The 144,179-nt window shown below is 41.8% G+C and overlaps 1 protein-coding gene and 1 pseudogene across 1 annotated transcript; one reads left to right on the forward strand and one right to left on the reverse strand.

Moving 5' to 3' along the window:
• Positions 1-2,759: 2,759 nt before the first annotated feature.
• Positions 2,760-119,380, reverse strand: ENPP6 (ectonucleotide pyrophosphatase/phosphodiesterase 6). The gene is made up of 8 exons (XM_063077542.1): positions 119,131-119,380; positions 73,844-74,023; positions 33,571-33,682; positions 24,605-24,746; positions 23,697-23,876; positions 19,820-19,957; positions 7,561-7,684; positions 2,760-2,965 (listed from the first exon to the last, which is right to left on the reverse strand). The coding sequence occupies exons 1-8, from the start codon at positions 119,369-119,371 to the stop codon at positions 2,760-2,762; spliced, it is 1,323 nt and encodes a 440-aa protein (XP_062933612.1). The 5' UTR covers positions 119,372-119,380.
• Positions 66,752-67,952, forward strand: LOC134362120 (septin-7-like; annotated as a pseudogene).
• Positions 119,381-144,179: the final 24,799 nt, after the last annotated feature.

Raw genomic sequence — 144,179 nt, forward strand, 5'->3', positions numbered from 1 at the left:
CTAAAGGCCCCTGGAGAAACTGGCTAATTATAAAATAGCTTTCAGATCTACCAGGATCAAATCAGAACCCATCTCTCCTTAGGACATGCCCAAAGCTTAGATGAGTATGACTTGGAAGTGTTGTCTGAGGCTCTACCCCAGATCCTCTGTACCTGCATCTCTGGAGGTCAGTCAGGTGATGTTTAAAAGCCCAGAAAGGTTGCAAATTATACTCTATGGCTGAACTCAGATTTGAGTGGATATCCAAGGTCCCTTGAAAGGAAAAGAGAGCTAGGACTTTATAATTCAGGACTCTTCTGGGCTAGAAAGAACTCCCTGGTCCTATTATAGTTTATGCTTAGGTCTTCAGCACTTAATTGAGTTGGATTCTGGAGATTAGGCATATGGACAGGGAAAGGCCATTCATCTCATCTTTGATTTAAGGATCCTTCTTTCAATTTATCCTTGGTAGTCAACCCAATTATCTTCCTCCTGGAATTAGCAGCAAAGTTGTAAAATATCCAGGAGAAAAGATGTCTATACATATTTCTAGCAGATTTTACTCAGATAAAATGAAATACATTTACAGAGAGTAGAATTTTCTTGAGAGAAAATAATGCAACTTTAAAACAAAAATAAAAGGAAAAAAAAATGTTAGCCAGATACTGAAGCCATCAAAATGTATGCAGTATTTTGGCAAAAAGCGTGTTCTCCCCATTTGGTGTCTGAATTTTCTTTATTATTTACTAGTATTCATGATTCCTCTTGTGTCTGAGTCTCATTTATTTATTCAACACTATTTATTGAGTAATTACACTTTGTCAGACAAATATCTGAAATTTTATTATGTAATTTCAAGATTTTAAAGATGAGTGAAGGAGAAGAAAGGTAGGGCAGAGCAAGAAAGACGTAAACCTGTGCCCGTGTTTATTCTCCTCTCGATATTGAGGATCCATATTTAATTTAATCTCTGGCATATGTCTCAGGGATCCTTCTTTCGCATGGGAGGAAAGTGGGCTCCTCTGAATTCATTAGAACACCATCCTTTAAGGAGAAAGAAAATTTTACCAATGGCTGTTTCAACAACTACTGCCAATGAAGTACGAATTTGCTGTCAGCCAGATAACAAAGGCTGATTTGTTTTCTTTCCAGTTGATTTGATGGTTTGCTGGAGCCTTAAAAACACATTACATAAATCCTTAGATATCCTATGTGAAGACAAATTCGGTATTTTTAAGCAGTGATCCTTTGCTCTCGTGCTTCATGGCACAGAGATGGCTCCCAGACTTCTTGAATCAGGGTGAACGTTGAAATTCATATTTCAAGGTAAACACCATATAAGGGCTTCACCGTCCTAAGACCTGATATGTTGTCCTTTCCTGACAAGTTTCACTTGCAGATGTGCCTTATTTAGCACAAACTCATTTTTATTGCAATAATGGGATCCATGTGTATATATATGACTCTAATCATTTAAAAATGCAGTTATCCTTCATTCTTCAAGATCTCCTACAGCAAACTTTGGTGACTAAATTAAAAATATTTCAACTCAGGCTCAGTAACTCTTCTCGGGAGTTTCTAAGGAACTTAGGTCTCTGATGAAGCATTTTGACCAGACTGTTTCCTAATTAAATGGCTAGTTGGTCAGGGACTGGGACTTGGCTCTGTCATGCTCTCTCCATTCCCAGGCCTCCACCATTTTCTCTGGAATTCTGTGTCACTCAAGGATTCCCTCTGTTGTTGTTAAGCAAGCATTGCTTCAGGACTACGTGCATAAAACTTACACTTAATATATCACCATCCCAAGCAATGAACTGAGATCTCTGCTGATGTGTCCACATTCTCTTCAGTAAGACATCCCCTTCCTAACTTGTAATGACATGTCAGGTATTATGATAGTCTACACCTTATATTGGGAGCCAAAGTGCGGCAATGTCCAAGGCAGCCTTCACACAGACAGACGTGCAGGCAGACGATCCATCAATCCATCAACATGCAAGGCCTGCTATGTGCAAGGCTTCATACAGGATATACAGTGTATGCTAAAGTTCTCACAGAAGCCCTATCCATTGTAAGCTTTTCCACTCCTCAAGACAACGGAGAAATTTTTGTTCACTCGACTTTGGAAGGGAACCCATGTTTTTCATGTTCTTTGAGTTCTCCAATTCTTAGTGATTTTTGGAGGGCTGATAGGTGATTCTTGCTAAGATACATCTTTTCTGGGACTTTATAGAAGAGGAGAAAACTCCACAAGCTAGGTCAGAAACAGACAGCAGCTATTGCTTTCATGTAGACATCCTCTTTTCTGGGATGGAAGGAAAAGTACAGGATTGTGGCCACAGACCCCAAGGATGACTCCTGGGTGTGAACAGGGAACAGACAAGTGCCTGGTCTCAGGGGCTACATTGTGCAAGGCAGGACAGAGAGGGGCCCAGGACAACCATGCAAGAGCCACCCAAAGTTTGGTTGTTGCAGGGCCAGACCCCTGCTCAGATAGTTCATCCTGAGTCACTGTATGAGAAATAAAGGAGAAAATTACATTTAGCCAAACAAATAAAAAGCTAGGATTTTCCTACTTTCAGGAAAAACAAAGTTTGGATTTTTTTTTTCTTTTTTAGAGGTAAGGATTTTTATGTATAGAATCATCCAAGAATAATAGGTTTTCAATTTTTATGGCCTTGATTGTGTTAATGAAGCTGTTATTCACACAGAACGTGAAAATCATTCCACTTTGGAGGCACGCATTGCCGACAGTGTTTGGGGACGAGCAACAGGACCAGTCACGCAAACAGTAGGAGGAGGGTCAAAGCCAGAGCACAGCGGCCAAGCTGTATGGTTGGTGCCATGCTGGCCTGGCCCTTCAGCATGCACACCACCCGGGACCAGGACCCATTGTTGGGCAGCGGGGTGATGCCGGCCACATTGCACATAATGTTGTAGACATCCACCGACCTGATGGGAGCGGCTCTGAAGTTGCATTTGAAATCTGAAAGGCAAAGGCACAGGAACAGGCTGTCATGTCACTCACCCAGAGAGAGAGCAGGAAGCAGCTGAATCACAATACAAAGGACTATGCTCAGGCTCGAGGTGACTTTGAGATCAGAAAGTCACCTCCCTTAATGGGGTGTGCCCAAGTGATGGTGAACATGGAAGAGTATTTAAAAAGTTCTAGGTTATGAAAGGAAATAGCTTTCTATGGCTCCTGGAGATGAGTTTCTTTAAAAGACAAGTCAGCAAACAGACTTTCTTTGGGCTTGGTGTACTCCCCTCGTGACCCCAGAGCTTTCCTGGAGGGGCGGCAGGGCCATCTGAAGCTGCTCCATTTCTGCAGAGCACTGGAGAGCTGGTGTGGTCACAGAAGACTGACTGTCAGCTGGGCTCCCCTTATCCAAATTAAACGGTGTGCTTATCTTCCAGAACATCTATCTGAGACCAACAACCAGCGTGCCGATTTCTACTGCAGAAGCCCCACAGCAACTCAAGAGTGTTTTTTTATTTTCCTGCCATCCTGAGGTCTTTATGGAATGTGAAACCATACAGTTTCCTCGGTGCTGACTAGCTTAGCAGATACGGCAATGGTTTCCTATTGGACATGCCTTGGGACCCTTTTACCGACAGATAAAATAACTTAGCAATGTGGAAAATAAGCAAACTGGTGCTGGCGTGAGATCTAATGGAGAAGAGTACTGGGCCTCTACCCTGAGCCTGCGCCAAACTCGAGCGGTGACACGGGAATGCAAAGGGCAGGGCTGACATTCACAGGATACTAAGTGTGGGCACTGGAGGTGCCTCTATAAGTCGTTGGAGGGATTTTAATTGAGTGCACCTCTCTTTTCCCATAGGAGGCAAATAAGATGCTCAGTACAAAGCACTTGTTCATTTAAAGAATGAATATAAAGAGTTTAGTAATATGCATAAACAACTTCACTTTTAGGCCCCAAATCAGAGCTGCCAACAAAATACCCGAAGCTACACTAAAGTTGAATTCAGGGAGGAGATTTTATCCATCAACAAATGCCTGTGCATGTGCTTTTAGTTCATTTAAGAGTTTTAAAGGAAATGGATAGTTTAGGGGCTGTAAAGCCATTTCTACCTAATAAAACAATCTTTATTAATGCATTGTTAAAATGATCACACATACTTTACTTAAAAAGCAAACAAATGATAACAGCAACATGTTCCAGAAGTGCTGACACTAAATTCTGCTCCTGCATTTACAGTGAAATTACAAATTTGGAAGAAAGTTACATACAGAAAACTCTGCCACATAGTATAGCAGATCCACTGCAACTTCTCAAGTGATGGGTTCTGCTTACTCTGGAGAATTGAAATTGAGTTCAATGTCAAGAGGTGCATGGGCTCTACCACCAGCCCGCCGCCACTTACTAGCTGGGTAACCTCGGGAAATGGGCACGGGAGATGTCTTATATGGCTTAGTTCTAGGTACACTGAATATGCCCAATAAATGGTAGCTATTATTATTAATAAACATGTATCATAAATGCCCAGCAAGGGCGAACTATAGATTGAAAATATATGCCTTATAAATTATTTTGAAGGGTTCACTTTTGGGGAGGGGTAGGGAGGATAAGGGTCAGCATCACCTCAGAGTAGAAACTAGTCAAAAAAAAAAAAAAATTCAGAACCTGCCTGGAGAGGAGAATGAAGGGGCTGCCCCAATCATCCCAGCCCCTCTCAATATCAAGGCAAATTATACTATCAGATGAGGGTGGTGGTGGTAACAATTGCCCATCTGAGGAAGCAGCTGCAGCGTGAGAAACCAATGGAAAAGGTTGTCCCAGGGATGTGGAACAACTCTTCTCTCTGCTTCTGACTTTCCACGTGACCTGGATGTGACAATCACACTGCCCCCCACGTATGGCCATGTCCTTGTCATGTGTGTGGGTGGGAAGGCTTGTGAGGTGGTGGACAATAGTAAATCCAGGTGTCCTTCCCCAGCCTTTCAAAAATCTACTTCTTTACCACTTCACAGGAAAAATTGAGATCAAGCTCTTCTAACAAGAGTGTTAGAAAAGATTATCTTTTTACATTGAAAATACAAAATTAAATCCTGTGCTCATAAGCAGGAAGAATTGTTTTTTTGGTTTTCTGGGCTTTTTCCCCCCATCCCATCTAGTTCATGGCTTCCTGTTCTGCAGGGATAGGACTTCAGGCCCCATGTGGAAATAATCCTGTCTGGAATAAAAGCTTCTAGAAAATTCCTGAATAGCAAAACAATGCCTGATCCAGTTTGGCAGGATCCAGACAAGTTCTACAAGCTCAAGGTGGCATTTTGAACCTGGATTGGGAATCCAAGTTTTTCCCATGGGTTTAAAACTTGTCAGATATTAAAAACATGTTTCCTAAAGAGAGAAAGTTCGGCAGGCTCAGGCTGTGCCTGCCCACCCTGGGCTGTTTTCTGAGTGAGGCTTTCTAGCTAGTAGGCAGCTCACTGAATCACAGTCCTGCTGTCTTATCTTGAATGTGAAGTTCTCCAGGGCAAGATTAGGTTGTTCAAATTAGAAGCTGGGTTTAACCAGAGAGAGGCTATCTCCCAGAATTATTTCCCTTTCTCTTTGCTGGCCCAGATGTACTGACTTCTAAGGCTGTATCTGGTAAGCTGCAATGATGCCCAGCTTCCTCCCTAACCAAGAAGCACATGCAATTAATCAGGAGGGATGCACCTTTATCTCAAAGTGCAGCTAGATAGCTATTAAAGGCCTCGCTCTTAAATTTTCTTCTGAGTAAACAGTCAGTGTGTAAAGCTGTTCAATCTTTCATGAGAATTGGAGCCAAAAACGTGATGGTTTGCGGGAGTCTCTCAAGGCTGTATCTGCCTGAAAACATTTTGCAATTAGCCCAGTCACTTTTCATCAGTCGTCTTTCTGTCTGTAAAAGAGCAAGGGATTTTGATTTTAAAGGAGCGTATGATGGAGTCCTTTGTTACTGGACAAACTCTCCCCACTGAATTGAACTTTAAGTTAATGCAGCTTTGGGTACTTCGTTTAAAATTTTGGTTTGGGATTAGACTTGGTTCTGCTTTAAAATATGCCTGAGACTCTTGCTCATATACTCTCCTCCAACAGATGACTGTTTTGATTTCATGATCTTATTTTCCTCTTCTGGGGAAGGAGGAGGCAATGTTTTTGAATGGAAGTCCTGCTGACTAATGTTCACCCATATAAAGGCCATGGCCCTGGAATGTCTCCAAACTAATCTAGTAGTTGACCTCAACATAGTCCTCAAACTAATTCCTTTAGCTTTTGAGCTGCATGTCTGACCTGGGGCTTGGCTGACAGGGAGTACCTAACAACTATTATTGGTTAATGGCAACATGCTTAGGCATGCTCTGAACTCTCCCTTCGCACAATGTCGTGAACCCAGTTAGCGCTCTAGAAGTGTTTGCTGCTACTGGTTCTGATGCTCACTTCAGGACTTGGGAACTTGGATCCCGTGTGCAAAAGGATTTGGATCCAGGTGTTCCCTAAGTTCAGGCTCCCAGAGGCACCCATGGAAGTGGCAGAAACTGACACCTCATAGTTCTTAACAGCTATTTTGTAGGAAGTAGAGTGAGCCAAGGCAGAACCAAGGGTGAGTTGACATACGTCTTTGGTCTTGCTACATCAAGAGAAGTGCAGAGCTTGTGTGATATCTAACCTACAATTTGAAAGGAAAGCATGGACTTTCATGGGCTGAAACATTTTGATCAACATCCAGAGAGCGGCATTTGGAACACAGATATCAGAGAAAACTATTAAATAAAGAAGGGTAGATGGTAGTGAGAAAGAAGAGTAGCTCATGAACCCATCAGCTGACAGTTGACAACCTTTGAATGCCCTCTCCCCACCCTTTTTTTTGAAAGAAGTATTCAGATAGTAATATAATCTTCAGTGTTTGGTAAACTTTTAAAGTATGAGCTTACAGTGCTCTATCAATTAAATCAAATGACTAAATAGGCCTTCTCCATCTCCCCTCTATTCAGCCCTAAGAATTAATTTAATCAAGGAAGGCATAGCAAACTTGTTTTCCGCTAACATGTCCCTAGTCATTCTGGCTCATTCCCAGAGTCAGTCTCAGGGTCATTTCCGAGCCTGTCCTTGCACACATCCTAGCTTCTGGTCAGGCCTTAAACTGAATGAACCCCACAGGGGTGGGCGCTCTAGACAGGAAGGGACTGTGGATGAGCCAGACCCCATCAAGCGATCACATCAACTTCGAGACTCACAGCTGTCAGCAACCTGGTGTCCAATAAGCTTTCCTGGACATCAGATAGCTGTGAAATAACATTTTGATGAATTGCATAAAAAATGAATCACAAACATGTGGAATACATTTTCTTCACTGCACTCAGGATTTAAAATTTACAAGGAAAAGTATTTGGCTACATTTGCCAAACCCAAGAAGCATTTGAAAGGCAGCCAGTAAAAGATGTTTCGTGGAGAACGGCTGGGTTTACTCAGCTCTGCTCATAAAGAGGGTTCATACAGAAATCACTCCAGCCTTTCTCAGAGCCATTAGCCCTGATTCGAGAGACTGCCTTGGGGATGGCTGACAAGGGCACTTGGCCACTCCCTTGCCTACCAGGTCCAAAGGCCAGGAAGATGCCCCTCATGTCCATGAGCTCGTTGTCATATCCATGCCACCCACGTTGCCAGCCTTCCCTCCTGCCGGTGCTGTTCATCCAGAATGGAAGCGTCTCTCGACTCTGAAATCAAGCAAGGCAAATTACATGACACTGTGTCTTCACAAGCATCATGAGTGGGCATCTGGTCCAAATGCCACCCGGGGAGGAGATGTGGGGACTTCCTCCTCTGCCTTCCTGATTGGGGCCATCCAGCCTCAGCTGGATCACTTCCTCCTCCAGGTAGCTCAGACCTCTGGCAGCAGCCTAGTAAATTGCTGAACAGCTCTAGTTTAGGAGAGATTTCCTCACATTGAGCTGAACTGTATCTTGTAATCTGTTTCAGAACTACTAAATATAGCATGTTAGTGACAGAAGGGTTGCTAAAGTGTATCTGTGGTATAATAAAAAATATGTTTGGTCTTTGTCCCAGGTTTCGGAGACAGTGCTCCTGAAACCCTTGGAATTTCCTGAGTGATAGAATTGTCTTTTGTTATTCATAACAAGCCCCTTTTCCCCATCCTTGAGCTTATGCTAATGAGGTAAGTCATGGGGTTGCGGGCTAGATGGCTTCAGGATGGGGGCTGGTTAACAGAGATACAACCATGTGATTAGAGGATTGCGAACTTCAACCTCACCCCTCAACCACTGAGTTCAGTCATGTGACCAGTGATCTAATCACCCGTGCCTACACATTGAAATTCCATATAAAACCCTGGAACAACATGGTTCAGGGAGCTTCCAGGGCACGGATACTCTGTGCCCTTCACCTCTCATACTTTGCCACAGGCATCTCTTCCATGGGGCTGTTCCTAAGCGGTGTCCTTTATAAGAGAACTGTAATGATAAGTACAGAGCTTTCCTGAGTTCTATGATTCATTCTAATGAATTATCAAACCTTAAGTGGGGGTTTGAGAACCCTCAAATTTGTAAGCAAATCAGACACACATGCAGCCTGGGGATCCCTCCCAGCATCTGAAGAGGGGGTACTCTCAGACTGATCCCCTTAACCTGTGAGGCCTGCTCTAACTGCAGGTATTAGTGTCAGAATTGAATTGAATCGTAGGATACCCAGGTCATGTTGGAGAATTGTTGTTGGAAAATACAGTATCTATCAATTCACCTTATTTTACTAGCAAAGTACAGAGAGTTTCACTCACTACCATCCCAGTGTCCTTTCCACCCCACCCTTCCTTCCTTCTAGCTCTACCCTGGGAGCCACTCAGAACAAAGCAGTCTCTTCTATTTATTCAAACATTTGAAGGTGATTCCCACGTTCCTCTTATCCAGGCTTTGCATATCAACCATTCTTCATTTGGGACGGGTTCTAGAACCATCACTCCCCTGTCACCCTTCTTTTCTCAGAACTAAACTTTCTTAGACTATGGATGCTTACTTGTTGCAAAACAAGGGGCTTAAAGTAGGTTTCGAGAATCCTAAGGAGGCTGCCTCCCGCTGAACAGAACCCTAAGCCATTCATTGCAGACTAACCATTCGCTCCTGATATTCGAATCATCTGTTTGCTAAGCAGGGTTTAATATTTCAAATATTTCAAATGCAGGAGGTAGGATTGGCTGGTTGTAATGAATGAGTAGAATCAAAACAACTAAACTACCAGCAATTTACAGGTCAGCTCACAAGACCAGTAATAGTACCATGTATTTAGTGAGCCATACAGTTCACCAAGAGTCAACACTGATGTTCACTTAATCGTCACAACATCCCAGTGTGGACAGTATTATTTTCTCCATTTGGTAGTTGAAAGAACTGTGGCACAGAGAGGTTAAGTGACACTTTTAGAATCACACAGCTAGTGTAAGGCAGAGCTGGGATTAGAACCCAAGTCGTCTCTCTCTTGGTCCTTGTGCAACTTCCCACAGCCAGAGGTCACTGCAGTGCCCCTGCTGGCACTGGATAGTGAGGTATCACCTTGTCCCTTGCATGTTCACTTGCTGAGTGTGGCCAGATGTAAAGTAAAGAGATTTTGGAGTTGGATTGGCTTGGGATGAATTCCCAGTTGCCCCTTTCTAGCTCTGTGATCCTGGAAAGCTGCTTCACTTCTCTGAGCTTCAGAGTCCTTGCTGGATATGGGGATGAGAATACCTGCCTGGCAGGGTTTTGGGGGGATGCCATGGCTGTGTGCTAAGAACCTGACACACAAAAAGTGCTCAGTGAAGGGCTGCGATCTGGCCACCAGACATGAAGACAGGTGTGCAGCAGGGCCGTGGCAGCGGTGAGGGCTGACCTCTGCGATTTAGCTGTCATGTCCCATCGCACACCCATCCAGTCTCGCCCCATGAATCGCTTTCCAAATCGTGCTGTGTCATGGACTCTCCGTTTCCTGAATTTTCATCATCCTCGTCCTGCCTTCTCCAGCTGTAGCTTGTATTTTTCCATGGGAAAGCTTTATTATTACATCTCTAACTTCCTGTACTGCTTTTTGTTCTCTGCCTATGGTGACGATCACAACACATCCCAATTTAGCTTCGTCAGCTAATTTCATGTGTTGCTTCTTCCTCTCACAGTTGACAAGGCAGGGAGTCCTCAAGCACCAAGGAGGACATTTTTATTAACGACTTTATTAATTACAAACCCCATAGTATGTATGTACCCCGTGACAAATGAACAGGTAAAACGGAGATGATGATTGATAGCCTGATGGAAAATTCATGGTCTAAATCCCACAAATAAACACATACAACAATGAAAACTTCAGCCCAGAAGGTAATTTGGCATCTGTCTTGATCAGAGGTAAATCCACTAGTTTTATTAAAATAAGTTGCCCCAGCAAAACAACTGTACTTACTGATTTAAAAAAATAATAATAAGCTGGCTAGCTCTCGGCATCTTGTTTTGTGCCACACATTACCGTCCCCAGGGCACACACGTGGGGCAGTGCTGGCGAGGAAGCGTGTGTCACACACCCCTCAGCCTCCAGAGCGGGGATCATCTGGCTCATGGATCCTCAAGCTGCTAGTAGAGAAGCCGACCCCATCCAGACCCAACCAAGCTCATGGACTGCCACCTACCGCCACCTAGTGACATCCCAGAGAGCCAGCCACACCCTCCAGATCAGGCCAAAAAGTTGTGTCCCTCAGAAAGCCAGGCCCATCGTGGGGTGGGCAGTCAATTCCCAGCCTTGCAGGAAGCACCTGGTCCTTTTGCAGCATGTGCTGGAGGAAGTGGTTCCCCAGTAAGAGGCTGGGGGGGAAGGGAATCCACTTCATGAAGGTAGTGGAGAAACGGGATGTCACTGGTGAGAGGAGTCCCCAGCGAGGTCAGAGTGTCCCTGCCAGCATGTGGGAGAAGCAGTGATTTCAGGGCCGGTTTTTTCCATTCCACAGACATGCACTGAGCTCTGGGTCTGTGCCAGGCATTCAGCTGGGCTTTTGGGGTGGGGGACACAGAGTGGGAGGGCAGCACCTTCACCGGAAAGAGCTCGTCTTAAGTGAGGGAGGAAGGGGGGTTGCAGCTTCAGGTACTGATGCCCAAGCGAGCCGGGATGGGGAGCGGGGGCCCTGATCCCTAAGCAGGAGGGAGGTTCAGGCGGTAGGGAGGCCTTGGGCCTACGGGGAGGCAGAGGTGCCCTACGGGGAGAGCCAGTGAGTGGGGATGGGCTGTGCCTGTGTGTGAATGTAAGTATGTGTGTGTGGATGAGAGTGTGTTTGTGCATGTGTGTGTGTGTGTATATGTATCTGTGTGTAAGCACGTGGGTGTGTGTATGTGAATATGTGAGAGTATGTGTGTGTGTGTGTGTAAGCGTGTGTGTATCAGTGTGCGTGTGTGAGTGCATGTGTGTAAACGTGTGAGTGTGTGACTGCTCGCATGTCCGTGTGTGTGTGTGTGTGTGTGTGTGTGTGTGGTGGGGGAAGGGTTTGGGAGGGGCAGGGGCCACAGTGAGGAGGCCACCACAAGCCACTAAGCAGGGTGGGGGGACTCTGTCAGTGGGGAAGGCCTGACCACGAGAGGGAGGGCCCATGTGACCTTCACACGACACGTGGGAGAAGATCAGAGGAAAGAGGCCCCCAGGGAGAGGCTGTTGGAAGAAGCGAGGAGGCGAGAGGAATTGGGGTTTTCTGCTCTCAGGTGCTACCTGGGGTTGTGCTAATCAAACAGGATGACCAACTGTTTGATTGTTTGCAGCTGAGGGGGTGTCAGGGATACACTTTTAAAACCGGGGCAGTCCCAGGCAATCCAGGACAAGTTGGTCGCTCTACAATCGACACTGCCTTAGGAATTTAAATGAAACCCTTGCCCAGCGTAATTTGTTCAGTGCATCTCATAGCCTCCCAGGACCCTCCGGCTACACGCAGGCAGCTGACAATGTGGGGACCCTCCTTGATGAAGCACTTGACTAGTTCATCATTCCTAACAGGAGGGAACCAGAAGCAAGCAGCTACACACGGGGAACGTTGTGAGAAATGGTGAGCTGTTGTGTTCATGGACTTGGGGGCTCCTGGTTTGGTGGCTGCACCCATCACCAGCTCACTGTGGCCATGCCTGGCCCAAGCCTGGGGGGTGACTATGAGATAAGAGTTATGGTGTCTGGACTACGTCTTTGTCTCAATCATCCTTACCCCCAAAACAGAAACCCAGCAAAGGAAGTTTGTTTAACTCTTGCCAGGGGGCCCACCTCTCTGAATTCACCACGTGAGGATCCTTCACGGTGCTGAGCTGAGGTGTCCGGGGAGAGCCATTACAAACGTGTGGGAATGAGGTGGAGGCGGATGGAGGAACAGAGGGACAGGGAGGAGCAGGAAGCAGCCGGGACAGTCCCCATTCATTATTTTTCATGGGTGCACATGGGCCAAGTACTGGCTTTGGCAAATTCTCAGGCTTTTACTCATTTTTTTCTTGTTGGAATACATTAGCACATGTATTTCTTTCCCATTCCTTTTGATTTCTCCTCAACGTAGATCAGAAAAGGGCTGCTGAGCCACAGAGGAAAATATTCCTTTAGAGGTGGAAAACCAGCAGCCGCTGGGACAGCTGGCCTCCAGCTCTTGCCTTGTGTCCCAAAATGATTTCTCACGGCAGCTGAGGATGCTGGACTCTGTCCTTCATGCACTGACCAGGGGAGCCATTTGGGGGCTTTGTCTTGTTCCTGCTGCTCTGCCGGGGGCTTCCTCTTTGGTCTTCTTCCCATGGAGGCCACCATTGTCGTCCCCACCTTGAAACCAGAGCACTCACGGTCCATACCGGTGGCTCCTGAGCTTGGCTGTGCAGAGACCACCCTGAGCTTGCTGGGCCCCAGCCTTGGATACTTGTGTTCAGTAGGTCAGGGGAGCCAGAGAACCTCTTAATAATGTCTCCCAGGTGACTAGGGTGCGTAGCCAGGCATGGAAACCCCTGGAGGCCGTTCACCTGGCCTCCACCATCTGCCATGTTAACTGGTTATTTGTCCTTTTCTCAGGACATTTTATGCTTATACGGATTAACATCCTGAGGTCTGAGACTGTGTCCTACATCTGTCTGTGAGACCCCAGGTGTGGCAGTGTAAGGCCTCTCTCCCAGAAAGCCCACAGGGCCTCAGCGATGGCAGAATCCGGTACAGAATCAGCCCTGACGTGGCTGCTTTGTAACAGGCAGGAGCCAGGGCAGCCCAGCCAGCTTTTCCCAGCTGGTGTTCCATTCTCATTGGCTGGTGCCCCTGAGGAACTGGTTGGTAAACATCTTGACTGTCACCCCTCCTTCACTATAAAAGTGTCAGGGACCCAAGTTTCCTCCCTTTCTCCTTTGAGGCATCTCAACAGGTCTCCAGGGTGCTGGGGAACACCACTGAAATCTGGTCAGATTAAAATAAATAAAACGTGAAAGCTCTCTAAGGTGTGTTAGGAGCCTAATAAAAATGAAATCTACATTTTTCTCCTAGAGCATAGTTATAACAGGAGGCTCCCACCATCCCGAAAGTACAATAAGCTTGTGACATCACCCCAGGCTGAAAAAGGCCCCCCAAAATGTCCAAGGCAGGGGTGGCTTCAAGGACAACTCTTGTGAAATGACAACACGTGTGAAATGGCAACAGTTTGGCTGGCTTGGGTGGTTTCACTGCTAGGGTTAAGGTCGCACTACAGTTTGCATTACAAACATGGTTTCTCAGATTTTGTGTCATTGCTATTTTAAACTGTCCTCCAGAGAGGCTTCCTGTGAGCGGGACTCCTTGGAACTCCCTAGGACTGGTGGCTATAAACCTTAGATATGTGTCTGCTACATGCCTCTACAAAGAGACGTTCCTCTAACAGTTTCCCTTTCCCTGCCCTTCTAAAGCAGAATTTAATTGCTCGGGCCTCAAGGCCCTGGCCTGATCTTCTCCTGACCCTCAGCAGCCCCTTGCCACACACAGCTTGAGCCTTGGAATGGAAAATGCCAGACGGCAAAATCAGCAGGGACCAAGAGTAGCAGAAGTCCTTGGAGGAGAGCGAAGTGCTGGAGGGAAGCGCCATGTGGATGAGGTTCCTTCTTAATTTTTTTCCAGGATCATGTTTACTGAATTGTGCCAAGGGGGTGGAGGGTATGCACGTGTTCCCAGACGCTTACACAGATGACCGTAGTCACCAGCAGAAAGCAGCAGCTTCCAGCGCTCGACGTCTGACTTCCTGAAGCTCAGTTGGTTGGGCCTGGACAACACCACTCTAGCTGCCACTAAAACTCTTGATTTCCCCAAATAGTTTGGGTCCAGGCCTAACTGCCATTCGACCACAGGCCTTAGAATTGAGCCTGGTGTTTCGTATCCTTTGCCAGTTTTCAAAATAAATCTTTCCTCCAGAGAACAATATTAGCCTTCCTTAGAAGCCTGGGACCGAATTTGCTGCGTTTCTCTTAACTCAGGCGTCCAGAAGATCAACATTGAAGCACCGTTTCACGATCTTTCACCAGGTCCTGGCCCCACTCTCCTTTATTATTATTATTATTATTATTTGTGGGTTTTATTTATTTTTTTATTGCTAGCATATTTATTATTTCAAATAGTAACTTTATTTTATGCCATTTTCCTGACCTTTCAGTCCCCAACCCCACTCCATCTCTAGTGCCCTTGGGTTTGTTCTCTCCTTCTGAAAGTTCAATGTATTGTTGTGGTCTTTTCTTTTTATAACTGGGAAACATGAAATCAGAAACACATGGAACATTTTGATGCAAGCTTTGAAGGATCTTTGGAGAAGTGGATGAACTGTGTGCTTCATGGTTACATTTGGATTCAAATCCTGGCTTTGTCACTCTTAGATTTGTAACCTTGGGCAAGGCATTTGACACTCTGGGCCTCCATTAACTCGGTAAGATTGGGATAACAATATCCACAGTGCAAGACAGAAACCAGGAGGTACTTAGTTCAAGACAGCCATTATTGTTACTGTTGTTGTTGTTGACCAAAATTTTTAAAAAATAGGTCTTTCTTGATACGTTTATTGTCTACAAAGTATAAAATACCTTGATGCATATGTCATTGAAACTATTTGGGGTGCAGTCGTGAGATCGTTCTAAAGTTTCTAATAATACAAAGGTTACTTTTTTACAGCATGTGGTATTATTACAGGCGTATCAGAAAACATTGATAGTCTCTCTAGTTAGTGGGTGAACATAAGAAATATAAGAAATTTTGTGGAACTGTTCACATCCTCAGTTCTTTAATGTTGTTTTTTCCATGAGCTGTGAATCATATCGCCCTGAAGATTGTGGATCATGAGCCTCCCCTAGTAAAATTCCCCGCGGTTTCTCACTGGACTCAAGGTGACATACTATGTCTTTCCCAGGGCCTGGCCTGGTCCTGCCTTTGATCACCTGGGCACCCTCATCCCATGCCACTTTCTATCTCCTTGCTCCCACACTTGGCCACCTGGTCCATTCTTTCAATTCCTCTAATTCTCAAAGCTCTTTCCAGCATCAGGCTCTTCAAGCATGTCGTTCCCTCAGCCTGGAGAGCAACCCCCAAGTTCCTGCCTGATCAGTGACCACTCATCCTTCAGGCTTCAGCCTCAAGGTCACTTTCTCATCCAAACTGGGTTCCCTCTCCTCCCAGATACTCTCTTTCACAGCACTCTTCTCTCCAGTATAGCACTTAACACATTTGGTAATTGCACATTCATTTATTTGCATGGCATGCATGTTAGTTTATTGTATGGCTCCTCCACTAGGCTGTAAGCCTCAGGAGGGCAGGGACTCCCAGTGGCCCCCCACTGTGGAATTAGAACTTTGCTGGGTACGTTACATGTAGTAGGCACTCAACAAATACCTGCTGAGTTTGCTGGACAGACGATCACTTAGGCAGATGGGTGTCACAGTTCAGGATGGAAGAGTATACTTGAGTTTGGTGGAAACTACCCACAGTACTTGTCCACTTTGCATTTTGCTGTTTTGTTCCTAACTATCCCATATACCAAGGACATTTAGCATCACTGAACCTGGCTCCTAAACGTCCCTGGACCTCCATGGACATTGTGACAACAATCTGCACCAGCCCATTTCCAAGCAAGAGTCCCCTGGGGGAGGGAGTGGCAGGGTGGCCAGCTGAGAACCCCAGTAGAGCATAAGTGAGTGACAGTGGAGCCAACTTGTGCTGGTCTCCCATGCTCTAGAGAAGTGTGACTCTCATCCCCTGGCAGGAAGAAGCAATGAAGAGGCTTTCCAGAGGACACTGACCAGGTCTCAGAGAGAGAGAGAAGGTAGGCATCAGTTAGGAAGCCCTATTTCCTGTCCTTGGAGAAAGGAGCTTGGCTGCTGTGACAGGCTTGGCTGGCTTACATAGGTGGCCTGTTTTGTTTTGTTTCCTTTTCATATTTAGTCCTCTGGGAAAACGAACACCTTCCGATTTCTGCCCTATCAGGAGGGGAGGCCAGGGAAAGGACTGACAGCCATTGGAAATCCAGTCTCTATATTAAAAAGTGCAGGAGCAGAAATGAAGTAGGCAGCCACTGGGCAGAGAGCATGCTTTTCTATGGCAGCATCAGCAGTCACACTGGAAAATTGTGCAATTCCAGGTGACAAATTAAATCTGTTTCCCTGTCTCTATCTTTTTCAGTGACAGCTTTCTAAGCAACCATAAGAAAAAGTGAACTCAGTTAACTTTTTCTATTAGAACAGCTGCTTTAGAGCCTGCAAAGCTTAAATTGGTGGTGGAAAGTTAGTGTTTATATGGGAATGGCATTTTTACCAAAGTCTTACATATTTATGGGACGGTGGCTGTAGGGAGAAAGGAAAAAGGAATAGGTTTCTATTTTATTGGCACGCACCCAGCATCAACTTATCCTGACTCAGCTGTTTTCCTAATCATGTCTAAACTAGAACACAGTCTCGTCTGTCATCTAAACTCAGACTCAGCGAGATTGCTTTCAGGGCTGAGAGTTTTGCCATGCTGCAGATGTGAAGTGAGATCAAGCCCGAGAACATGATCACATGCACTGCGGACTGGCATGTAGGTTATAACGCAAAACACAACGTTCTTTTGCCATTTGGGGAAGAAATTTTGCAAATAGGAATGTGAGAGATTAATAGCCCTGGCACAGAGCAGGAACAGGATAAAGAATGGAGTTTTAAACTGTGTGTGTATTTGTACAAATCACACAAAAGTAATATATAATGTAATACGTACAACAACCATATGGCCTACCCCCCTCAGAAGACACTAATTTGCCAAATTCCTGCAAGGGAGCAGTACTGGGACCCTCAGCAGAGTGTGGAGCAGAGGTGCGGAGGCAGGGCAGGAGCGTCCTCAGACCTGGCACTGGGCTTCCCGAGTGGGCTGCCGCCAGTCAAGACGCTGGAGATGGTGCTATTTGTCTTTGCTCTCCTCTCACTTCTGCTTTGCTGTTCTTGGTTTCGGGGGCCCTGTCTGCCTAGTTCCCAGCCTCTGTATCACTTTTGTCTTGTGATTGTGACCCCCTGATCTGCATTTCAGTACAGCACCAGATCTCAGGACCAAAGTTGACCCAGGCCAAGAATTTTCTAGGCACCCAGGAGACATACGAGGAAGTGAGTAGTTAAAGAAGTTTAAGCATCAGGGCTTCTCACTTGCATAGGAAGAACCCGAGTCCCTGTACTTAATTTTGTATTCATAATTATGTGTTCTTTTCTCTTAAACAGAGGTCCCCCAACCCAAATTCCATAGTCTTCAGAGTTTCACAAAACCTGCATCTGCCGCTGCTGACTCTCATATTTATATTTTGCTCTCTGTTAAGTGTAGGAGCCATGCAAGGAGAAGCCATACCCCTTCTTTCCTGCTTGGGGATGTTCTGAGGGGATGTGATGTTTGGTGCTGCAACAGCCGTCTTGTGACCTTGAAAGGAAAGCCGAAAGAATTGCAGAGCAGCTGACTTGAAGACTTCATGTCTTTGAATTGCTGGATTCAGCAACCTTGGAACTAACCACCTCCAGACTTCTAGTTATGTGAGATCATAAATCTTTATTATTTAAGCCACATTTATTTAAATGGTCTCTGACTTAGACCAACAGAATCTTAACTGATATCCGTAGGTCAACCACCACTGTGTTTTAGTCACTCATTAGGAAGACCTACATCTTCTTGCTGGATGTCCTTCGGCCAGAAGACCATAGTCACTTTCCAGAATAAACCTTCGCCCAAGGGACCTCTGGCTGGAGCAGCTCCACAGCACCTGTCCCACCCTGCTGGAGGCATCCAGGGCCTCTCCCACTGGGACTGAGATGGCATCTCATTAGTTGTACAGTGTCTCTGTGGTGACCTCTGGCTTTGCTCCTCCTCTACTTAAGCCTGTTTTCCACCAAATTACCCTAAATTACCTCTGTATTCTTATAATCTCCCTCCCTGCCGTGAACCAGGCTCTTACTGCATTGATGTCAGTTAAATATGAGAAAGTAAACAATGGCTATACAGAGTCACGCTATGAAATGAGTGATAGGTAACTGTGGATTAACCCTCGATGTTTATTTGCTCGAAGCAATTCCTCCAGAGTTTTACGCATTGAAAAAAGTTCAAAAAGTCAGCTCTTCTGTGCAACTTGGAAAGTTGTCCTAATGGAATAAACTTGGATAGACACATACCCAGGTGGCCCACTTGACTATGTGTGTGCCAGGCTCTGAAAAAACCCCTATAAATGACAATGCTGTAAGTCTAAAACATTTTCACTCCAGGGGAACCTAAAATAGCATGACAAAGTGAAGAGAAGCATTCTGGTTTATAGGGGAGAGAGCATTAGGGGGCAAGGGACCCTCTTGGAGACTGTATAAATCATGTGGCACAGGAAGCCATAGTCTGCTGAAGAAGGGCCTGGCTTCACCTATGCACTGTTCAGCTGACACTTACAACCAGGTCTGCTTTGCTCTCAGTTCCTCGGTGACCAGCTGCTTCTCGTTGTATGAGAGGCCATAAGAGCAATTCAGTCCTCCCAAATAACCAAAGTTCACAGAACCCCCATTTTTCCATGCCCAGGTCCCTGGACTCCCACACATCTCCCTGATCAGTATTTCTGCTGCCCACTCTCGGGTGGATTACTTACTAGTCTTAGGTATAATACTTGGTTGGCCTCAACCACCTCTCATGTGCCACTCTCTTTTACCCTGTAGGCTGATCTAATTGCAATCCCCCTTCAAATTCGTATCTCAAATAACCCATGCCATCTTCGGGAATTGATCCTAACCATGACATGACCATGGAGTCCCCTGAAGGGCAGGGCCTTCCCACCATGGCCCGATACCATAAGCTCATACCTGAGCCTGGTGAGCTTGGAGTCCCAATAGACAAGGAGGAGGCTGTTGAAGTCATTCAGGCATGCAGCAATTAAGGTTTGGACCAAAAATGCAAGATAATCTCCTCTGTAAAATCAAGTTGGCAAACTGAAGACCAGGATCTGTGGAGTTTTGTTTGCCAATATTTCTTATAAAGGTGGAAGCAAAGCTGAGCCTCTCCGTGCTTGACTGCCCCGAAGCAACTGCTTTGGTTCACAGTAATTGTTCCACTTTAAACTGAATGGGTTACATTGTAAATCTGGGTAATTGAGTTAAGGCCTGTTTGCTAAAATACAGCGAGTCTGGAGCCATGAAGTCTAAACCGTGACTCTGGGTTCACATCTATAGTTTGTGTCTACAAAGTCACCTGATCAAGCCTTTTTATTCCCTAAAGAAGGAAATTACCCAATGAATGATACTTAAGTGAAAAAATCTTTACCTGTAAAAACTGAATAATTATCACTTATCTTTGGGTTGTTTGATAGAATTTGTATGATCAATAAAATGTCAAATATCTATAATTACCTCAGTTATGAACCATCCTTCATCGGCCACTAAAGTCAAAGGAGAGACGAATTTCCCTTTCTTGTAATAGAACCTGCTTGGTATGGCTTCTTTCTCGTAGACAGTCATGTGTTCCACTATGCTCAGTTTGTTATATATCTGCAAAGAAAACAGACAGCGATTGGTTTTGCACTCTCTTTCTTAAACATATATGAAGGTTTATTGGACCTGGGATGGGAGGACTTTATAAGTACAGTGTAAGCCAAAGAAAGAAATTACCAAAAACACCTGATACATTTGACTACATAAAAATGCAAAACTTTTGTCTGTCTAAGAAAACAAGGTGGCTTTTATGTAGTAAGGCTGAAGATCCACATACCCTCTGACCTGAAAAGTTAACTCCTAGGGATACAATGAAAACCTCTCATAAATGTGCACCTGCAGACATGTAGAGGAATGTATACTGCAAACTGGAACAGCCAAAATGCCCAGCAACAGGAGATGGGATAAAAGAGTCGTGGTGTGGTTCTGTAATGAAATACTATACAGTGATGAAGATGCATGAATTATAGCCACAAAGACTCCTGAAAGAGTCTAAGGGATCTCAGCTTTAGGGGAATAAAAAAGTAAGTTGAAGAAGAATACAGACAGGATTATTTCTATTATATATTCCTGTTATGGTTTGAGTAACTACAAAACTAAACAATATATATGGTAAAACTATGAAGAAAATCACAGAAATTCAAAATTTAGGGCAGTGGTTTCCTCTTAGAGGGCAGAAAAAATGATTGCATCTGGGAAGGACACATAGATGTCACAGGTAATGGTAATGTCTTATTTCTTAAATGTTTAGTGAATATAAGGTGTCTGTTGTAATATTATCCTTTACAACATACACATATTTTATAATAATTCTTTTGTATCTACTCAATAATTAATGAACAAATTACAAAAATTTATTTATATAAAAAATCCCGTGCTGAAATTAAAGGGAAAATGAGAAATTGATCTGCCTGAGGATACTTCAAAAAGTTCATGGAAAGAATGTATTATCTTTTAATTCTTTTTTCCATGAACTTTTCTAAGTACCCTCATATTACAAAGATCAGAGAAAGAGGATTTGTTCTTTAACTTTGCCTAGAGTATGTCCTATCTACATACAAACCTTAAAAGTACTAGTAATTATTTGCCATTAACCACATTGCTAATTTCATGTAAACTGTACGTTTTTCTAATATTTGGCAGTGGCTTATATATTCATGGTTAACATTAAAATCTAATGTTGACTTGGCCTTTAGCCAAAATCAGACATATATTCCTGGGTATAACTGTATATAAAATCGAGTTTATCTGAAAAATAGCCTTTAGGCTGTTTAGTAGAGGGTTTCCAATGGCCTCTTGAGTTATGATGTCCTACTTAAGAACATCCAGAGTTCTTAAGAAAAGTAGGTTGCGTTTGCAGAAAGATTTCGGATATGTAAAAAAATCTAGTGACAGGCAACAGGTCTCACAAACTGTTGTGTCCATCACATGACAAACTGTCACCCAAACATAGCCCCCACTTTTGAATAAACTACCAGCTGCTTGAGGCTGCTTGCAATGCCTGACTTAAATACCACCTTGGAAGCAGCTCTTCCCAACTCATAAGCTGTTGACGCCCAAGCACTCTGGAGACAGCACGTTCCTAAGTGCCAAATTGGAGACAAAGACCATCTTCCTCGCCAAGAAAACAGAACTTCTTTTCAAGAACCTGCCAATGTGTAAAGCAGTCTTCCTGACGTCACATTTGGGGAGTGCGTGAGGACATTGTGTAAACATACTCAGCACCTCCACTTCCCGACCATGGAGCCTGAGAAAAAAGGAGTATCCCCAGGGGAATGGGGCAAGGGTGGGGAGCAGTAGCACTGTTGGCAACTGTGTTCCTTAACCCCCAGATAGACAGATCTTCTCCGGAAGTGGGTGTGACTGGGAGAGGGTCTCTCTCTGTGCCAAAGAGGTGGGACCCTGGCCTCCACCAGTGCTCCGTCTATACCAGAGCCAACTGCATTGCTCACTGCCATGAGGATGGATGGAGGCCCAGACCCAGGGCCTACCCCCTGGCACCTCCGAGGTTGGCACCCTCCAAGACAGCAACCTCACCTCTCCCAAGGAAGACAGTCACTTCCCAGTCTAGATCAGTTTTATCCAGGAGTGGGCAGAAGCCACAAAGCCTGTATCGGGTGGTGACTTGGAACTCAGGGGGGCTGAGCAGTCAGCCAAAGGTGTCGCTTTCTCCTCCTCATTTTCTCAGAGTGGTTTACCATGTGCTGTCAGATATAATTATTGTTTTGAGAGAACGGTAAGTGGAGGTCTAATTATCTCAAGGTGCTGCATTCCTGGAGGGCAGTGATTGTGGGAAGGGGCACTTTGTCCCCCATCTGCACACTGTGGGAACTCAGCCATACCCTCCTGGGAACATTCCTCCTTAATGGTGATCATCATAATAAGAGATACATGCAGCCTCCTCGCAGCAGGCCCAGCATACTTCTATGTGCTTCTATGTGCTTTAAAGCAGCCCAGGAGGGCAGCCACATGGACATCACCACATTTACGGATGGAGAGAAAGCAGAGGGGTTAAGGTAGGGAGCTTGTTCAGTTACCAGTCAGTGACAGAGCTGGGACTTGTGGCTCCTGTGACAAGGAGCTGACCTATCGCACACACGGCCTCAGCTCCCTGCCTTCGTCACCTTCTTAGCTCCAGTCCCCTCATGAAAACAGACCAAACTGGCAGCTTCCTTCCAGAAAAGAGCATTCTATGTATGCATCTGATATTCCCCAGATCTACCTAAGAAGTGCTGTATTTGGGCCGATAATAAAATAGTCCTGTTGGCCATTATCAAAAAGACAGAGAATAATAAATGCTGGTGAGGATGCAGAGAAAGGGGAACACTCCTACACTATTAGTGGGAATGTAAATTAGTACAGCCACTATGGAAAACATGGAAGTTCCTCAGACAACTATAGATAGGTCTTCCATACAATCCAGCAATCCCACTGCTGGGTATATACCCAAAGGAATGGAAATCATCATGCCAAAGGGAAACCTGCACTCCCATGTTCATCGCAGCTCTTCTTACAGTAGCCAAGTTATGGAACCAACCTAAATGTCCATCAATGGGAAACTGATGATAAGGAAAATGTGATATACACACACAATGGAATACTACTCTGCCATAAAAAAGAATGAAATTCTGCCATTTATAACAACTTGGATGCACTTGAAGAAAATTATGCAAGTGAAATAAGCCAGGCACAGAAAGAGAAATACCACATGTCCTCACTCATAAGTGGGAGCTAAAAAATAAATAAAAGAAAGAAACAAAAATAATAATCACAATAAAAACTTGAACTTTCAGAAGGAGAGAACAGAACTGTGGTTACTAGAGGTGGGAAAGGGAGAGGGGGAGGGACGTTAATGAGAAATTGGTTAATGGACATAAAGAATGATTATGTTTTGTAATGACAAATATGCTAATCATCCTGTATTGATCATCACATATTGTACACTGGTGTTGACATTCAGTTCTGTACCCCACAAACATGCATCATCAATTATGTTTTTAAAAAAATGTCCGAGTAAGACCTTGTTTACCTGTGTTAGACACATGATAAGCACTGTGCATCCTTTACCTCATTAAATTTTCATGAAAATCCATGAGGTAGGTACCATTATGCACACTTTAAAGAAGAAAAAACAGAGACAGGGAGGATGAACAATTTGACAGAGGTCACTCAGTGAGTGAGTGGCAGATGACGTCACCTGCCTTCATAGTCCCAGCTCCCAACGCACTCTCTATGCTGGTACTGAAACTACGAGAGAAGGATAAGGCACAAAGCAGGGGTGATGGAGGATGCTTGCCTCGGAGTGTCTGCCAGGGGCTGGCCAGAGGCTCACAACAGGCCCCCGGTCCTTCACTTGCTGCACGTCATTCAGGCTGATGTATGCATTTAGCTCGATCACTTTGTCCATCCAGAAAATGTCAGTCATCCCATGATCGGAGAAAAGGAGGACGTTCAGGTCATCCTGCAGGCCCCGCTCCTGTGGGGTGGGCAAACGCAGTCAGTACAGCCCCGAGAGAGAGACGCTCTTACACTCAGAAAATCCTGTGAAGGGACGATTTTAAACAACAGATGATAGAAGAAAGGGCATTTTCTCAAATCTGAATTTAATCATTTACTATTCTGCCCCAATGAGACATAGTTCAAAATCCCAACAGAAGCCCCTGGGGGAGGGACAGCAAAGGCCTGGTTCCCGTTCTGATACAGGCTGAAAATGACATAGAGCTTTCAGCTTTCTAAGGTACGCTCTGTTTTCACCTTCTTTGCTCTTTCAACAATCTTGTGTGGCAACTGCCCATATTACAGATATAAAAAAAATAAAGCACAGAAACATTAAAAAAATAAAACTTGCTTTAAGTCATTCAGCAAGTGAGTGGCAGACTTAGGGGTGGAACCCAGGTCTGGCTTCCACGTCCGTGCCATGCTGGTTACCACATGTGTTGGGATTCTGAAGCACAGGGCCATCTCTCCTGCTAAGCAGGTGATCATGCACGTCTAGGTCATTTCAATCCCACTGGCCTGGCTGCAGCACAAGTGGCCTCTTGGTACCTCAAGAGGTGTGATGTTGAAGAAGGGACTCATTGAAGCCCTGCGCTGGCCTGGTCAGCGATCAACAGTAAGAGGAAGACGGGGAGGGGAGTGACAGTGAAGGAGACAAAAAGAGTGACAGGAAGAGAAGGTCAGACCAGTTGTCCTTGCTTGAGTCACCTGGATCCACTTGGTCATGTACTTCAGGACGGTGTCCACAGCCTTCAGGGCGTCTTTTCTCTGAGGTGATGAAGGGCCATAGTGGTGGCCTTCCACATCGATGCGCTCATGGTATATGGCCGCCAGGTCAGCCTGGCCACTCCTGGAGGGAGCAGGGTGGGAAAGGCACAGTTGGGGGAGGTCCCTGCCAGCTTGCTCCCTTGTCACCCCCCCAGCCCTCTGTGAAGGCGGCAGCATCCCCCCAAACCATGCCCTGTGGGCCAGGCAACCCTGATACCTCAAAATGAACAAGGTGGGATCTCCAAGGGAGAAAGACTAGCCAGTCCTGAGCACATTGGTGACACAAGTCAGAGAGTGTGTCTGTTGGTCACCCCTGTCTTGTCCATCTGGCATTTCTCTGCACTCCCCAAAGAGTTGGAAGATGTGGTAACAGACAGAGGATAGTTCTTACAGCTCTACCCTCACCACCTGCCATCATCAGCCATCAGAAAAACTGGAAGCAGTTATTCAATCATTGCTGGACTTTAAAACAGTCTCTACATAAAACACTATGTGGGTCCAATTGACTGGCAAGAATAGGAGCAGCATCAGCTCAGCAGCCTTCTAGGAGGCAAATAGATTGGAGTTCAGAGCCTGGCATGAGCAGACACCGTCAGGACCCTGGTTCTCCGGGGGCATGTGAAGGGTCAGCTCCAGTATGGATATAGAGTGGATTCTAGCAGTGACCACACTTTCATCAGCCCAGGAGGGCCCCGGTTCTGACAACACTCTCCCTCTTGGCCAGAGTATCGATGGTAAAAATCCAAGCTATTTAACCCTCAATGCCAGACTAAGAAAGACTGGGAACTAGTGATATAATTTGGAGTAGGAGGCTTGTAGAGTCAGGGAGGGGAGAGAAACGCCGTGTAGTGTGCTCTCCTCCCTTCACACAGTGCTTTCCACTGTGACTGCCTCCCCAGCCCTGGCTTTGCCCGCAACCTCCCTGTAAAGCACCTGAAATAGATCAGAATGACGAGGATGATGGTGGTGGTAGTGGCGGCACGAACTGACAAAAGATGAGGCAAAGGAAAAGAAATGAAAGCTAATTTCTCTGCTTGGACTTTACAAGGGTCAATAATACTCTTGGCAGATTGCCTTATTTTGCTCAAAAAACTATAATTTGAACACACACATATGCACACAAAAAAGCAATTTTCCCCAATACGCGCCCCCTCCTCCAACTCTGGGAACACAAGGAATTTTGAAAGAACGTACCTCGGAGCTTGCAGTGCCCTGGGTCTTACTATCCGCAGGGGAGGGGAAATAGCCCCGCAGCAGCTCAGAGAGCTTGGTTTACCCAGCTAGAGTTAAACAGCTCCTGAGCGTCCTTCAGGTCTTGGGGGAGATGTTGTCTCCTCCAGGAAGCTTCCTCTGTTGCCTCGAGGCTAGACTGGGGGCCCTCCCATGTGCTCCCATGGCACTCTGGGCTATCAATTTTCATTCTGCGCTTTCATTGCCCATGTTTGTGTCCTTTTCCCTCTCTTAATTGTGAGATTCTTTCACCCTAGAGGTGATGATTCATTCTCCATGGTATCTCAGCTCTAGCCTAGTAGTTGGCACACAGCAGAAGCTCTGTAACTGTCAGTCACGTGGATAATAATCGTCAGTGCTCAATAAATAGAGTTACTACGGGTCAGGAGCTATGCTGAAACCTTTTACATACATTATCTTACTTAATCCTCAAAATAATCCTAAAGGGTAGGAATGTCTTGAACAGAGAGTTCAACGCAGTTGCCAGCATCACACAGCTACTAAGAAATGGAGTCAGGATTCAAACCCAGGTCCGGCTGACTCCAATCCCCTGAACACAACCATTGAATACCCTGAAAGAATTCAACACCCACACCAAAGGAAAACATTCTGCCTAGCCTAACTGATTTTTTTTGGAAATGGTTCTTAGTCTCTTACAAGAATCCTGCCAACCCCTAGAAGGCTGGGTGTGAGACAAGGCAAAATCACCACAGTGACACGGAGTCATGTTTACTTCTCAGCACTCAGTGCTTTATGCGGTGGGTTGGATATGCCTTCGAAGTCTGGAACTGCAGTGAAAAATATTCCTATGGAGAAGCATTTCCAGACTTTGCAGATGATGAAATAGGCCTAAAAGGGTCTTAGAAGTTACAGAAGGCTTTCACAAATCTCTGAGACAGGGCTAGCACCAGAAATGCAAGTCTTCCACCTCCAATGTCAGAATGCTTTTAACTCTACCAAATCGGGCCTTTGAACACCCACACCTACTCCATCCACTAAACTGGGGAAGAAGTTCTAGAGAATGTTCTGCCTGGCATCTTCCTTCATTATGGTCTTACTTGCCAAGAAATCATACCTTTTAATGATGCTGTAATGTTCTCCTGGGTACCCTGAGGTGTATTTCATTAATGGTTTTGAGGATACATTGCTTTCAAGTTAAGTGAAATTGCTAGCCAAATGTTCTTTCTCTTTTTAGAACAAAATAAGCTGGCCCCTCGTTAATAAGCCCCATTACCATCCTCCTCCACAGTGTGGATTGGGTGAGGTTATTATTTATGCACTTCTTAAAACTGTTAGCATCATTATTCATACTCACTAACGTGTGCATGACTAATCCAAACTCCCTCTGCATCTACAGACAGCAGAGAACAAAAAGTCACTTTAGGGTCCCACAAGTGTGTAGGTGGTAGGCAAAAGTTTGTATTAGGTAATGGCATTTTCATACATTTGTCAACACTGTTTTGAGGCTCCTGTTCATTAGACTGATGGGGCTTCCTCCACATTCTGTTTGAACACAGTGGAAACTTCCATAGAATCTGTCCTTCAGATAAGCCTAAGCATTGAGTTGCTTTATGTACTTGTGTCTTTAGAGTTCTAGATGTGCTGATTCACACAGTATATCATCTGATTAGGTGTCCACACTTCCAGGGTGGCTTTATATGTGAGGAAAATCCTGTTTAATACAGTGGTGACTTACTGCAGTGAGGAGTTTTCACAGACAAGGTTGACTATTGCATTAGGGTTCAAAGAGATACTTCCTGGCCTCCTCACTTCAGACAGCTCACCTTAATGCATCAGTCACTGGGCTATTTCTTTAAGGCTGTTTACCATATTCACAAATCTCCATGTGATCAGAAAGCCAGTAAGGATCACAATTTACCTGATGGCTTTGTGCCAGGGAGCTGTCAATCCCAGATGCCAGGAACACTGGATTTGGGATGCTTACAATTCAGAGATTATACATGTGCTTTTTGTGAAAGGATTCTGTGTTGAAGTTTCATTGATCCATTAGGGACCTACGTCTTCAAGGGCTGAGAGCTCTGGCCCATTTGATGTTTAGCTGACAAATTCTTCGTTCCCAGCTGTTTTCCGTGTGGATCTGGTCTCCATCACAGGTCAGCTCATTCACAATGGACCGGCTGGGTGAAGAGAGATGGGAGGAGATCCCTGCAGATCTGCTATTGGCAGCTTTGAGGTCCAAGAACCATGCCAGAAAGTCGCGTGGCCATCAGCACAGTTACCTGAGAGCTGAAAATGGTCCCTAGCCCTGAGGTTTCAGGGACACCCAAGTCTCCCATCACCTTAGGATTCTGTCAGATTTCTTTGCAATGTAAAAGGTTCATGATGTCACATCCATTTTCCTTACTGGAGTGAGTCAAAAAGAGAGAAGGATTAGGGAGAGAGAAATGGAGGCAATTTAAAGGAATGGTTAGTTATTGACTGTTAAGAAAAATGATCCAAAACTTAGAAATAAGGACTACAAAATGACTGCCTGTCTTTTCAGTGCCACATTAGGGCACTGTCTGGTAAACTTGCTAAGAATCACCAGACTTAACTACTGCTTGGAGTTCAGACTCTGTAAATTTTGCTGTTGACTAGTAGGACACTAATCAGATGGAAATTATTTTTGTCTAATAGAGAAAGCAGTCCCCAAAATTATGGTTCAATTGTCCTCACGTTATTAAGCATTTCTGCACTTAACAATAGTCACATGCCATGATTCTCCATCATTCTGCTTCCTCGTGCGTGTGTTTCTCATAGTCTCCTTCTAATCCACTTTGTTATCCTCCTGACTCCCTCAGTAATAAATTAAGTTGAACTTTGGCATAATTCTCATACAAAGATATAGTAAGCACATGCCAAAGTTTTAATTTTGAAAATTATTTTTTGACGGGGGCATTGGAACTAGACAAAGCTGGGTTCAAATTGTGGCTTTTCTTCTCACTAACCTGGAGATGTTCAGTGAATGGTAAAAATAGCTCAGCCTCAGTCTCCCCATCTGAGAAACCTATTCATAAGGTGATGTTGGATGTTAAATGAGCTGATGTTTGTAACATGCTCAACACACAGTAAAAGGGAGGGAAGGGAAAAGAAACGCCTCTCATTTCTCTTTTCCTTGCAGATGCTCCCTAGACCCCTTTTCCTGAGCATGTGTGCTGAGCGGGGTAACAGCCCAGTCTCTGCTTAGCCTGAGTCTATATTCTCGTCCCTTCTTCCTCACTCACAGTCCACAGGGAGGAGGGGCCCAGGCCAGGACATCTGAGCTGGCTTCCCTGTGGCCTGTGGAAAGAACTGTCTCGTCATCCATCCATTCCTTTATTAGCACCAGTGGCCACCAAGGTTCTGGGATCAGGATCCCTTTGAGGCTGTCTTCACTAGCTGGAACCTCAGCAAAGGACATCAGCTATGCCAACCGTTCCCACAGCCCAGTTGCTTCTTGGCCACCCTTTTAGTGAGGCTGCATGATCAGTCTGCCAGGACCAGTTTGGAAGCAGCCACCCAGCTCACCTCCAGGCAGCCACAGCTCACTGCAGCCCCACCCCCCCACCCCAGAGAGGCTGAATGCTTATTTCAGCTTTGGTACCAGGACCTTTTCCTGCTCACTACGCCATGAATTTCCTGCAAACAGAACTTCCAGGAGGATGGATGAAGTGATGTGGTTCACAAACTGTCTTCCTTTCTGACAGGTGAGGTGACAGTGTGTAGGGTTGCTGCCTGCTGAGTCCCCACATGTGAGGACAAGGCATGTGATGCCCAGTGCTGGGGGCTGCAGGCTGCTGCGTGCGGACAGCACCAAGCACCCCACAAAGGCCACCAATACCTCAGCCCTCAAGAGCCATGGGCCCCAGGATGGCCAGCCCCAGGGAAGAGGATTGCACAGAGGCACTTCTCGACTTCCTCTCCCTCGCTGGTTCTGTGTCAGGGCGTCTTAGTGGTGTGGGTGCAGACCAGGTTGGAGGACTGAGGAGTTGACTCTGGAGTAGTTTTCAGTCACCTCGTATTTGGGAGAGGCCCTGGGAGATGGGATCCCAAGCTCCTGTGGAAGGAGCTGTGCTCTGGCTCCACCACCTTCTAGCTTGTGAAATCCGAGGCAAGATATTTAACCTTTAGAGAAGCAGTGGTCTCTTTCGCAGGATGGGGAAAACACCACCTCCATAATATGGTGGATGCAAGAACAAAGTGAGTTGATGGAAACAAAGCCTTTTGACCCAGCGCCCGCAGATGGGTGTTCAAAGTACTGATTCTCTGTTTCCTTTATGCTAGAAGTTGTCCAAGTTCAAGGTAGTCAAAGTAGCATCTCACAAGGATATAACTGGGATCAGTAAAGCTTTATCACCTATTGCACACAGGTATTCACATTCAGCACTCTACCACACAGATGTGTACAGTCAATTATGTTTCAATAAAATAAATAAATTAATAACAAAATAAAGTAAAGCTGTATCAGCACTGGAAGGCAATGCCCAGATTGAACATGGATGCTGGACTAGCCCTTCCTACACAGACATGTGCAGCTTCTCGACTGACCTGGACCCTCTGCTGCAGTGTCCCTGGGTAGGACTCCATGTTCATGATGTTAATGGCCACTCCTGCCTTCTGTCAAAACCTTTCTATCCTGAGTCCCATTCACTCCACCTCTCAAACTAGTAGCAGCAAAGTGGACAAAGAAAGGCTCTCTGAGCAGTGATGACTCAGGGAAATGTGTGTGTGTATGTTTGGACACTCGTGTGAAAACTCTAAGTGCTCTTCAAATTATAGCAAGGAATTTGAGATAGACCTGAACAGAAACCAAGAGGTGAGCTATGGGGTTCTAGACATGCTCCTCCATTCAGGCCTATCTGGTGGAAAGAGAAATAATTATAATCTTTGCTAAACACAAATACCAAGAGAATTAATGATTAATGATTCCTTTGAGCAGGAGTATTGCCTGGATAAGCTGCTACATGCAAAGTGGTCTTGACTGTTCTAGACTGTACTACACTGGACATCTCTATCACCCACCTCACTCCTGAAGAGGACAGAGGTTAGTTTTGGGGTTTTTGTTTTGTTTTGTTTTTTTTAAGAAAAAAATGTTGACCCGCTACTGTCAGTCCTGTACTTTGTGAGAAGGTGATGAGACACGCTGTAACAGCGCACAGGTTGGTTGAAGGATATGCTCCTTTTTTCCTTGATGGAGGGCCTAAGTCATCTCTCTGCTTCCACAGGCAGTATCATCTTGGCCTATTATTTTTCTTCTTCTTTTTTTTTCTCTCTCACTTCAAGTACTGACTAGTTTTAGAGATGATGAGTCTTCATCTCTCTATCTACTATACCAAGGGCTGTTTCTGGTGACCCTGTTAACTTTGGCAGTATGAAGACCCCAGAAGACAATTGCAGTGGCTTGATTTAATCCTGCCTGGGCCTTCACTGTCCAACTCCAGGGGAATCATCATATTGTAGATTATGTGAATGCCATTCCATGGAGCTTGAGGCCATTTATATAGACCACAATAGGAGTGATGTTGAGCGGGGCAGTGTGGTAGTGCCAGGACACTGTGTGGAGGCCTAGTCTGGGGCCACTTTCCTGATCTCGAGTTCTTTGTAGCCTCTTCTCTCTAGGGGAGCCCAGTGCCTTAGCTAAAGACACACACACACACACACACACACACACACACACACCACCAGCAACAACAACAACAACTCCCCACTTATAAATGTGCTCCAAGGTAAAGATGTGATTCCCCATAGCTTTGCCATGTTGCTTGAAAAGGGGAAAAAAAACTCCTGTAGAGGAAATAGAGCCCAGCACTTATTCCTCTAATATTCTGGTGTCCCCCATGACAGGGGAGTCTGCTTAGACTGGCCAGCTTGTGGCCCAGCACTGACCTGGGATTCTTATGGCTGTGAGCTCCCTGCTCTTCTCTGCCTGTGAATTGTCGGGTGGTACACCATGAGAGCCCATTCATTCAGCTGTTAAGGCAAGATGAATGGGAAAAAGATGACACTTCCAAACAGACTGTTGGATTACTTGGAGGTATTTGTGTGACTACTACAATCCAAATGTTCATATTTGGCATGGCAGTAGGCTGGAGGGATGGCTAGCATTTTGGGTATGTTGGAAACAGTATTGGTTAGATCCAGAGCCATTCCAAAGTTCCAGCTCGGCTCATCTGCTGTGCATGCTGTGCTATTCTGCTGTGCCTGCACAAACTATTCTGCAACACAATATCTCAGCCCAACACGGATGTGATTTTCCAGCACTTGTGTGTAAGAAAAAGAAAGCAGAGTAGGTAGGAGAAAGGATTACATAACACACATGATTTATAAGCCATGTGAAGAATATTTACTTAAGGGGTATTCTCCCAGATTCTGCCCCTTTCCTCTCTGCCCCACCAGATCTTAACTTTTAAATTTGTTACTTCTCAATTTTTAAGTATTTAAAATCTATTTTCCCTCCAACCTGTCAATCAGAGCACGGCCCAAAGGACCCTCTTAATAGGTTCCAAGGAAATGGGATCATTCTAAGAAGCAGTGAAGGGAGGGGGGTTGTTTTCTCCTTTTGTAGCCCTGTGGGGGTGATGGTTGCTCACTGTGATGGCGAAAAGGTGGTGGTGGTAAAAGTAAAATTCATAATTGGCCAGCTCTGTGTGAGGCAACCTAAGTTACAGGCCAGTTCATGCGGTTAGTGCTAGTGATCTGTATACTGAGCTCAGGGTGTGCGGGCTCTTGGGTGTGCCCAGCTGGAAACCAGGCTTCTTTCCTTGGGAAGATGAAGGTCCTACCCTGGTCTCTACACTGATTAGTGGGGGTCTTCTGCCTGATCCCACCCAGGAAACTCATTCGGCAGCCAGAGCTATCTCGGGTCAATTCCTGGACACTTAAGAGGCTCCACCATCCTTAGCCTCCTGGTTGCTGATTTCTTTTTTCTTTTTCTTTTTCTTTTTTTTTTTGGCAGCTAGCCAGTATGGAAATCCAAACCCTTGACCTTGGTGTTATAACACCACACTCCAAACAACTAAGCTAGCAGGCCAGTCCGGTTGCTGATTTCTAATGCAGACTCTCACCTGGCCTCCCACCTTGACGTTCACTTCCAGTGATTTCTGTGCCTGACTTGAGGCTTTGTCCTCACCTGTCTGGTTGCTTGGTTTCTCTGACAGACTCTCGTGTGCTATTCAGGATAGCATTACTGATTTCTGTGTGTTTCAAACTGTGTGTGTGGTTCCAGGTGGGACAGGAAAAAAAAAAAAGATTCTTTGTTCTAATATGCTAATGAGCTTTGTACATTTCCAAGAAGGGAGTACGGTAGGCAATTTTCCAAAACATATTTGACCACAGATCCTCCCTTTCTGTCAAATACTTATGAATATCTTCTGAGACACAATTGTTCACTAAATCATGATTCGGGAAATGCTGATATTTATATTGCTTCTCCATTGTCCAACATCATAAAAAAGGAGGTCCTAACCCCCACGATCTTTCTTGCTCTCACTTCAACATTTCCAATGATGGCCCCTGCCCGAAATTACTTGCTCACAATTATTCTGTGCTCTCGGTTATCAGTCACCACGCAAGAAGCTCCCCAACCCTCTGAGACATTATTTCACCTCCACCAAGCCTTTTTAATTCACTTTAGGATCAATTATTGGTCCTGGAAACAGAAAAGAACAATGTTATGGGTAAGAATTTGGGACACTTACTTGAATGAGTCAAGGGCATCACTGACAGCGTTGGCAAAATTGATATCCGTTGGGACATTTTTATATTCTAGGCAGTAAGTGGGTCTGACACCAAGAATCTCAACCTCACAGCCTAAGAAGGAAAAATATGGTGAATGGTTATTTTCTTCAATCATTGAGGCAGGATTATGAGCCTATTTGAGGCAAGCAAACACACTAGTCAAAATAAAATTTTTGTACATTTTCATGAACTAAAATAATTTATTGCTCATAGGTGGTACCATAATTTTGCTCAACTGAAGCAGAAGTTCTCAAATATCATTCCTGTGCGACAGTGGCGTCCCATGCGAGAGACGGGCAAAAATTGGATAACGGCTGTCTTTTCCAATTTGAAATGAAACAAAAATTAATTAATACACAGAAATACTTCAATTAAAGCTTTTTTTCCTATAGGTTTTTTATAACTACTAAGTCTTTGAGTGTACCTTTGCCTATTCTAGAATCAAGTATTAGGTAGTATCTGCCTAGTTAGAGAATTATAAAATAAACATTTTCCTGTCCTGTGGTATTATACAGAGACTAACTGGACTCAGAGATACCCGACTAGATTAGCAAGCTAAAAATCACTGAGTTAAAGCAAGCATTCTGAGTCATGACCTCGCCTCTCCCAAAATGAAGTAAAAGAATCAAAAGCATTCAGACGTTAGAAACTTCTATGGCCTCAGTTTCTCTGCCCCAGATCCTGGACAAGTTGAAGTAATTGCCCTGAGGGAGAGACACCATATTATCAGACTATAGAGCAGCCGACCATTTGTTCAGACCATGGAGCCGGAAAGGAATGAGTCAGTCTCAGCTTAAGTTAGTTGGGTAGATATTTACTGAGCACCTATTATGAACTCGTCACTATGTTCAGAAATAGTAGAAACAAAAATGAATCTGTCAGGGCCTCCATCCTACAGAATCCCAGAGTCTAGTCTAATGGGAGCACACGAAAAGCATAGTATGTGAAACCTAACGTGACGTGCACACTTCCTGGGCGGTGTGGAAGCTCAGATGAAGGGCATTTTCTTCAGGCATTATTTCCTCTTGAAACTCTTTCTCAAATCCCTGTGTTGGGTTCAGGCTTGTAGACTTATAGACTTAGCCAGGATGATGGAGGATCGAGGTGGGGATGGGAGGGGCATCCCCAACAAAGAGAGCAGCAGGAGCAAAAGTCCTGAGAACTTTCTAGCAATAATGCATGTGTGGAGATCTGTAAGTACAATAAAATGCCAGAGAAGGGGTGTCAGGAGACCAGATGCGGCTCTTCCTTGTAGGCCAGGGAAAATGATTTCCAAGGTGTGAGTGAGTGAAGGTGGGACAGGCAGGGAGCGCAGGAGGAGGAGTCATTGTCAGGAAACACATTGACCCACTCCTGGGCACATCTGCCAATGGGTTAGAGCTGATATAAAAGACAGCAGGGCCACCTCCAGGAAGAATCCCTTCCTCTGGCATATCATTGCAATATCAGAGTGCCCCGTGGGAGACATCACCCCTTTTTGCCTGATATCTTGTGTTTGGGAACAGAAGGGCCATCTAGGACAACTGAGAGAGACCTAGAAGGCAGGAGGCTCCCTTTTCCAAGACATGTTTATTGAATAGGACAAAAAGGCTAGATGACCCTGGAATAAATCCTGCTCATGGCTTTTGGGAAATTATTTTTTATCATAAAACTTACCAATGGAATTTTGACTGGTTATATCCCTTAGATATCTATGTTTTATCTGTCAAAAGTTATTTGTGAATTTTTACTCTTCTCTCAGTAAAGCTGTTTATTCTGTATCCACCCTGTGCTCAATGCCAGAAGCCCAAAAGCAAATGAGATATTGCCTACCCTTTAAATGTTTAATAGCCTTATACAATGGGACCAGGTGTCCGCTTCTGGCATCTCTGCCACATGGGTATATGAGTTTGCAAGTAATGAAATTTTGACCATAGTTTTTCAGATAAAAGAAACAGCATACCTTTTTTGGTGTTTTCACATTAATATCAAGCCTGAAGTGTTTGGGGGGGGGGTTGTAAATCAATAATAAGCTTGTTTGTTAATATTATCAAATATATGTTCTCTCTATCCTTTTATTTGATTAAAATAAATCTGGACTTAACTCTGGCATAGTAACACAGTTTACCTGAGAAATTTACCCTTGCTTTAGGTTAAAGTAAGATACAAACTATTTTTTATTGACTAATTACATGTAAAATTCTACAGTAAAGGTAGAGGCAATATGTGGCAAAGTAGAGCCACACTGTCATGGAATTTTTTATTTTAAAAAATTATTATTAATTTTAATTTAATCAAAGGCCATGGGAGCATCCTACCAAGGCTAAGGGCAGGACAGAAGAATCAAGAGAAATTCCTCCAAAGTACACAAAGTCTTCCCTGAGTGTAACGCAACAGCTCATCAAAAACTAAGGACAGGACATGAAGGTGGAGAGTTATCTTCCAACTTGCAGAAACTTGTGGATAATACTGGAGAAAAAAAGAACTCCTCAATGACCCAAAAAGTTGGCTGTATAAATACTCTATGAGAAGCATAGAGAGTCCTCCATTGGGAAAATTCCAAGACATGCTAAGGTGATATTCCTTATCTTTTCCTCACATTTGAAGCTAGTAACAAAGTGAATCTAACTAAATCTTCAAAAAAGCCCAGACCCACTCAACTACAGATTAGGCTGACTTAAATGCCACCCTAGAGGCCTGATATGGAGATGGATAAGCTCTTCTCTGGGGAAAAAATCCTTTGCTACACTCTCTACTGCTCTTTTTCACAAAATGTCCAGCATGTAACAGAAAATTATGAGACACACTAAGAAGCAATAAAATGTGCACAATAATGAAGAGAAACATAGTCAACAGAATTAGACTCACAGATGACACAAATGTTGGCCAGAACAGGTAAACATAAGAAAAAATTTTTTTAAAAAGACTATTGACTATTCAAAGCAAAATTAATAACAATATAATATGGGGTTTACAGCATATGTTTAAGTAACATATAAGGCAATAGAATATAAAGAGTGTATGTGGACAAGTGGCATTGTAAGATTTAATAATTAATGTCATTTGTGCAATAATATACTATTAGGTCACAGTAGAACATGAATGAGTAATGATGCATGTTGGAATATCCAGAGTAACCATTAGAAAAAAATCACAATAAAATCTAAAATCAATAGATAAGATATATTTAAAGATGTTCTGGGTTTTGTTGCAGACCATTGCAATAAGGCAAATATCACAATAAAGTGAGTCACACAAATTTTTTGGTTTATCCAGTGCATATAAAAGTTATATTTACATTATACTGTAGTCTATTAAGTGTACAATGGCATTATGTCTAAAAAACAGTGTACATATCTTAATTTAAAAATACTTTATTGATTAAAAATGCTAACAATCATCAGCCTTTAGCAAGTTATAATCTTTTTGCTGGTGGAGGGTCTTACCTTGATGTTGATGGCTGCTGACTGATCAGGGTGGTGGTAGCTAAAGGCTGGGGTGGCTGTGGCAGTTTCTTAAAATAAGACAACAGTGAAATTGGCCTCAGTTATTGATTTTTACTTTCACAAAAGATTTCTCTGTAGCACGAGATGATGTTTGATAGCATTTTACTCACAATAGAACATCTTTCCAAATGGGAGTCAATCCTCTCAAACCCTGCTGCTGTTTTATCAACTAAGTTTCCATGATTTTCTAAGTTCTTTGTTGTCATTTCGACAATGGTCACAGCATCTTCACCAGGAGTAGATTTCATCTCAAGAAACCACTTTCTTTGCTCATCCATGAGAAGAAACTCCTCATCCATTAAAGTTTTATCATGAGATTGCAGCAATTCAGTCACATCTTCAGGCTCCGCTTCCAATTCTAGTTCTCTTGCTATTTCTACCACATCTAGTTACTTCTTCCATTGAAGTCTAGAACCTCCCAAAGTCATCCATGAGGATCATAACTAATTTCTTCCAAACTCCTGTTCATGTTGATATTTTGACCTCCTCCCATGAACCATGAATGTTCTTAGTGGCATCTAGAATGATAAATCCTTTCCAGAAGGTTTTCAATTTAGTTCACCTAGATCCATGAGAGAAATCACTATCTATGTCAGATATACCCTTATAATAAGACTCAAAATTAATTTAAATAATTAATTATTTATTTATTAATTTAACAATTAGATTTATTAAAATAATAAGACTCAAAAGTCAAATTAATTTCTTGATCCATGGGTTGTAGAATGGATACTGTGTTAACAGGCGTGAAAACAGCATTAGTCTTGAGCGTCTCCATCGGAGTTCTTGGTTGACCAGGTGCATTGTCCATGAGCAGTAATATTTTGAAAGAGTTATTTTTTCTGAGCAGTAGGTCTTAACAGTGGGCTTAAATATTCAGTAAACCATGCTGCAAACAGATGTGCTGTCATCCAGGCTTTGTTGTTCCGCTTATAGAGCACAGGCCGAGTAGATATAACATAATTCCTAATGGCTCTAGGATTTTCAGAATGGCAAACGAGCACTGGCTTCAACTTCAAGTCATCAGCTGCATTAGCCCCTAACAGGAGAGTCAGCCTGTCGTTCGAAGCTTTGAAGCCAGGCACTGACTTCACCTCTCTAGCACTGTAAGTCCTAGATGGCATCTTCTTCCAATATAACACTGTTTCATCTACATTGAAAATCTGTAGTTTAGTGTAGTCGCCCTTCTCCATGATCTTAGCTGGATCTTCCGGATAACCTGCCGCAGCTTCTGTGTCAGCACTTGCTGCTTCACCTTGCACCTGTATTTGGTGAAGATGGCCTCTTTCCTTAAACTTCATTAACCAACATCTGCCAGCTCCAAGCTTTTCTCTCCATCTTCCTCACCCCTCTCTGCCTTCATAAAATTGAAGGTCCTTTTCTGGATTAGGCTTTGTCTTAGGGGAATGCTATGGCTGGCTTAATCTTCTATCCAGACCACTGACACTTTCTCTATATCAGCAATAAGGGTGTTTTTTATTATTTGTGTGTTCCCTGGAGTGCACTTTTAATTTCCTTCCAGAACTTTTCCTTTGCATTCACAACTTGTCTAAGATGTCTAAGATGAAATAGCAGTATATTGGAAGAAGATTCCACCTAGGACTTACAGTGCTAGAGAGGCGAAGTCAGTGCCTGGCTTCAAAGCTTCGAAGCACAGGCTGACTCTCTTGTGAGGGGCTAATGCAGCTGGTGACTTTAAGTTGAAGCAGTGCTCAACCGTTCGGTGCAAGAGGCCCACCTTTCAGCCTGTCTTGGCCTTCAATATGCCTTTTCACTAAGCTTAATCATTTCTAGTTTTTGATCTAAAATGAGAGACATGTGACTCTTTCTTTCACTTGAATACTTAGAGGACATCATAGGGTTATTAGTCGGCCTAATTTTAATATTGTTGTGTCTCAGGGACTAGGGAGGCTGAGGGGAGAGGGAGAGATGGGGAACAGATAATTGGTCGAATGGTCAAAACACACATTTATTGTTTGCCATCTGATATGGGCTCCGTTAGTGGCACCCCAAAACAATTACAATAGTAACACCAAAGACCATTGATCATAGATCATCATAACAGATATAATAATAATGAGAAAGTCTGAAATATTGCGAGAATTACAAAAATGTGACAAAGAGACCTGAAGTGAACATGTGCTGCTGGAAAAATGGTGCTGACAGACTTGCTTGATGCAAGGTTGCTGCAAACCTTCAATTTGTAAAAAACACAGCATCTGTGAAGCACAAGAAAGTGAAGGGCAATAACATGAGTTATCCCTGCAGTAGAATTCTGAAAGTGCTCAACTAGTGGAAAAGACACCAAAGGAGAAACAGAGGAACAAAAACAGTTAAGACAAACAAAAAATAATAAAAAGATGATTGGCTTAAACCCAGCCACATCAATCATCATGTCAAATGTAAATCGACTAAACACTATTTAAAAGGCAGAGATGGTCAAATTGGATAAAACAAAAAAGCAAGACCCAGATATATGCTATCTGCGATAGAAAAATATTTTTAATGTAAATATGTTGACTGGTTAAAAAGAAAAGGATGGGGAAGACTGCAGCTGCTGGCCGGTCGTGGGGGCTGAACGCCACTTTGCCCCCGGCAGGAGAGGCTGCCTCATTTACAGGCAACAGCTTTGAAGTGTGGAGCAGGAAAAGAACTGTTTCGTAGCTGCAAAAGCAAGTCTCGAAACAGGGAACACGGCGCCAGGGCTGCTGTGGATGCAGCCAGGATCCCGGAGGCTGGGGCCGCGCTGAAGGCGGCCAGCTGCCCTACTCAGGATTCGAGGTTTCAGGCCGGCATTAAAGAAGATTCCTGGGAGCGCCCGAGCCGCGCCGCGACTGAACAGCCCGAGGTGGCAGCGGCCGAGAATGGGAAAGGTGGCAAACCAGAGACAGAGAGCAAGCGCCCGACCTGGCACAACCCTGTGAGTGACCCTTGGCCCAGTTCTGTTCAGGGGGCGGATGCCCACCCGGCTCCCGCCTGCACCACCAGGCCACTCACCGCCCCGGTGCTGCCTCCATTTTCCCAGGTGCGGGCAGCTCCGCCCTGCTCGGCCATCACTGAGCCCTCCCACTTGCTTGGCCCGGCGCGCGGCTTTCCGGAGCCTGCGGGCCGGCCTCCTCTCCCACTCCCTCCGTGGTTCTCTGGCGGGGCTGGTGGCGTGGGGCGTCCCCGGCCAGTGTTGGGAGGGCAAGGAAGTACGGGCGGGCCGACTGTCACTCCACCACACCCTGGACTCCGGCCCCCGGTAAACTTCCTGTTACTGGGAGGCAGATACCATCTCTGCGGCCACCAGTTTGGAAAAAAGCCTAACGAATTTCTGGTTGGGAATAGTGTGGTAGGAGAGTTCCCAGGTCCGCTTGAACCTGCCGGAGAGCAGGCTGCAGGCGGGCGTTAGACTCGGTTTATACCGGGGGGATACAAAGGTGAACAAGACCCGAGAAAGATCTACACAGTGCTACAAAGGCACCCAGACAGACCGGTCGTCTGTGCCTAGCAGAAACCTGGTAGACTTCCTGGGCGAGGCGGTGCCGAGCAGGGTCTTGAAGGCCCAGCTGATAGACGAGGGGGGCAGAAGACACGCCCCAGCCCAGCACAGTGTGCACAGAGGGGAGAGACGTGCGGCCAGGGAGGCGGAGACTCGACAGAAACCACACACCCGGTGGGGTCGCCACTGCACGATCCAACAGCCTGGGCCAGAGCACATGGAACGGGGAGAAGTCCTGCACAGGAAGTGAAAGCTCAACAGAGATCACACACCCTGTGGTACGTGATCCACCAGCCCAGCAGAGTCCAAGCTGACCAGAAAGGTGGCTCCCCGGAGAAGCCCAAGACCCGAGGCAACCACACACACAAGGCACTAGAGGCCAACTGAGCAGTCACGGCGGGAGCCATACCAAATTGGCAACCACAGCAACATCCTAGTTAGTCATTAGTCGCAAACCGGTGGACTGTAAAACCCCCTGCCACAATGAATAAACACCAAAAAAAGATACCAGAAATAAAAAAAATCAAGAAAGTACACCACCAAAAGTTAATAAATCTCAAACTCTAGATCCTATAGAACAAGAAGCCCTTGAAATAACTGACAAGGAATTTCGAGTGATAATTCTAAGGAAACTGAATGAGATACAAGAAAACTCAGCTAGACATCATGATGAAATGAGGAAAATATACAGGATCTGAAAGAGGAAATGTACAAGGAAATCAATGTCCTGAAAAAAAATGTAGCAGAACTTGCTGAACTGAAGAAGTTATTCAGCGAAATAAAAAACACAACGGAGAGTTTAACCAGCAGGCTTGTCAAAGTTGAAGAGAGAACCTCTGAACTTGAAGATGGGCTGTTTGAAATAACACAAGCAGACAAAAAGAAAGAAAAAAGAATCAAGGACATGGAAAAAAATCTGAGAGAGATATCAGACAACCTCAAGCGCTCAAATATCCGAGTCATGGGTATTCCAGAAGGGGAGGAAAATGGAGATTCCATTGAAAACATATTCAACAAAATAGTGGCAGAAAACTTCCCAGGTATAGGAAAAATCACAGATCTTCAGATCCAGGAAGCTCAACGATCTCCAAACATATTCAACCCAAAAAGGCCTTCTCCAAGACATGTCATAGTCAAATTGGCAAAACTCAGAGATAAAGAGAGAATCTTAAAAGCTGCAAGAGAGAAGCGTCAAATCACCTATAAGGGAGCCCCAATCAGGTTAACATCAGACTACTCATCACAAACCCTAAAAGCTAGAAAGGAATGGGATGATATTTTCAAAATACTAAAAGACAAAGATTGCCAGCCAAGAATACTCTACCCTGCAAGGCTATCCTTCCGAAATGAGGGGCAAATAGTATATTTCTCAGACAAACAAAAACTGCGGGAGTTCACTACCACATGACCACCCTTACAAGAAATCCTCAAGGGAGTACTGGGTTTGGTTCCTGAAAAATAACTACCACCGCCATAAAAACCCAAGAAAAATCTAAATCTGCTAGTACAATAAAAATGGCATTCATGAAGAGAAAACAAGCTAACAAAAACACTATCTACAACCTAAGGAACCAACAAACAAAGAAACCAAACAGTAAATCAGAAAGCAAGGAACAAAAGACACCTAAGACAACCAAACAACCAATAAAATGCTAGGAGTAAATCAACACCTTTCAATAACAACTCTTAATGTAAAAGGCTTAAATTCCCCAATTAAAAGACACAGACTGGCTGACTGGATCAAAAAGCAGGACCCAACTATATGCTGCCTACAAGAGACCCACCTCACCCATAAAGATTCACACAGACTAAGAGTGAAAGGATGGAAAAAGATTTACCATGCAAACAGAAAAGAAAAACGAGCTGGAGTAGCTATTCTTATATCTGACAAAATAGACTTTAAACTAAAAACTATAAAAAGAGACAATGAGGGACACTACTTAATGATAAAAGGACGGATCCATCAAGAAGACATAACAATCATAAATATGTACACACCCAATGTTGGAGCAGCCAGATTTATAAAACAAACTCTATTAGACCTAAAGAAGGAAATAGACACTAATACCATAATAGCAGGGGACATGAACACCCCACTGTCAATATTAGACAGATCATCTAGGCAAAGAATCAGTAGAGAAACACAAGATCTAAACAAGACTCTAGACCAATTGGAATTGGCAGATATCTACAGAACATTCCACACAACAACCTCAGAATATTCATTCTTCTCATCAGCACATGGATCATTCTCCAGGATAGATCACATATTAGGTCACAAATCAAGTCTCAATAAATTCAAAAAAATTGGAATTATCCCATGTATCTTCTCAGACCACAATGGATTAAAACTAGAAATTAATAACGAACGAAACTCTGGAAACTATACAAACACATGGAAATTAAACAGCATTCTACTTAATGACATATGGGTCCAAGAAGAAATCAAGCAGGAAATCAAAAAATTTATTGAAACTAATGAAAACAATGATACATCATACCAAAACCTGTGGGATACTGCAAAAGCAGTATTGAGGGGAAAATTTATTGCATTAAATGCTCACTTCAGAAGAATAGAAAGATGGCAAATGAACAACCTAACACTTCACCTTAAAGAACTAGAAAAACAAGAACAATCCAAACCTAAAGTTAGCAGACGGAAAGAAATCATTAAGATCAGAGCAGAACTGAATGAAATTGAAAACCAAAAAACAATTCAAAAGATCAACGAATCAAAAAGTTGTTTTTTTGAAAAGATAAATAAAATTGACAAACCATTAGCATGGCTAACAAAAAAAAGAAGAGAGAAGACTCAAATAACAAAAATTAGAAATGAAAAAGGCGATATCACAACTGATTCATCTGAAATACAAGGAATCATTCGAGACTATTATAAACAACTATACGCCAACAAATTTGAAAATCTGGAGGAAATGGATAAATTTCTGGACACACACAAGCTCCCAAAACTGAACCGTGAAGACGTAGAAAATTTGAACAGACCAATAACAATAAAGGAGATTGAAGCTGTTATCAGAAGGCTCCCAACAAAGAAAAGCCCAGGACCAGATGGATTCACAGCAGAATTTTACCAAACATTCAAAGAGGAATTGACACCAATTCTTTACAAACTATTCCAAAAGATTGAAACGGACGCAAATCTCCCAAACTCATTCTATGAAGCAAACATCATCGTGATACCAAAACCAGGTAAAGATATAACCAAAAAAGAAAACTACAGGCCGATATCCTTGATGAATATAGATGCAAAAATCCTCACTAAAATACTAGCAAACAGAATACAGCAACACATACGAAAAATTATTCATCATGATCAAGTGGTATTCATCCCAGGGATGCAAGGTTGGTTCAACATACGCAAATCAATAAATGTGATACACCATATTAATAAACTCAAACACAAGGACCATATGATCATCTCTATAGATGCTGAAAAAGCATTTGATAAAGTTCAGCACTCATTCATGACAAAGACCCTCTATAAGTTAGGTATAGAGGGAAAGTATCTCAACATAATTAAAGCCATATATGCCAAACCCACTGCCAATATCATCCTGAATGGGGAAAAGCTGAAAGCTTTTCCTTTAAGAACAGGAACTAGACAAGGATGCCCACTCTCACCACTCCTATTCAACGTAATGTTGGAAGTACTAGCCAGAGCAATCAGAGAAGAGAAGGAAATAAAGGGCATCCAGATTGGAAAAGATGAAGTCAAACTGTCCCTGTTTGCAGATGACATGATCCTATATATCAAACAGCCTAAAGGCTCTACAAAAAAACTCTTGGAATTGATAAATGATTTCACCACAGTAGCAGGATACAAAATCAACACACAAAAATCAGTAGCATTTCTTTTCTCCAATAGTGAACATGCAGAACGAGAAATCAAGAAAGCCTGCATTTACAATAGCCACCAAAAAAATAAAATACTTAGGAATTGAGTTAACCAAGGATGTGAAAAATCTCTATAATGAGAACTACAAACCACTGCTGAGAGAAATCAGAGAGGATACAAGAAGATGGAAAGATATTCCATGCTCTTGGATTGGAAGAATCAACATAGTGAAAATGTCCATACTACCCAAAGTGATATACAAATTCAATGCAATCCCCATCAAAATTCCAAAGACATTTTTCTCAGAAATGGAAAAACTATTCAGACATTTATATGGAACAATAAAAGACCACGCATAGCCAAAGCAATGCTGAGCAAAAAAAATAAAGCTGGAGGCATAACACTACCTGACTTTAAGCTATACTACAAAGCTATAATAACCAAAACAGTATGGTACTGGCATAAAAACAGACACACTGACCAATGGAATAGAATAGAGAATCCAGAAATCAACCCACACACTTACTGCCATCTGATCTTTGACAAAGGCACCAAGCCTATTCACTGGCGAAGGGACTGCCTCTTCAGCAAATGGTGCTGGGATAACTGGATATCCATATGCAGGAGAATGAAACTAGATCCATACCTCTCACCGTATACTAAAATCAACTCAAAATGGATTAAGGATTTAAATATACACCCTGAAACAATAAAACTTCTTAAAGAAAACATAGGAGAAACACTTCAGGAAATAGGACTGGGCACAGACTTCATGAATACGACCCCAAAAGCACGGGCAACCAAAGGAAAAATAAACAAATGGGATTATATCAAACTAAAAAGCTTCTGCACAGCAAAAGAAACAATTAAAAGAGTTAAAAGACAACCAACAGAGTGGGAGAAAATATTTGCAAAATATACATCTGACAAAGGATTAATATCCAGAATATATAAGGAATTCAAACAACTTTACAAGAAGAAAACAAGCAACTCAATTAAAAAATGGGCAAAAGAGCTAAGTAGGCATTTCTCTAAGGAAGATATACAAATGGCCAACAGACATATGAAAAAATGCTCAACATCACTCAGCATCCGGGAAATGCAAATCAAAACCACATTGAGATACCATCTAACCCATTAGGATGGCTAAAATCCAAAAGACTATGAACGATAAATGCTGGCGAGGCTGCGGAGAAAAAGGAACTCTCATACATTGTTGGTGGGACTGCAAAATGGTGCAGCCTCTATGGAAAATGGTATGGAGATTCCTCAAACAATTGCAGATAGATCTACCATATGACCCAGCTATCCCACTGTTGGGAATATACCCAGAGGAATGGAAATCATCAAGTCGAAGGTATACCTGTTCCCCAATGTTTATCGCAGCACTCTTTACAATAGCTAAGAGTTGGAACCAGCCCAAATGCCCATCATCAGATGAGTGGATATGGAAAATGTGGTACATCTACACAATGGAATACTACTCAGCTATAAAAACGAATGAAATACTGCCATTTGCAACAACATGGATGGACCTTGAGAGAATTATATTAAGTGAAACAAGTCAGGCACAGAAAGAGAAATACCACATGTTCTCACTTATTGGTGGGAGCTAAAAATTAATATATAAATTCACACACACACACACACACACACACACACAAACCGGGCGGGGGGGGAAGAAGATATAACAACCACAATTATTTGAAGTTGATACGACAAGCAAACAGAAAGGACATTGTTGGGGGCAGGGGGGGAGGGAGAAGGGAGGGAGGTTTTGGTGATGGGGAGCAATAATCAGCTACAATGTATATCGACAAAATAAAATTAAAAAAAAAAAAAGAAAGAAAGAAAGTGAATATCATACCTATTAAACAGCACGTAAATGAAAAAAAAAGAAAAAGAAAAGGATGGGGAAAAAAAACATACCATGAAACACTAAGTACAAGCAAGCTGATGATGTTACATATCAGAACAGTCGATTTCTATAAAATATCAAATGATCATAAAGATGAGCATACGGAACTCTTATAATTTGGAGGTGGAACAGTAAAATTTTATGGCCATTTTGTGAAATTGTTCAATAGTTTCTTATACAGTCATGCATCATTTAACAATGGTGATATGGTCTTAGAAATGCATTGTTTGGCGATTCTCTCATTGTGCTGGCATCAAAGAGTGTACTTACACAAACCTAAACGGTATAGCCTACTACACAGCTACCTGGTATAGCATCTTGCTTCAACTACCACCACATATGTAGTCTGTCATTGACTAAAACATTGTTATGTGGTGCATGACTGTACAGTCAAATACACATCTGTGCTATTAACCCCTTGGTATTTACATCAGTGAAATAAAAGCATCTGTCTATTAAAAGACTTGTTCAAGAATGTTTATAGTAACTTTATAATAGCTTCAAACTAGAAATAATCCAAATATCCATAAATAGGAGAATGGAAAAACAAATTTTGATATATTCATGCCATGAAATACTACTCAATAGTAAGAAAAAAAGAAGAAACTACTGATACATGCCATACAAGTGTGTATTTTCAAAAACATTATAATGAACAAAAGAAGGCAGACAAAAAGAGCATACAAGTATATGGTATGATCCCATTTATATGTCGCCTGAAAATGGACAAACCTAATCTATCACAATGCAAATTAGAAAGCATTTCCCACCGGGGATGAGGAGTAGTTGACAGGCAGGAGAGATGATGCTGGAAAAATTCTCTGTCTTGATCTGGGTGGTAATTACACAGGCGCATACAATTTTGGAATTGCATCAAATGTATTTATGATCTGTTCATTTTGTTGTATGTAAATTATATCAAAAAATTTTTAAATAATTTAATTGAATACCTATTATATGCAAAATATTGTATTAAGATGTGAATAATGTTGAACAAAGATGGAGTGTATTAATATTAATAATAATAATAATAATAATAATAATAATAACTACCTGATATTGACTGGGTACTATGTACCAGCATGTGCTTATGTGTACAAGCACTTTACTTAGTACAATCTTTATGAATCCTATAAGGCAGCTGACATCACCTACATTTTACACACAAGCAACTGAGTCACAGTGGTGAAAAGGTTTCCCCATTGTCATAGGGCAAGTGCCAGGAAGAGCTAACATTTGAATCCAGTTTTATCAGATTCCCAAACTTTAGGTATCATTTTTAAGTGACATCTGGCAACTTCAGATGTGCAAAGGCAGAAATTATGCTTTACATACCATTAAGATTTACTCAAGCTTACTGAGAAATGTCAAGATAAAGAGCCAAAATAAACAATGAAATGACAAAACATAGTTAAGCCTAAGCAATAAATATTAAGGTAGTTATGTGAAAATATTTTATTGGAAAATAAGATGCACATTTAACATTTTCAATGTAATCATCTGGACCTAAAGTTCCAAATTATTTTAACAGAAATTGGGGAAGAGTGCCAGGGAAGAAAGGGAAAACATTCTTATGGGTGATGAAGAAAAGGGATGGTCAATATATAATGTTTCATTCAAGACATTGATTTAAAAGGTTTTAATATACAGAAGAAAAGTTGTATGCATACCTTCCAAATCAGAGGAAGAAATGTGAAGCATAAAAAATTGATCAAATATCAAAGTACATAAAAGTGAAAAGAAAAGGAAGTATCCAGGAAGCACTAATACTGAAAGCACAAAAAAAAAAAAAGACAAATCAAATATATTAGTTTCAAAATGATTGTGAATGGATTAAACTCTTTTCTTAAGGAATTTCAAGGTGAAGCAAAAAACAAAATCCAACTGTAAAGTATTTACAAAATTCACACGTGGAATAAAATGACACAGAAAGATTAGATATAAAAGAATAGACCATCCCCCCGCCAGAGGTAAACCAAACAATCAGGTATGCTAATAGTATTAAAGCAGATTATGGTATCGAAACCCTGAAACAGCTACAAATTCACATAAATAGTTATGAATGTCTATGATGGTTTATATATTATAAATATAAGCACAAACAAAGAAACCTTGGAAATATAAAGTGCAAAACTGCAATCTTGGTGAAAACTTTAATGACAGTTCAAGATATAAAGAATAAATAGAGATACAGAGGATTTTAATGTTAGTTATCAATAGGCTGGATTCAATGGATATTGAAAATTGTACCTTATTAGCACAGAATGTACATTCTTTTCAAACAAAACTGTTGGAAAAACTGATCATATTCTTATCCATAATGAAAATTCCATAACTTCCAAAGAGCAGAAATGTTATAGGCCACAATGCATATTATCTAACCACAGGTAATAAAGTTAGAAACAAATCATAATAGTTATCTAAAAATAAATCCAGCTACTCATATGTCAAAAAATTATGTGACTTGATGTAAAGAAGAAATGAAAACTTTGTGGACAGGCTAGTTTTTAACAACAGCGAAAATTCTACCTTTCAAAAACGTCAAGGGATGCACTTTCATTTAAGTCAGAAACAAACCAGGAATATTGCAATCACCACTGTAATTTATTACTGTTACAGAACTTCTTATCAAACAAACTAACAAAAAGAAATAAGAAATGAATGCTGGAAATCATGTGTGAGAGCTCCTCTATGGGAACATTTTAAAAACTTTGTGTCTGTCACCCACGTCAAAATACTCATATTGCTTCATGACATAGTGCACAAACACACACACAGCAGAAACAAAAGTTTCACCCAACTAGGAGTAAAGCACACTATAACATTTTCTTGTTCTATTGTATTCTATTTTACATTTTTTAAAAATGCTGTTTAGTAATCCATAAATTGATTTCACTATTCACTATAGATCAAGAACTGTGTTTAAAAAATAGCAAGATGAGGCATACACCTAGGAGTGGATTCTTGGGTCACTCTCAGACAACTTTTACTGTATTCATGCTTTGCCTCCTGGCAAACCACTTCTCGGAACATATTCTAACAAATTAAGTTGTATATACAAGCATACATGCTGGCAGTGTTATGCAAAATATAAAATTGAAAAATAATTTAAGTGTTTGGTAACAGAGATATGGTTAAATTACAGTATATCCACATAATGAAATACCATGGAAGCATTAGAATAATTAGGTGATTTGTATTTATTGACATATTTTGAGTGAAAAAAATCTACAAAATAGTATGCAAAGGATGATCTCCTTTTTGTAAATATTCAAAGCATATTTATGTCCAAACAACTGTAGAAGTAAATACAACAAAATATAATAAGAAAGGGCTAAATTTTGGTGGCTGGGCTGGTAGACATTTTTTTGGGCTACACTAAAGAAAGAGGGGAGCTTTCTCACTTCCCCAGGTTCCCTTGTGGCTCAGAAGGGTCATGTGACCCAGGACTGGCATTGCGATCTGCTGAGGAGCATAGTGTGGGAAGCTTTGTTTTCTTAGGAAAGATAAAGGTGCGCCGCTGGCACTGCTGGAGTCTCCCTCTGTGGAAGGCGGGTTGGAAGGATGTGGTCCCTGGACCAGCAGCTGCAGCCATCTTGAGGCAATGACCATGATGATAAAGAGTTAAGATGCTAACATGGAGCAGAAGGATACAAAGGACCTGGGTTGTTAAAACGACATTGTTAAGCATCTGAACCACATACAGTACTTCTTGTTACATGATACAAATAATATTCTTGCGTGTTTATACAATTGTAGCATGTTCTCTATTATTTGTAGCAGACAATTCCTAACCAATACAGAGAGATCATGATTGACTTCTATATTCTTGTAATTGCTTATCTAAACTGAATTAATTTTTCTAAAATAAATCTCTTACTTTTGCAGTAAGAAAGCAAAAACTTACTTTTTAGTGATAACTTCCAGTTTCCTTCTATTATTCTGATTAGGACACAGAAGTTCCATTGTATGGGTATATCACTATCCATTCTACAGTTGTTGGACATTTGGGTTGTTGCCAGTTTCTTAATTTTACAGATAATTCTGACATAAACATTTGTCTACACGTTGTTTGGTGCACTTAGATATGCATTTCTGTTGGGATACACGTATGAATAGAATTGCAAGATTTTGAGTATGCATATGTTCAACTTTATTAGATAAGTGCCGAAGACTTTTACAAAGTTGTTATCAATTTGCTCCCACAACACTTTATGAGATTTTCAGTTACTCCATCCTTATCAACACTTGGATTTGCTGGTTTTTCAAATTAACCATTTTCCATTTTAGTGTGTTAGAGTTCTCTAGAGAAACAGAATCAATAGGATACACACACACACACACACATATACATACATGTATATGTATATATACACACACACTCGTATATATAAAGAGATTTATTATGAGGAACTGGTCATGCAATTATGGAGACCTAAAAATCCCATAATCTGCCATTTGGAAGGTGGAGATCCAGGAAAGCTAGTGGCTGTCATTCAGTCCGGGTCCAAAGACCTGAGAACCAGGGGAGTCAGTGATGTAGATTCCAGTAGGGTCAAGGCCTGAGAACCAGGCTGATGGAAGTCCCAGCTGAAGCAGTCAGGCAGAAAGGAGCGACTTCCTCCTTCTTTTGCCTTTTGTTCTATTCAGGCCCTCAACGGACTGAATGATGCCCACCCATATTGGGGAGGGCACTCTAATTTACTGAGTCACTGATTCAAATGCGTACCTTATCCAGAAACACTCTCACAGACACACACAGAAATAATGTTTAATCTGGATACCCCTTGGCCAGTCAAGTTGGCACATAAAATTAACCATCATGGTGGGTGTGAAGAATTATCTTAATGTAGTTTTATTTTCCACTTTTTCTAAGTGATGAGGTTGAATATCTTCATGCTTATCGAGTATTTGAATACCTAGTTATGTAAGGTGTCAGCTCAAATCTCTTCCATCTTTTACTATTGAGCTGAATTTTTCTTTTTTTATTTAGGGGAGTTCTTCAAATATTCCAGATATAAGTTTTTCGTTTGTTGTATATCCTCTTACTTTGTGATTTTTTTTTTTTGCTCTTTTTAATGATGTCTTTTCATGAAAAGAAGCTTCTCATTTTAACATCTACTTCATCAGTCATTTTTCTATCTTGTTAGTGCTATTTTTTCCTGCTTAAGAAATATTTTTCCAAGATCATAAAAATATTCACCTGTGTTTTCTTCTGGAAGCTTCATGCTTTACATTTTATATTTAGATCTACAATCCACCAGGAATTACCTGGAAATAATTTTCATGTACGGTGTTAGGAGTCAGGATATATATGTATATATATTGATCTATCATAATTTTTTGAAAAACCGTCTTTTATTATTGCTCAGCAGCGTCACCCTTTTCATAAATCAAATATTGGCCATATATGAGTATTTATTGATCTGTTCCAGGAATCGCTAACCTTTACCCTCAGTCTACTTGTCTATTCTTACATAAGTATCACTTTGCCTTAATTTTTGCAGCTTTAAAATAGTTCTATATCTAATGGAGTAAATAAATCTTTTTTGTTCATCTAGCTCAAGATAGTTTTTGTTATCCTTGAATCTTTGCTTTTCTATATAAATGTAGAGTCAACCTGTCAATTCACACATATACACACACACAAAAAAATTGTTAGTATTTTTGATTGGGATTACATAGAATCTATAAATCAATTTTGAGAAAACTGATATTCTTATAATAGTAAGACTTCCAATTCATAAACATGATAATTCCTCCACTTATTTGGTTTTTACATTTCTCTAAATACTATTCTATATAAAGTTCTTGAGCCATTTTTATCAGATTTATTCCTACGTCTTTCATGTTTTGGATTCTGTTGTAAATGTTATTGGTTTTTAAATTTCACTTTCTAATTTTTTGCTGCTAGTATGTATAAGTAAGTGATTTTAAAAATACTGACCATGTGCCAAAATACCTATCTTATTGATTCTAAAAGTGAATTCTTTGGGAATTTTGCATAAACAATCAGTCATTTGTAAATAATGGCATTTTTTTTTTTTTTTACTATTTTAATTGTTTTACTTTTATCCCTGTCCTTCTCCCCTCTCCTTTGCCCTCTACCTCAAATGCATAGGAGCTTTAGTACAATAATGCACAGAAGGAGGTATCCTTATCTCATTTCTGAACACATCTCATTGTGAACTATGATGTTTGCTGTAGGTTTTTTGGCACATATTTTTATCAGTTTAACATGTGGTTTACTAGTTACTCAGGTTTATTCTAGTAAATTCTAGTTTTATTTACTAAGAGTTTTATTATAAATGGATGTTGAATTTTACCAAATGCTTATTTTCCTCCTTTTTAAAAATTTTAATTATCAATATACAATGTAGTTGATTTTCGTGTCCCTTTACCAAACGCTTTTGATGTATCTACTAAGATGATCAAATAATTTTCCTCCTTTATTCTGTTCTGCTCCTGTTGTGATTTATATAAGTTGATCTTTAAGTGTTAAGCCTACCTTCTACTCCTGTAATAAACCCAATTTAGTTGGCATATATTATTCTATTTATGTAACTGCTGGATTCAGTTTGCAAATATTTTGTTAAGAATTTTTCTATTTAGTTTTACAAAAAAGGTTGTCCTGTGATTTGCTTTCTTTTAATATTCTTGCCACATTTTCGTATCAAGATTGTGCTGACCTCATTACAGACATGATTTATCTTTATACATTCTCTGTAAGAATTTGTGTAAGATTGATATTATTTTTTCTTTAAATGTTTGAAACTTTACTAGTGGAGACATCTAATACTGGGGTACTTGTTTAAGGAATGTTTTTAAAGATTTAATTTAAAAATAGAGGTAGAAGTACTCAATTTTCTATTTCTTTTTGCCATTTTTGATAATTTTTTTCCCAGAAATGCATCTATTTCATCTACATTTTCAAGTGCGGTACATTAGCATAACGTTTTTCATAATATCATTTTGCTGGCTTTTTAATGTCTGTACGCTCTATGTTGATGTCCCTTTTTTCATTTTCTTATTGGTTATTTGTGTCTTCTCTTTATTTATTGTTAAGTTTTGTCAAACTGTCATTTATTTTATTAGTTTTTTCTAAGAATGTGGCTTTGTCAATTCTCTGTATTGTATGTTTGTTTTCTATTTTATTTGTTTCTGCTCATATCTTTATTATTTCCTCCTTCCTATTTTGAAGGAATTTAATTTGCTTTGAGAAAGAGGCTCAGATCATTGATTTTCAGCCTTTCTTCTTGTCCAATCCATGCATGTATGACTAATAATTCTCCTTTAAGGATGAATTTAATTACATCCCACGTATCATACCACATCATATGTAGCATTTTCACTATTACTCAGTTCTAGATATTTTCTAAATTTTCATATTTCTTCTTTGAACCTCCAGTTATTTAGAAGTGTCTGGTTATTTTTACAAATATGAGAATTTTAAATTCATTTTATTATTGATTATAGCTTAATGGCATTGTAGTTAGAGAATGCATTCTGTTTGATTTCAGACTTTTCCAATTACTTGACAAATGCTTTATTGTCAAAAATGGCCATTTTTGATGAATGTTCAGCTTTACTTTAAAATAATGTGTATTCAGCAGTTGTTGGGTGCAATGGTCTAGTAATATCAGATAGGTAATCACATTAATTATATTTTTAAAATTCTCTATATCCTTCTAGTTTTTATTCTCTTATTTTTTCTATCAGTTACTGAAAAGATGTGTTAAAATTCTCTATTATCATTATGGATTTACTTGTTGTTCTTTTTTTTTAAGTTCTGTCCATCTTTGCTTTATTTATTTTGAGAGTGTGTAGTTAGGATCATTACAATTTAGAATTGTGAAATCTTCCTGGTGGATTTAACTTTACATCAACATGAAATATCCGTAACTTAAAAATGTTCTAAGCTTACAGTCTACAGTGACTTATATTAGTATAGTTGTACCTGCTCTCCTTTGGTTAGTGTTTGTGAGGCATATTTTTAAAAAATGCTATTACCTGCAACTTTCTGCCCACATACATTTAATGTATGTTATTAGTTTTTGTTTTTATCTAGTGTCATGATGGTTGTTTTTCATGTAAATTTCTATTAAAGTTTAACGTAAACTCAAAAAATGAATAAATCATAAGTGTACTGTCCAGTGAAATCTTACAAAGTGAATATAGTCTCTTTGTTTCCATCTGTGACCATTTTCCTTCTGCCTAAGCAATTTAGTATTTCCTTTACTCTAAACATTCTAGCAATAAATTCTCTCAGTTTTCTGATTGCAGAAAACTTTTTTATTATGCCTTAATTTTTGATGGATATTTTCACTGGATATAGATTTGTAGGTTGACAATTGATTTCTTTTCTCACTTTAAGGATATCATTCCATTGGTCTCCTGGATTCCAATATTTCTTCGGAAAGTCAGCTATCAGTCTTTTTGTTGCCCCTTTGAACAACTTTTTCTGGCTGCATTTAAGATTTTCTCATTGTCTTTGGTTTTTAGCAGTTCTGAAATTCGTCATGTTCTTCCTTGGGTTTTATCATACTTCTTGAATCTATGGTTCAATATCTCTTGTCAGTTTTGTAAAATCCTCAACCATTACCCATCAGATATTATTTCTGTTCCATTCTCTCTCTCTCCTCTCCTTCTGCGATCTTTTCACTATGTTATATATGTCTCTTACATTCTTTTCTGCCTTTTTCATCCTTTTGCCATATTTAAACTGGATAGCTCTGTCTTCAGCTCCAGAACTCCCTTTCAAAAAAGATTTTAATTTACTAGTGCAAGTCTCCATTTTGTCAGTTAGTTCTCTGTTTCATAGTTCTTTTAAAGTCCATATGTGATATCTGGATCATCTGTGAGTTTCAGTCGATTGCCTGCTTTTTTCTGCCTTGATTTTCAGTCAAGCCTTGTTTTGCTATATTCTGGTTATTTTTTAATTGAATGCTGCAGTCTGTATATGAAAAGTTGTAGATATCATTTGGCACTCCATATGTTGTTATCTTCATCTGGAGAGCATATGCTTTTGCTTATGGTGGGCACTTAGGCTATGGGCAGACCACCTTAATCCAGAGTAAATTTAGTCAGGAATTAAGATGATTCAAAGCTCAGCTTTGTCTTTATGAAGACTCTCCCCCTTGTCTATTTCTAGTTCATTCTTACTCATAGGGTGTTGCCCTTTATTGTGTCAGCTGAAAGTCTGGGAAGTTTACTAGTTTCTTCTCCTTTGTGGGCCCTGAACTCCAATTATTTTCCTTTCCCTCACCCTGTGATTCTGCCAAAAGCTCAGTTCAGTTTTTTAACCTCTAGAGAGATGCTTTTGAGATCAACATTTGACTGGAGGACAGAAGTGGTACTAATTGCCAGAAATACCTCTTTCTCTATGGCATGTCTCTGATCCATCACACACGTGCGCACATACACACAGCCCATCAGCTTTTCTAGTTGTTCCTGGAAAGACAAGTTGTTTCAGAACAACATAGTCTGTCATTGTTCCAGGTAGAACCCCAAATTTCAATAAATAACTTTTAAACATAAAAAGTTGTATTGTATTATAATAGCATCTATTAATGAAAGAAATAGGGATGTTTTTTAAAAATGAATTTATATATTCATGGATAAATATGGCTGATCTCTTCAATAAGACAAGTTCAGAATCAATTCTATTTCTATTTGTTAAATATAAGTGCTAAGAAAGTTGTTCACATAAATAAGTAGCTGGAAATAGAAGTAGTTTGTTGTACTAATGTCATTTAATTCTTTGAACTGCTTCTTTGAATGCCAAAATTCACACAGTGATCTATCATCATATACTTTTAAATAATATTTCAGCTGACAACTCAATTAAGTCTTTCTTAAATAATTTAAAAGCAAGCATTGAAAACTACCTGATTTTTTGTAAGTTTTTGTTATTTTGTCACGAGATTCATTCACTTTCTCAACACTTACACCAATATTTTGAACTGTTCATCTGTTTGGTGCTGGAGGCTTTTACATACTGCAACAATGCACCTTAGTTAAGATTTTTGATGAGTGAGAGGTATTCCTTTCTTATGTAAAGTAGGAAAAGGGCATGTTTTCAGTTAGAGTAATTTTAGCAATTCCTATGAAAGTTGAAGATCTTAGAATTCATTCCCTTAAAACTAATCTTCCTTGAAAATTTTAGGGAACCCAGTTTGAAGACCCTTGTCCTAGCAAACTAGGCAGTAGTAGCCCTACTCTATAGGAACTGAAATGTCTAGAAAGCAATTGGGCATAAAGTGGTGCTGGGAGCTGGAGGTGAGAGGTGAGATATGACTGACAGTTGTATAGTTTATTCTCCTTGTGGTCATTCCCCCAACTGAAGCTACATGAGCAGAGCAGAGAGAGGAAAAACCTTTCTCTATAATGGGGCATTATAATTTACTATCTATTCAAATGGTCAGAGGGTCAGACAATAGGTTGAAAAGATCCTATCTCATCCCATCGGAGATGCTCTGAATGCAAGTCCTGCGGATACCATTAACTTGGATAGAAGCTGTATACCTCCATGTGTCCCTGAGAAGGGACTGGACTAGTATCCAAGTGGATAGAGACTGGGGCAAGTGCAATTCTTTTCCTGTGTCTGTCCAGAACAGTCTCTGCTTGGTGAAACCACAAAAGGAAAAACATTTACCTTACCTGTGATGTTAACACCCCGAATGAATAAGTGACAGCAACAATGCAATGAAACATGGAATACACTAAATTGGTGGTTTCAGAGAGAGCAAAGTTAATGATTCCTAGGTGAATTTGCGTGGGTGCTTTGTTTTGTTTTTTTAGTCTTTATCTGATAGAAATCAGCAGAGTGGAGGGTGTGTCGTGGGATTCCCATGACAGAGTTCTCTGATCAGGAGTCTGCGGGCCCCTTTCCTGGATCTACCACAGGCTGTCTTTGTGAACGTGGACGACCATTGCTCAGCCTCCTAGGATGCAACCTCCAGGCCATTTTCATGGCTTCACAGGGAGCATGGAATTTGGCCCACTGAAGTCATTGCAGGTCACCCCAACATGACCAAGGAAAGCAAGGATTTCTGAACCTCTGCTTCAGGTCATCAGTGGGGAAAGAAACAACCAACGGCAATGGCTTGGATGTGTCATTTTTTCAATCACTCAGGAACTTGGGAGTAAGATTTTGGTTTCATGAAAATTTTGAGGGCATGTTTTAACTTTGTTCCATGTTGTTTTCTTGTCATTCCCAGGGAACTTGAAGGGAATTGCTTTTAATTAGGGTTCACCCTTTAGAACCTCTTCTTATCTCTGTCTAGATTCTGCCTTCCTGATGGATGTTCCCACCTCAGGCTGTCTTCTTCTACAATCTAATAAATATATCCTGACTAGAAAATATAGAGTTAGAGGGAACTTAAAGGACAACAAATGAGGGTTACCACTAAGTGCATGCACCTTTGTGCAAAATTTTTAAAAAATTAAGGCATTTATCTTTAAAAAAAAAAAAATTCCATGAATCAGAAAATTATTTTGATTTACTCACTTTTTTCACAATACTTTACTGCCATGGGCCAAGAAATTCCCAAAACAAATAGGCAAATCTATGATTTCTATAATGTGAACTATGCCCAGGTAGATGTGGAATCCTGTGCAATTAACAGCTTTTGCAGCCATACACAGCAGCCTTACATCAAACTCCTTTCTTTTACAGCTGAAAAGACAAAAGCCTCAGATGGGAGGAGGGGATCTCCCAAGGTCTCCCTGACTGCTAGCCATCAGCTCTCCTAGCTCTGGTACTTTTCCGCTGTTCACACTTCTTTCTTAAATGCACCTTGTTCCCTGGCAACTCTCTCCAAAGACCACCAAGTTGAGCCTATAAAAGTCATATTTCTCCAAACTTCCAAGAGTACAGGCCTTGCCTTCCATTTGTAGCTCCTGCTTGCCAACTTTGACATATCTTGTAACAATAACCCCTGTGAGCTATGTTATATATGATGTGAGACAGGTGTGCAACTGTTGAATACATGTCTCAAGAGAGCTTATTAAAACAGCTAAGCCAATTAACTCTCTTAGAAACATGTAACCTTTTCCAGGAAAATACATCTGAGGCACAGGAGCTTGTGGGAACAAGTCTTTGGGGGAAAGCATGGCCTTTGATCGCAGAGACCTTTTTCCCAGGGTTAGTCTGGCCCTTGGTCCTCGGAGACCTCTGGCAGTGGCTGTCCTCTGATGTAGGGAGGAAGGAGGTGGGCTAGCCAGAGTGCAGGATGACCCTGAAGACTGGCCTTGTGTGCAGGGGTGAGAGCAAGCTGGGAAAGACAGATGAGAAGCAGCTCATCCAGTAGAGCTGATTCTGAAAACTCAACTTAAAATGACCCACTGGGCATAAAAAGTGACTAACAGGAAACCAAGGTGAGAGGGAAAGTATGCTGTACCCAGGCCGAGTCTCTGCTTTAGGAAGGCAGGTGGTGAAACTACAGCAAGCTGTAATGAGGCCAAAGGTAGGGTTTTAATCTCTGTATCTGCTCGTTAGCTTAAGATTAAAAAAAAAAAAAAAAAAAAAAAAACCTCTTGCCCAGGGTCAGGGACTGCACTACTCTCAAGTGAGACCAGGTGAGGAATGAATGACCAGTGCTGGATGCCCCTTGTCAAAGGCTAGCTACAGCATCTTCGTGTCTGAGGCAGGTGTTTCAGGATCATCTAAATCTTGAAAACAGTGGAATAATTACAGTGACTCCATGCCCCCACAAAGGAGGCCACCTTGGCTTTCTGCATCACATAGTATTGCTGAGCGAAGCCTTCTTCTCTGAAGATGGTTTCCTAGTATTTGGGTCATAGTAGACTGGACCTACTCAGGATGCAATATGCCAACAAACTTTTGCTGCAGAACTCACTTGCATTGCTGGAACTCTAGCCCCTGTCTAGGGATTCTTTCCCATCCCCTCCAATTTGAGGCTATAGTCTCCAAGTCTCACAAACTGCCCTTATCCCCCATGTGTGATGGGGTCTCTTGGTCTCCTAGGTTTCAAAGGTGGATCTGAGCCACTCTCAGGCAGCTGCAGCAAGGAATGTGTGTTATATAAGTCAGCCCTGCAAAGCAGCTGGCTGCCAGCTCTGCAACCCTTGGGCAAGCACCTTGCTGCTAGTTCTGACGGACTCGCCAGTCCAGTGGCCGTTCTGCCAGAGACAATAAGCTCCGCCTCTGCATCGGTCATGTGTGTGGTTCACTTTGTCCATCGCTTCTTCCTCTGAGCCCTGAGACATCAGAGCCAGGCTCTGTCCTCCTCCCCTCTCCATAGACCTGGTGGCCAGCTCCCTCTGTCCATCCCTTTCCTGGGAGCCCTGCTTCCTGTCCCTTACTGGCCTTTGTGTTCCATCCCAGAGTTGTCTTGGCAATTTAAGACAGGGCTTGTGTTTCACTTTGCAGCCTTGGCAGCAGAGTGCATGGTCCATGGAGAAGGGGAGGACAGAACCAGGGAAAGTTAAGTCGCTGTCCCCAGATATCACAGTGAGTAAGTGGCTAAAATGATCTAGAACTCATGGTCTGGCTCTTTTCTTCAAATTTCCATGCCTTAAGTTCCCCAAGTGCTCCAGCGAAGTGCTGGAAGCATGGCAGGGAGGACAGGAGAGACAGGCACAGCTCTCTGCACACGAAGGGCCCAGATGGAGTAAAAGTGCCACTTCACTGTCCCATCACAACTAAATCCCCTGACAAATGCTGGAGGAGACAGCCAGGGGCCCATAGACTCAGTTAGGAAGGGCATGGCAGAGGCCAGCTGTGCCCACCTGCCACCAACCCACCTTTCTTACTCTAGGAGGTGATTGGCGCCAACAAAGAATGTGGCATAGGGTGAGGAGGAGGCTGGACAACGTGGAAAGGGCTCAGGAACACCCTCAGCCATCAAAAGCCTAAGACTCTGGATCCTCCTCTGAGGAGGTACCAACATGGAGCCCCTTTCTTCACTTTGCCGGACCCCTCCCCTCTGAATTCACCACCCTGGTCTATAGCCAACCCTAGGCAGGCAGATCTGGGAAGGCCTGTGGGTGTCCTGGTGGTGCAAGGCCCTCTCTAGACTTGGCAGAACTTGGGCACTGGTGAACTTCCATTTCCTTGTCCCTGTAGGGCTGGGGAGGAAGTGGGGAGGGAAGCAGCCTTTTCCCTGGAGTCCTCCGGAGAGACCCCTGAGGAAGAGGGGTCCTCGCTGCAGCAGCCAAGGCTGCCCAGGAAATCTGGAGGTCAAGAGTCTGGCACCTGGACTGAGGCAGATGGCAAATGGAGCCAGCAGGGCTGCCTCACGGAGCTCCTGAGCCTCCCACACCAGCGTCGGCTCTGGCCAGATGGAGCTTTTGGTGGGAATGAATCTTGATGCCTGGAATCCCAAATCAGCTCAGAGAGGGGCCACCAGGATCTGTGGATGGAACTTGACCTGGCAGAATAAAAGCGTCTTCTTCACTGGGTCCTACCCTGAAAGGTACATTTCCCATATTAGTCACTCCTGCAAATGACAAGACCCTGAGGACCATCAGAATGGAGTGCTTGTGGCCTGAGACAGTGCGACATGAGCCCTAGTTGAAGTCCCCTGATCAGATCAGCTGAGGGCAGAGGGCACTGTGGGAATGGAGGACTGGTCATATAAAAGAGGGCTCAGAGAGGGCCCAGAGAGCTTTGAGGCTAGAGTGCCACTTAGGTGGGCAGGAGCACCCAGGAGGAGGAAGAGGATGCCCCGAGGGCGAACCTGCAGTGCTTCTGAAGCTACCTAGTGAGGACAAGTCCCCTTGTTCTGGTGTGCAGTCACCCAGGGCCTTGCCTCTGGCTTGTGTGACTCTACTTACTCCAACCACTCATCCCTCCTGCCTCCCTTCTTCCTTAGCCTCTCTCTCCTGGCTCCCCTCCTTCCCTTCTGCCTTGGGTTGAATGTCCACCCAAACTCAATCCCCACCGTAGCTGTTGAGGGTGGGAAGTCCTATTACAGTAACTGAAAGGTGGGGCCTTGAAGGTGATTAGACTGTAGGACCATGCAGTAGTGAACAGATTAACAGTGGTGGTCAGTGGTGTGCTTCTGAGGGCTTTAGAGCACATGGGAGGTTAGTCTCTCTGGGCTCCACCATTTCCTGCCATGTGAAACTGCTGGGTCACTATTGCCACCACCAAGGCCCTCACCAGATGTGTTCCCTGGACTTTGGACTTCCCAGCCTCCAAAACTGTAAGCAAAACATTTCATTTTCTTACAGAAACGGACTAAGACACCTTCCTCTGGCTTCCTAGTTCCTTCTTGCCTACCTCCTCTCCTCCTTTTCTTCTTTCTTTCCCTTCCTTTCTATCCTCTTCCATTTTTCTTTTTTCTTTTTGTCCTTTAACATTTTTTCCCCAATTTTATTTATATTTATTTTTGAGGGGTACAGTTGTGTTATTTCAATACAGGCATATACCGCACGATGATTCACTTAGAGTAGATAGCATAGTTTTGTACCCATCAGTCCACCACCTCAACATTAAAAAAATCTAATGACATATTTTGTCTTCAATTCCTGATGAAGCACTGGATTGATATTGGGAAAAGAAGGCTACAACATAGCTGCAAGGAGATGTGATAAAGTCCAGAAGTTGGGTTCCACTACACGTGTCATGCTGTGATATGATTCCTTTTTACATGCCTGGCTGCATTATTTAGCTCTAAACTTCTTGGTGTCAGGGTTACGGCACATTCAGTCTGTGTCCCATGTGTCTGGTACATAAGCCACTCAAGAAAATGATCATGGGCACATCCAGGCCAGCACAGAGCTGGCCAGATGCCCAGGGGTCCTGAGAGATGGGGTTTGTGGGCCTAGCCCTGCCCCCACCACACATCCAGGCCAGCAATGGAGCCAGCCAGACACCCAGCACCTGGGGCCGGCCCTGCCCCCTGCCTGCAACCAGATCTTAGAATGTACTTATTAACCAAGTAAGTTTCTTTGGGTGTGTGACTTATCTGCTCATGTCCTTCACCAAATTTCTGCTTAGATTTTTCTAATTCATTTTTAAGAGTTCTTCTTGCAATAAGGCTGTTAATCTTTGTGTGTTTTAAAAAAAAAGTAGAGAATAGAGTAATGGTTATCAGAGGCTGGGAGGGGTGGAAGTGAGGGGGAAGATTAGAGGTCAACTAATGGGAATAAAACTATGCTATCTACCCTAAGTGAATCATTGTGCAGTATGTGCATGCATTAAAACAACACACTATACACCACAAAAATAAATATAAATAAAATTGAATTTTTTAAAAAAAGCAAAAAATGATCATGGAATGAACACATCGCCAATTGATTTCCAAATTTCTTTTTCAGAGGAACTCCTTTCCCAAAGGAGTCCTGGCCATCCCTCACCTTTTGAGCACGTGAGCCCCTGAGGCAAGACTGGGAAGTCAAGGGCAAGCGAATGCAATTTGAAAACCTGTGGTAGATGTTTTCTGGTGCATGTCAGGGTATTCCTCTTCATCATCCCATAGGGGCTAAGTGACTTGCCCAGGAATGGAAGGAGTAATATGAAGTTGATTGAAATGAATTTGGAACAAGCAATTTGGCTAAGAATAATCTGGTTAACACACCAATGTGCTCAAAGCAAAAATTTGGTTTAAAAGGAATATTCATGACTCTCTGGGTTTAGAATTTTTGAGTGGGGGGGGTAATCAGTCTGTTGTTACCTCTTCCTCTCTTTTCTGTGTTTATCCCAATTTATTTTCAGCCAATTCCCAGGGGTTGACTAACAATATTTAGAAATAAGTTGAAATAACCTGAACTGTTTTTCTTGCTATAAAACAATGCATCCTTGCAACAAAAAATCAGAAAATACAGAAAAGTGAAAAATACAATGAAGCTTTATAATTCCACCCAGGGCAACTATTGTTTATCACCTCAATATATATTCTTCCACATCCTTTTCTATATGTATTCCTGTTTTCTACCTCAAAATAGGATAATTCTCTTCATAATGTTTGATAATGTATCACAATATATTTAAGTATGTCATAATATATTTCAGTAATAAAATATATCTCAACATCCAAGACTGCTAACCTATTGCCAATTGTTTCCTCTTCTACCCAGACACACAGATGCAGCCTCCCTTGCAGCTACACATGGCCATGTGACAGTGTTCTAGACAATAGAATGAGAGCAGAAATTAAGTGCATCAGGTCTGGCTCACAAAAACCTCCACACATCATCCTTCATGCCCTTTCATCTTCAGGATGATGATGGTAAAGCTACAAGATGGAGCAAGCCTGGGTGTCAGTATCATTGCTGGAAGGAGTGTTGACTGCTAATCAGAAACATGCATTTTGGACTTTCTGTGGACAAAAAAATAAACTTCTGTTGTATTAAGCCACTGAGACTTTAGGGCTTATCTGTTTTGGCAATAGATACTGTACTAATATACCCTGTCCCTTGAATCCCAATCCCTTTACATAGCACATAAGCTACTTGAAGATCTGGCCATTTCTGGTTTTATATCACTTCACTCCTGTCTTAGTCAATCAGCTGCAACCTTATTTCACTGTTTGCAGTTCTGCAGATATGGTATGCCCTTGTTTGCCTTGTCTTTGCACCATAACACATGATCCTTTCCTCTGCCTCACATGTTTCTAGGAATCTGTCCTATATGTACACTCAATATAGATTATAATTATAGATTATAAAATAATCTTATCTATTACCATATCTATTATAACTACAACATCCACCATATCAGATGATAATTGCCTATTTCTTGTCTGTCTCTCATACCTAAGGAAATATGCCTTATTTGTCATTGGGATATACAAATGACTCACTAATCAAAACAAAAAAAACCAGATTTTTTAAACATAATTGTTTCCCAGACTTCCTATCAATATAGTGGGATAGACGGTCCCCAGCATCACTCTCTCTTACAAACCAACCAATGTACAACTATTAAATAGCAACAACAGCCAAGCTGGGGCTACTAGAGCTCAGGGGGAAAGGAGGAGAGACCTACGGAGTTCATGAAGGCAGAAGAAGCCATGAGGAGAGAAAGAAAGGATCATTCCCACTATTTTGAGTCCTGGCTGCTTCCAGGCTGGAGCTGCTGAGTGCATGGAGCAAGAGCTGGCAAAAGTCACAGCTGTGCCCTTTGTATGAAGTTACTTGGAGGTGGCAGGGGAGAAGAGGGCCTTGGTGGCCCCCAGGCCAGCAAGACCACTAACAGCACTCCCGTCGACTCAAATAGGAGAAAGGAGCCACAGACAACAGAAAAAAGGAGCCATTCAGAGGCCAGAGAGTCATCACAAGGGACCAGCCCATGGCCCATCCCATGGGAAATATTTGGCATGCAGGGGGTGGGGAGATGAGCCCACAAGGGGAACTGTGGGGCACAGCCTTGACAGCTGATCTTCCCTCCAATTAGCACAGGACCACTCAGTGGAGACTGGTCAGGAATATAGAACTGCAGGGGGTGCAGTTTGCCTAAAAGACTCGGGTCCTGACCAGAGTTTCCACACAACCCAGGTGTACCAGACCTCACAAGACCCAAAGTGCTTACAAGATCAAAAATTAAAACCTGAGCTGCACAAAAAGCCTTCCCCAGAGAATCAGTAGCAAAGCAGCAATTTATCTCAGTCATAGGGCTCAAGTTCTGGTCCCCACAGGAAGCTCCACCATTTTAGAAATAAGCAAAGAACAACAAATTATCTCCAATGCAGAGTTTAAGTGGTGGAAACAGCAAATAATCCAACACAGAACTGAAAGAAAAAAAATCATCAGGTCAGAGCTAAAGTTTGACTTTAACTAGTAAAGGTCCAACACCACCACAGAACACCTATAAAACCTAGAAGGACCAGAAGCCCCCTGAGCTTCCAAGCCAGGGATGGGTAGGGCCATGGGCCTCAGCCATGACCCCCCAACATTTGTAACCAGCGCAGCAACAACCACCGAGCTGCTGCTGCCAGAAGCCCCCTGGTCTCCCCTGCCAGAACAAGGGGGGTGCCACTGGGCTCGACCATGACCTGTTTTCTTCCTCCTCCTTCCATCCTATTTCCCTCCCCTTCTTGTCTCCCCCTCACCCCCAACTGCTCTTCAACAACATCTTAGAATGTAAAAAAATAATATTAATAATATAAATTTCATTTTTTAAAAAAATTTCAATAAGTTTTTTAAAATAATTGTTTCCTGTTTAATTGAAAATTATCTTTATGGAAAAAATCATGACAAATTTTATTATTTATATATTATTTCTTTTTAAAACCAATATTAGATGATAGATAATCACATTGTCACTATTAAAGTCAAGACTCCCTTGCAACAGATAGAAATTAAGGGATATCCTGGGGTTATAATGGATATTTCTTTATTTGGAAAATGTTAAAGAAGTTAAACAGCTGTGAAGTTCAGAGCTTGCTAGTGACAAAACTTTGCAGTCCCCATAATGTTCCTCAACATTAAACAGTGACGGTACCCACTGCCCTCCTGAAATCACTGTATTCGTTTGGTCTCTGTAACAGGTGTGTGTCAACAGATTCCAACTGGTGTCACATTCTCAGCGAAAACTTTCTCTGTCTTCTCAAATGAGATCAGGTCCCTTGTGAGACGATGGCTTTTTGGAGTAATATTACGTCCCTTCACTATACTTTCCACAACTCTTCTGTTTTGTCCCCTGCTTCTTAAGCCATGTCTTACTCCTTTGTAGGCTCATCCTCCTCCATCTGGTCATTAACAATTAGATTTCCTCAAGGTTGTCCCAGGATCCTCTTCTTTTTCCATAGCTGCACTCTCCCTGGGCGAACTTCTCTATGACAACAGCTTCGGTGACCTCTGACGCTCCTGTGAGTCACATGTTTCCGTCTCCAGCTCTGTTCTCTGAGTTCCAGACCTGCTCACTCCACCTCTCAGAGTCAACTCACTGGCCATGTTCCTCTGCCTCAAAACTGCTTCTCTTTCAGTCCCCCAATTTCAGTGAAGAATCACCATCTGCACAGTTCTGTAACATGTCATGCCTGTCACTGCCAATCCCTTAATCCCAAATCCAGTGCATCACCAGGTCCTGGAAATTTTAATTCCTAAATGTGTCTCCAGTCCAGCCATCTCTCACCACCTCTGTTTCCCTAGTCCAAGCTATGTTCACCTCATAAACTAGGTTCACTCATCCTCGGCTCACATGATAGCTTCCTGCCTGGCCAGCCGCCCCCTGTCCATCAGCTCTGGTGCTTCCTCTCCCTTCTCCATGTTGCAGCCAGAGTAGTCTTTTCAAAATGCAAGTATGATACTGCCACTTCCCTCTTTAAAACCTTCCACTGACGTCTCATTCCTCTCGGGATAAGAATAAATTCTTGGAGAATGTCAGGGCTGGTTGCCGAGCTGGGAGGGGACAAGGGTCAGTGCAAGACCTGCTGTGCCAAGGAGACAGCATCAGCAGCAGTGCCACAGTGGCTCCACAGACAACCTTGAAGGCTATGTGGGGTGTGTCAGTGTCCCACAGCAAGTGTGCAGAAAATCGGTGAAGAGAGGGTCTGAGTTCACCCTTATGGTAGTAGGCGCATCTGGACTGGGAAAGTCAACATTCATCAACTCATTATTCCTCACAGATTTGTATTCTCCAGAGTGTCCAGGTCTTTCCCATAGAATGAAAAAGACTGTACAGGTGGAACCATCCAAAGTTTTAATCAAAGAGGGTGGTGTTCAGTTGCTGCTCACAAGAGTTGATGCCAGGATCTGGAGATGCAGTGAATAATAGTGATTGCTGGCAGTCTGTGATCGACTGCAATGATGGCAAATTTGAGGACTACCTACATGCAGAATTGAGAGTGAACAGACGTCACCTGCCTGATAGCAGGGTGCAGTGTTGTTTATACTTCATTGCTCCTCCAGGTCATGGACTTAAGCCGTTGGATATTGAGTTTATGAAGCGTTTGCATGACAAAGTGAATATCATCCCACTTATTGCCAAAGCACATGCTCACACCAGAGGAATGCCAATAGTTTAGAAAACAGATAATGAAAGAAATCCAAGGACGTAAAATTAAAACATGAATTTCCAGAAACAAATAATGAAGAAGAAAATAAGCCTGTTTAAAAGATAAAGGACCGTTTACCTCTTGCTGCGGTAGGTGGTAATACTATCGTTGAAGTTAACAGCAAAAGGGTCAGAGAAAGGCAGTATCCTTGTGGTGCGGCTGAGGTTGGAAATGTTGAGCATTGTGATGTCACAGTCCTAAGACATATCTTGATAAGAACGCACATGCAGGACTTGAAAGATGTTACTGATAATGTACACCATGAGATCTGTGGGAGCAGAAAACTGGCAGCTGTGCTTTGCAATGGAGTTGATAACGAGAATGAAGGGCACCTACTAAGAGCCTCCTGGCACAAATGGAAGATGAAGAAGATGGAGATGGAGATGGAGCAGGTGTCTGAGGTGAAGGTCAAAAAAAAGTTCAAAAACGGAAGGACTCAAGGCTGAGCTCCAACAGCGCCATGAGCAGATGAAAAAGAACTTGCCAGCACAGCACAGAGAATTAGAGGAAAAACATGGTCAGTTCGAGGATGAGAAAGAAAACTGGGAATCTCAACAACATATTTCAGAGCAACAAAACTCAACCTTGGAAAAGAACAAGAAGAAAGGGAAGATCTTTCAAACTCTCTATTGACCACCAGTTACCTATTAGTTGCCCATATGCCAGCTTGGACATCACTGTTTATTGTCGACGGTGTTGTATACTTTGAAAGTAAAAGCTCTAAGTACCTTTCCTACATTTTTTTTTCTTTTTTTATTAAACAGATATCTTTGGTTTAAAGCAAGAAAACATTTTCCTGTTGTACAATCATGGTCCAGTGGTTTGATTGTTTACAGGATATTCTGAAATAAAAGGGCTCTGGAAGGTTTTCACTGAGGATAAATTGCCATAATATGATGCAAACTGAGCTTCTCTAGGATAATTATAATACAAAGGTTCCATTCAATACAGCATATACAATAATGCAATTTAGTCTAACACAGTTGACCTTATTATATTATATATATAATATATTTATTTTTATTATTATTATTATTATTATTATTATTATTATTATTTAGTGCCTTCTTTAGCCAGAATCTCATTACTTCTAAATTTTTGTGATAACATTTAATTTAGATATTTTCTATATTTTGGCCCTGCTAAAGTAGAAGATAGCATCTCTCATATGGTAAAAACCAACAAGGAAACTTCCTTTTAACTCCCTTTTTGCATTTTATGATAAGTAGAAGAGGAGGGATGCATTGATAGATCATTTCTAGGCAAAATTATGAAGATAATGGCCAACCTCTTTCTATGTATATGTGGTCTCTTTCTCTTACTAGAAATGGGAATCACAGCCTCTTGAGGAGAAAAGTCATTCTGCATTTAGCTACATTCATACATTCCATTTCTGTATTTTTTGTTTGCATTATAAAAAATCCACATACTAAATAATGTTGTGATGTTAAAATAAATAAATAAACAAATAAATAAATAAATAAACAAAATTCTTCAGTTTGGCTCACAGAGCCTGGCCCGGCCTCAGCCTCTCCTCACCCCAACCACACCACACCCTCCTCCCTTCTTTCATTTTCTCGAACCTTCCACGCTTAGCCTCATTCCTTCTGGGACCTTAACACTTACTGTTTCTTCAGTCTGGATGCTCCCTTTTGCCAACACCCTCCCTCTGCCATCTTTCCCATCCTCTCTGATGTTAACTCATGTCACTATCCAGGGAAATCTTTGACAACTTTCTGAGATGAAACCATATCCCTTATTAGATAATGTCATAATGCAACATACTGTTCATTATCATACTTTTAATAATTGTGCTTTCACATTTATTTGGGTAAGTATTAGATTATTATCTGCTTCCTTCACTGGTTGGTAAGTTCTTGGAGCAGGTGGTGCAGGGTGAGGAGATCCTGTGTCTGTTTTTGCTCATAGCTGTCTCCTGAGAGCCCATTCCAGGACCTTGAGTCACACCCTTTAAAGATGTTTTGTGAAGAAATGGATCTGCCATGATTTGTGAAGGATGGAAGTTCATGCCTGGATTTCTCCTTAAGACTCTCTAATCATCATAATGGATGCTGCTGGAAAACTAGGAGTTCTTTTGGCCAAGCTACCATCCTGCAAAAGGAGATGGGATGTGGCTGGATGGCTATGGAAACTTTTGAACGCTGGAGGAATCACTTCTGCAGGCTGCAGTCCAGAGGAGCAACACTTCAATTTCTCTGCAGCAGAAGTGGCCAGCGCCTAGAATTCACATGTTTTGAGACAATCTCATGCTTAAAATGAGAATTTGTAATCTTTTTCTTGCTGGCACAGACAATATCAGTGATACAGACCTTGCCAGAGTTGCTGAGAAAGGAAATGACGCAATGTGAATTCAACACAAAGAGGCTTGCAGAATTTTGACCCGAGCTCACCCTTTGTCAGACAACATTAATTACAAGAATTACAAGATCTTAGGTTTCATTTATACTTTGATGAGTTTTTAGTATGTGTTTTCATCATATTAAAAAAATCAGATCAACTAGATACAGTAAGGACATATGTGACACCACATCAAAGACCACTTGGCCATCTGCATCAGTGTAGTCTCTTGTATAAATGAGCACTCAGTTGGGACTGTAGTATGTGGAGTGTATGTTTCTGTAAGGGAAATCCATAGTTTTGACCAGTTTCCTAAAGAGATTCTTGATTCACAAGTGTAGGAATTAGCAAACTATGTACTGACTAAGGCCCCCTCCAATTCTAAAATTACACAAGTCTAAGTTTAATGCCAAACTAGTGGTACTATTGGAAAATTTAGTAAATATCCAAATCCCCTGTATTTGCAATGTCAAATATCTGCCTGAAAGGAATTCTAGTCTTTATTCAGATGTTCGGTGTCATGTGCACAGAGGCAATGACTTAGCTATAATGTTAACTCACAACTTTGTATGACTGATGCTGGGCTTCTAATTTTCCCTGTGCCTGAGTATATGCATCTAAGGTTAACCTTCAGTCAGGCACCACGGCAGGAAAGAGGAAGAGGTTATAGGCCGTCCAGTATGTGCTTCTTATCCAGATGAAATCACCTTGAGTGCATCAACCAAAACTCAATAAGAGCTGAGTAAGATGCCCACCCAGCACACCTCTGGAAATTGGGCAAGTGGAAGACAGGTGGAAATATGTCTTTCTCTACATAGAAGGTGCCTGATTGGTTTGAACACCTGCACAGGACAGGAAGAGGCCAGGAGAATAGCCCAGACACACACCCAATACCATCCCAGGGGCATATGAGTGGTTGCACCCAAGTCTCAAGATGAAAGATATAGAATTTACAACTGCAAAGAGTTTTAACCAGGGACTCCTAAAAGGTTGCTATGTTTTGTTCCTTTTTTTTTTTTTTTTTGCATTTCATGACAGCCATGAGAATAAACTTAACTGCTGCCACCACATAAAGTAGCACTGATCATCCAAGCTCAAACTCTACTTCCACGTAACATCGTATTATCTGTCCACATTTCCTGGTTTCTCCTCCTTCCTCAAGGTGTCTTCTCTGCTTGGGTTGCTCTCCAATATGAAGTAATATTGAAGCCTCTTCTTTTTCTCTCTCAGTAAAATTCCTTTGACATCAAACCAGGGGGATGCAGTAAAGAAAGTTAGTGAGCAATACACACTCAGCTCTTATCCTTTGCAGAATCCCACTGGGTCCCAGTTATACAGTTCCTGGCTCATTTCTTTGAAACAGCCTGGTGAAATCTTTGATTTAGGTCCTGGGATCATTTTCTGAGACACAATTCTCCCTGCACAGCTCAATGGTACCATTGGGTGGGGTGCTAAAGGGTCTGTTGACAATATTAAATGTCCCAAGACCTGCAGTGGGGTATTTTGGACTCTTCACCACTGATAATTTTTCAGTCTGCTGCTTTATCTACCTGACAGGAAGACTTGAACTACTGCCATTTCTAAATTGCACTTCTAAATATTGACTTAATGGCGAGACTCAAAGTGTCATAACCCAGCTCATTGGAGCAATGAAGATTTTCCAGGCCTCATCAAGAGGTCTGTACAATGTCCTGTGGGGAATGGAGAAAGAAGAGTAGGATTTAAGAAGAAAAACAAAATCAAGCCATGTTTAGAAGAAATGCCACCACACCTCACTTAGTCTTTCAGAGACAAATGAGTGCTCACTGCACTGTTGGCTGAGGCTGAAAGGGATTGAGGTAAAGAGAGAGAGAGTAACCAGTAATCCCTCAGTCGTCAGCCGGTAAGAGTGTAAAGTGCCAGGGCACTCTCAGCTGGGCTGGGCAGCAGAGACAGCCAGCTCCAGAGAGCTTATTTGTGTATCCCATTTAGTAGGACTGGACAGTGTCTAAGAAAGAAGAGACTTTTCTTCCAATTTTTATCCATGTTCAACATGGCCAGATCCTTAGCTAATCTTCACGGAGGTCACAGGAAACTTTAGGAGGCTATCGTTTTAGCTCTTTCCTCCTGACAGTTAACACTGTAACTGATCATGGGGCATTTTTGTCACATCACATTAGCTGTTGAACTGTGAATCAAAGAGAGCGATTGGTCCCTTCTTGCCCTTAAGGAGCTGTTTTGGAGGAGTGACAAGATATTTTTCATGCCAATTAACTTTCTGATGTTTTTTAGATACTCAGTGATATATAAATTCAGATTCTCCAAGATGAGATAAAGAATAATGCTCTATACTACTGCAAAGAGAAGTATGAAATAAGGCCAATGTTCCTCTTTAGGATCTCCCCATCTTGCCATAGCATTGACATCCAGGGCTGTCCAAAAGGCCATCCACAGGAAGTCATATGTGCAGGAGGCATGAGGGGCAGGGGCGAGGTGTTTGGGGGGTTATGGGGAAGGTGCTCTTAAGAGCATGAAAAACTTAAATTCCAAGATACAGAAAATTAAACTAACCAGATATCATGGAAGATGGTCCTAATGGTCGTGGGGCAATATTCCTCTTGATGATCCTTAGATTTGTTTTAAGGTGGTCCCTTTGGCAGCATGCCCAATCCAATCCTTCTCCTATGCCTGTACATATGCACCCTTGTATTTGTTGACACTCAAGCCTCTATGAATGACCTCAAAGTGCAGCAAAATCTTCTGACTTTAAACCTCATCACATTGGCCTCAGCCCTTGGCTCCTCTCGCAAGCCCAATTAGCCTGGCCCATGCACTGACTTGCCTCTGTAATCTAACATCCAACTCAGTGAAGTTACATCTCTAAGATAATGGAGTCCTCCTAAAAGCTTCTCGTGGCAGCTCAGGTGGCTGCTGTGGACAGAATCCCAGGTATCTTCCGAAGAAACTCTGCAGCAATCCCCTGCAGAGACAGACTGTCTGTTCTTCTGCCCGGTTTTGAGTGAATACAGCCTGCCCTGGCCTTCATGGGCTCACCTATGGATGCCAGTCGCCGCTCTGGGGCAGCTTTCACAGCTCCATCCACAGCCTGGCTATGGGTCTGCTTTCCACAGTCTCCATCTGTCTGTGTTTGACACTCCTCTGAGAACTGGCACAGCCTCGTGTGCCCTGAGCAGCTCTCCACGTGACCACCTCCAACCAGCATCCTCCAGACTCCTGCTGGAGGCCCATGCCCTGGGCAAGGGCCATCTGTGATTCAGCCTTGGCTTCCCCGTCCTTCTCTCCACTCTCCCCCATCCCTGCCAGCCACCCTCCCCCACATCCCACCATGCTCTTGCTCCCACAGTTCTACCAGGCTGCGGCTGCCCTGTGACCCAGGCCAACGAGGTCCCCTCAGCTGTTTCTCTCCATCTCCTACCAGGCTGCTCTTCATTTTTCCCTTCATTCCTTCTAGGCCTCCCCTCCTATAATGGCAATCGTCAGTATTATACCATTAAGAATTAGGAGGAAAACGTCTACAGTCACATGAATGGAAAAGTCAGACTGCCCAAGGAATGAATCCCATCAGGAGGAAGACAGCGGTAAGTCGATCATTTTGTTAACTCTGAACCTTATTATCCTTAATGAAAGATTTTCAGCTGCCAAGATGAGCGTACCCTGAGAACTTCTCACAGCAGCCAGGACAGTTTGCATGATTACTTATCTTATTGCAATAAAATAAGTTAGTTTCTCATTGATCTGGGATGTCCTAATACGAAAGGTACTTTATTTAATGCACTACCAAAAAATTGTCAGAGCTTTGAATCCTCTTTTCAATATTGTAGAGAAGCTTGAAAATCTGTAGAAATAGTACCCCAAATTCTTTTGTAAAGTGAGTAAGCATTCTATAATTTATCTCTGCTGTATATCTAAAATTTTGCACCTAAAAGCACAATATTCTGTAGCAGTATTGCTGAACCAAAGGAATCAGTAAAGGGCATTGTGTCTGGTCTGATGTTAGAGAATTCAAAACAAAAGTCTTAAAAACATGCCCATAAGACATATTTCTTAAATTGTCCAAACTATGGCTTGGTCTCTGAACAGTAACTTTGCATTGGTTGTTCTTGGAGCCTCTCCATGGTGTTTCAAAATTTGGAAGGTTGGAGGGGCCTGGCTATCAACACACTCACCTGGCCAGTAGTACATGTAGACTCTTCTTTTGGCCTTGGTCAGCGTGACCCACAGAGGTTCTGATCCATTCCACCAGAGAGGCATCAGGCTGTCTCTGTTGACACCGATATCAAAGGACTTGTTGGTGCTGGGGTCCCACATATAGTTCCCAATCATCTGATGAACCTCACAGTGGCGGCCTACATTAATGAGAACACAGAGCTGTCAGTTAACTGTACTGATCGTTTTCATTTTTATCTTTGTTTTCTGATTACAAAAGCTATTCATGCTTATGTAGGAAATACATGCTTTGGATTTTTTTTTTTATTATTATAGATATTTCTTCTTTCTTAGACTGTAACATAAAGGCAAATAATCCAATGAGATGTCCACTCATTGACTGAGAGTGGGATCATTTTGAATGAATGTAACCTGTCAGATCTGAACTGTTTTAAATAATACTGAGGACTTTGTGTGCAGAGTTTGTGCCACTGTTCATGGCTTGAAGTCTAAGTATGAATCAGTATGGAAATCAGTGAATTCCCAGGAGACTTGGGTTAGGTTCTCACCCCAGAGCTCTCTCTGCACCCCTTCCAAACCCTCCTTCCACAGATCAGGAATCTAACTGTTAGGGAATTTATTCTCTCCTTTCTCAGATAAGAGGAGTTGTTGCTTCAGCCCTGAACAAGGATCCAACCTGTGATATTTGAAACAGAATGGTGAAAAATAGATTCAACTTTGACAAACAAAGCAAGAAAACAACCCTCCAAATGGAGTGTTATGTAGAAATGAGGGTGGTTCTGCTGGGCACAGCTTAAGTCCCAGAAGAGAAGCCAGAAGTGAAAGACACAAGTGCTTGGACTCTTTTGAAACATTAGGCTTAAATTATTTATTTTGGAGCAATCTGTTACATCTTTAAAGTAAAAATAACAAAAACATTGGCAAGTGCATAAAAAATTGCTGCAATTTTAGAGAGTGTCATTTGGCACCAGAATGAAACATGCTTCACTGAGCTTCCTAAACTGTGTTTAATCAAAGTGGCTTTTTTGTTGTTTGTTCGCTGTTTTTATTTCTTCTTACCACCCCCCGCCCCCCCACACACACACCTTATTTTTAAACAAAAACAAAGAGAAACCACATAATACAATTTTGAAAATTTGGACACCAAAAATATCAGAAAAGAAAACCTTTTTATTTCATTACAGAAAACAAGGCATTACACAAACTATGCTTTGAATTTAAAGCCCAGAGATCCAAACAAAATGGTTTTTACCAGAGCTGTAGGGTTAGTTTTCTAATCTTGACCAAAGCTTTCACCTGTGGACTAATAAAATTTAAAAAGAAAATAAAGTAAAATCATTGAGCATTTTCTCTAATGTTTAAGAACTTATTTTTATTTATTCCTTCAGTTAACATTTACTAGATGCTCTTATACATATAGTCCTATATATTCAACCTTGTGATAGGTGTAGAGATTCTAATCTGAATACATGTGGTCCCTGTCCCCACGTGGCTTGTAATGTAATACTCAACAGAGGGTCCTCGGCATAAGAGAGACAGACCTCCTGGGGCTGGGGCTAAGGAGGGGACCAGGTTGCTGCTGCAACTAGAGAATCTTAAGAATCCTCACTTCCCCGTTGATGAGCATAATTCCTAGCATGTCCTAACTGACTCATTAAAAGTAAGGGGAGACTTCTTATTGGTTCAATATTACCTTTTTTACAATATGAAAATTTAATAATATTAAGGGAGCCCCTCTTATCAGTAAAAGTTTTAATCTATTTCTTTTATTCAAAACAATGCATTCCATATCAAAAATTTTTAGCATCTTTATGATGCTCACTCACCTTTTTTACAAGGCAAGATAATCATATTATCCATTGGAAAATGTTTCCTTTACAGGCAGTCTTTCCCTGTACACGCTCTCTAAGGTCCCCGCAAGGGCAGGGAGGGTATCTCTCCATGGAGCTGGTGTGCACAGAAACTGAGGAAGGGCATGACATTGGAAAGGGGGGTGAAAAGCATTACTGAGGCCAATAACCAAAGAAGAGCCTCTAACTGAATTGCTAGGAAAGGACTGGAAGGGCTAGGGATATCAGATATGGAAATAACAGGGACGGATACCAAGTACGAGGGGTGTAGGGGTCTCTGCTTTCAAGTTTGAACTGTTTGGACCATTTTAGACAAAATGCATGAAATCCAGATATAAGTGGGGGCCTCATGTGGATGCAGTTTTCACAAGGTGCTGCATTCAAAGGAGCATGAAGCAACCAAAAATCATTTTTAAAGTACTTATAATCTGTGCTTGTATATGTCAGAAACCCAGCAATATCATTTGGTAACTTTCTTCTTCTTTCCAACACTCACACTCAGTACTCTAGACCCCAAAGTGCCCAGACTCTCTCACCCTCCATGCTCTCTGCTCTCTGGGTGGATTATAAGGAGCCTCCTGCAGATTGTAGAGCTGTTGTATGACTGGATTGTGCACCCATGGGAGTGTGTGCATGTGTGTGTGTGTGAGAGAGAGACAGAAAGAGAAAGAATATTCTCCCAGAGAATTTCTATAGGGTAGAGCTCTTTCAACAGGAAAGTCACCCTAGACTCCTACTTAGAAAGATGATTTTATTCTTTTGGTGGGTTGAACTGATGGACCTTGAATTGAAATGGGAGGGTGTATTTTCCAGGCTTAATGCAGATGTTGTGCTATCCCAGGGGCTTCCTTTGTTCCAGGAAGAGCTGCCTTTTCTGGAATCTGGCAGAAGGAGTGTGCTCCCAGTCTGGTCTCATCGTCTGCTCCAAATCTTCTCTCCTGGCTGTGCTGATTTTCCTTCTCGTGAATATAGGAAGGCTGGTGATCTGCTTGTCACAGTCTAGGTCTGCTCTTATGCAAGCTGATTTCCTTACCTACTCTATTTCTCTCTTGCTCTTTCATGTCTATTGCCTGGGTAAAAGTGGTGGCTGAAAGAACAGAACAGAACAAAACACAATGTACTGGCTTCTGCAGCCCACGAGCCCTCATCTCCATATTTCTGCCTGACCCGTATCTATTTTTATACATCTGTAACTCTTGATTTTTCTCTGGTTTGTGCTTTCCACAAAGCTCCACAGGGCTTTGCTGTGCTTTGACTATTTGGACTCTTTGCTTTAGTAGAAACTTTTCTGACATCCTCACAAACCACAAATCTCAGGTGATTTTCCGGTATGATGTAAGGACTATCTTTTTCCACTCCTCCCCTCTCCAGTGACAGTTCTGTGGGGCTTTGAAACTTGTGCTTGCTTTTGTCTGAGAGAGGTCGTGGGATAGGTCTCATCCATAGAACTGTTCCGTGAAAGGGGCAGGATATGGCACCTTCATTTTTCATTTCCCCAAAGTCTTATTTAAGTGTGTTCTGATGTGATGACCATCACAGAAGGTTTTTAGGATGCATCCATAAGCCTCTGCACCACATTATGTTTCCAAGCATCTCAGCAATGGCTGGTCTTCACACCACTTGAGAACTTAGAGGATCTGTCCATCTTATCTGTAACTGATGGTCACAAAGACTTTTTCATTGGCCAAACTTTAATTCACCTCATCTGAACCCTCTGCTCAACTAGACCCAACCTAGGGCTTCCTTCTCTGTCCTTATAGGGTCTCATTTGAGCAAGAATCCTGCTAAGTCGGTTTAGTGAAAATCTTCCACTTTTGACCACCCCCAACATCTTACCTCCCTTCAGCAAGAGTTCGGTTGAGTCGGTCTAGCCAGAATCCCCTTTACCCCTGATGTTTCCTCTGAGTAATTTTCCATCCACTGACCCCCACTGTGCTCCTTCGCTATAAGTCCCCACTTGTCCTTGTTGTATTTGGAGTCAAGCCCAATTTCTCTCCCTCACTGCAAGATCCCATTGCAGTGGTCCCTGCACCTACCACAATGATTCGTTCTTGAATAAAGTCTGCCTCACCGTGGGGGGGGGGGGGGCTGGCCAGTACAGGGATCCAAACCCTTGACCTTTGGTGTTATAATGCCTTACCATCTTTAATAAACATCACAATTTTTCTTTAACAATGGACACCTGTAAGTTTGCTACTGCTTAGTTTTCAATCTGTCTTAATTTTTTTCTCATTATTTTCACACAGTAAATGTTCATTCCTTTTATAGTTCCTTATTTCATTTATTTTGTTTTTCATTCATTCAAAATGCATTTGTCAAATAATCTTTACATGCTAGGCATATAAAGATTGAAAGATATGGTTCCCTGTCTTTTACTGGTTCACAGCCTGGTATTGACAACAGTATGATACAGTGGTTAAGGGAAAAGGTCTTGGAGTCAGATCGCATAGGTTCTATACAAGCTCTGTTACTTACCATGTGCATGACCTTGGACAAGTAGCTTAGACTCTCTGAAGCTTCAATTTCCTCCTCTGAGTAATGGGAACGATGCTAGTTATTCTAAGATATATAGATGCGTAGTTCTCTCTTTGCATGGCAATGTGGAACCATAAAAATGAGCATGCAAGCTGAAAGCATGCAAAGCTATCTTATAATCAGTGGGGAAAGTGAGAATTGTTCCACGACCTTTAAAAATTTTTGTCAAAATATTGAAAATTCTGTTACTGTCAGTTAAAACTGTATAGGAAAAATGAAAAATATAGTAAAATTATCATTTATTAGTCTATTATAATTTAAAACAAAAACATTGAGAACTACGGAGTTTTATTCCTTTGTAAAAATACTTATCAAGAATAGCGTGAACAGTGCTTGCCTTCTTCTAGAGGTCTACCACACTGTGAGTGAGCATCTTTCTGATGCCTTGGCGAATCATCACACCCTTTCTGAGTTTAGATCAGCTTCCAACATTTTATCCTTTGTGCTTTCAATGTTATGAAATACCTCCAAAAGTCCCTTTAATGTGAAGTTTTTTGCTGGTGGCACATCTCATTCTGTTTGCCACAACCACTTTCCTCATTTATATAAATAAGTTTGCTTTTATTAAATTCCTCTGGCTGCATACCTAGTTTCTCAATGGATGCCAGTGTCTAGGTTCGCATGGTCAACTATTTCTTCTATAATCCCATTTGCATTGATTCAAATGTAGTAAAAGTTTCTGCCATCCTGCACACCTATCACTTCACTGTTACTCTCTGCCATGATGCTTGAATGTATTTAGTTGAATGTTTCATGTTATATTTCTTTCAAAACTCAGCTAAAAAATTAGCATTATCTCCCATTGTAGCAGCCATAGCCTGTTCGAGAGTACACCTACAATAACAGACTTTAAAAGTTGAAATGACTCCTTGGCCCATTTGCTGGATTATTGAAGCTGCTTTTGTAGAAAAAGGCAAATTTTCATATATTCATTCAAGTGCCCAAGAGAATCAGGGTGACCAGGAACTATCCAACAATAGCAATGCATTAAAAGATAAATTATATGGGTTTATCACTGGGAGACAATGAGGCAGCACAACTACCTGCTTTGCTGTCTGTGCATAAGCTAAATAATAGATGAGCAGCAACCAATCACTAGCAGACTTTGAAAGAAGTCACATGATTGGTCACTGATCATGATATACATTTGTTATTTAAATAGCAATTTGTGGACTGAGGAGCTAACAGTAAAGCTTATAGTTTATGCTATGATAGCTACAGTTAGGATGGCATATTTATTTTAGTTAATATACTATGGTAATAGAAATTTGAATCATGTTGTTGGAGAACTGGTATTATTTAACTAAACTGTGGTAACTGAATTTTGTGCATATCTGAACTGTGCAAAGCAGGAAGTGTGTGTGCGTGTGTGTGTGTGTGTGTACATATGCATATACATATACATGGCACATAATAAGCACTGTTAATATTAACTTATATTATTATTATTATTATTATTATTATTATTATTATTAAGGGAGAGCCTCACACAAACAAATGCAATCTAGAGGTCAGTTGCAGTTTTCTCTCTTGAGCTCTCCATATGATTGGTTCCAACCCGATTTCCACCAATGTTCTTGCAAATCCACAGGAGGCTCATATATTGCATCATCTCTACCTCTAGATACTTGCTTCCATAATAAGAGGGTACTTCAAAGGTCTGTGAAAAAATAGAATTGAAAGATAATACAAATCTTTCTATAAACTTTTTGAAGTACCCTCCTATATGGCATTAGAAATGAAGCTCAGCCCTGTCCTATATTACACAAAGGAGCTGCCTTACAAAGATATTCATGAAGTGGACTGAAGTTTACTGGGGATTCAGTGGGGTGAGGGGGGAAAGATGGAGAGCAATGCAAAGAACTCCAAATTGAATATCAGATGTCCAAGTTCTTAAAACTCCTGTCAGCTACCCCCATCAGACTTTCTCCTGAACCTCTTACTCTAAAGGTCCCAGCCTTGTACATCTTACTGATTCATCTCTTCTCGATTTTCTGACCCATAGCACCCACCTCCAAAATTTCTCTCCAAGCTTCAAAGTTTTCTCAAAGCAATGCGGCCCTCCAGAGCTCCTGCTCAACTCATAAATTTGCATAGCTCATAGAATGCTGAAAAGAAAAGAAGGGAAGAAAGGAAAGAAGGGAGGAAAGGAGGAAAAAGGGAGGGAGGAAAGAAGGAAGAAAAAAGAGAGAACGTGTGTCTTTGAGCAGGAGCCACCCACTTTAGAAGGCCATTGTAGGTAGGGTTGCCTGGTTTATTTTAACAAAAAAGAAAGAAGGAAGGAAAGAAGGAAAGGAAAGGAAAAAGAAAAATATAAAGAATTCCCAGTAAATTTGAATTTCAGGCAAACAACGATTTTTCTTTTACTATAAGTATGTCCCAAATAATCCATGCGATATACTTATGCTAAAAAAATTATTTATTATTTACCTAAAATTCAAATGTAACTGGATGTCCTATATTTTATCTGGCAACCCTAACTGTAGCTATAAAAAGCATCCTTTATTTTTTCCTATTTCACAGCAACAGCAAAATATGAGAAGAGGAATCAGTAGGTGCGCAGAAAGCGCGGTGGCAACGAAGAGTGACAAGCAGCCATGTCAGCCTGGAAGAGTCAGGGAAGGGCTCTCAGAGGAGCTGGGACTTGGGGACAGGTAGGGCTCATCCAGGCACAAAGAGCACTCCAGACAGAGGTGGTGGTACGTGCAGAGGGATGAGAGGGTGGATATTTCTTATGCAGGTAAAATGAAGAATTTCACTTTTCATCATGCTTACTGTTCACTTTCTGATTTCAAGTAAATTTGTTTCAATAACAGACATTTAAAACATGTAAAAACAAAAGTAACTATTCTTTTGACTCAAGTCTGAAGCTCCACATTGTACCACTCTAATTAATTTCATGTTTCATATGTAAATACCTACTTGTATCTCCTAACTCTTAAGCTGTAATAGAATGCAACTTTTAAATATGAAATTCTACATTAAAATAGAAAGAATCTTCTAGAAAAATAAAAAAGGAAGGTGAGATGCTTTTAATGATACACTGTGTCAGCACAATTCAAGATAGTCATAGCTTGACTCCATCAAGGTCCTGGCGATACACAGACTGCACAGAGTTTAACTGAGGGGCTATTCACAGTGGCGTGGGCAGCGCTGAGCGGAGCAGTGGAGACGTACCCAGGCTTGGTGATAGCAGGAGCCATTACCACCCACCCACCGCCTCCCCGAGGGTGGAAGAGCCAGGAGAGGACATGTGGACAGGACCCCACCATCCAGCTGAGGCCACCCATCAAGGACAAGTCTCAGGCAGTCTACAGAAGGCAGAGGGGACAAACAGACGACCAGAGAGCATCCTGCACGATGGCCAAACACGATCACGTGCATCACTTGCAGAGGGGTCCTCAACTCAACATCAGAGACCACGTGAGCAGAGTGTCATGTGAACAGGGACCTGTGAACCTTTATGGCACCATACACATCTTAGAAATAGAAGGGACTTCAGGTGACTTCCTGGTCTAATCCTCCACTTGTAATTTTAGAGGTAAGGAATAACTCTCGGCATTTTACATATATTAGGTGGAAAAATGTTGAATATGTGCCCAAGGCCACAATTCTAATAAATGTAGATGGAGGGGAGGGGCAAAGAAAACAGAAGTGGCTTGAACCTTGATCTCCTGCCTTTTAACATAATGTTCTTTGTGCTCTGTGTTTCATGACCTTAATAGATCTAGTGGTTATATTTGTACTCTGGAACATAAAACATGCTTATTTCAAGGTGAAACCTGTTAGCTTTTTTTTTTTTTTTTTACTGTTTTATTTATGTCTCCAAACATAAGAGTACATGCAGAAAAACAACTGCATAGCTGATTATATCACTAAACAATCAGTTTCCACAGCCAATGAGAAATTTCGTAGTTACACAAAAGCTTTCTTAATTCCTGGTGTATGGTCACCTTTAGAAAGTGATATTAATCTTTAATTTCTAAAGCCATTCATTTCGTTTTTCTGAGGTCCATGCATATTTCCATTCAATGATTATGGCTGTGTCTACTAGATATCAAAACAGCTGGTTGAAAAGAGAAAATGAGGTTATATTTTAGGCACATCAATTTAGTCAAAACATGGTGATAGAGATATAGGTTACAAAATACTAGTAAGAATCTTGGAAATTATTCTTTTATAACATATAAGCATTTGCCCAGAGGCAGCATCAAGTGAGTTCTGAGTCTAGAGTTGCAGGCAGGCCTCTGGGGCCACCCCCTGGAAGTCTGGGTTATAACCGTGTGTCAGGCATACTGAACCCTCTTCTGGGTGATCTGTCCCCTTCTGGGAGAGGAGGATACAGTGGGGAGATGACAGGCATGTGATCAGAAGACCAGGCTGGGTAAGGATCTTCCTATTTTCTAGCTGAAGGAATTGACACTAATCCTTAACTTCTCATAGCCTCACTGTTTCCATCTCTAAAATAGGAATACTAATACTTCTCTGGCTTGAATGTAGTGAGTGTTAAAAATAAAAGTAGCTAATATCTATGTAATACTTGTTGTGTTCCAGGTATTGTTCTAAGTGCACCTGTTATAGGTTGAATTGTGTCTCCCCAAAAAAGATATGTTGAAGTCGCAACCTCTAGTGTCTCAGAGTGTGACCTTATTTGTAAATTGGGTTTATACAGGTGTCATCAAGTTAAAATGAGGTCATTAGAGTGGGCCTTAACTCAAAAAACTGGTGTCCTCATAAAAAGGGGAAATTTGGACACAGTGTACAGAGGGAAGAGATGTGAAGAGACACAGGGAGAAGGTGACCGTCCACAAGCCAAAGAACAGCTGGAAGACAAGGAAGAATCTTCCCCCAGAGACTTCACAGGGGCCATGGCCCTGCCGTCACCTTGATTTCTAACTTCTGACCTCCAGAATTGTCAGATAATAAATTTCCACTGTTCTAAGCCATCTAATTTGTGGCACTTTGTCTCAGCAGCCCTAGGAAACGAATACAGCATTTAATCTTCACATTAGCCCCAAGGGATAAGTACTATTTTTAACCCCACTTTACAGGCCCAGAGAAGGTGACTTGCCTAAAGTTTCATGCCAGTGGGTGCAGAGAAGCCAGGATTCAAACGGAGGCAGCCTGGATCCAGAGTCCTCCCTCTAGCCACTATGATTACTAACACTCGCTCAACAACATATGATCTAGCACTTGGTACAGTTTCCAGCACTTAATAAGCCCACAAGAAAAGGGAGCTGCTGCCGTTGTTATGCTTGCATGTTATGCAATGTGTAAAGCTTCCAACTTTAAGAACAGGATGATTTCAGGAGAACACGTCAGTCCAGGCAGAAGGTCCTGGAATCAGGCTACTCAAGAAGCACTTTACCTGGGGCAATCCATGGGTGGATGAGAGGCTGAACTGGACTCTGGAGCAGTGAAAGTAATAGCCTGAGGCCAAAGGCATAAGCCAATTTGACAGGTGTTTGTTGATCAGTTTAGTAAGAAGAATAGTTACCAGTACTTGGCCATCTCTCGTATATCTGGAATGAGGTGCTTTGCATTTGCATTTTAGTCCTTAACATAACTCTGGGAGGTAGATAACATCCTCATTTTGCAGGTGACAGAACTGAGGCTCAAAGCAGCACAGTGACGAGGCTGGGGCCACGCAGCCGGTGAGAGGGTAGAGCCCCGATCCACAGCCAGGTGTCTCTGACTCCGCATCTGTATCCTTCCCGGCACCAGCACTTCTTCCCATCAGCCACTGTGTGGCCTCATCGGTTCACCAAAGGCTTGGCCATTTTAATAGAAACTGTCTCCTAAATTAGGCCTGATTCTGAGACTCCAGCAAAGTAACCACACAGAGGTGCACAGGTCTCCAGGATGCCAGACATACCCTTAATCTCTTGCAATCAACTCCCATGCACAAACATTACTGTAAATATCTCTAAAGAAGGGAATGCTGTCAGACAAGGGATTCTAACAAAGGAGACAGGAGTCTTAGTTTTTCCCTCCCTCTGGAAACTGTCCAGCTATAGAAAGAGGCTCCCAAAGTTCTGAAATCCAGGGTTCTCAAGTTAATGGATGCATTTTAGAGCCTGAACATATATACATCATCTCAAATTGACGCGACTCCGAGAAGTAACTTTATATACCCAATTCAGAGCCAGACAGCCTGAGAATGTCGTCAAACTTTCCCGCTATTAGACTCCTCTCAGTACTTCTCCTTGAGCATTTGGAAAGTCTAAAGATGAGTTTAAACCCTGTATAGATTAGTGAATTTTCAAATAACTGCTCTACACCCAAGAGACTTGAAAGAATTAACAAGCATCACTCCAAGTACCTAATTCACAAATCGAAATTTGCTTTGCAGATCACCTCTGTTGGGAACTACGTTTTATTTTCTTCACTTGTTCAAAGACAGACTTTGGTATGTTAAAGAAGTGGTTTCTCAAATAAAATATGCAAGATTGAGTTGAAAGAAAAGCTCACAATTTGCACATCTTTAAAAGCAACTACTGAGGTATGTGCCAGACAGTCACCATTAGAGTCTGAGTCACAAATATTGCAAGACCGAGATAACAGGCTTTGAGTACAGTGTGAAGTGTAGGGGCCACAACCAAAATAACCCTAAAATGTTAAAAGGGGAGATATATTTGATTACGGACATTCACGCTCATAGTTTTGAGGTCACTGGACTTTAAAAATGCCCTGTTTTATTTTTCAGCACTGCCCACTAGCTTAGTGCAATTATTTAACAAGTAGAATGCACGAAAAAAGAAACAAAAATTATTTTCCTACATAAGGACAAAAATGTAACTTTTGGAGTTTTTACTTAAATACTTTTTACTTTTGGAAAGCTAATTTTTATGAAAACTTAATGAAATTTTCAGATAATTCCATCCCTCCTTACCTCTGTGCAAAGATGGAAAAGAGCTGAATTACTGCATTTCAAATGGAATCTCTTTTTAGACACACTCCCATTTTATTCCATTCTTTTAGAGGCTTCTCAAAGGATGGTAGAAGTTTGGGAAGAGAAACTTCTTATTTGGGGCATTGACACTTCCATATGTGAAATTCAGCTAACACCTCTAACCTGAAGCACCTCCATCCCCTTGCTAGTGATAAAGTTTCCATCTTCCTCATGCACTTAGCTACCCTCCTCTGCCCCCGTGACATCAGGTTGGCCACTCTCCTCACACTAGTGGGGGGTGGCGACTTTAGCCCCTGCCTGCAGGGGCTGGGAGTCCCTTTTTCGCATTCTCTTCCCATAAACTCACCCAGGACAGGAATTCTCATGTCTGGGACGGAGGGACTGCTCTAGTTCTCCAGCTGCCACACCTGTGTCTGGGGCAGGAGTGGGGGGTAAGGATGGGCAGTTTAATTCAGTCAAATAAAGGCACTTTTAGGTCTTGGATCCAAGCCATTTTTTCTGGTCTAGCTTTGCAATTGGTGTTGAACCTGGAATGGCCAATGGCTGATCTCTAACAAAGGGGATCAGATACTAAAATATTGCTGGATCAACCATTAGTGATAGAGATTGGTAGAGAATGGTCAGACTCAGCTGTTTAGGAGTGTGAGATAATCAGCAGCTTCTATGGCTCAATCTAGTGTGAACCAACCACTTGACCAAACTTTTCCCCTCTCTTTTTTTTTTTTTTTAAAGCCTCCCAAGTCACAGGAGTTAACGTGATCACTGCAGCCACAGCTTACATGACCTGATCAGTGATCACTAGTGATCAGCATATAAACAGATAATGTTTGGTGCAGACACCGTGCCCTGCTTGATGCTTCGTGTTTATAAATCTCTTTGGATGCTTTTACCATATATAAAATGTATTGAAAGATCATATGCCTCAGGAATGATACAGTAACCCAAATGAGCAATTCATCACTTTGTTAGGTGTGAGAAATATCTTTTTGATGTATTGATAGTTTCCAAGTCCAAGCAGTGCAGCCATTGGAATAGGGGAGCTTTCTGAGTTAAACATGGAAGCATGAGGTAGGATGATCTGGCAGAAACCCAAGCCCTATGAGAAGCATGTGGCCTAGCAGAACGAATGTTGGAGCTCGACAGACCAAAGTTTGAATCCTATTCCTGCTTCTCATTAGCCATGGGGTCTCACTTGACTGAGCCTCAGCTTCCTCATCTGAAAAATGGAGATAATCAGACCTTCTTGCAGAGCTAAATGATTTCAGGTAGGTAAAACTTTAGCACGATGTCTGTCTGGCACACGGTTAGCCCTTGGTAAATGCATGTTAACACCTAAATCCCTTTAAAGGGCAACCCTATCAAATAGTACGCGCTCTTTGAGGGCTTCTAGGGAGGGCTGAGGCTGGGCAGTGTATTTCTTACTTGGTATTTACACACCGTTTTCGGAACCAACTCTCAAATCCCCTTGACGAAAAAGAAAATAAGCATTACGATAGACGTGTCTTGCTCAGAACGGGGAAAGCTAGGTCTGCAAGGCGGTGAATGCTAAGTTCAGAAATGGACGGCTGAGAGCGCCTGGGACCTGCCTGGCCCGCCACTGCCCTCTGCTGGCGGCTAAAAGGAATCGCCACCCGCAGCCTCAGCCGGGGTCGCGCTGGGAGGCGCGCGCTGTCAGCCTCGCGTTTAGTCTTCGCATCTCCTGGTGTGAAGGCCTCACGGGACTCGCGGGATTGTTACAGCTGCTCTGGGATGTGCTAAGCAGGCCAAGAACACAGACAGAGGCAGGGGCAGGGCCGGTCGGCCACGCACCCCAGGGAGGCCACCCCACCCTTCGTCGCTGCTGCAAATTGAACCCTGAAGCTGCAAAAGGAGGGTCGGTCGCCTTGTCCGGACCTGACTCGATTTTCCACCTCCTCCTCCCACCCCACCCCTCCTAATCCTTGTTGTGTTTCTCTTTGCTTTTCAGGATGTTTGCTTCTTACTTCGAATTTCATTGTCCTTGTCCCCAGCCCTTTGTTTCCCTCCCTCTCTTCGTTCCTCTTTTGATTAAGGTCGGTGATTTTTTTTAACACGATTTGAAGGGTCCCTGTTTGGTCATTTAACTTCCAGGAGCACCTACTGCTCCTCCCTGGGAAATTCTTCCTGCACCCCCCACGCGGCCCATTCAGGAGCTCATGTGACCCGACCTCTCTGGTTCTGGTGAGTGGGCCGCGCTGGGCATCTAACCCAAGCTGTGCCAGTTGGGGTCCCCAGCCCCAGCCACAGTGACAAATGCTCCAGGATCCAGGCTGGGTGGCTCAGATGCCCGCCCCCGCATTCCTCATGCTGGAAGGATCCATTCCTCTTGGTGGCCGAGCTGGGAAGCAGCGTCCCCGGTGTAAAGACATGCTCCCAGGGGCGAAGGAAGAGGGAGGGAGCAGCAGAGACAAGAGGAGCGGAGGGGCCCAGCAGGTGCAGCCCTCACTTCACTCATCCTTAACTCCACCTCCACCTCGTGCTGCTGTTTGCTGAGTCCCCAGAGCCTTTCTCCCTGATAAAGCAGCAGGTGTTGTATTTCTGTCACTGGCTTCCTTTACCTTTACCCTATAGGGACTCTCTGCGGTGGCCCCACCCCTGTGGCAGCTCTCTACCTGGACCCCCTGAGGCTCTCTTAGGCACTCTTTGAAATCTAGGTGGAGGTAGTCACGCCCCCACAGATTGTGCCCTCTATGCCCTGCTGGAGATGGCAGCTTGTGGACACACCAAGGATTATTGCCTGTGCCCTCTGGATAGCAGGCACTGTGGCCTGTTGCACACCTGGGCCCACTGGAGCCACATCTGGGATGGTAGGGAACAGAGACTTGAGGTGGCACAGAGCAGCAAGTGCTAGGGTCTTGTGGGCAAGCAAGTCCCTTCTTTTGACACTGTTCTGTCTCTCAGGCCTTGGCACTCTGGTTCTGTGTTGGGAGGGACAGCACCAGTAATCTCTGAAATTCCTTTGGGGTCAATTTTCCCATTATCTTGATGTGTAGCATCTGGCTTCCTTCTATCCATACTAATCTCCTTACAAATGTTCTCTTGGCCACACCGTTGTGGGTGGGTCTCTCCTGAACATGACTTTTCATTCTTTACAACATGGCCAGGCTGAGAATCTTCCAAATCTTTAAGGACTGCTTCCCTTTTGTCTATCCACCCCTTCCACCACATGAGGACACAGCTATAGGGCACCATCGTGGAAGCAGAGAGCAAGCCCTCAACACACACCAGATCTGCTGGGCCTTGATCTTGGACTTCCCAGCCTCTTGAACTTCGAGAATCCAAAATGAGCAACTGAAGAGAACAAGGAGAAAATACTTGGCATTTTTATAACCTAGATCCAGAAGTCACATAGCATCACTTTACTGTATCTATTGGTCAAAGCTCTCACAAAGGTCCATCCAGGTTGAGAAAGAGGGGACACTATTTGACGGGTGAGGGTCAATATCACATTGTAAAAAGAGCACATAGAATGGAATTTGTTGTGGCAGCTGTCTTTAAAACTACCGTCTGCCAAAATGAGAAAATAAGCTCGAGTAATTAAGAGGTGTCATAAACCAGACACGTCACAATGGACATCAATTCACCAACCAATCAATTACAAAATAATAGACAAGATCTTAATGCTTTAATGCTATGCCAAGCTAATGAAATATACAGGACACTATGCGCCTGCAACATACCTAATAATGTCCAACGGTAACCATAGAACAGAGACGTTTACTCTGTGCCAAGCACTGTGCTGAGAGATTTCCAGAATGACCTTATCACGTCCTCACATTAGCTTCTGTGGCAGATAATTTACATACAGGAGAAGCCAGGCTCAGACCGATGAAGCAAGTTCTCTGAGTTTCCCTTGCCAGTAAACGTCAGAGCCAGGATTCAAATGAACGTATACCTAATTCACATCCCAACAGTATCTTAAAGTATTGTTTTTAAAATAAATTCCACACACTTGAGTTCATGCTCATGTTCTGAGATGCAACAGGAATGTCCCAGAGGACATGAAAGGGGAAAGGTCACGGTTCACAGTAGACTTTGGACCATTTAGCAAAGTTTGTAAACACACAGGTCTTGAAGTCAATGGAAGTCCACATTGAACTCCAGTTCCACCCATTACCTGCTGGCCACCTTGAGAGACCCTCCATTTGTTCAGCTTAAAATGAAGGAAATGTAATTCACACCTCTGGTAACTCCACTTTCTTGTGTTTTTTTCACCCCCTAATGATGTTGAAGCAGAAATCATTATGCACTGACTGAAAATTATTGACTCACAAGAAAGCACTGGTGAACAATGTACACCGTACTGAAGGTGTCCTGACAATACACTGGGCACAGCATTTACTCCAAAATCCTCATTAGATATAGTTTCCCAGTCTCTCTTCTTGGCCTGTGGCTCCCAGTACCCATCTCTTCCCTTCTCACTGCATAGTGCTCAGCTTTGGTGTCTGACTCTCTCCCTTCCAGATCTGTCCCTTTGCCCCCAGGCCTAGTTTCTCCTTTTTCTTTGGCAGAGGATGGCAGCTAATTCCCAGTCCTAGTGTCCCAGTTCTTCAAACCCACACCCATCTCCCTGCTTCAGCAAACTAGGATCAACTCCCATTAAAAATTATTGGAGGGCTATAAATCCTGTTATATCTTTCCTTTTACAGGGATGATTAGAGAGATAATTCATATAAATGAATCATATAATAATCATTGAATTAAAGGCAGCTATTATTTTCATTATTAGAGAAATCATACCTTCCCTGCTCTTTTCCTTTCTACACTACTTCTGAGTTGGTGCCAAGGGTGGTGGCAGAAAAACCCTTTGTTTGTGGCAACCATTACAGAGAAGGACAATTTTATCACAGCACTGGAAAAAAGCAAAACTATCAATAAAATCGAAATCTATAAGTTGTCGATATGCAGGCCCACAACTAGGCATTCTCTCTAAATGAAAACCCTACTAACAACCAGAAAGCTTGCGATGAGATCTTGTTCAGATGCTGAGAAAGAGGAGTCTACTTACATCAAGTGGAAAAAGGCAGTGTGACACGAAAAAAGAGCCTGGGAATCAGAAGATCTCACCCAAATCTGCCATAAACCATCATGCCACATTAACAGCTTGTCACTCCAGTGGCAACAAGTCAGGTGTCTGTGTGGTGGGAGGGGACGAGTGGAAATGGGGACAGATGTTGGGCAAAATAGTTAGTACAAACAATCTTATAAGCCACGTACCATGATTGCCCCCGCTGAACAGAGACTTGGACAGGTTGAGTTGATACCCTAAGGTTACGTAGTTGGTAAGTGGGGTGCACAGCTAGGAATCCAAATTCAACAGCCTGACTCCAGGACCAGCATCTTTGGCCAGTAGTCCAAGCCTCTCCAAGCGTCTTCTTCGCCATGTGAAAAATGCCAGAAGGACAGGACAAAGACAGCTAACAGGCAGAAAAACCAAGTGTATACCAAATAGGATACAAGGTGCATCACCAGCATGATTTTTTTAATCCTCACGCTTTGAAGTAGGAAATATCACTATCCTCTTTTCTTAAAGGCGAGCAGATGGAAGCCAAGAAAAGTTGTGTCCTGCTCAAGGTGATTAGAAGAAGGTGATAAGGCAAACACGGGTTATTCTGTTTTGGTGCAGGGCTTTTGAGCAGAGTGCCACACTGCCTCTCCATGGCGCCACAGCAAGCACACCTCCTTGTACACTGAACTGCAGGAGAGGAAGGACTTTGCCACGGATCGGATCTCTAGGTACCAACTGAACGGGGGCACTGAGCTGTGAGTAAGTGATGTTTCCTTGGGTATTCTCAGGCTTGTGGAGTCTGTAGAAAAACCTGGTTAGAGTTGACTGAAGTTTCTTCAAAGTGACTTAGTGAGAGATTTTTATCATGAGAATTAGCACAGGACTATGAAAACATCATCTGCTTAAGAGAAAACTATCAGCACACCATCTTTGTTGCCCTGGCCCTGAAGGCAGTCACTGCAAAGGAAACACGTGGGCAGGAGGAAAGATTCTGGGCCTTGTGAAACTCTGTCTTCAACTACAACCTTCAGAGGCTCAGATTTCTCATCTCTAAAATGGAGCTAAAAGAATCTCACCTCTTTCCAACAGATTATTAAATCTGAAGGACCAGTGATTTAATAAATATGAAAATACATGAGAGCTCTTTGAAAGAAAGCTGCTACAGAAACAATGCAGTGTTTGCATGTGCTATGTGTATGTCATATTTGTGTACACTATTGTACTAAGGGATTTACACTTCCTATTAATACTGAACCAGATTGTCAGACTAATGGAACATAACCAGAATATCTGATGCTACTAGGCAGATTTTGAGTATGTACAAACACTTAAACAGCTATTAACTTTAGGTTGCCAGTCATTGCACAGCCGATGGAATCAGATTAAACTTGAATATTACAAGCATAGATACTTTCCATTGTTGACAGACAGGTTAAGAACACTGATGAAGGGCTGGAAGATTAGACACTCTGAAGAACTCTCCCCTTACAATATAACTAGATGCCAGATAAAATATACACACACACACACACACACACACACACACACACACACACACACACACACACAGTTTTTAAAGTATCACTAAGCTTGCAAGTGGTCCCAGGTCAGTAGTGTCTTCTTTCCTAGAGAAGCAAATGAATATCTTCTCTCAGGGAAATTTCCAGTTCAGATTTCCCCTAGATTAAGCTCAATCAAATATGAGCTAAAAGAAAATTACCAAACACACAGATAAATAAGTCATATGGTGGAGGTGACTATTTCTCAACCAGTGTCTCCTGCCATCCCTCCACAGTGAGTAATTGCTGCTGGGAAACAACTGCCCAGCCAGCAATGACACTTCCCAGCCACCCTTGCATGTAGGTGGAGTCTTGAACTGCACTCTGGCCAGTGGAAAGAGGGCAGAAGTGTTACAAACCATTTCTAGGCCTGGCCCACAAAAACCTCCCCTGTGATCCTCTAGGGTCTCCCCTTCCCTGTCTACTAGCAGGATGTCAACACTCAGGGAGATATTGGAGGCCATGTGTTGTGTATGGCAGACTTCATCAGTCAGGGCCATGAATGTCTTCATGGAGCAAAGCCGCACCTCAATCCACCAACATGCCATTTTATGATGAGTACAAAGTTCTGCAGTGTTAAGCCACTGGGATTTTGGAATGTGAGTGTACAGCATTAAGTTATACCCTAAGTAATCCTGTCATGTGAGAGCCAGAAGAAACAACAAACTACAAATTTGGTGCCAAGGGCTTTAGAGTTTGGAATTATCATGTTTAGAATATAAAATAAATTTTATGACACATCTAAAGAAACAAAAGGTAGAATCAAAAGTAGCAAGGAATAAGAGAGTATCAAAAATAAACCAGGCAAAATTAAGAAAGAATCGAACAGAATTTGGGACATTAAAAATATAATCATTTAAGTTTAAAATTTGGTGATAAACTAAATAGCAGATTAAACACAGGCGAAAAGATAGCAAACTGGAAGATATAATTGAAAAAAATAACCCCAAATTTTGCATACAAGAGAAAGAGATTAAAATATAAAAGAAAGCCTGTAGTGGGTTGAATGGCGACTCCTCAGTAGCTACGTCTACCTAGACCTGTGGGTGTGCCCTTATTTGGAAAAAGGGTCTTAGGAGATGTAATTAAGTTAAGGATCTGAAGACAAGATCATCCTAGATTATCCAGCGGGTCCTACATCCAATGGCAAAGGACCTTAGGAAAAGATAAGACGACTCAGGCACACACAAAAAAGAAGGCAAAGTGAAAAATGGAGGCAGAGATCAAAGTGATGAGGCTACAAGCCAAAGAACGCCAAGGAATTCTGGTGGCACAAAAAGCTGAGAGAGAGGAATAGAATACAGCCCTGAGAAGGATACAACCCTTGATTTTGGACCTCTGGCTTCCAGAACTATGAAAGAATAAACGTCTGCTGTTTTAAGCCACCCAGTTTGTGGTCATTTGTTACAGAGCCCTAGGAAACTAATACGAAGGCTAGGAGATAGGAAGAATAGAGTGAGATGATCTATGCTACATCTAAAGAGAGATGCCCAAGGACGAATAGAGAGAATGGAAAGGGCGGTATCACAAGAGATAATAGCTGAGAATTTTCCCAAATGATGAAACACATGCAACACTGGTTTCTTCAGAGTAGACACATAGGAGTAGAATTACTGGATCATAGGTAGGGTTTGCCCAGGAGGGTCCTGGTTTACACTTGCTGTTTTGTAATGATTCTAAGCTCCCTTTTCTTTCTGACTGCATAGATTTTGAATGTCACCAAATCCTCCCATAAAAACAAACATAGCAGAACCAACAGGTACAACAAAACTAGGGGACAAAGTATGCCTGTGAACCTCATGGCAAAAGCCTATAGGGAAAACCCAACCAATGTTCCAGGAACCGCATGGTCTCAGGGTGTGTGGGGGGGTGGGGGCTGGATCTCCAGACCTGTGCTCACCTTCTCCCAAACTACGTGACACCTTGTCCTTACCTGAATAAAAAACTTGTAGTAGTATTCTTGCCAAAAAAAAAAAAGGTTTAACTTGAATCTAATTATGAAGGGAAAAAAAATGAGACAAATCTGAAATGTGACATATTTTACAGATAGTTGGGTGGGCTTTTCAAGATGGTCAACATTATGAAAGACCACAACACAAAACAAAAAGGCAAAACTATTCTTCTTAATGGAGAGCAAAGAAACATGGCAAACAAATGTACTGATTAAACTTGATTAGATTTTGGATTTCAAAAAAAGTTACAAAGGATTTTTTATGGCTATTGAGAAAATCTAAAAATAATAATAAATAATCTAACTAATTTTTATTATTGAGTCAATGTTATATTCTTAGATACAATAATAGTATTGTGGTTATAAAGTAGAATATGTTGTACATTCTAAAGGATTTAGTGATATAGTGTCATGATGTTAGCAATTTACCCTGGTCCAGCAAAAACAACACAGACACCCATATTTTTTCGGTGATAAATAAGGCAAATGTGCCAAATCTTAACAATTAGATAACCTGGGTGAAGGGCACATGGGTATTCATAATACTATTTCAATGTTTTTGTAAGTTGAAAATGTTTTATTATAACAACATGAGGGATATTTATACAGTCAAATACTATTCAGCAATAAAAAAGGAATAAATTAAAAATACACAGTACAATGTGAACGAACCTCAAAAACCCTATGTAAAGTAAAAGAAGCAAGACCCGAGAAACCACATATTGAATGACTGTTTATATGGCATATCCATAAAAGGCAAAGCTAAAAAGACATCAAGTAGATTAATGGTAGTCTGGAGCAGGGGTGGTGACAATTGGAAATTAATAATAAATGTGCATGAGGAATTAGAGCTCATGAGCGAAGAGACCACCAAGGTGTGAAGAGAGGACAAGAACAGAAGAGAAATAAGGACCAAACTCTGAGAAGTCCCAATAGGAAGGGGCCAGAAAAAGAGAAGTCAATGCAAGGTACTAGACGGTGTGGTTGAGAGGAAAGAGCAAACTTGGAACCCCAAGAAAGAGACCGTTTTTAGAAGACAGGGAGGGGAAAAAGGTGAAATACACAGAGAAATCTTGAAAGATGCTGCTGGATCCGGTGATTAGGAGGTCTTGGGTGAATTTAGGAACAGCAGTTATGGTAGAGGGATGACATCAGAAGTAATTGTAATTCATGCATCTGCCCAACGCTGGTCTGCGCTGAAGCCTCCTAAAGGGCTCCTGCTTGCACCCTTCCCCTCACTGGCCCCTATTCCCCATGTCCCAGTAGCCAGAGTGATCTTCCTAAAATGGAAGTTATATCACACCACCCCTCCACTCAAACCCCTCCACAGGTGTTCCCCACACTCAGAATAAGACCCAAAGTCTGCACCATAACCTACAGGGACCTGCTGTGGCCTCGTGTTAGTTCAGGTCTCTCGAGAAGCAGATACCAAGACAAAATTAGACATACAAGAACTGTGTGGGGAAAGCACTTGTTACACAAGACAGGGAGGAAGCGGGAGCAGGCAGGAGAGTCTCTAGTTTGTGAAGGTCTGACATTTGTGGAAGGAGATGGGGAAGGAAGCATTTGGGTAGAAAGGACCCCTGCAGTTCTTAGAAGTTCTGGCCACATTGAGGGCATTCTTGAGCCAAAGCCACTCCTTAGAGGAAGAGGCCAGCACTAGGACCCCTACCTTGCTTGGTCTTTGGTCAGGATCAGCCTGGGAGAAGTGAGCCAACAACTTGATGGGCTTGGGATGGGGGGACAGCTGGGACCGTCAATTAATTAAGCCCCTGCAGCATCGCCAAGGCCTCCATACCACTGTACCTCTCAGGCCTCATCGGCAGCTCCCCCCATCACTCCGTTCTGCTGTAGCTATGCTGGCTTTTGGCTGTTCCTCCCGCATCCCAGGCATGTACCTGCCTCAGAGCCTTTACCCTGCTGTTCCCTTTGCCTGGATTGCTTTGCTCTCAGATAACTAGGGTCCAGCTCCCTTACTTTCTTCGGGTCTGTGCTCGTATTTCATCTTATCAAAAAAGCATTTCCAGACCACCCTATAAAAAAATGGCACTCTCTGATCACTCTTAGTGCCATTACTTTTCCCATAGGATTTATTACCACCTGACATTGTTCATGTTTGTTTATTTGTCTGTAGCATTTCACAAGAATGTAATTTTCATGAGAGTGAAAACTTTGCCCTATTTTGTTCATTCATATCTCCAGGGCATAGAGGAGTGTATGTCTGGGTCTGTTTCAGGCAATAGATAGTTTTTGAATAAATGAATGATGAACACCTATTATGTCTACACAGCAAGCTCTGAAAATATTTGTTTAATGAGTGAAGGGGTGAGCCGGGACTGTTCCAGGAGCTGGAGATACAGCACCAAACCAGACAAAGTCCCTGCCCTCATGGAGCATGCATTCTTTAATAAAAATAGGAATGATTATTAAACACTAGAGTCATAATAAATCATAATGAAAGCAGATGTATATTGTTATATGTCCCTTTATGCAAGCTTTAGAGGAGTGTGCTGTCATAGAACACTATCCCAGGAAAAAATGGAAAGACTCGGTGGTCTTTAGTTTCTTTCCTTGTGTTTATGTTTTGATTCTAGAAGTCAGGGGTTGGTTTACATTGGGCCTTAAGCCTTTCCCAGTGGTATCTCCTGATGAAGACATTAACTGAAGTTGGCTTCTGTGGGGTAAATTCAGCGACTTAGAAAGTAAACATTTTCTTAAAATACCAACCCAATTCTATTTAACAAAATCAAGCATTGTCCTAGGTATCTGTTCCAAGTAAAGAAATGTCATTTCTTCACCAACTGCCATTTTCAGCATCCCGCTCCCCAACACTGTCTAAAGATGTGGGAACCTGTGCTCTTCTTGTGTCATGGGCGGGCAGCGACTCGAAACTTCCATCCTGAGGCTGCACGATGGTCCAGCCGCTCTGTGTGTGCCGGGGCTTGCTGGGCGTAACCTCCATGGGACCACAGACAGGCATCCCACGTGAGACGTAAAGAGAGTTCAGAAGAAGCCGCGTGTGAAAACGGATGCCTGATTGCTCCAAAGGTCTGGAAATTTAGGAACAATTTAGCTGGAGCAGGAAGCAATTCTGATGAGAAAAGATTGAGGAAAAGGTACAGCCTATTAAATGGGCCAGGCTTATTGCAAAATAAAGACATTCAGAGGCCCACAAACGTGAGACTGTGAATCCCCTGGGCCTCCTGATACATCCGTTTTTGCATTTAATTTGTTTCCTTATGTGGTAAAAGAGGTTCTGATTTCCTTGTGGAAGTCAAGCTCAGGCCTTATTAACACTTACACTCAGACCTGAATAGACCTGGAAGATGGATAGGAAGCAAGATGACAGAGAAGGTGACTACTCGAGCAAATGTATTTGCCATTCTTTTAAAATTTAATTTCCTGGACTTTGCATTTGTGACCCACCCAGGTGGCCACTCGGTCTGTCGGGCTGCTTCTGGGCTCAGGCCTGGAACTGAGCCACTCCACGTGCCCCGCAAGCAGGACTGCTCTGGGAAAGTGGATGGGAGTTGCTATAATAAATGGTTCCTCATGTGTGCACCCGGGGATTTCTTCTCTCAGCCCTCCTGCTTTTGCTGCCGTGACTCTAAGTAGGGCTTGCTCCACTGAAACCAGAGAGGGGGGATCATTAGGTATTTCCCAAAAAGAGTTAAACTTCGTTCTTCAGGGAAATTGGTAGTGAAGGATGTGATTTAAATTCCTGGCCTCAATTTCTAACCCCCCAAATCCTACCTCAGCAGGCCAGTTTTCTCTTTTTAAATTACAACTTTGAGTCTCAAGTAGTGTGTACAAACTAAATTCATGCTTGGAAAAGTAAATATACAGGCTGGCTGGTTAGCTCAGTCGGTTAGAGCGTGTGCCGATGACACTGAGGTCCCAGGTTCGATCCCTGCACTGGCCAGCTGCCAAAAACAAGGAAACGGTAAAGGTACAAACATATGGCTTCCTCTGCTAACCAAAGCTGAAGTTCCAATTCAGCGCAGTAGTGACGGCAGCAAAGAGGGGACGATCAAAGGACATCCTTGCCTTTCCACTGACAGGAGCAAAGGTCAGAAAGTCTCAGGAGGAAGCAGACCAGAAATGACCGAGAGAGTAAATGAGAAGAAGACCTTTAAGAAGCTTTAAATTCACTGCCTGGAATCCCCAACCCCCTCATTATTTTAGAATAGAAACTTGAGTCCCAAACGACGTTGTCTGAAGCTACCAAGTTTAGATATCACCGTGGCCCAGACTAGAACCTGTGTCTCTTGCTTCTGGCCATCATGGCTCTGCTCACGTGAATATCTTCCAGAGTCAGGGAAGAAGGGACCAAGCCAAAGCCCAGGACTGGCCTGTGACCGCGCAGAGGAAGGGAATTCACGTGAGTGGACGAGTGGTTGGATGTGGCAGCGAACTGAGAAAATCTAAAACATGGCAAAGTAAAATACAAGGTAATCTTGTTTTGGCAGAAGCACTGCCTTTTTATTTCATGGTATCAAAAACTTCATCTTCTCCTGCTGACCACGAAACCACCTGGAAGCAGGAGCTGAACTCAAATCGGATACCTTCTGCCTCACACCACGTCTCCCCAGGGAGCTGCTGTTCCTGAGAACTTTTCCAGACTCTCAGTTCTAAACAGCTGCAAATCCCAAACCTAAAATTTCTTCAGTAACATGAAAGAAATTGTTTTCAACCACCAGAGCATTGGATGACTCACCAATCCGGAATTTAGTGAAAAGGTAAACCGTAAGAATTTAAGTTTTGTGCCTACTTGCCTCTTAAAATACTTGACAGAGTTGATGAAATACTCAACTCTATCCATTTCTGTTTTGTGTTCCTAAAACCTCTCCTGGGTGTGGTGTGGACTGGCATTGCAAAGAAGGCAAGAGAATCACAGAGCTATGTCTGAGGCGACTTTTGTCACTTCCATTTGGATTTTTCATATCCTGTAAATCTAAAAATATTACCCTTGGTAGATTAGCAGCAGGAATTCCCTTTCTGTTGGGGGCGGCAGGTGTTGTGGAACGGGAAGAGGAAAGCTACAAAGGAAGCCTTGCTAAGCCTCCTATTTAGGATAAAGCAGTTTCAAGTCACTTTAAAACAAATACAAGGAGGCATTTGTAGAGTTCCTCCTAAGTGTCAGGAAGCATGAGACAGGTTGAGTGGGACGTAGGGGGAGTCAGACCCTCCCCTCAATGGGACCCCCTGTCCTCCCAGGCTCCCATAACCAAGTGTAATTAGAAGCAACTAGTCCAAAGCTGCATGGTGGTCTGGGTCAGTATCCCAGATGTGGCTTATCAAAAGAGGCCTGTTTAAACCATTTCTCCTAACTGTGCAGCCTTGGCCATTTAAGATAAGTAGCTAAGTGTCTGAGGTTGAATCCTCTCTTTTATACTCACCCCCAGAAGCCCTTTTGTTCACATTGTCCATTGAGACACACAAAGAAGGGTTTAAAAAACAGTTACCCATGAGGTAGCCTCGTCTGGAGGAAGCCTGGGAGGGCTGTGAATCACAGACTATGGTGTCTGTGCATGCAGGCATATGCCCTGCACGGAATGCAACTACAAGATTGCTGTCTGAGGGACAGATGCTCAGATGGCTACACGGGATGGCACTGCCCTGGAAGCAGGAAGAAGAAGGCAGCATGGTGTCATGGGAGGAGCACAGGATTCTTCCATTTATTGGCTCTGTGATCTTGAACAGGCAATTTAATATCTCAGAGCCCTGGCTTGCTCATCTGTAAAATGGAGATAATTGTTACTATCTCACAGGGTTTGGTGAGGATAAATTGCATTTGAATGCACTGAGCCCTGAGCGTGGTACAAAATGCAGCAGATATTTGGGAAATGTACATTCTGCTCCCTGCTTGGCTGATTCTGGCTGCTTGTAACAAAGGAAGACAATAGGAGAGCTACAGAGATACAGGCCATCCATTGTCTTCTCAGATTCTGGCTCTACCAATTAGAGGCAGCATGGTGAAAATGCAGTGATGGATAGGGAGGCAGGAGTCCTCTGTTCTGGTGCTGATTACTCACTTCCTGGCTAGGTAACCTCAAACAAAGTACTTAACTTCTCTAGACTTAATTTCTCTCATCTGTAAAATGCTCTTACATAACTCCCAGAGTGATTATAAAGATAATTAAAGGCATCAAGATTAGAAAGGAAGCAGTAACTGTCATTTGCAGAAAATATGATCTTGTATATTCTTGTATGCAGAAAATCCTTGGGAATCCACAAAAAGCTATTATTACTCACAAACAAATTCAGCAAGGTAGCAAGACACACAATCAACACCCCCAAATCAATTGTATTTTATATACTGCAAAAATAAAATTGGGAAAATAATTTCATTCACAATAACATCAAAAATAATAAAATACTTAGAATATTTAACAAAAGAAGTGCAAGATGTACACTAAAAACTACAAAACATTGCTGAAGGAAATTGGAATCCAAATATATGGAAACACATCCCATGTTCATGGATCAGAAGACTTAATATTGTTAAGATGATAATACTCCCCAAATAGGTCTACAGATTTAACACAATCACTATCAAAATCCCCACTGGCTTTTTTTGGAGAAATTGACCAGCTCATCCCAAATTTCATATGAAAATACAAGTCACTTAGAATAACCAAAACAATCTTCAAAAAGAAAATGTTGGAAGACTTACAGATCTCAATATCAAAACTTACTGCAAAGCTACAGTAATCATGAGAGTATAATCCTGGCATAAGAATAGACGTATAGATCAATGGATCAATGAAATAAAATTGAGAGCCCAAGAATGAACTCTTGCATTTATGGTCAGTTGATTTTTGACAAAGGTGTCAAAAGAGTTTAGTGGGAAAGAAGTAGTCTTTTCAATAAATGGTGCTGGACAACTACCTCAAACTACAAACAAAAATTAACTTCAAATGGATCAGAAGTCTAAATGTATGAGCTAGAAGTATAAAACTCTTAGAAGAAAATATAGGAGGAAATCTTCATAATGTTGGGTTAGGCAATTATTTCTTAAATATGGCACAAAAAGGGTAAATGATAAAAGAAAAAATTGATAAATAGGGCTTTATCAACATCAAATGCTTTTGTCCTTCAAGACACCCCATCAAGGAAGTGAAAAGAAAACCCACAGCTTGGAAGAAAAATATTTGCAAATCATATATATCCCATAAGGAATTAGTATCCAGAATATATAAAGAACTCCCACAACTAAAAATAAAAAGACAAATAACCCAAATTAAAAAATGGGTAAAAGAATTTGAATAGACATTTCTCCAAAGAAGTTATAGAAATAGCCAATAAGTACATGCAGAGAAGCTCCACATCATCAGTTATTAGGAAAGTGCAAATCAAAACCACAATGAAAAAATGCCACTTCACACCCACTAAAATGGCCGTAATAGAAAAGACAATAACAGTGTTGATGGGGATGTGGAAAAATCAGAACCCTCCCATGCTGTTGGTGGGAATGTAAAATGGTGCAGACATTTTGAAAAATATGTTGGCAATTTCTCAAAATGTTAAACATAGAATTACCATATGATCCAGCTATTTCACTCTCAGGTGTCTACCCAGGAGAAATGACAACATATATTCACGCAAAGATTTGTACACAAATGTACATAGCAGTGTTATTCACAATAGCCAAAAAGTGGAAACAACCTAAATGTTCATCAGTTTGTGAATGGATAAACAAAATGTGGTCTACCCATACAATGGAATGCCACCTGGCAATCAAAAGAAATGACATACCAATACAACATGGATGAGCCTCAAAAGCTTGATGCTGAGTAAAGGAAGCCAGACATAGAAGCACACACACTGTATGATTCTATTTACATGAAATGTCCTGAAAAGGCAAATCTTTAGACACAGTTAGTGGTCGCCTAGGGCTGGGGGTGGGGATGGGGAGCAACTATAGGGCACAAAGTTTTTGGGGGGGATAGAAATATTCTAAAATTATGTTATGGCAGTGGTTGCACATCTCTGTAAATACACTAAAAAATATTAAATTGTACTTTTAAAATAGATGGATTTTATGGTATGTAAATTATACCTCAATAAATATATTAATCATTTTCAAAGATCAATTGACCTCACAACTCTATAGATCTATATATATAGGACCTAATTAGCATATAGAGACTAAGTTACATCCTCCAGATTCCCAGCTGCACAGGCAAATACCAGTCCCCAAATCCTCCAATTGCAGAATTTACCTACAAAGCATTGTTCCTCCTTCCCAGCTCCCTGGGGGTCTTGCAAACCCTGCTGCTAAATATAAATCCCCTAACCTGATAACTTTTTTGTTTCTTATTTTCTTTAATTTTTCTGTTTGATAATACTAATCTTCATCTATTGAAAACTTTGTCTTTCCTTGATTATTTTGACTCTGCTTGAATCCTAATTTTCATTTTAGGTCTTTGCTAGAATGGTCTTTGATAGCTCTTTACTCCTTCCTTGTCCCCTTTCTTGTCTCTTCTTCCACACTATGTCCACTAAATGCAAGCAAGGTCCCAAATTTCCATCTTTGTAAAAATTTTATTTTAGATTTTTATTTCTTATTAGCATATTCATTCTTACAAATTGTGATTTTTTTTTATGCTCTTTGCCTGACCTATCACTTCCCAACCCCCTCCCTCCCTCTCCCCATCTCTAGTATCCTTAGGTTTGTTCTCTCCTTCTGAAAGCTCAATGTATTGTTATGGCCTTTTCTTTCTTTCTTTCCTTCACTCCTTCCTTCTTCTCTCCTTCCCTCCCTCCTTCCCTCCTTTCCTTCCTTCCTATCAGCCAGTTATAAGTGAGAACATGCAATATTTCTGTTTCTTTGTCTGGCTTATTTCACTTAACATAACTTTCTCCAGACTCATCCATGTTGCTGCAAATGGCAGAGTTTCATTCTTTTTTATGGCTGAGTAGTATTCCGTTGTGTATATATACCACATTTTCTTCATGCAGTCATCCATTGATAGACTACTGGATATATATCCAAAGAAATTAGCATGTCGAAGGGACACCTGCACTCCCATATTCATCACAACCCTATTTACAATAGCCAAGATTTGGAACCAAGTTTCCATCTCGACTTCTTTCTCTTCTCTTGCCATAATCTTCCCTTATCTGCTCACGCAAATTTCCCACCTCTATGAAGATGACTCCTAAGTCTATATCTCCAGGCCTTCATGGCTAGTAAAGAAATCACCACATGAATGTCTTGCAAGTGCCAGAAGTGCAAGAATACAGATTATTGATTTAGATACTATACTGAGATATTTTATTGACTATTAACTAGCATGTTTTGACCCTGTATAGTCCCCTTCATCATGTTTCAAACAGGTATACAGCTCCTTTGGTCTTCAGAGAGCTGTGTTTCTGGAACAACAACAGGCGTTGCCTGCTGGATGCATTCCTTCCTGAGCTCATTTGAGCACATCGTGATGGTGTCTGTGAAGGGGAAGGAAGAACGGCACATGCCTTCTAGAGAAGCCAGGAAAAAAGGAAGGCAGGACAGGCTACGTAATTTGCAGGACCTAGTACAAAATGAAAATGTGGGATCCCTTGTCCATAAATTATTAAGGATTTCAAAACGGAGACAGCAGAACATTAAACCAAGCACAGGGTCCTTTTAAGGTCCTGTGTGACTGCACAAGTCACAAGCCCATGATGCTGGCTCTGGTTAGAAGTTTTCCTTCCAGACCAGGGGCAGTTAAGGAGTTGGCTGGCCCAGTACATGGGAAATGACATGGTGCATGGTGGCAAAATTCCATGGGGAGGACTGATGTTTGCTGGTGTCAAGGCACAAGCTTCCCCACCCCTAAAGCAGCAGTGCCAAGTTTCTGGGACAACATGCACTGGCACATGGCCATTTGGTGGGAACCAGTGTGGGCCAGTGACCAGGGCTGCAGCCTGAATTCTGCATATGACCCAAGGACTGCATATGACCCAAGGACCTTTGCCTAGACCTCGAGGAGGAAGAGATGTCCCCCTACCCACCCAGTAGTGACTGAGACTGAATTTTCAATAATCCCTGTGGAAGGAGAGTCAGAATCAGATTTGGGGGCGGGGGGTTTATTGCGGTAAAATATATATAACATAAAATTTACCATTTCAACCACTGTTCAGTGTATGCTTTGGTGGCATTTAATACATTCACATTGTTGCATAACCATCACTGCTATTCATCTCCAGAACTTTTTATCGTCCCAAACCGAAACTCTGTACCCATTGAACAGTAACTCCCCGTCCCTCCCACGCCTCCCATCCCCCAGTCACTGGTAACCGCCGTCCTACTTTTGGTCCCTGTGAATCTGACCATGCCGGTACCTCATCCAAGTGGAGTCATACAGTAGTTGTCCTTTTTTGTTTGGCTCGTTTCCCTTAGCAAAATGTTTTCATGGATCATGCATAGATTTAGATTTATTTTAAAAAACAGAGAAATGCAATATTTCTTATACATTCAAGTTTGTGAACTGGGATCCACTTTACGCACAGATTCATTCACTAATCTTACCCTAAGTCTAGCTTGAATTCTTGTCTGGTCCAGAGACTTTTCTCTCTCATCTTCTGCATCCCTCCCTGCAGAGCCTATCAGAGTCATTTTGGCACTGGGGACTTGGCTCCCAGGCTCTGTCATTCTCACCTTAGACTTACATGGCCAGCCTCAGCCCTCAAACCCACATTTGCTCGGAGATGTCAGAGTATTCATCCCAAAGCCTAGCTCTGGTCTCCAAATGCCCTCGTCATTCCCACCTCTGCCCTTGGCTCATGCTGTGCCATCCACCCGCAAGGCCCTTCCTCCAGGTTTCAACCTGTCTGAATCCTTCAGATTTTATTCAAATAACTATTGCCTCGGCCAACCTTCCCCCATCAACACACACTCTCAGAAATGATCTCTGCTTCCCCCGTGCCTATTCTGTTCTGTCCTATGATTATATTTATTTCAACACATATTTAATTGCTCCCACTTAACTGCAAGCTTGTCTAAGAGAGAAGCCATGTCTTGGTCACCTGTACAACAGCACCTCTCACATAATAGACGTTCAATATACCCTTGACTGGATAATATTCATATATGAATGCTCTGTACGAATACATGTCAACACTCTATGTTCATGTAATTACCAAAACCTGTGGTTCAGACAGAAAGTGAAAAAGGAATTAGCAAATGGACGGAAATAAGATCTCAAGGAGCCCTCCAGTTCTGAAATGATGCTGTGTGGGGGGCAAAGCCTTTTAGACGAAAGACATCTTGTTTCGGTTTGAAAGAGAAAGATGGTGGAAGAAAGTTGGGGCTTGGGCTGTGGATTTGGAGGAGGGTAAGAGTAGAGCCTTTTCAGAGGTAACAAGTAATATCAGCAAAAGGAAGGACTAGGGTTCCCAGCGAGGCCTGCAATAAAAACAGGGAAATGAAAAGGGAGAGGTAAAGAGATCATGCTCCAAAATTCCATCCCAACGAGGGGTTCCACGACCAGCCACAAGAACCCTGATGATCCTTCTGTTAGAAGGTTTGGTATCAGCCTGATGTCCATGGAGGAAATCTCCCGAGGTGAATTTTCAAGACACCCACACAGCTGGCTGATAACTTCAAAAGAATAAACAGGTGGTTATGAATTGAGTAAAGTCATTTTTGTTTTTATTTAATTCTTTTTAGCTTTTAGCTGGATGTTATAATACATGTTGACACAGCCTGAGAGTGCATTCTTTGGAACTGAGGTTTTCTTATCTGTTCCATCAGAACTTGGTGAGATTATGTAAGGAGTTTAAGGAATCACAGCCAGCCTTCAATTATTGTCCATAGCACTGGGAAGCAGGGGGGGCCGGCTGAGCTGAGTCCAAACACCATCCACAACCTTCTAGATGGCCCCACTTCACTCCTGGCCAGATCTTTGATGAAATCTACATACACACACACAAATGCTTCGGATCTCATCTCCATTTCAGCTTACACGTTGCAGGAGACGTTAATGGGTATGAGAAAAGAAGCAGAAGCAACCAGGGAGGCCCAGCCATGAAAGAGTAGAGGGCTCAGAGCTAAGGTGAGCGCTCAGGCGAAGAGGTCAACCTAGGAAAACAGGCAGGAGAGGCTGCAGAAACATGCTCAGGCTTGCATCCCTCGTCGTCGACAGAGGCCAGACACTGGCCCCACGCAGAGGCCTGCACGTGGTGTGGTTCTGCCTTACCTCACTGCTGGGTCTGAATTTCAGGCCTCGGTGTAATTCTGCACAAGAAGACGAATGCACTAGCATTGCTACGGCATCGTGTGCTTTTTACATTTTGTAATTCTAAATGTCTTTGGGGAAAATTTAGACTGGGATATAGTGGGTTTTGTTACATACTCCCAAGCTCAGTCAGATAGTTTTAGTGTTATTTTAACAGACAAATAGATTCTATGAAAGTCACACACAGAAATGTACAGGGAGGGGTGTCATGGTTTGAGGCAAGGCCAGCTGGCTAAGTTGCAGGGAAATGGGCCAGACTGGGAGTAGCTGGAACCTGGAATTAGATCCACCCACAGAGCCCAGCAAACACCAGGGATAGCCCTGGCTGCTGGGAAGTCCAGAATGACAGGCCGAACATGGGAACAGTTTTGCTTTGGAGTCTGGGGAGGAGACGGACATCTAGTGTGCAGATGAGGGGAGGAAACTTAGAGGCCTGTGGAGTATGGGCAGAAGAATCCAGAATCCAGTGAAATCAAAACAGGTGTAGGAATGTTCTAGCTGGTTTGATAGAACATAGTGCAACCTCAGCCAACAAGACTCTAGAGCCCAGTAGAAAGATAGATTAATGCAAGCCTTCTGCCATGGGGTCAGACAGACGTCCAGGTCCTGGCACTGAGCCGGGGTAGTCCAACAAATGTGAGTCAAGTATCTCTTCTGAGCAAACACTGGGTCCAGATGTGGGGGCTGCCTGCCCTCCACTGCCCTCGGGGAAGTGTAGACCAGCAGTATGGTCAATTTCTGTGTGGACTGGCCCATAGTGCAGAGTAGTTCAAGGGACTCACCTGGAGGGGGTGGGGAACGCTTCAGGGCTGCACACAGTCCTGATAAATTGTCTCTAATCCACCTTCTCAGAGGGCCAGTGGCAGCTCCCACGAGGTGGCGGTGTTCAGAAGATGGTAGTGATGACCTTAGCCATGGGTCTCCTGAGCCCTGGCTGGTCGCTGTTTGCATGCCTGCAATAAGGACTGAGAAAACCAAACCAAACCACAAAACCTTGCTTTATACCCATTAGGCTGAGAATACCCATTAGCTTTTTAATGTGAATGCATTTTCCTAAATCACAAGGGGAGCTTAATTAATGCTGAACAAAAATGTCTGCTTGAGATGAACAAGTTCCACTGGACATGAATACTCTCTTCTTTTTTTTTTTTTTTTTTTTAGTGGCTGGCCAGTACGGGGATCAGGACCCTTGATCTTGGTGTTGTAACCCCGTGCTCTAACCAACTGAGCTAACTGGCCAGCCTGGATACACTTTTTAATTTAATATTTCAATTAGAGAAATAACTCACATTGTTGAAAAACATCAGCAACAAGACGTCTCTGTCCCATCTTTGGCTCTCATCTGTCTGGTTGCTACCTCAATAGGTAACCATGATTAGTAGTTTCTTATGGATCTTTAAAGGTCTGTTTTCACTCCAACTGGCAAAAATCCTTTGCTGGGCCCTGTTGACCCCGAATAGTGGTGTTTCCCAGGAGGGGCTGCTCACTACCTCCTGCCTCCTGGTGAAAGCTGGCTGATCAGAGGGGGAGAGAGAGGCTGCCTCCACGTCAAGGAGCATTTGTGACCAGATCAAGGGAACATGTCTGAAAAGTTTTTAAAATCACTGGCCGTTTATACACAGAACATGCTGTTTGGAACATCTCAGGCTAAGTGCCTTGGTAGCATTTTCCAGGGGCTGCTGGAGCCAAGAGTGAAGATCCTGATGTCTTCTCTGAGGTGCATTCATGCCTTCACATGCCCCAACCTTGACCTCACCACATCTTCCCTCTTTGGTAGGCTCAGTGATGGCACGTCTTGCAGGCCAGGGGTGTATCCCAGAGAGAGTTCATCTCCTTCGCAAATGAGAAAACTGATGCCCAGAGAGGGAAAGGGGTGCCCGAGAACATACAGCCAGTGGGCGGAGGGGGAGGGGTTCCTAGAGCAATGACCATTTTCCATGTTTTCATTAGTCTGGGCTGCAAGGGTAGAGGTTAGAGGGGGTTGGGGAGTGTGTTCCAGGTGAGGCCCATGGTCTGACAGTGAGCAACCAAAGAATCCAATATCTGAGGTTTTCTCCCAAACACCAATGTTTGCTTAAGGTTTGTGCCTTCAACCATTAAAGCAGAATGTTTTCTCAAGTCCATCTGTGAAAGCCAAATCCTTATACTTACAGATAATTTTTCAGGGAAAATCAGACCTGCCACAGAGCTGGTGGGCTAATTTGTTTAATCTGTGTGCAGAATTGGAAGAGCCCAGGGCCGCGGGCCCCCTTAGACAAATCCTGTGGGTGTCTCAACCACTACATCCACAGGCATGGGGACTTCCACCTGCTACCGCCCATCCTTCCCTTGTCAAGGACCATCAGCATCCAGTGGAAATAACTACAGACCACTTTCTCCAAATGTACAAAACAGGGCAAAGTGGAGTTGCCGTGATCACAGCAGAAACAAGGGATATAGAATTCCACCGAGAGACCTTTCCAGTCTGGTCCCACTGTGGTCCCTAAGGATCCCCTGAGAACCTCACTACTGTATTCCAAGCACCTAGAACATTCCCAGCACACGTCTGGCTCTCATTAAATGCACAACTAACCCCAGGGGTCCATCTGCCCCACCCTCTCATTTTAAAGCAGCAAGAACTCAGAACAAGGAAGATGATGTGACTTAGGATTGAAAGTCGAGGTAGTCATGGCAGAGTCAGGAAAAGACACCTGGTCCCCCAGCTTCCTCTCCCGTGCCCTTTTTGGCCCACCAGTGCTTCCCAACTTGCTTCACATCAGACGTTTTGTTTGGGCAACCTGGGTTGAACGGATAAGACTGCTCACAACCAGAGTGATTGGTCAGGAGATCTGGGATCCTGGCACACCTGTCACCCATCCATGGCCCACAGCACACAAGTTGGGGTGCGCTGCTGCAGAACACATACCTTCTCACAGTACCCCACTGGTCCTTCTGCCTCAGACTTGACACCCACAGAAGCACTTACTCTTGAAGGCACCCAGCACAAGTTACTTCCTCAAGAGGTGAAGTCTCTACAGTACTCTGGGCAAAAACTCCACTTATGATTTCAGCCTGGGTAGTCCTTTGTCTAAATAAGTTTGCCCCCACACCATTCCACGACCTGTTGGTTCACTTTTCTCTCCTTGCCATGGAAAGGGCTGAAGATAAGAGTTGGTTAAGACCAAGCAAAGTATCCAACAAGAGCCAAATGCTACACATGAGACCCATGGGAGCCCCAGAATGCCCCAGGTCCCCGCCTGGTTACACTGTGGACACAGTGGAGCTGTTCACAGAGGGGACTCTGAAACATGAGTAGGCATTGTTTAAAGCATCTCTGAAATAAATGTTAACATGCTGAGTAAGGCTGCCTCCCAATTAATTTTAAATGTCCCTTAACCCATTTGTAGCATAGTATTCATGAAGCAGGTACTGAGAGCAGCATGGTTTGACCAGACTCCCAGAAGCCTTAGCAAGAGGCACATGGTCCTAGCAATCAACAGTGGGGTCTGGGGAAGCAAGGGGGGTGAGATCGGCCATGGTTTGTAGACTGAAGTAGTTCCATGCAGAAGAGCCTTTTGAAAAAGGGTTGGCTGTTACTATAATCAAAAGCTTTCGCCACATTTTAAGCTTTATCCACTACCCTAACCACTCCCTTCTTCAGGGAGTGAGTTTCCAGAAGCTGAATGCCATATAATAAGAATTCCCTCTCATCACCATGGAAGCCAAAAGAAACACACTTTTTGAAAAGTGGCACTTCAGTGTAAAGAGGTCTGTTGATGGGAGCTTAAATAATGATGTGCCAGGAGAGATTATTTTTGTAAATTCTTAGAACACATTTTTTCCCAGGGCATGGGCTGGTTAGTGCACTTCACGGCTTCTGTTGCACGATACTTCATCTACCCAGCCTGATTCTTTAGGCAGCTTAATCTGGGCTCATTACAAAGACCACAGTTTTAAGTGGAAAAGTGGAAAGATGTTGTTAGGTGTCCCTGGGTAGTCAATGACAAAATTTAGACAAAAGCTCGTACAAATGAGAAGACCGATTTTAATTGCCCATCCGTGAGAAATATTCTCTACTAACTTTGTGGCAGAGAGATAGAAGTCCATTTACTGGGGTCCATTGGGACCCACAGGATCAACTTTTCTCCTTTATCCCCATGGTTATTCTACATTTCTGAAACTCTCCTTTAAGACGTTGTTTCTGATCCTCCAAAAGGCCAACTCCAGGTGAATAGTTTACACAACTAGAAATACAATCTGATAAAAATTTACTTCCCCAAGTAAATCTCACCTAAACAAACAGCCCTTTGAACTTTCCCATCTCTGCTAATAGGAGTCCTTTGCTCAGACTTCTGAACATTGGAATTGTTTTAAGCTCTGATCCTTTTAAATTCTTCCATATTCACTCATTAGCCAATGAGCAAGCTCTGCCTCAAGGGTGTTCTTCAAGTTCAACTTTTCCCTTCACTCACAGCCCAGTGCAGAGAACAGACACTTGAATGTTTGAAGTGGAAAAGGAGGGAAGGAGGAGCTTATTGGACCATCTTCGGTTTAGCTTTCAAAGCCTTCCATCAGCACCCCGGGCTCCCAAGCTGGGGCAGTGGGGGGCTGAGGGCCTCAGCCATTCCTCCCACCCAACATCTGCAACCAGCCCAGCAACAACTACCAAGCTGCTGCCAGAACCCCGCTGGTCTCCCCTGCCAGAATGGGGGGGTGCCATGGGCCTCGGCCAAGCTCCCCCTCTTTCCTACTCCTCCCACCCTATTTTCTTCCCCCTTCCCTTCTTCCCCTCCCTACAAACTGTTCTGCAACAACATCTTAGAATGTAAATAAATATTAATAAATAAATAAAAATTTTTAAAAAGAGCCTTCCATCAATTGCATGTGTTTTCATTTGTTGGTTTTTACAAATTCATTTTTGTGTAGCCCTCTGACCCACACCCTATGGTGGATGGGTTCAGCACCCTTCCTCTGATGTGTTAACACCGGCTTCTCTTACTCTGCCTGTGCTATGTCCCTCATATCATCACACTTTTTTTTTTTTTTTTCCAGATCTGGTTCAAAATGTATCTCCTACTAAAAATTTTTCCACTCATCTTTCAATATTTAGGTCTAGATCCCCTTCTCCATGGAAATGTTCAAGACCATTACAACTCCCAATAATACCTCCCTTCCCTCAGTTGCAGATATTTACTCTATGCCATTCATTTAAATTATATAGTATTTAGCTCTGGAACATCTTTTCTCTTGGTTTGCTTTATTATTATTTTTAACTCTTAAATTGTTATTTGATATTTCAGGTTATTTATTTGATTTTTAAAATCTCTTCTCCTCATCTAAATTTTCTGGAGACAATAAGACCCCCCAGTTTCTTATAAAATCCAACTAATAGACATTTAGAGTCTGCGATACAGTGCATTAAAGTTAAAGAAAATTCTTGTCCCTCCCTATGGCAAGATTATACAGCCCTGAACTATTGGCATCGATCTTGGCAGTATGATGTGCTCTAGCCAACGAAATGTGAGCAGCTGTGACTTGTGCCACCTCCAAGCAGAAGTTTTAAGCATTATAACATTTCACCTCTGCCACATGAGCAGCATCTCCCATTCAGAAGTTTCTTTTTCAGCCTGGATACCACAATGAAGAGCAAATGGGGCAGAGTTAATTCCACAGGCCACGCACTTGAGTCAGAAATAAGCCTGAGGTGTCGTATGCCTCAGGTATAGTTTAGGATCCCTTGCCAGTGCAGTATTACTTAGCCTAACCTATTCCTAAAGTGTGGAATATGTACAGTTTTAATAACAGCAATTCTACACACATATTTTCTCATCCTGTCCTCACAATGAGCCTATTGGGTAAGTTTTACCTTCTCTATTCTATTGATAAAACTATTAAAATTCACAAGAAGCTGTTCAAATTCTGAAGTCAAAAAGTGACAGAATAGATTAAATTAGATATTCTGCAGCAAATCGATAGCTCTTTCCACCACACTGTATGTTTGGATTGAATTGTGTCCCCCAAAAAGATATGTTGAAGTTCTAACCCTCAGTTCCTGAGCATGTGACCTTATTTGGAAATAAGTTCTTTGCAGATGTAATCAAATTAAGATGAGGTCTTTAGGGTGGGCCCTAATTCAATATGGCTGGTGTCCTTATAAGAAGAGGACAGAGACACAGATAGAGACACATAGAAAGAATGCCATGTGACAAGGGAGGCCTGTGGCAATGGATCGGAGTGGTACATCTACTAGCCAAGGAATATCAAGTGTTGCGGGAAACAGCAGCGTCTAAGAGAAAGGCGTGGGGCACTTTCTGTCCTTGAGCCTTCAGGGGAAGCGTGGCCCCTCCAACGACTTGATCTCATACTGCTCGCCTCCAGGACTCTAAGAGAATAAATTCCTGTTGTTTTAAGCCACCCAGTTTGTGGTAATTTATTATGGCTGCACTGGGAAACTAAAGTAACATGACTGCCTTGATTTGGGGGCAGAAATCACTGGAAACTCTTAGAAGTGGCTTGTCTAAAAAACCGTCAGTCTCCCACTGGCAGCCTCATGTCGCTATCCTGCCTGGGTTAGTTTGCTAGGGCTGCCATAACAAAGTACCACAGACTGGGTGGCTTAAACAAAAGAAATTTATTTACTCACAGTTCTGGAGGCTAGAAATTCAAGATCAAAGTGTCAACAGGGTTGATTTCCTCTGAGGCCTCTGTCCTTGGTTTGCAGATGGCTGTCTTCTCCCTGTGTCTACACATGGTCTTCCCTCTGTGCCTTCTGGGTCCTAATCTCCTCTGCTTATAAAGACACCAATGATGTTGGATTAGGGGCCATCCTAATAACCTCATTTTAACTTAATTACCTTCTTAAAGACTCTATCTCCAAATACTGTATAGTCACATTCTGCAATGTTGGGAGTTAGAACTTCAACACATGAATTTGGAGGGGTGGGGGAAACATAATTCAGCCCATAATACCACCTCATGTTTTGAACTATCTAAGGAGCTTTTCATGACATCTACGTACACAGCCTGGCCACATAAAGCAACCTGGGCTGGAGGCTGAGAACAAAAGGATGGCCCTGCCAGGTCCTTTAAGTCACCAGAGCATCCCTAGGTCTGACAGGCAGGGTCACATAAAATGAGGTCTTCACTGTCCTCCTATAGTTCCCCGTGCTGGTTCTGAATCCTTCGGCTTGTTCAATGCTTTGCTGTCGCCTTGCTTTCTCGGCTTCAGCAGTCTTGACTATAGTTAGGTTCTCGCTTGGGCTGAGCTAACTACTAGTGTTCTGCTTACACATCCTCCCAACACCCCAGCTCTCTGACCTCCTACTTTGGCACAGCCCTCCTCATGAGTGACTCTCCCTTCAACCTCTCACTGCCTCCCATCTTATAATCAAAATGTAAAATAAAGTTCAAAAACATGTTTTGAAACATTTAAGCTTACTAGACATAAATGAGATATTTAAGCTTGCTAGTCATAAATTCAGTTTACCTACATGGCTAATTGCTTTCATATGAGAAATGTATAACTTTAGTTTTTTCTCTTCCTCATTTAGGACTATCTAAAAGCAAAGTAATGACCTACAATTTCTCTGAAACTCTGAACGTCTTAGCCACTACTATAATGCTTTTTTACTACAATAAATTTTATGTGGAGGAGATGGAAATAAATAAACACACTGGTGCTGTAATGAACATAAGGAGAGGAAGAGGACAGAGAATGAAGGATGGGGACAGTCTGTCTTAATTAGGGTGGCCAGGGAACACAGATCCACTGCAGTGACTTTGGGGGAGAATGTGAAAAAAACAGAGAAGCAAACTTTGGGTCTTTCTAGGGGCAAAGCAGAAAGGAACCAGCCAGAAGGAACAGTGAGTTCACATGTCCTGAGGTGGGTGGGCACACAGCAGGCCCAGTGGGACACCAAAGCGGCTAATGCAAGAAAGCAGGGCAAGAAGGGCAAGAGGTCAGGAAGGGGCCAGGTGACCACGTGGGGCCAGTTCTGCAAGGACTTCAGGTTTTAGCTGGAGTAAAAGCAGAATCTACTGGAGGGTTTGAGCAGGGGAGCGACGTGAGGAGACTCATGTTCTGCAACGACTGCTGTGGTTCTTACGTGAAGAGCAGACTCCAGAGCAGCGAGGGGCTCCAGGCAGGCGAGGGTGGTGGCCTCGGCCAGGGTGCTAGCGGTGGAGGTGGGAGGAGTAGGGGTTTCAGGATTGATTTGGAAAGTACAGCTGACCCAGCCGTGAGAGAAAGAAAGGTCAGCAGGATAAGGAGAAACCAACAGAAGGAGAGACCAACCAAGGAGGAGTCAGTGAAATGAGAGGAACCCGAGAGAGCACGAGGGTCTGGGGAGCCAAGTGAGCTGTCGGGAGGATGAACACGGGCTGTGCCAGTGCTGCTCCTGGCCAAGGAGATCACAGCTGAGGACGGACAACCGACCACCGGGAGGTCATGGTGAGAACAAAAGCATGGCTGGATTTGGTGCAAGAGAGAGCAGGAAGGGAGGAAGGGGACACACCAGACACAGATAATTTACTTGAGGAGGTATCTAAGTCTAAGGAAGCTAACAAGCTGGTGTGAATGTCTCCATGTACATGCTGATCTTGGCGGAAGGAGAGAAGGGGGATCGAGGGAGGCCGTCTCTATCCTACCCGGGGCGGAGGGTGTGCGGAGGTCCGTGGGCAGCCCTGCAAGTGAAGCTGGAATTCTGCAGAAGGCTGAGGATGTGGGGTTTTTTTCAAAAAATGATTGTTCGTGTGCTTTCTGTATTGATTTCCTTTGGCCAGAGTGATGGCTGGTTTTAATTTAAATCATATATTTTCTTAAAAATGAGGAAAGCATGCCTTACCCTGTAGTCTGTTACTCCAGAATGTTGGATTCTTGATATCTGGTAAGAATTTGCATCACACTTAAGTTCTAAGAGTGAGATAGGAAATATACTGGCACAGATATTAATTCTGAGCAGTTAATGCCATTGTTTTTGCTTTGATTCCTATGGAGGATTAATAAAGCACCATTATTCACGCTCTTGCTGCCTCCTGGACAGGTTCTGGGGAGACCTGTGTCCCTGGGCCTCGGGTCACATGCCCAACCTCCTGACCACTCCAGGATGCAGGCTCAGCAGGCTCCTCAATTGCTGTGTGAGAACCGGGCCTCTGCTGCCTACCCTCCCATCTCAGCTCTGCTACTGACATCCCGCGGGGTCTGGAGCCAAACACTCAACATCCCCACACTTTATTTACTAGTTTCTAAATGTAGAAATGATAATTTGCTACTGTATAGCAAACTTATTTGAGCATATGTTCACTTCTTGGTAGATCATTTGCAGTAAAGGCAGAATTCTAGACCAGCTTCCCTGCTCCTCACGACATTTCTGGGCCACATTCCTCAACCAATTAACTAGAAGTTTTTTCAAGAACTACAAACAAATGTTGCCATTAGCCTTAGCAAAACAATGCTAAGTTATGCCGCCTCCAAACATACACAGCATTTTCCCTTACCCATGACCTGAATTGAACAAATCACTACTTTTTTCCATTGATTTGATGTGAAACTTCATTTCAGTCAAATGCAGATTTACTCCCAAAGAGAGAATAACTTTACAAAAAGATCCACAGTAAGATAGATTAAAACACGAAGCATTCCAATGGCGTTTAAACTGTGGTCGTTTTCACTATAATTAAGTTGACCCACACATAGCTCTTCAGGAAGAGAGCTAACGCATAGAGTAAGGTCTAATGATCCACGCCGTGCTGGTGGCTCTTTATCCCAGCTCAGATCCCACCTCTTCAAGACGCTCTCCCATGCTACTCCACCTGGAAGGCCCTCCATAGCATTCTGGAAACCGCCCCATGTTCTGTTGTATCTTAGTTTGTTTGGGCTGCCATTAGGAAGTCCCACAGACTGAGTGGCTTTAACAACAGAAATTTATTTTCTCACAATTCTGGAAGCTAGAAGTCCAAGCCCAAGGTGTTGGCAGGCTTGATTTCTCCTGCAGCCCTTCCTTGGCTTGTAGATGGCCGCCTCAGGCTGTGTCCTCACGTGGTCTTTTCTCTGTGCACGCACATCCCTGGTGTCTCTTCCTCCTTTTATAAGAACACCAGTCATGGGAAGAGGGCCCCACACTAACGGCCTCATTCTCACTTCATCATTTCTCTAAAGACCTTATCTCCAAATACAGTTATGTTCTGAGGTACTGGGGGTTTGAATATCAACATGAATTTGGGGGCAGGGAGACACAATTCAGCCCTTCATCCCTCATCGTTCACTTAGAATATTAGTAAGTATCCATTCTCCGAGGGTCTCTTCTCCTCAGCTTGCATGTAAGCTCCCCGGGTGAAAAGCCCTGTTGTAAGATTCTGTGTCCCCAGCAATCAATGGTTTGATTGACCTTCCTGATCACTACTGGAATTTTGTTCACATTTATCCTGATGGAAACGTATTTTGGAAGGAAAAATTAATCAGTCACTGTGGCTTCATGTCAGTGACCTGGCTAGATAATTTCCAAGTTTCCTCATAAATATGACTGTTGATTTCTCATCACCATCTATGTGGCTTCCCTGTGAAACTCCTCTCTCTAGGGAGTTTCAGCCATTTGCTTAATTTCCATAGGAAGGCATCCCAAGAGGAGCCAGTCCTAACTCTTAAAAATTCCATAGGCATTGCTTACTTTCATGTCTGCATCCAGCAGCACCTGAAACCCTGGCCTGATCAGGACCTAGCAGTTCATCTCATTTTATTTTGCAGCTGAGGAAACAGAGGCCCAGGGCAGTGCAATGGCTTGCCGAATGCTTCCTTGCAAGGACTTCAAGAAAGTTTTCCCAGCTCTGAGGACAGCATTCTTTCCAATAACCCATCAATCCTCATTATGCAATGAGAAGAGCAAGGGCTTTCTGTTTTATGCACAATAACTCATATAATGAAGTGCAATCACAGCCTCTCCTATGAATTCCAAGGAACCCTAAAGCAGCATCTTTTGGTTCCAAAAAGATCTAGCATGACAATTTTATTGGTTCATAAAATGCTCAAATGCTCAAACCATATGCTTAAGTACAATTCCCAATGGATATATCCTTCCTCACATGAAAAAAAGAGGAGTTTTTCAACATCAGGTGTTAAAATAAGTGTAGATATTGGGGAAAATAATCTAAATTTAGCCCTGAGTTAGTTCCAGAACAGAGGAGATGATGATGCCAGCTTCACAGCCTGGCATCTCCACGCCTGCAAATCCTGCTCTAAGTTTGCTCAGTAGGTACAAATCATACCCAAAGACATTTGTACATACACATGAGCCTTGCTAGACACATCCTATGTACAGTATTGTTTATAAAAGTGGAAAAGTCAATGTATATACTAAGCAGACTTTCAAATCAGGTCCTATATTTTGTCATCTGAAAATACATAGACATAACCCATATGGAGATATGGTGGCTTCCTCATGCCAGCCTCTGTTTGAAAGTGAAGGTGAGATCTCACGTCAGACACTCATGAGAGCTTCACTGTCCCACCATCGAAAGGGCTCTTCTCTCATGACCAGACAAGTGAAACACCCATAGTCTGAAAAGAAGGTGTGTCTCATTGTGACAGAGGCTTTGTGCAAATGATTCCTTGTGCCCATATCAAGAATGTGGGTCTGAAAAACAAAAGACTGTGTCACTGGCTTGGTTTCTCTGTGGTGTTTGTAATGACCCCTTTTTACTTACTGGAGTCTGACTTTCTAAAATGTGTCTTGTTCATTTTCCACCGAGACTGAGAGAACTGCACGTGGCAGTTTATGAATTGGATCTCCCAGCAAGGCTCTGAAAGACAACAGGAGTGGGGTGGTCTCTGTGTGTGAAACTCCCTGCACAGAGCTGGAGTCGGGCTGTGACATACAATCCCATCTGTGTGTGACCCAGCAGCCTGCAAACAGCTTCCCTGCAAGGGGAGATGCATGCCAAGTGAGGACGACAGAGACTTTTGTTAATTCTGTTTATCTCAGAGACTGGTCATTTGTCTGTTGGGGGGAATAAAAAACAAGTAAATACATTCCTTGCTTATGTGCAGTCTGAATTGTTCGTTTTCTCCATGTCTTTATTTCCAATTCTCCAAATATCCCTTCCCTTTAATTGTGGTAATCACTTTATGGCATTTTTATGTACACAGGTATACAGCCCCAGGTGCACAGCACAAAGTTTGAATCCATATTTTCAGACTCCTTTGGCTTTGGCAGTCTGTGGAGATCCATAATGAGATACAAGAGTTCTCATCCCCTTTCTGTTAGCAGAATTTATAGAGTTGTCCCTGTGCCCAGGGCACGTAGCTTAGTGCTACATTATCAGCAATAACAGTGCATTCTTAACAGCCTCCCTGGATAGTTTGCTAAATTCTTTCTGAGAGCCTCTTGCTGGCCCTTACAAAGGTTAACTGAACAACAGACCAGAAGCTGGAAATCCAACTATGTAAGCAAAAAGAGAGCTGCACATACTATTGCACAGATAGAGGACCAGGTTTGTGGGATCACATTTGGAGTTCTGGCAATTCCAGATAAAGGTCATCTTTAGGTAAATCAGCTTTCCCCAGACCAGGCAGTCTGGCTTCGCTGGGATTTTGTTTGTTTTGTTTGTTTTTATAGATGCTGGAAATTAAAAATGGAGAATCTGAACTACACAATAAATTTTTTTCTTCTCCATGTCTTTTCACCTGGACCAAAAAAGCAAAAGAAGAGGAAAGGTGGCATTACTAAATAACAGTAAAGAATATGACCTAAAAATCCCCTCCGAGAAATCCAGGAACACGACTCCCCTTCAAAGAGTCCTGTGGGTAACTTTCACAGTCTAACACATTGATGAACTCGCCAAGTGACTACAGGAGGACAGATGACTGCAGAGCGAAGGAACAGAAGGAATTCGTCATGGACACATGAAAACCTGTCAATTTTTTAAACTTAAACATAGAAAATATGAAGTTAGCTAGAATTTTTATTTGTAAAATAAATAGCCACATTTTTATCATCAAATATTACACATTGCTATAGTTCTCTGTTTTCTACACTGAGAATCCAAGACAGGTCCTCGGGATAACTTTTGGGAAACAACATAACCATGAAAAAAAAAAATCTTCTCGGCTAAGAACACAAACTTCTTGTCTGTCTTTAGTGTCCCAAAGGACTAGGGAGACCTGAACATTTAAATAAGACTCCAGTACCAGGAGCTACCTGTTCCCTGCTTGACTCCAGCTCTCCCGTCCCCACCAAGAAGAGGACACGGTACTCACCAGTCATTAGGGTATAGTAATTGGGATACGAGAGACTAGGGAAGTCTGGGGTCAGGTAATCCACTTTTACTCCCCTGTTCACAATCTCTTTGAAACCAGGCAACGACTCCAGGGCCTCATCACTGATGTAGTCTGAGCGAAAACCATCCAGCAGAAACACCAGGAGCTTCCGGCGGGCAGAGGCTGGCTGAGCCAGGCCAAGCACAAGGACCAGCAGGAGAGCCCCCAGCTTCGCTGCCATGCTGCCAGGAGCCTGCCAGAGCCCGGCTGGCACAGCCGTCCCCTTGCAAAGCCTGAGGATGGAGAGTCTGTAGCTATTCTCTCTTCTAGGGGCTGGACCCTGAGCTGCTGGCCTTGCTGAGCCAAGTTCACTTTCAGAATTTAAAGGAACAGCAACCTCTTTTAAAAATATCTATGCTCATCCTTTGTTAGAAAGCCCAGAGTCCGACTCCTTCAGATAAGCTGGGTTCCCAAACAACCCAGGATTAACACCAGGGGAAAGAGTACAACCTTATTATTTTGGGTGAGTGTTCCAGAAATACAAGCACCCACAGAGAGGTGGAATTTTAGAAGATGACAAAGTCAACTCTAACTTTGCAGTTGAGCTAACCAAAAGGAGGAGCCAAGAAAAGGACAATCTTTTAATTTCATGTTATCCCACGTCTTTACCTCTCTTACTGACTTTTTCACTTGTGATTTAGTTACACGAACTTCTTAATTCAGTATATAAACAACATTTTGGTGGGCCTATGTGTGAACTTTCCAATATTGTCTCCATAGCCATAGCATTTAAAAACAAATAAAATGTCTATGTCTTGGCCACTTGTTTTTTTCACATGTATCTATATGCAGTGTTATTATTTTATTTTTCAAATAAGAATGAACTGCTGGTGTCCAGACCCATCTGCAGGAAGAGGTGGTTTACAGAAGAGCTGCAAAGCCAGAGAGAAGATTCCAGAGCTGAACAACAGGTGGTTATTACTGACAGGTGGGTCTGAAATGAGATACAGAGCTGGAGGAAGAGAGTTTGAGATGGAAAAGCAGAGCTAGAAATAACCATGCAGGCTTCAGGACAGGAAGGACTTGGCAGAGGAGGGACTCAGAGGCTGCTGAGGTTCAGTACCAAGGAGGTCAGGGAGGGGGAGCCAGAAACAGACTGAGGAAACAGACTGAGCAGATTCTGGGGGTTCTCTAGAGTCATTCTTTCATTTGATGTAAAACTAAACTATATGCTTCAATTTAAAAAAAAGTAAATTATATAATTCCTGTAAAGACTTATAAAATGCGCATGGCCCATAGCAAATGCTTAACAAATGTTAGTCACTATCGGTGTCATGACATTGCTTAGATCTTGATGAAAACTGCAAGGCTCCACTCCAGACAAAGTTTTTCAGGAAGACAGTCACACCCCAGCTGCTCTGATCTTGATCTGTCCTACAATGCCTCTCCCATCCCTGCCCTCTGTCTGGCCATTTCTTCTTGGCTTGTTCTGTTGTATTTAGAGTCAAGTCCTGACAGTATCACTTTCTAAATTGTGCTGCAAAAAAAGAAACACATCTGCAAAATTATCATTCTTATCTTAGCTGACCTGAACAGAAACAGACTTCATTTTTCCAATAAAAGGTAATTTTTTTACAATTAAATTTTTTTTACTAAAAAAATAAGAAAAAGAGGGATTTATTCTTAATGTTTGTTAGCTTGAAAACACAATGTTTATTCTTATTTATTTGAGTTGTAGTGCTTTATTGTTGCTCCAAGTAGGAAAAAAAAAGGGGGGGGGGAGAAAAAGAAAAGAAAAGAAAGGGAGGGGGAAGGTACTGATGAGCCGATGGAGTGCCTGGGCATTGAGCATCACACGCACCTAGAGAAGAATTTCTTCCCATGGTGGAATGCACTAGATGTATTCCATCAGTTCCTTTGCACTCAGGGGTTTCTGGACTACGGATTTGGAGTAATAGTGCAAGTCCAGATGACTTTCCTTGGGGGTGACCCCTGCATTCACATGAGGAAAGGTGAAGCACTCCAAATTTTAAAGATGAATATAAAGGGGGCATCCACTTCTCTCTACCCCCTATCAGGGGGTACACCCAAAATATGGTTCCCTGAGTGCTTCATCCAGCTGCTGCAGATGGCAACTCTGAACTAATTCACTTCAAATTAGAGTGACCGCACATCCCCAGAGGTTCCCAAGGCTAGCATGGATACTGCTGTGATGGGCCTGGGCTGGGGGCATTGCTGATATGCACTGTATTGTTCTGTGACCATGTTTATGATCACGTTGTTTTATTATCATGTTCAGACAATTTATCTACAGTTGTGGATTAATAAATTGTTAATATGCATCTTTAATATGCATAGTAATATATAAAAAAAGAAAGAAATGTATGGGATGGAATTCAAACTGAGTAAATCCCAGTGTTGCTTATAGTCACACTCCCAGTCTTGTACCTTCTGGCCTAAAAGAGGTGAGGTTGGAAATAAGAGCTAAAAGGCAATATTATAAAAGGTGTTGTAAGATAAGAATTGTGGCACAGCAAGGTTGCTGGCTCAAAGACAGATTAGTTACTGATTGATATCTAAGTTGCTGGAAAACTGCTCGAGGGAGAAGGAATGTTTGCTAAAATCAAGCTGTTGTTGATAGGACCACTTAATTGTCTACTGGAATGTCATCTGGCTTGTTTCACTCAAAGTTACCAGCCTATATTGTTAAACTATAATCCCACCTACGTTCTCTTCCTGTAACTTCCTGGTCTGGAAAATAAATGCAGGAAGAGAACCCCAATTCAGGGTTAATTTCCCAAGGAAGGGTTGCCTCTCACTGGAGGGTCCCAGGGAAGTTAATCACTTCAGGGTCTCTCACTGCTCAGAAGAGATGGGCTTTGAGTAATCCTTTGCATCTCTATCACCCAGGAGAAGAGGGGTGACAAATCCATGGGGGGCAAAGCAATGCAAAGCAACAAAAGGTAAATGCAATAGACCAAAAAAGGTGGTTAATATTAAGTGCCCATGGCCTTGTGGTGCAAAATCTGTGTGTCTGTTATATGGATGTCCTTACTTGGAGGTGGTTATCAGCACCTAATATTTATGAGTGCTTATTGCTGTTTGGTTTTCAAGGGTTGGCAAAGCTGTAAGATTTTTACCCACAAGGGTTTCACTCAAATAATGCAAAAAATGAAAAATTTCCTCTAGAAATTGTCCTGAGAGTTGTTTCAGGTCTTTCCAGGCACATGCATGAGCTCCCAAGAATGTGCTCTCTAGATAAGTCAGCATTCTGGTGCCTCACCTTCATGGAGAGGCCAGTTGAGATGGAAAGAGTCTTGGAGAAAGAATACATGATTCCAGAGTCAAGATTCTGGCATTGTGCAATTGTGGGATTCTGAGAAAATTGCCTTTCCATGCTTTAGGTTTTTTCCTCTGAAAAATGACAAAAGCTTTAAGGTGCTTTCCAGACCCAAGTCAGCCCATGTTGGCCAATATCTGCCCTTATTCGTATTATTAATGTATCCCAATTTTGTCAGCCTGTGTTGGCTCTTGCTGGCCCATGTCAACTCTTCCTTACACATCAGAAGGTGTGACCATGGTGTTGCATCTGCCCCAGTTAGGCCCTGGAATTAGGACCCTCATAAATTTTAAAGGATTGAAATAATACAGAATATTTTTTATATACAGCAAAATATTCTTTTAAAATTAAGATGAAACAAGGATATTTTCAGATAAACAAAAGCTGACAGAATTAGTCACCAACAGACGTATACTACAAGAAATAATAAAGAATACCCTTTAGGTTGAAAGGAAATAACACAAGATGAAAATTAAGATCCACTGGAAGGGAATAAATGATCATAAATGGTAAATATGTGACTAAATATAAAAGACTAAATGTTTTCCTTTTCTTAATGTCCTTTAAAAACTGTTTAAAGTAAAAACAATAACACTATGATGGGATTTATAACTTATGAAGAACTGAGATATAAAAACAATAACCTAAAATGTTTAAATGAAATTAAACTGTTGTAAAGTTGTTGTTATTTTTTAATTCATGAAATGCCAAGAGTCAGATGTAAAGAGTAAAATGTAATGTGATTAAATATTAATTTCAAGTAGAATTTAATAAAAACACATATTGTAATCCCCATCACAACCATTAAAAAATAAAAGACACAACTAAGAAGCTAATAGAGAAGAAGAAAACTACCACAGCATAATAAAGGCCAAGCAACTAAGGAGATTGAAACAATAATCAAAAATCTCCCAATAAATAAAAGTGCAGGGAACATGTCTTCACTGGCAAATTCTACCAAGTATTTAAAGAATTAATGACAATCCTCTCAAACTCTTTCAAAAACTAAAGAGAAGGGAACATTTCCAGAATCATCTTATGTTGCTAACATTATCTTGATGTCAAAGCCAGACAAAGACACTACAAGAAAAAAAAAATAACAATTCAATATCCCTGATGAATATAGTGCATAAATCCTCAACAAAATAATAGAAAACTGAACTTAACAGCACATTAAAAGGATCATTCAGGGCCGACCCCCTGGCTCACTTGAGAGAGTGCGGCGCTGGGAGAGCAGCAGCGCTCCCGCCGTGGGTTCGGATCCTATATAGGGATGGCTGGTGTGCTAACTGGCTGAGCGCGGTGTGGGCAACACCAAGCTAAGGGTTGCGATCCCCTTACTGGTCACAAAAAAACAAACAAACAAACAAACAAAAAGGATCATTCACACCATGATTAGGCATGATATATCCCAGGAATGCAAGGATATTTAAACATGCACAAATCTATAAATGCAATATACCACATTAATAAAATGTATCACATGATCATCTCAATGCAGGAAAAGCAATTGACAAAATAAATCACTGTTTCATCACAAAAATTCTCAATAAGTTAGATATAGAAGGAAAGTACCTCAACATGATAAAAGCTATATGTGACAAGCTCATATCTAACATCATACTCAATGAGGAAGAATTCAAAGCTTTTTCTCCAAGATCAAGAATAAGACAAGAATGCTCACTCTCAACACTTTTTTTTAACATAGTACTGGAACTCTCAGCCAGAAAGAAAAAGAAATAAAAGGTATCCGAATGGGAAAAGAAGAAGTAAAATCATTTCTGTTTACAGATGACATAGTCTTAGAACATATAGAAAATTCTAAAGACTCCACCAAAAACCTGTTACAAATAATAAACTAATTCAGTAAATTTGTAGGATGCAAAATCAACATACTATAATTAAGTGTATTTCTATATACTAACAATAAACCATCTGAAAAGGAAATTGAGAAAACAATTCCATTTCCAATAGCATCAAAAATAATAAAATACTTAGGAATAAACCTAAACAGGGAAGTGAAAGACTTGTACACTGAAAACTATAATACACTCATGAAAGAAACTGAAAAAGACACAAATAAATGGAAAGATATTCTGTGTTCACAGACTGGAAGAATTAATATTGTTAAGATTGCCATAATGCCCAAAACAATTTATAGATTCAAAGTTATCCCCATCAACATCCCAATGGCATTTCTTAGAGAAAGAAAAAAATCCTAAAATTGATGAGGAACCACACAAGACCTGGAATAGCAAAGCCACCTTAAGAAAGAAGAATAAAGTTGGAAACATCACACTTTCTGATTTCAAAATATATTACAAAGCTTCAGTAACTAAAACAGTATAGTACTGGCATAAAGATGGATATAAAGACCAACAGAACAGAACACAGAGCCTAGAAATAAACACACACATATGCAGTCAATTGATTTTCAACAAAGGCACCAAAAATACACAATGGGGAAAGAATAGTCTCTTTCACAAGTGGTGTTGGGAAAACTGGTAATCCACATTCAAAATAGTAACTTATTACCCTTTTGAATGGACCCCTATCTTTATTCACAAAAATCAATTCAAAATAGATTAAACACTTAGAGGTAAAACCTAAGACTGTAAAACTCCTAGAAGTAAACATAAGGGAAAAGATTCATGGCACTGATCTTGGCCATGATTTTATGGATATGATACCAAAAGCACAGGCAACAAACACAAAAATAGATGTGGGATATCAAAGTAAAACTCTTCTGAACAGTAAAAAAAGCAATCAATGGAATGAAGAGACAACCTACAGAATGGGAAAAAAATATTTTCAAATCATGTCTGATCAGGGATTAATTTTCAAAATATATAAGGAACCCCTACAGTTCAATAGCAAAAAATAAATAATTCAATTAAAAATGGGCAAAGAAGACATACAAATGGTCAATGGGTATATTAGAAGATGTTGAACTATCATCAGGGAAATTAAAACTATAATGAGATATCACCTTGCATCTGTTAGGATGGCTGTTATCAAAAAACCCAAAAGATTACAAGTGTTGGTGAGCATGTGGAGAAATTGAAACCCTCCTACAGTGTTGGTGGAAATGTAAAATGGTGCAACCACGATGGAAAACAGTATGGAAGTTCCACAGAAAATTAATAATAAACAAATAAACACATTTTATTACTATGTGATACAATAATCCCACTCTTGGGTATATATTCGAAAGAATTGGAATCAGGATCACAAAGAGATATCTGCACTCCCATGTTCCTTGCAGCATTATTCACAATGCCAAGATATATAAATAACCTAAATGTCTATCAACAAATGAATGGATGAAGAAAACATGATATATACATACAATGGAACATTATTCAGCCTTTAAAAGGAAGGATATCTTGTCACATGCTACAATATGGATGAACCTTGAAGACATTATCTTAAGTGAAATAAGCCAATCACAAAAATCCAAATACTGTATGATTCCACTCATATGAGGTATCTAAAGTAATTAAATTTATAGAAACAGAAAGTGGAATGGTGGTTACCAGGGGCTGGGGGGAGGGAGGAAAGAGAATTGTTCTTTAATGGGTATAGATTTTTAGACTTGCAAGATGAAAAATTTCTAGATATCTGTTTCACAACAATGTGAATATACTTAACATAATTGAACAATACACTTAAAAATGGTTAAGATGGTAAATTTTATACTATGTGTTTTTATTAAAATAAAAGCAAAAAGAAAGCCAATGTAGAAAATAAAATTAAATACTAAAAATACTCAACCCAAAAGAAGGTAGGAAAAAAGCAACAAAGGGATAAAAACAGATAGGACTGGTAAACAACAAATACCAAGATGGTTTACACCAAACCATGTTAGTAAGTATTATCTGGTGTAGACTAAATACTCCAAATGAAAATCTAAGATGGTCACAATGGACAAAAAAAAAAAACCAAGACTTAACTATAAGTTCTCTAAAAAAGATGCACCTTAAACATAAAGGCACAATGGATTAAGAGCAAAAGAATGGCAAAAGATATCCCATGCAAACAATAAACATAAGAAAACTGGTATGGTTATATTAACAGAAGACAATGTAGACTTCAAAACAGCAAGTATTGTCAGAAACAAAAACGTACATTTCACAATCATAAAATGATCATTTCCTCCTAAGTGAATAAAGTTAATAAATATGTATGCCCCTAATAACAGAGCTTAGCTTCCAAAATACATGAAAAGCAATCCAACAGAACTAAAGATGAAATAGACAAACCCACAAGTATAGTTACACATTTTAACACCTCTCTCTCAACTATTGATAGAACTTGACAAAAATAACTAGTAATGTTATAGAAAATTTAAACAAGACTATGACCAACTCAACCACTACACCCAACAACAGAATACATTTTATTTCCAAGTGTACTTAGACTACTGTTAATGTAATATAGTATATAGAACATGGTAGGTACACCACACTCTTTTAAAAGTCTCAGTAATTTCAAAAGATTGAAATCTTACAAGTTCGTTCTCTGACAGCAATGAAACAAAATTAGAAATTAATAACAATATAATATCTATAAAAATACCACATATTTGAAATTAAACCACACACTTCTAAATAATCCATTTGCCAAAAGAAAAAAAAATAAGAAAAAATTGGAAAATGTTTTGACTGAATGATAATAAAAATAACATCAAATCATAATTTGTTCTATGCAGCTAAAACAGTGTTAAGAAGGAAATTTATGCTTTTCATATTCGTAAAGAAGAAATTTATAAAACTCAATTATAGAAGTTTCCAAGTTAAGAAACCTGAAAAAGAAGAGCAACTTGAACCTAAAGTAAGTAGAAGGAAGAAAATAAAGATAACCCTTATTTCTTGTGACCACAGGGCTGAGATTTCTAAAAACCAAATCCAGAGTCTCACCCTTGAGTGGCAGAATTACAATGCATATTGAATTGTTAATATCCCATAGTGTTTTCTTTTAAAGTGATGACATTTATTGGGAAGGAATGGATTCCTGAAAATTAAAATGGGGATATATGGCCACATCCCCATGAAGTTAGGGGATTCAGACCCTTAAATTCTGCTGAGTCATCTTTGCCAGTAGAAGCAGCCCTCTACCCCTGCATGAGGAGATTAAGCCTGCTTTGCTTGAAAAATCTGTAACATCCTCCCCTGAGATAATTGTCTCACGAAGCACTGCTGAAGCTCCTGGGGACCTATTCCCATCACCCCTCTAGACCTGTAACTACGCTTAAGTTCCAGCAAGCCCCAAAGAGTGAAGTACAAAGTGTAACCCACAAGGAGGTGTGCTCCACACTAAAAGAACTGCACAATGTTTCCAATTTATAAAGACAAAAATTAGGAACACATGTGGAATGGATAAGGGTATGTGAAAATGGCAGGAATATAACATTGGATTAGGCTGAATTTATTGATATGGGACCACTAAGCAGAGACTCTGGATGTAGTATTGTACCTTGAGGGGTTTGTACCTCTAACTGTTTGTTTTAACTGGTTGACTGACACATGGAACCAAAGATGGCCTACACTAAATGCTAACTTAGTGGCAGAACTCCCTTGATATACTGTAGAGAAAGATATCCAAAGACTTAGGGAAATTTACATGCCAGAGTGAAATTGTCATGTAAGACCTGCTCGCCCACTCTGGGAGGGTCCAGAGGACACAAGTTTCACCATGACTATGAAAAACAAATTTGTAAGAGGAGCCCTAGTTTTCTTGAAGAGCTCTATGATCGCTCTTCTCTGTAGGTCGGTAATAAGAACTGTCTGGCTCTGAGAGACCTATAGCATTGGCTATTTGATAATGGTATCCCTAAAAAAAGAAATAGGTTGGATTTCTTCTAATTCTTACTTGTTTTGTATAAGTGAAAGAGTTCTAGGTATAGGGAACAAAAGTCTAATTTGAATCACCAAACAGAGACTCATGGCCTCTCTATCAATTTCAAGACTTGAGTCAGTGTACACACCCAGAACTCTTGAATAAATGACTGTGTTCCCTTGAGTAAGGATCTTGTCATCCTGCCAAAATTTATACTGTTAACCTTTTTCCAAGTCTTTCCCAAAAACAATTTACCAGGATAATCATGCATTAGGGAAAAAGAATAATCAGAATTTTTAGGAATTGCTGGATATTGGCTCTTAACTGACACTAATTACCAGAGATGCAAAATATCACCATGGTCTACCAATCAGAGTAGGGGCTTAGGGAAGTCAGGTGATTAACGGGGTTTTAGTCCAAGACCATCACACAGTGGGTTCAATGTGTCCCCAAACGCATCCTGTGGTTATTCCTTAGTCTAGAATGCACAGTAGAATAGGCAGACTCAGCAACTGGCAGTATCCCCATGTTGGACCAGAGATAAAGGAAGATAAAGAGAAAAGTCAGCAAAACAGAAGTAACAAATAACAGAAAATAAAGTCAGAAGTCAGATCTTTGAAAAGATTAATAAAATTAATCCATCCCTAAGAAGACTGATCAACATGAAAACATAAATTATCAATATTAGCAAAGAAAGAGGAGATAGCATTTATGGATTCTACATACATCAAAAGCCAGTAAGGGAATATTGTGAATAACTTTACACCAATAAATTTGATAACATAGATATAATGAAAAATTTCATAAAAAAAACAGCTTACCAAACAGACAAGAAGAAATTTAGAATCTTAATACCTCTATATTTATTAAGAACTTGAACAAATTACCAAAAATATTTTCACACACACACACAAAAACCCCCCAAACAAATAAACAAAAATAGCCTCTAGGTCAAGACGGTTTTAATGAATGATCATAGCAAACATTTAATTTTTTTTTAAAAAGTGCCAACTATGCACAAACTCAGAAAATAAAGGAAGGCAAAACATTTTCTAACTCATTTTATATGAACAGCAAAAAACTCTGATAGCAAATTCTGATAGCATTAGGAGAAAAGAAAATAAAAGATCAATATCCCTCATGTAATTAGATGTAAAAATCATTATACAATATTATGAAATTGAATCTAAAATATAAAAAAAGATAATACACTCTGACCAAGTAGAATTTATAAACCAATTTTGCTTTATTTTTCAACACCCAATCATTATGACCTCACATTAACAGAATAAAAGAGAAAAAATATAATCACCTCAACATTTAATAAAATTAAAGAGCCATTCATCATTAAAAAAAGAAAATACTCTCAGAAAATTAGGAATAAAAAGGAATTTCCCTAACTTGATTAAGAGTATCTACAGAAAATAGCTAATATTAGACTGTATTTTTAAAATAAACTTTCTTTTCTCTTTCTCTCACTCTTCTTCTTCTGATACTCCTATAATTTATATACTTGTAGGTTTGATGGTGTTCTGCAGGTCCCTTATGCTTTCTTCTGTCCTTGTTAATCTTTTGTTGCTGTTGTTCCTCTAATTTCAAATTACCTGTCTTAGCATTCACTAACTTTTTTATTTTTTTAGATTAAGTTTGCTGTTGAAACTCCCTATTGAGTATTTAAATTCTGTCATTGTATTATTCAGCTCCAGAATTTGTTTGGTTCTTTTTATGGTTTCTATTTCTTTATTAAACTTCTCATTTTGTTCATGCATTGTTTTCCTAATTTCACTTAGTTATCGATCTGTGTTTTATTGCATCCCATTGAGCTTCTTTAAGATAATTATTTTGAATTTTTTTTAGGCAATTCATATATCTCCATTTCTTTGGGGATGGTTATTAAAGCTTTATTAATTTCCTTTGGTGGTGTCACGTTTGCCTGATTCTTTGTTATCCAGGTAGCTGTACAATGGTATCTGTGCCTCTGAGAAGCAAATCCCTCCTACAGCCTTTACAGACTAGTTTTGGAAAGCTAAACTCTTTTCCTGTTAGGTCTCTGTCTGATAAGATTGCCTCTGAGAATGCAGTTGATGAGGCTGAATCCAGGTCTTGTGGCTGATACTGGGTTCACAGTTCAAAGTCCCATCTGTGAAATCAAAAATATGGTATCTACTTCCAAGATACAATGGTGGGACAAACATAGGGTACATATTCTCATTCACAAAGGGAGCCAAAAGAAAGGGATGACAGGCCCCAAACAAGTCCAAAACCCAGCAGGGCAAGCATTAAATCTCAAAGTTGGTGAATCATGTACCTTGACTCCATGTCTGATGCCCCCTGCACACTGGTGTGGGGGTTGGGTCCCCAAGTCCTCAGGCAGCTCCACTCCTGTGGCTTTCCTAGTCTCAGGACACTTCAGCTCTCCCTTGCTGGTGTTCCATTCTTGTAGCTCCACAAGTCTATGGTCTCCATGGCAGTCCTGCTCATGGCTCCACAAGGCACGGCACTGATGGGGTTTCTCTGCTGCAACTCCCACCCCACATTTCCACTTGGGATTGCTCTAGTGAAGACTGTGCAATGAATCTGCCCCTATGACAGATCTCTTTCTGGGCCCCCAGGCTTTTCCACACATCCTTTGAAATCAGAGTGGAGGTGCCCAAGCATTCAGAGTTCTGGCATTCTGTGACCCTGCAGACCAAACACCATGTGACACTGCCAAGGCTTCCAGCTTGTATTTTCCAAAGCTGTGGGTCCAGCCATACCTGGGGCCAATTTAGCCACAGCCAGAGCAGCCAAAGTAGCCAGAGTGCTGGTGCTGGAAGCAGCTTCCCATGGTGGCTCTAGGCAGTGAGCCCATGTAAGGCATCTCAGGCCTGTTCCCCAAGATCATTCCATCTCCCTAGGCCTTTGGGCCTGAAAAAGAAGAGTTAGCCCCAGTAGCTTCTGCACTGCCTTCAGGGCCTTTTCCCCTTCTCTTAATAATCTCTTTCTTTTGTACTAATCTTCTTGGCATAATTGTATTTCTCTTCTGAAGATACTCTCTGCTTCTCTACTACATGGCCAGGTTGCATATTTTCCAAATTTTTACGCTCTGCTTTCCTTTTAAATTCTGGCTTTACATCATGCCTTTGCCACCATAACTCAGTATAGGCTGTTGCAAGTAGCCATGTAGCTTCCTGACTGCTTTGCTGCTTAGAAATTTCTTCCACCAAATACTCTGGTTCACAACTCCTAAGTTCTGACTTCCACAAAGTCCTAGGGCATGGGCAGAATAAGCCAAGTTCCTTGCCAGTTCATAGCAAAGGTGATCTTTGCTTCAGTTTCCAATAAACTCCTTATTTCTATCTGAGATCTCCTTAGAATGGTCTTTACAGTCCATATTTCTATAAGCATTCTGGTCACTACCATCTAACAAGTCTCTAAAACATTCTAAACTTTCCTTGATTTTCTTGTCTTCTAAACTTTCACTAGCATCTAGGCTTTCTCCAGCCTATTCCTCCAAATTCCTCCAGCCTCTCCTCAATACCCAGTTCCAAAGCCACTTCCACATTTTCAATTATTTGTTATAAGCAACACCCCAACCTCTCTGGTACCAATTTTCTGTATTAGTCCCATTTCTTTTGCTTATAACAAAATATACAGATTTCTTTATAAAGAAAGCAAAACTTATTGCTTACAGTTTCTGAGGCTAGGAGGTTCAAAGTCCAGGGAACACATCCGGTGAGGGTCTTGGTGGTGGCAACAGTGACCGCAGGGCATCACATTGCAGAAACGGTGGGGCAGAGAGAGAGAGAGAGAGAGATCAACTCCTCATTCATTCTCCTTTAAAGCCCTCAGAACCATGCCCATGACCACCATTATTAATTCATTCACTACGGCATGGTCCTACAATCTAATCACTTCTTCAAGGCCTCACCTTTCAATTACCATAATAGGATTTCCCACCCTCAACAGTTACAGGGGAGGTTAAGTTTCAGGGGAACATTCAGCCCAAGGCCATGCTCTTCCCTCTCCTCCTTTACTGAAATTTGCAAATGATGACTGGAGCTTCAGCCATCATCTTGGACCATAAGGTGACCCTGAGGACAAAAACTACATACTAAAGATGTTGGATAGGAAAAATAGAAGAACTTTCATTCCCTGATGACTATGGAACCACTTTACAAGCCTGGGACTGCCCACCTCAAGATTTCTCGAGAGAGAAATAAACCCGTCTCATATAAAATACTATTAGGTTTTTTAGGGCCGGCCCCACGGCTCACTTGGGAGAGTGTGGTGCTGGGAGCACCAAGGCCGTGGGTTCAGATCCTATATAAGGATGGCTGGTGCGCTCACTGGCTGAGCGTGGCGTGGCCCACACGGTGCCAAGGTTTGTGATCCCCTTACCAGTCAAAAATAATAATAATAAATTAAAATAAAATACTATTAGGTTTTCTATTAAATGCAGCCAAACCCAGTTCTAATCGATACAACTGGTTTAGAGGTTTGATATCCATGAAAAAATAAAATGATGGGTCCATTGAACTGAAAGTTGAGACTGCCACTGGCAACGTCTAACCAATCATTTATCTAAGCACCCCTCCCACCCACCCCCCAAAAAAATGTGTGAGGGAGAGGGATTATGTGCTGACTAAGTTAATCGACTATCTACTTAAAACAAAAATAAGATTCGTGTCACGCCTCTGCTCACAACCTTCCAGTAGCTCCCCGTTGCACTCAGAACAGAAACCTGAGTCATTGTTTTGGGTGACCAGGCCCAGCCCTATCTGGCCTCCTGTATTAGTTTCCTGTGGCTGCCATGACAAATTACCACAAATGAACGGGCTTAAAACAACATACACCTATCCCCGCACGGTCCTGCAGGTTAGAAGTTCAAAATTAAAGCGTCGGCAGGTTTGGTTCCTTCTGGAGGTTCTAGGGGGGGATCCAGCCCATGCCTTGCTCTTCGTGTGTGGTGGCTTCCAGCAATCCTTGGCATTCCCTGGCTTGTAGCCACATCACTCCAATCTCTGCATCCATCTTTCCATCTCCTTCTCTGTGTGTCTGTCTTCTCCTCTTCTGTCTGTCTCAGATCTCCGTCTCTGCCTTTCTCTTACAGAGGACACTTGTCATTGGATTTAGGGCCTGCCCAGATAACCCAGGATGATCTCTTTATCTCAGAATCCTTAAGTTAGTTACATCTGCAAAGACCTTTTTTCCAAATAAGGTCACATTCACAGGTTCCAGGAATTAGGATATGGACACATCTTTTGGTGTGAGAAGGGGGAAACAGGAAATACCATAACACCATGCAATGCGCCACATGTCACCCTCTGCTCAAAACCTTCCAGCAACTTCTCATTCTGCTCAGATAAGAAACCAGAGGGCTTGTTGTGGCCCGTTAGTCCCACACTATCTTGCCCCCCGTCACCTCTGACTTCCTTTTCTATTAGTCTCAATCGCCCAGGTATCCCAGCCATGCTAACCTCCTTGTTGATAGCAGATCATAGCAGACATTCTCTGCCTCAGGACCTTGCACTGGTTATTTCCTCTACCTAGGGACATTCTTCCCCTGACATCCACATGACTCCCTCATCTCCATCAAGTCTTTGTTTACATGCCATTTTCTCAATGAAGCCTAATCTGTACATCCTATCTAAAATTGCAGTGGCTAACTCTGAAAATCTTATAATGCTTTTTATGTTCTTTCTGTTTAATAGATTTTATCACCTTTTAATACATTATATAGTTTACTTATTTATTATGTTTATTGTTTATTGTCTGTCATCCCTTACCTCTGACTGTTGTGTCAGCTCAGTAACAGCAGAGATCGTTTGTCTGTTTTGTTCACTGACATATTCCAAGATCCTGGGATGTATTAGGGTTCCATAAGTATTTGTTGAATAAATGATCCCATTAAGGGAATCAAGGTCTCTGGTACCCAATAGAGAAAAGTAGTACTGTAGGGTGACTGACCTGTACTGGTTTGCCTAAAACTTTCCTGGTGATAGCACTGAAAATCCCATGTCACAGGAAACACCTCAGTTCCAGAAACATCAGGATGTTGAGTCACTAGAATTTGGAGAGGAGTTGGGTGATCATTAGTGGTGCCTCCTTGTTTTATTGTGCTCAGCTGGAAAGCATGACAGATGGAGAACCAATGGAGGACTAATGCAACTCTCCCCTCAGTAGTGGAGAATATCAAATCACAAAGACAAATTTTAAAACTTCCAGAGATATAAGCAGATCGTATACATAGGAACAAGAATTCAACTCACCTTAGACCTTTCCACAGTAACACTGGCTTCAAAAATATAAAGGAGTAATATTTTAAAGTATTGAATGAAAATAATTCTTGCTAGAATTTTATGTCCAGCAAATTGTCATTCAAATTTAAGGGTCTGATGAAAATGTCCTCTGGTCTTTAAGACCCTCCTCTCTCTCACACACACACACACACACACACACACACACACACACAATGATAATTTTCACACACACACACACACACACAATGAAAATTTTCTTGGAAAATGTACTCTAAAAAAAAGAGAAACCAATCCAAGAGTTCTTTCAAGTAAGTGTGATTTACAGAAGAGAGGAGGAAAAGATATTCCATAAAATCCCAGTCTATTAACAGTGGGTCCCCTGGGGCCAGCCCCTCGGTGGAGACACCCTTCAACAGTGTGAGATTTGGCTTGGCTGGAAGCCAGTCCTCCGGCACAGAGGCTAGGTCCACAGAGCTACTAATAATTCTACTTCTCTTGTCACCTCCACCTGGGGCTGGACTCTAGAGAGCCACAGCCTGGGAATGCTCCTCCTGGTAACTAAGACCTGGAGCACCATTCAGAGTGGGACCAGGTGGAGGCACCAGAGGGTGGTGGCATCCAGCAGCAGAGCCCTTTCCTCCCTGCCAGTCCATGCCTGGCCAGAAACTAGAAATGGCAGCAGTGGATCTGAGAGATGTGGCCCCATTGTCAGCTGCTACCTTCCCCAATGAGCTCTAACAGCCTACATACTGGCACTATATTGGCTCTTTTTGTGGTGGGAATGGGGATTCTCTATTGCTGTCAGCTGTCACTGGGTGAGGACTCTTTAGAGGGATCCCCAGGCTCACACCTGGTGTGGTGAACCCCTGGTCTCACCTCTCTCAAGTACTGATAAGGGCTGAGCCCCATCCCCCAAAATTTGATCCAATAGGTCTGGAATAAAACTGGTTAATATATATACATCTTTCAAGGTTCCTCATATGATTTTGATCAAAAGCCAGGCTTGGGAACCACTGCAGACAATAACAGGCAGCAGTGGACATACTTGAACAAGATCATGTCATCAGATTTACATTTTAGAAAGCAGGCTCTGGAAAAAGTACGAGGGCAATAACAGTGCTGGTGGAAGCAAGCGTAATAATGAGGTCCACCTTCTTTAACACTAAGAACTTTACATGCAACAATTCATTTGGATCTTCTGATACCTTTGTAAGGTAGTGTGATATTGTGGTTTAATAAGAAATATAGATTTGGCCTTTGCCCGCACTTTCTGGCACAGAGCCCCTAAAACCCTTGAAACTTCCTGAGTGATAGGAATGAGCTGAGCTTCTTTTGTTATTCATCATAAGCCCCTTTCGACCATACCTGAGTTTACGCTAATGAAGTGACTCTTCGATGATGGGGCTGGTTGCCAGAGGAACCAGCCATGTGATTCAGCCCCAACCCTCCTCACCCCACCCCAGATAGGGGAGAGGGGCTGGAGAGCAAGGTAACCACCAATGGTCAATGATTTAATCAATCATGTCTATGAAATGGAACCTCCATAAAAACCCTGAACAGTGGAGTTCAGAGAGTTTCCAGGTTGGTGAACAGGTGGAGGTGCTGGGAGTGTGGGCATGTACCCCTTCCATCATATCTTGCCCTGTGCATCTCTTCCAATTGGCTGATCCTGAACTGTGTCTTCTGTAAGAAACTGGTAATAGTAAGTGGAGTGTTTCCCTGAGTTCTACGAACCATTCTATCAAATTATAAAACCTGAGAAGGGGGTCATGTGAATCCCTAATTTACAGCCAGTCCATCATAAGTACAAGAGGTAACCTGGGACTTTTGATTGGTGTCTGAAGTAGAGGACAGTCTTGTGGGACTGAGCCCTTACCTGTGGGGTCTGTGCCAACTCTGTGCAGTTAATGTCAAATTGAATTAAATTGTAGGGTACTCAATTGGTGTCCACGGAGAACTGGAGAATTGCTTCATCTGTGTGTGAGGGATGGTGGGGAGAGACCCCACATATTAGGTGTCAGAAGTGTCATGAGTATAGAATGGTTTTACAGTTTGCCTTTTCAGATGGGTATTTACATCCCTCTGACATAGAGGAAATCAAGGTTCAGAGAACCCTAAAAACTAGCCTGGGGTGCTGGAACTAAACTCAAACTCTGCTCGCTTTTATAGCCTTATATTTGTAGGGAATGCATTTGATTTTTGAAATTAGAAAAAAAGAATCAAAGCCAGTGTATAAAAAAATACTTTTTAAATATCTTTAATTTATCTTGATTAAATTGAGAGGGAGGAATACAAGTATCACCACTAGAAGACTACAGAAATAACTGTGGCAGGCAGCACGCACAGATGGACGCTAAAATTATTGGGAGAACCAGAAAGTAAGGAAGCATCCAAAAAACGAAAGGATGGGGCATGCCAATGGGACACAGAAGCCAGCCTGAAAGAGCTCTCAATGACCAAGCTGGAACGATTTGAACTGCAAAACAAATAATGTGATATTAGAACATAACCCAAAGTGCAAAATAAATATGCAAGTCCATACTGGTATAAATAAGTAATTCAATAAATAAATACATAGAGGGAAAGTGGCAAATCTTCCTTACAAAAGAATTCCAGATAATATATGCAGATACTCTTGAATCCAGGAGGAAGAATTTAAGCCCCATCTCCTCCTCATTGAAGGTGGGCTAGACCTAGTGACTCACCTGCAAAGAATAGAAAAGGGAAAGGGAAAAATAGTAGCTTTGCACTGGAAAAACCTGGCAAATGTGACATTAACCAAGTGATGAGGTTAATATGACACAGGATGCCATGTGGCTCTCACGTACCTCCTTACATAACAAGATGAGAAGTGTACTTTGTTCTGTGATAGTCTTTCCAAAAATTCTTAACTCCAGTCTAATCATGAACATCAGACAAACCCAGATTGGGGGGTATACCTGGCAAGTACTCCTTAAGACTGCAAGATTATAAAAAACCAGGAAGACCAAGAAACTGTCACAAACCAGAAGCAACCACAGAAACATGACCACTAAATGCCACGTGGGATCCTGGGTGGGATCCTAGAGCAGAAAGAAGTATTAAGGGAAATTGGTAAATCCCAGTAAAACCTTAGTTAATAGTATTGCACCAATGTTAACTTCTCAGTTTTGATAACCGTGTTATGGTTATGTACAATGTTAACATTAGGGGAAGTTGGGTGAAGGGTTTATGGGAACATTCGGCATTATTTTTTCAAATTGTCAGTAAGTCTAAAAATTTTTCAAAGTAAAAAGTTAAAAGAAAATGAAACTAACACCAGAAGCCTGATCATCAGTAACAGGAACCTCGGGAAGTTCCAAGGGTACTTCAAAAGGTTCATGGAAAAATGGAATTAAAAGACAATATGAACTTTTCCATGAACTTTTTGAAGAACCCTCAGATAAGAGGTTTTGAGAATACAAAGCAATGGAGTAAAAATTGCCCTTTGTTTAGAAGTTAGGAGAGAAGGTTGTTTTTCAAATATATGCATTCTGCTACCATAAAAATTAAATCTACACTTTCTCTGCATCTTGTCACAGTAAAGTTTCTAAGTCTCCTTACTGGAACAGACCAAGAGAGATTTTCTGTAATGTCAAAGTATTTGTTTCACTTGTCCCAAAGGCAAATAGCTTATAATCCTGTGACCAAATCTTAAAGGACACTATGGATGCTGTAGAAAGCTGTTCACTTGATGATACAAGCTAGGTTTTTCATAGGAGGCTGGTCAAACTCACCACCTTGGGAAGATGAATCACTAACCTTGTCTGATGTCTGACAGTGACATCCTTTCAATTTACTCAGCTAGTATAAATAAAAAGACTGTGTAGATTTTCTCAGAAATAGAAAATGGCTTATATGCATTCCTTCTTGTCAAAGAAAAAGAAAATGTAAAAATAAAATAAATTGTCTGTAATGTAATATATTCTTTGAAGGATAGTTTAGTATATCAGTTTTTCTCGAAAACTGAGAGTAGATATTACACAAAAAAAAAATAACACACAGGATTAGTATCCAGAATACATAGTGAACTCTCAGAATCAGAAGGAAAATAATAAGAGAAAGGGCAGAGGATATGAACAGTCAAGTAGCAGAGTAAGAAAACATGAGCAGCCAAAAAACTTATAAAAAGATGTTTGATCTCACAGAAAATCTAGGAAAATCAAATGCAAATAACAAAGACATACCATTTTCTTGTCCATCAGATTTGCACAAGACCCTTACACATGCTTGTGGGAGTGTGAATTAGTGCAGACCTTTTGAAGAGCAATGTGGCATTATCTAGTAACGCTGAAGATACACTCTTGAACTAGCAATTCCACTCCTGGGTACTTACATAGAGAAGCACTACAGTTTTTTGGTGTGTTTTTTTTTTTTTAAGATTTGTGCATTTTATTATAAGTTGTGCCTCAACAAAATGTTTTTTTTAAGTTGGCAATAGTATAAAGGAACACACTGCTGGTATCATTGAGAGAAATACTACAATCTACTCAATAGCATGGAGAAATTCATCACTGCTTCTGACACTCACTAATGGTTTACCCTGTTCAAATTACTTAACTGCTTTCTTGTGTGTAAAATGGGGGTAATAACAGTAGCTTTCCCACAGGGTTATTGAAAACGTTGAATGAGTTAATTTATGTAAAGCAAGCTCCTTTACATGTGGTGTCTGACACCATAGTAGATATCGTTTAAATGGTAGACATTGCTCACTGGCTAAATGGAGAAAGCTGCTCAAGCCCAGAGCCCAGATGTTCCTGGTGTCCCAGGTCCCACCCTCCCACCCCTCCAGTAGGGGAGATAAAAACCTTGGCACACCTGTAACCATTTATGGACTCCAGTGTACACAGTCCACTTTGCCCTAGAGGAGCTCTCATATATTTGTTCGTACAAGGAGACAGGTACATGGATATTTATAGCAGCAGTGCTTATAACAGCAAAAAATTGGAAACAGTTTAAATGTTAATTAACAAGAGTATCAATAAGTGACACCAATATTTGTATAACAGCGCACTACATAGCTGTGCTAAAGAATGAACTAGACTTAAATATCTAGTCTTGGATAGAACTCAAGAACAATGTTGATTGCAGATGGATATTTACACTATAAATATTAATATATGTGGCACAATACTCTATAATAATAGTATGAACACCATGGAAATTATAAATACCAAAATCAGGACTGGGGTCTTCAACTGTGTCTATAATGTTCTATTTATTAAAAACAAACAAACAAACAAACAAAACTGAAGTGTGTATACATGACAAAATGTTACAATTTCACAAACCCGAGGGTTGGTACATGGATGTTGTTTATATTATGCTGTCTCAATTTCTGTGGGCCAGAAACATATTATAACATTTTTTTAAAAATCAGCAGGCCTTGGTGATTAATTGAACATGTGGGTGGTAAGGGAGAGGAAAGGGTCTTGGATGGCTCCCAAGGTTCTGCCTTAGGTGACAGAGCGGTACCATTTGTCAAGATCGGACTCTAGGAGAATTGCCATCTTTAAGCAATCACCTCATCATATAAATCAGAAAAAGGAGGGAAGTTAACCTAATTCAAACCATGGTCCAAGGTAACAAAGGAACTTTATCTCCAAAATAGAACTAAGGAAGTGATCTCAACACAGCCGTCAAGAATGAGCAATTCTGAACCCTGGCTCAAATTCTCTTGTACAAATGACCTAATGTTCTTTCTTTATGTCTTAGTCAGATGAATGGAAATCATCATGTATGCAAAGAGAAGTTAAGATGGATTATTTAATAATTATAAAAGAGTTAAAATGCAAATCTCATTTAGAACCAATAGAATCTGCTCAGTGTTCTTCTTAAAAAAAAAAAAAACACTGGATAAAATAGTCAAAGGAATACTTTTGAGTTTACACTTAAAATGTGAAATAGAAAGGAAAGACATAGTAGCTGATAAACTGAAAATGCCTTGACAAGGAGCTGTCACGTCTTGATGGCTGCTGGATGAGAACTGTTTTGAAAAAAGGAACAGAATTATATACTCGCAAACATGGAAGAGATTGTAGAAATAATCCAGTCTTGATCTATTGATTTTGGAGAAGAGAAAGCTGAGCATCAATTAGGTGAAGGAATGCTTGAGGGAACCCAAACATAAATAATGGCAGAGTTTACAGAAGCTATCGTTTCCCATATTAATAATGGTTTTTCAGATTTCAACTTTATTCTGTCTCTCCTCCCACCCCACCATCTTTTGTTGTTTATTTGCCTGTAATGTGTTGATTACTTGCTTTTAATGGTTCAGGTCCACAATCCCTTATCTGAAACTCTTGGGGCCAGCTATGTTTTGGAATTGAGGTGTTTTTCTGATATGAGAAAGCTAACATGGTGCATACAGAGTATACTACATAAACACCTGCAGCAGGGTGAGGCACTGTGCAATAATTAAGCCACTAATATCAACAATCAAGACCATGAACATAAACTCTCTCTCCATTTATTTAGTACTTTTTAAATTTTGTTCATCAGAGTTTTGTAGTTTTCTTCATATAGATCTTGCACTTATTTTGTTTGTTAGATTTATTCTTAAATATTTCATTTGGGGGGTGTTTCTCGGTATTGGCATTGTTGAGCTCAAGTATGTTGTCCTTACTGATTTTCTGCCTGCTTGATCTGTTCATTTCTGATAGGTGGGTGTTAAAGTTTCCAACTGTGATAGTGGATTCGTCTATTTCTCCTGGCGATTCTATCAGCTTTCACCTTATAATTTAATGCTCTGTTGTTAGACACATATACATTAAGGATTGTTATGTTTTCTTGGAGAATTGACCCTATTACCATTATGCAATGCCATCATTTGTCCTTTCTTTGCTTTGAAGTCTGTTCTGTCTGAAATTAATGTAGCTACTCCTGCTTTCTTTTGATTCGTTAGCATAATACATTTTTCTCCATTCATTTACTTTTAATCTACATATGTCTTTATATTTAAATGAGTTTCTTGTAGACAATATATAGCTGGGTCTTGTTTATTGATCCACTCTGATATTCTCTACCTTTTAGTCAGTGCATTTGGGTGACATTCAAAGTGACTTTTTATATAGTTGGATTAATATGCAGCATATTTGTTATTGTTTTCTATTTGTTGCCCTTTTTTTCTTTTTGTCTTTCACTCTTTTTATCTCTCATGGTTTTAATTGAGCATTTTATACGATTCCATTTGCTCCCCTTTCTTAGTATATTAGCTATACTTCCTTTTTTACTTTTTTTAGTGGTTGCCCTAGAGTTTGCAATACACATTCACAATAAATCCAAGTCTGCTTTCAAATAACACTGTACCACTTCATGGGTAATGTGAGCACCTTATAATAACAAAATAATCCTAATTCCTCCCTCTTATCCCTTGTGTCATTGTTGTCATTCATTTCATTTATATATAAACATACATAAGTATATATAGATGTATATACATATATATCAATATACATAAGCATACATTATTGTTATTTTGAACAAACTGTTACCTTTTAGATCAATTAAGAATGAGAAAAATAAGGGTTTTTATTTTACCTTTACTTATTCCTTCTTTGATACTCTCCCTTTCTGTATGTAGGTCCAAGTTTCTGACATACTAGCTTCTTTCTCTGTAAAGAACTTCTCTTAATATTTCTTGCAAGGCAGCTCTACTGGCCACAAACTCCCTCAATTTTTATTTGCCTGAGAAAGTCTTTATTTCTCCTTCACTTATTAAGGATATCTTAACAGGGTACAGAATTTTAGGTTAGGGTGTTTTTCTCTCAACACTTTCTCCGCTCTCTTTTTCTTGCATGATTTCTGAGAAGTCAAACTTAATTATTATCTTTGTTTCTCTTTAAGGAAGATGGTTTTTTCTCCTCTGGCTTCTTTCAGGATTCTTTCTTTAACTTTGATTTTCTGTAGTTTGAAAATGACATGCCTGGGTGTAATTTCTTTGACATTCATACTGTTTGGTGTTCTCTGAAATTCCTGGATCTGTGGTTTGGTGTTTGACATTAACATGGTGAAATTCTCAGTTGTTACTGTGTCAAATCTTTTTTCTGTTCCTTTCTCTCTTCTTTATCCTTCTGCTAGTCCCATCACACATATGTTACACCTTTTGTAGTTGCCCCATAGTTCTTGAATATTCTGTATTTTGATGGGGGGGGTTAAGTCTTTGTTGCTTCACTTTTCAGTTCTGAAGGTTTCTATCAAGTTATCCCCAACTTCAGATTCTTCCCTTAGCCATGTTCAGTTTACTAATAAGCCCATCTAAGGCATTTGTTATTTCTGTTACCGTGTTTTATATCTCTAGAATTTCCTTTTTTTTCCCCCTTAGGATTTCCATCTCTCTGTTTTCATGGCCCCTCTGTTCTCACATGGTGTTTTCTTTATTTATCAGTGTCTTTATCATATTATTCCTGTTGTTCTAAATTCCTGATCTGATAATTCCAACGTCCCTGCCATGTCTAGTTCTGATGTCTGCTCTGTCTCTTCAAATTGTGTCTCATGAATCCAAGGAGAGTTGTTGATTTTCCAGCCTGTTCAGCTTTTTACTTTTGGTAGGATGGAGCGGTAGTTTCTCAGCTCCTTACATGCAGAACTGGAAACCAAAAGTCTCTCCAGAGATGTTTGAATTCCAGAATTGTGGATAGGAGCATAAACTTATGTTTAGGAAAAAACTCTGAATGTATTGTGTAAAGATGTTTACTTTGCTCTTGGTCTACCGGGCTTGGTGTGGCCTTGTCTGTGGAGAGCATTGTTGGAAAGACAGAAAGGTCAGGCTCTGCCTATATCCTCATAAAATGCCAATGGCATGGGAAACTGTAGAAGGCAAGAATGCTTAGAAACAAGCACAAGGGTAGAATGAGTTGCTAATTTGGAAAACAATAAACATGTATCTAGTTGTCAATTAAGACATAATCATACATGACCTTTGTTCTGTAGAATATTAGTTTAAATCTCCATGATGGACATTTGGCGTCTATTGGGACAGGCCAGATCCCTTCTAAGTACTCTCTTCCACATAACCATGCCCAGCTGCCAACCCCTACTGGATGCAGCCTCTATGGTAGCCTTTTTTGTGTCAGTCGACTCTTCTGTGGCTTAGCCACAGCTGGCTGGACAAGGTGGGGCCCTGACCCAGGAGCAGCCAGCCCAGTAGTCTGTGATGCCATGAGCCATGACCATGGAATTCTCTCCTCTGGGAAGTGGAACTTAGGTCCTTGTTGGACCCATGTATGCTGATGCTGTGAAGAAGTAGAAACCATAAATAAGCAGAGTAATCAAGTCCGAAGAGAGGAGCAAATGAAGAGAGAAGAGAGATATATGTGGGGGAGGCTATCCGTCCATAATAGAGAAAAGAGGGTATAGACAATTCTACTTCTTTCTCGGATCCTTGCCAGCTTTATTTCTAGTTCACAGTATTCTTCCAATGAGCCCCCTTTCTCATAAAGGAGTTCGAGTGAGACTCATATTTGCACCACCAACAACTGCTAAGGCTACTCACTACCAAGTCACACAAAGCACCTCTTTTCTCTCCAGGGTCTCACCAGTGAATTCCAGAAAGAGTGCTCCAGTTTCCTTTCTTGAGAAACTTGAAGAATGTTAATTATACATCTTCTTGA

This window comes from Cynocephalus volans, chromosome 13 (assembly GCF_027409185.1).
Source record: "Cynocephalus volans isolate mCynVol1 chromosome 13, mCynVol1.pri, whole genome shotgun sequence".
NCBI lineage: Eukaryota > Metazoa > Chordata > Mammalia > Dermoptera > Cynocephalidae > Cynocephalus > Cynocephalus volans.

Excerpts from the sequence above, each read along its gene's own strand:
- ENPP6 (XM_063077542.1), bottom strand. The coding sequence starts at position 119,371 with ATGGCAGCGAAGCTGGGGGCTCTCCTGCTGGTCCTTGTGCTTGGCCTG. Across the intron at positions 74,024-119,130 it reads TTACTATACCCTAATGACTG|GCCGCCACTGTGAGGTTCAT; the intron begins GTGAGTACCGTG and ends TCATTAATGTAG. Across the intron at positions 24,747-33,570 it reads GATGCCCTTGACTCATTCAA|GAGTGGCCAGGCTGACCTGG; the intron begins GTAAGTGTCCCA and ends TGCTCCCTCCAG.